General features: G+C 40.8%; 2 protein-coding genes across 2 annotated transcripts; both read left to right on the top strand.

The window, feature by feature from the left end:
* Positions 1-62,133: 62,133 nt before the first annotated feature.
* On the top strand, positions 62,134-98,327 carry th (tyrosine hydroxylase). The gene is made up of 13 exons (XM_061917741.1): positions 62,134-62,307; positions 71,956-72,159; positions 72,233-72,407; positions 76,124-76,212; positions 76,320-76,387; positions 76,457-76,507; positions 82,405-82,550; positions 82,620-82,755; positions 89,374-89,443; positions 91,815-91,871; positions 91,970-92,065; positions 92,133-92,266; positions 96,485-98,327. Exons 1-13 carry the CDS (start codon positions 62,224-62,226, stop codon positions 96,642-96,644), a joined length of 1,470 nt encoding a protein of 489 aa, XP_061773725.1. The 5' UTR covers positions 62,134-62,223; the 3' UTR covers positions 96,645-98,327.
* Positions 98,328-108,614: 10,287 nt separating this feature from the next.
* Positions 108,615-121,822, top strand: igf2b (insulin-like growth factor 2b). The gene is made up of 4 exons (XM_061917740.1): positions 108,615-108,862; positions 109,363-109,513; positions 113,546-113,727; positions 118,608-121,822. The coding sequence occupies exons 1-4, from the start codon at positions 108,797-108,799 to the stop codon at positions 118,848-118,850; spliced, it is 642 nt and encodes a 213-aa protein (XP_061773724.1). The 5' UTR covers positions 108,615-108,796; the 3' UTR covers positions 118,851-121,822.
* Positions 121,823-134,127: the final 12,305 nt, after the last annotated feature.

The raw sequence follows: 134,127 nt of genomic DNA, 5'->3' as shown, positions 1-134,127 counted from the left end.
TTTATTTATTTCATCCATCCATCCACTTTCTACCGCTTATTCCCTTTGGGGTCACGGGGGGCGCTGGTGCCTATCTCAGCTACAATCGGGCGTAATGCGGGGTACACCCACCTCATCGCAGGGCCAACACAGATAGACAAACAACATTCACACTAGGGGCAATTTAGTGTTGCCAATCAACTTATCCCCAGGTGCATGTCTTTTTTTAATTTATATTTTTATATTTTATTCATTTCATTTTATTTTATTTTATATCCCCACCCCCCTTGTTTACCTGTATCTCATCTTTTTTGTAAAGGGCGCCGGAAGTCGGCAGACCCATCAGCGATCCTCTTCTGTCTCCCTGTAATGTTTGTCTGATATTGAATGGGATTGTGCTGAAAATGTAAATTTTCCTTAAGGAATAAATAAAGTTCTATCTATCTATCTATCTATCTATCTATCTATCTATCTATCTATCTATCTATCTATCTATCTATCTATCTATCTATCTATCTGTCTGTCTGTCTGTCTGTCTGTCTGTCTGTCTGTCTGTCTGTCTGTCTGTCTGTCTGTCTGTCTGTCTGTCTGTCTGTCTGTCTGTCTGTCTGTCTGTCTGTCTGTCTGTCTGTCTGTCTGTCCGTCCGTCCGTCCGTCCGTCCGTCCGTCCGTCCGTCCGTCCGTCCGTCCGTCCGTCCGTCCGTCCGTCCGTCCGTCCGTCCGTCCGTCCGTCCGTCCGTCCATCCATCCATCCATCCATCCATCCATCCATCCATCTATCTATCTATCTATCTATCTATCTATATTCCATACAATTGACCACTAAATGGTAGCACCCGAATAAGTTTTTCAACTTGTTTAAGTCGGTGTCCACGTTAATCAATTCATGGTAAAAGATAAATACTATCAGCATATTACAGTCATCCCACAAGTTAATCATCATAGTTTGTAGATTGAATTTTTTACATTATTTACAATCCGGGGGGTGGAATGAGAAGCTTTGGTTGATATCAGTACTTCATTGCATCAACAGAGAAATGGAGATTGAAACAGTGTAGGTCTACAATCAATCATTTAATGAATCAATCAATCAATCAATGTTTATTTATATAGCCCTAATTCACTAGTGCCTCAAAGGGCTGCACAAACCACAACGACATCCTCAGTAGAGCCCACATGAGGGCAAGGAAAACTCACCCCAGTGGGACGTCGGTGACAGTAACAATGATGACCATGAGAAACCTTGGAGGGGACCGAAAGCAACGATGTCTCGAACAAAAAAACAAACTAAAATAAAAATAAAAACAATTACATAAAAACTTGTAATCAATGAAAATAAGTAAAATAAATTGATAAAGGTTAGTACTATACAGTACATGTCAAATTACTTCCAAAACGTATAACCACATCACCAGGGGCGGGCGCCATAAACCACATTAAACCCAGATTCCGATCCAACAAAGGTCTTAACTCATTCTCTTTCTATGCCACATGAAATGAAATGCACTTCCAACAGGTGAAAAAGAAAGTGCAACTCTATCCTCCTTCAAAAGCGCACTAAAAGAACACCTCCAGGCAACTTCAACCCTAAACTAACACCCTCCCTCCTCCACATCCCACCTCACTGGATTGTAAATAATAAAACGTATATACTTGTTCTAATGCTTTCTGAACTCACTATGTTCAATGCTCGCTGTAAATACCCTGCCCCTGGATTTTAAATAATGTAGATAATTCAATGTATATACTCTGATGATTAACTTATGTGATGACTGTATTATGCTGATAGTATATATTTGTAACATGAATTGATTAACGTGGACCCCGACTTAAACAAGTTGAAAAACTTATTCGGGTGTTACCATTTAGTGGTCAATTGTACGAAACATGTACTGTACTGTGTAATGTACTAATAAAAGTTTAAATCAATCAAAATCAATCAATCAATCAATCAATCAAATAGCACACACAGTCCCGTGTGCTTCAGGGACTGTATCCCTTGCAAACTGCATTGATATATAATGTGGGAACAAGAATATTAATAACAAAAGGAAACAAACCTTGTGTGCGAATGAGTGTAAAAATAAAAAAAATGAAAAAAATATAAGAGGAAAAACACAACCCTGGAGAAAAATCTAACTTTAAAGATTTGTGTGCACAAACAACATTTAAAACCTTTAGCATATGAGTATGTGGAATCAAATCATGGAAAGGATAAGTCAAACTATGTAGTAATATGATCAAGTTAACAAAATGGTTCGAAACAACGTGTTTATAAAGTACAAGGAGAAGAATCCTTATTGGAAATGTATGGGGTGACTTGGAGTACGAGCTAAAATGCTTGGACGGAGGAGAGAGGAGTCTTAAACGGGGGCATTGTTGTGTGTGGACACGGACAAGGTTAGGTAAGATTTACCCTGGATAGTGTAAACAGGGGTCTAAGAAACGGTTCAAAATTAAGTGTTTATAAAGTACAAGGAAGAATAATCCTTTTTGGTAAGGAGATATTCTTATTCATCTTGTTATGTGAATCACAACATCTATTTTTTAAAAACATTTGTATTATAACAAAATGTGTTAGTAATTGTTGTAAAATAGAAAAAGGGATAGTTAAAGTCCCAACATTATCAATCAATCAATCAATCAATGTTTACTTATATAGCCCTAAATCACTAGTGTCTCAAAGTGCTGCACAAACCACAACACAAACCACTACGACATCTTCGGAAGGCCCACAAAAGGGCAAGGAAAACTCACACCCAGTGGGACGTCGGTGACAATGATGACTATGAGAACCTTGGAGAGGAGGAAAGCAATGGATGTCGAGCGGGTCTAACATGATACTGTGAAAGTTCAATCCATAATGGATCCACACAGTCGCGAGAGTCCAGTCCAAAGCGGATCCGACACAGCAGCGAGAGTCCCCTTCACAGCGGAGCCAGCAGGAAAACATCCCAAGCGGAGGCGGATCAGCAGCGCAGAGATGTCCCCAGCCGATACACAGGCGAGCAGTACATGGCCACCGGAACGGACCGGACCCCCTCCACAAGGGAGAGTGCGACATAGGAGAAAAAAGAAAAGAAACGGCAGGTGAACTGAATTAGTCACACACACACACTAGGTGTGGTGAAATTATCGTCTGCATTTGACCCATCCCCATGTTCACCTCCTGGGAGGTGAGGGGAGCAGTGAGCAGCAGCGGTTGCCGGGCTCGGGTATCATTTTGGTGATTTAACCCCCAATTCCAACCCTTGATGCAAAGCGCCGAGCAGGGAGGCTATTTTATAGTCTTTGGTATGACTTGGCCGGAGTTTGAACTCACAACCTTCCAGTCTCAGGGCGGACACTCTAACCACAAAGCCACTGAGCTGGATCCAATGAGCTTTGCTCCTTACTACTTTTCGGACTACTTTCAGGTAAGGAGAAAATGAAAATATGTGAAAAATGTGTGAAATATGTGATGTATCATGTTGTGACTGTATGGATGTTTGAAAAAAACTTATACCATAACCATAGTTTATTTGCCGAAAAATGGAAGATAATTGGTTAACAGCCAGTTGCTTGGCCACCTCCGTAGCAGCTCATCTTTCCGGTTGGCCGACTAAGCATCGAAAATAGGAATCGGCATTTAAAAATTTCGACGGTTCCGGAAATATCAGAACGTAAAACCCATTTCCAATCAATGCCTGTTGCCCGATACCCAACCCTAGTTGGAGAGCAGCTCAGGGACAAATTTGATTGACAGAAATGACAACGATCGTCCAAAATGTGCAAGGAAATTAGAGGAATTGGGCAAAGCATGGTGGGACAGGGGTTAGTGCTGGTGCCTCACAAAATGAAGGTCCTGAGTTCTTGGGTACTTTCTGTCTAGAGTTTACATGTGCGTGGGTTCCGTCCACGTACATTGGATTCCTCCCACCTCCAAAGACATGCACCTGGGGATAGGTTGATTGGCAACACTTAATTAGCCCTGTGTGAATGTGAGTATGAATGTTGTTTGTCTATCTGTGTTGGCCCTGCGATGAGGTGGCGACTTGTCCAAGGTGTACCCCGACTTCAGCAAAAAAATGCTGCCGGGATATAGGTTTGAGTCACCCCCCCCCCCCCCCCCCCCCGCAACCCAGAGAGGCACAAGTGGTAGAAAATGGATGGCTTGATGGATAATCAAGGCAAATAAGTGGCAGCAGGAACCATTCAAAGCCGTCAATAACCATTGGAGCAAAATTGAGTCATAATTGTGATTGCCGGGGATTGATCAATAAAGTATTGGTTGTTTTCTTGCAGGATTTATTCTGAATCATTGATCACAAATCTACTTTAATTCATCAGTCTTAGGCAAAGTTACTGCAGTTAAAGTGATACTGTTTGCAGTTGTGCTTACATATGCTCTGCCGGGATTCTGGTTTCCTACCACATCTCTAAAACACAAGGCTCTAAATTTCCAATGGATGTGAATATGAGTGTGAATGCTTGTTTGTCTACAGCAGGGGTCACCAACCTTTTTGAAACCAAGAGCTACTACTTGGGTACTGATTAATGGCAAGGGCTACCAGTTTGATACACACTTAAAGAAATTGCCAGAAATAGCCAATTTGCTCAATTTACCTTTAACTCTATGTTATTAATAATAATTAATGATGTTTATCTTTGTGGAAACACTGATCATCTTAGTGATTTCTCACAATAAATATATATAGAAATAGAAACAGATAAATATCAATATGCAACACTTTATTTTTATATTTTCTCCAAGTCCACATTTTTCAAAGTGAAATTTTTCAAATGATCACTTCTAAAACAGTCTTGTGAAATCACAATATCCCATTTCAACTACCTAGCCACTAACATTTTTTTAACAAATCATGAATTACTTTGCACCATGTTTGTACAAATAATAACTCATGTAAAATACAAAAGTCAACTCTCAAATTTTTAAATAAATCATGTCACACTTTCAACTGGACACCAAATCTGTTATCTGTTTCTTTGTCAGTTAGTGGGAAGCCCGGCATTGGATGCTATTAACTAGTGTGTTGTACTCTGGTGTGTAACTTGACACTGCAACTCTGAGTGAGTCTTGCAGATGTGCGTCAGTGAGGCGTGTTCTGTGTTTGTTCTTGATGAAGTTCATGTCGGAAAAGGCTGATTCACAAAAATAAGTTGAACCAAACAGGCTCGCAACCTTCATAGCTGCTGCACATACACCACTGTACTTTTCTGTGTCAACAGGGCACCAAAAGTTTGGTGCAGCCTGGTGGGCTTTAAATTTTAAATTGTCAGGAAAGAAGAGGAAGGAATTTAAAAGGTAAAAAGGTATATGTGTTTAAAAACCCTAAAATCATTTTTAAGGTTGTATTTTTTCCCTAAAATTGTCTTTCGGAAAGTTATAAGAAGCAAAGTAAAATAATAAATGAATTTATTTAAACAAGTGAAGACCAAGTCTTTAAAATATTTTCTTGGATTTTCAAATTCTATTTGAGTTTTGTCTCTCTTAGAATTAAAATGTCGAGCAAAGCGAGACCAGCTTGCTAGTAAATAAATAAATATTAAAAAATAGAGGCAGGTCACTGGTAAGTGCTGCTAGTTAAGCAATTTTTAGAACAGGCCAGCGGGCTACTCATCTGGTCTTTACAGGCTACCTGGTGTCCGCGGGCACCACGTTGGTGACCTCTGGTCTACAGCGTTGATTTTCAATAATGGTACACGGGCTCCATCTAGTGCAGGGGTAGGGAACCTATGGCTCTAGAGCCAGATGTGGCTCTTTTGATGACAGCATCTGGCTCTTGGATAAATCTGAGCTAACACTGCTTAACACAATAAGTAATGAATAATTCCACTTGTAATCAAAGTGTTAAAAATAAAGTTCAAAATATTAAACATGCTCATGCATTTGAATCCATCCATCCTTTTTCTACCGCACTTGTTCAAGAAATTACATGATTTATTTATTATTGTTTTTTTTAGGACTTGCCCTCCTGGGGTTTCTTCAGACCACCAAGCTCCGACATGAAAGCCTGTTTCAGGGTTACGATATTTTTTTATTTTTCAAAAAGTCTCTCAGTTGCTTTCCAGCAATTGTCTTTTTCTCTTTCATTCTCGCTCGCGCTATGGCTCCAGCTCCAACCCTGTCTCTCCTCCCGGCTGCTGCTTATAACAGAGCGACAGGTGATTAGATAACAAGGCCCAGGTGGGCCATCTACGCACCTGTCGCTGATTTCGAGGCCGGTCCTGGCACACCCGCTTCGCTGCAGGCCCGCAGGCCACGCCCCTCCACAGTTAGCTTCAGAATATCAATGTTATTACAAAGAATACGAGACATATTATATTCTGGTAATGTTGGTCTTACTTAAAAATGCTCGCGTTTAGTTGTGTTCAGTGTTGAAAAAAAAAATGATTTGGCTCTTACGGAAATACATTTTAAAATATTTGGATTCTTGGCTCTCTCAGCCAAAAAGGTTCCCGACCCCTGATCTAGTGGTACGCCAAAGAATCACTTGATTAAAGTACAGTTTTATTTTCCTATATTCAAACAGTGTTGCTGTTCAAACTGTAATGTTACAATGACCCAAAATATTAAACATGTTAAATAAACATCTGCCTTGTTTTTAATGAATATTTGGCCTACTGTGCCAGTGTTGTTTAATATTGGTCATTATGGTGGTGAATGTTTCCAGAGGTGGTAACTTGTAAAAAAGTTTGAGAACCAGTAGTCTACAAAATTTGTGTCCTGCGATTGGCAGGCAAACAGTCCAGAGAATACCTCACCTCTTCCCAAAGTTAGCAGGGATAGGATACTGTTCATCCACAATGCTGATCATTAGGCCGTATGGTTTGATTGAAATTGATTGATTGAAACTTTCATTAGTAGATTGCACAGTACAGTACATATTCCGTATAATTCACCACTAAATGGTAACACCCGAATAAGTTTTGACTTGTTTAAGTCGGGTTTCATGTAAATCAATTCATGGAAGGTTGGACATCATTTAAGTTTATGTGACAGAAATAAGGTTTGAGGTTTGTGTAGCCCTGAGACATTTGTGATTAAGGGCTATATAAGAAAACTTTGATTGATTGATTGATTGATTGATTGATTGATTAAAGCGTCCATAGCTTGGAGTCACTTTCTATCAACAGCCATCATTTTTTATTTTTTCCCTCTTCTGCCGAAATTACATGTCAATTTAACACATCTGCAGGCTTTTCATATATTACTAATATATACTGTGCCTGATTTTACAAGGTTCCATTTACTGTAAACTAAACTAAATCCCTTTTTCAATACGTGGTCAGCTCTTTATAAATGTTCCAATAATCTATGACTATTTTTTTGCATTGGAAATGTGCTCTTTGCAAAAATATAGCATCCAGTAAAAGGCATAAAGGCACTTAAATCAGACCCTCTCTCTGTTTGTTATCAACTGCTACAATGTGCGCACACTTGAGAGGAAGTGACAGTACTGGGGTCCCTCAGGGTATTATTGTGGTCACCAGGCTTTGAGCCTGTCACAGTGTGACATTTACCAGAACGGATCTGTACTCACAGAAGAAATCAAATGTGATTGTGTAGCATTTGGGATGTAGCCAGGGTTCTAGACAAATGTACAGTAGTCGCTAATTTTGGACATCAGGGATGAACGTGGTGGATGGGAAATTGGAAACAGTCTAAATATAGACTGACAAACTACAAAAGTACAAACGTGTACAAACGTATTGTAGTGTGGCAATTTCAGATTGTTTTCCTTTTTTTTTTTTTTACACTTACATGTTGTGAATAATTGTATTCTATCCTTATTTGTTGTGATTTATACTTTCTGAATACATGAATTGATTAGCGTGGACCCCGACTTAAACAAGTTGAAAAACGTATTCGCGTGTTACCATTTAGTGGTCAATTGTACGGAATATGTACTCAACTGTGCAATCTACTAATAAAAGTATCAATCAATCAATCAATCAATCAATCAATCAATCAATCAATCAATGTGATAATGCCTGACTGGTAAAATCACGGCACGATAACTTAGAAATAAAGGCAATTTCAGATTGTTTTCCCTTTTTTTTTTTTTTACACTTACATGTTGTGATTAAATGTATTCTATCCTTATTTGTTGTGATTTATACTTTCTGAATACATGAATTGATTAACGTGGACCCCGACTTAAACAAGTTGAAAAACGTATTCACGTGTTACCATTTAGTGGTCAATTGTACGGAATATGTACTCAACTGTGCAATCTACTAATAAAAGTATCAATCAAACAATCAATCAATCAATGTGATAATGCCTGACTGGTAAAATCACGGCACGATAACTTAGAAATAAAGGCAATTTCAGATTGTTTTCCCTTTTTTTTTTTTTTACACTTACATGTTGTGATTAAATGTATTCTATCCTTATTTGTTGTGATTTATACTTTCTGAATACATGAATTGATTAACGTGGACCCCGACTTAAACAAGTTGAAAAACTTATTCGGGTTTTACCATTTAGTGGTCAATTGTACGGAATATGTACTCAACTGTGCAATCTACTAATAAAAGTATCAATCAATCAATCAATCAATGTGATAATGCCTGACTGGTAAAATCACGGCACGATAACTTAGAAATAAAGGCAATTTCAGATTGTTTTCCCTTTTTTTTTTTTTTACACTTACATGTTGTGATTAATTGTATTCTATCCTTATTTGTTGTGATTTATACTTTCTGAATACATGAATTGATTAACGTGGACCCCGACTTAAACAAGTTGAAAAACTTATTCGGGTGTTACCATTTAGTGGTCAATTGTACGGAATATGTACTCAACTGTGCAATCTACTAATAAAAGTATCAATCAATCAATCAATCAATCAATGTGATAATGCCTGACTGGTAAAATCACGGCACGATAACTTAGAAATAAAGGCGATTTCAGATTGTTTTCCCTTTTTTTTTTTTTACACTTACATGTTGTGATTAATTGTATTCTATCCTTATTTGTTGTGATTTATACTTTCTGAATACATGAATTGATTAACGTGGACCCCGACTTAAACAAGTTGAAAAACTTATTTGGGTGTTACCATTTAGTGGTCAATTGTACGGAATATGTACTCAACTGTGCAATCTACTAATAAAAGTATCAATCCATCACTCAATCAATGTGATAATGTTCATCAGTCAGCTCATTGGCGTTAATTTTCAATCTATCAAGATACAAAAATAATACCAAAATCAAATTACAGGTTACTATTTAAGCAATTTGGTAATTTTTTCCTCGACTGGTGCGCTAACATCATGTGTTTTTTTTTTTTTAACATTCGTACAATCTACAAATATACAAAGAATTGCTATTGCGACATCTAGTGCACACATTTAGAAAAGCTGTTTCTTTCATTAAAAAATGTTGGCGCATTTTTATACTTTGCAATCTCATCTCGCGGGCCGGATAAAACCTGTTCGCTGGCCTGATCTGGCCCCCGGGCCGTACGTTTGACAACCCTGGTTTAGATGCTTTTGTATTTCCAAATGCAGCACATACATATGTGAATAGGTTAGAATAATGGTGTGAGAATGTTTGTTTTATAAGACAAGATGTGATCACAAGTGCATACATTTTGTATGTGATAGCAGACAGACCCTTAAGGCAGGGGTGTCCAAAGTGCAGCCCGGCAACCTCAAACTTGTTTTATATATTGGCTGTCAGCATATATTGTAAAAAAAAATCATTCATTATGAAATTATAATCTTTGGAATCTTTAAGGGGATTGTTTGCAAAAATTCCAAGCGATTCAAAGAAATTGTTACACTGGGAACTTTTTAATTTGCAGCCCTAGAAATTAATTAGTCTGTGAAATGTCGGTCATCTGGACGCTGTGGGTCCTTTCGATAAGTGGTTCTCAACCTTTTTTCAGTGTTGTACCCCCTGTGAACATTTTTTTAAATTCAAGTACCCCCTAATCAGAGCAAAGCATTTTTGTTTGAAAAAAAGAGATAAAGAAGTAAAATACAGCACTATGTCATCAGTTTCTGATTTATTAAATTGTATACAGTGCAAAAATATTGCTCATTTGTAGTGGTCTTTGTTGAACTATTTGGAAAAAAAGATACAAAAATAACTAAAAACTTGTTGAAAAATAAAGAAGTGATTCAATTATAAATACAGATTTCTACACATAGAAGTAATCATCAACTTAAAGTGTTCTCTTTGGGGATTGTAATAGAGATCCATCTAGATTCATGAACATAATTCTAAACAATTTCACAAAAAAATACATCTTTAACATCAATATTTATGGAACATGTCCACAAAAAAATATAGCTGTCAACACTGAATAATGCATTGTTGCATTTCTTTTCACAGTTTATGAACTTACATTCATATTTTGTTGAAGTATTATTCAATGAATATATTTATAAAGGATTTTTGAATTGTTGTTATTTTTTAGAATATTAAAAAAAAATCTCACATACCCCTTCAAGTACCCCCAGGGGTACCCATTTGAGAACCACTGCTTTAAATATCCTCCTTAGAACTGGTTGTTTATTCTTTAAAACATTTTTTAAAGATTTTGTGCTCTGAGCCTAGCGGTCAGCATTTCCACTCAAAGTAAAAGTGCAAGGTGTAATGATCTTGCACAAACACAAGCACCAGGCAAAGAGAAAAAAAATGATGAAGTGTTAGCACTTGTCTTCTTCTGGTGATTGATCACATAGCAAGAGCGTGCAGCATGGCCCACCTCATTCCACTGGGGTATTGGTTTTGTGAATAAAGTGGCCAACCTCCCAGATGGCACGAATCGTGTTATTGATATGGCCGGAGGACAGGGCAGCGTTTACTGGCTGCCCTGCCCCTGCATCCTCTCTTATCCATTAAGCCTCCGTCCTCCAAACGCATGGTTAATGGTCTATTTGTACACCATAATCAGACAGACCCACACTTTCGCACTGACTGTAAAAAGCCATCAAAATAAGACACACAAACAAAGGCACACACTGAAAAACGCCACATTGACACAGCTGCAGTCATTATTCGCAAGAGGAAGTCCAGGGTGGGGGTTTAAATGATGGCAAACGGATATACTACATCTCCTTGCTGCGTCACACAGCCCTACATGCGTAACAAATTCATATTTATTGATGCAACATGTGACAGCCAAAGATAACTGCTCATGCTTTGTGCAATTTAAGTGCAATTTATATTTGTCTGCACCAGTAAGCAATTGTAATCATAACGTCTTTATTTTGCTGTCTGGTGGAGCGTCTGTCATTCGGATTTTATGAATGAACTTTCGAATGACAGAGTTGGCAAAATGTAAGAAACGATCGAGTCTTTCCCTGTAATTTAAAACTGATGCATTTGACAGGAAAACGTAAGTTTATCCCAGTTTTGACAGGTAAGGATTCTCAAAGAAGGACAAACTAACTGATGCATAATTGCTCATACTATCACACCAGATAATAAAAACAAATATTGGGATGCATCATTAAATGGGCTAATGAATCAAATAAGCATTTGTTGACTCGAGTACCCTTGAAGCTTGCTGCTGCTGTTTGCCTCCTGAAACATTTCGGACAATTCTATTCCTCAAATACATGGGGACAGTTTAAGGAATTTTAGTATCAACAAGGTAGGTAGGTAGGTAGGTCTTTATTGTCATTGCAATAAGTACAACGAAACTTTGTTTTCAGTTCAAAATTAGACAAACAAACAGTGTACAGGGTTACAGAACAAGAACGCTGATGGGTCGCCATAAGGCACCCCGTAAAAGATGGGAAAAAGGTAAACGTTGGGGAAGGATGAGTAAAAAAATACAATCCAGACTGGGCTCCTAAGCAAAGCACATATACATATTACAACATACATCTCAAGATATCTAGCAACAGAGGGAAGGTAGTTCAAGGTCATGGTGGTAGGTCGCAGCTCTCAGGCGCTGACCATCCATCCATTCATCACCCCTACGGGATTGCGTCGAGGGCGTTGGATTGGGGGACAGGAGGGTGTATGTGTGGCGTATATTTTTTTTGTGGATGTGTGTGGGTGTATAAGCCCATAGTGTGTCTCTGTTCCGCGGCCTTGATGTATTTGCCGTCGCTAGTCCAAAGTTCACAACGACAGGTGTGTGTCCATGAGAGACAAAAAATGGAGTTTGTTGTGTCTTCCTGCAGTGATCTTCGGGAGAGTCTCAAAGCAAGGGAAAAAATCCAAGTTAAAATGATTTGTATGCGAGTGAAAATAAAATTTGCTTTTCACTCTAAAATTGTCTACGACTGGTCCTCAAAAACTGAAAAGAGTAGACAGTCCGATGTAATCCACAGTTTTTCCCGCATCCTCCAATCATTTGTGGCAGCTTTGGGGTACTTTGAAGACTGCCAGCAACTTCCAATTTGTCGACAAACCAGAGCAACGCTTACTCCAATCTGCAGATGTTCTGTTGTCATAATTCCGAATAGGTGGATATCTTCACGTCCTCGACAGAAAAGGGTCGCCAGGCACGCGGCACTCCTTCTCCTCCCAAGAGTCCGTCGAGTACCCAGCAACAATCGCTTCGTCACGACAGCAGGTTCCCTCAAACCCAAGATCTTGTCAATTTTGTTGAGGCCAGTTAAATAGTTCAAATGTTTAGATTTCGAGAGCAGTGCAAAATGAGGCAACGAGAAAGTTAAGACAAGACAAAACAAAGAAGCAAGCAGGAGAGATAAGGGAGAGGAAAGGGAAGCGTCCACTCTCGGTGAGTGCCAGAGAGAAACACCAACCTTGCTAGCACACTGTTATGGTCTTGTTGGTCTGGACCCCAGGATGCAGAGCAAGGAAAGTGAAGGCTGGTAAAAGCCTTTTTTATTAGGAAAAAACAAGGCAAGGCAAAATAAATCTACTGCAGCATGGACAAATACTCATCAAGGTACAAAGCACGGCCCTGTGATGAGGTGGCGACTTATCCAGGATGTACCCCGCCTTCCGCCCGATTGTAGCTAAGATAGACACCAGCGCCCCCTGCGACCCCTGAAGGGAAAAAGCGGTAGAAAATTGATGAATGGATGGTACAAAGCACATGATCCAGCCCTGGCAAAGAGCAACGGGTGAAACTTAGGTACAGACCAACAATGAATCAAAATGAAAGTATCAATCAATCAATCAATGTTTATTTATATAGCCCCAAATCACAAATGTCTCAAAGGACTGCACAAATCATTACGACTACAACATCCTCGGAAGAACCCACAAAAGGGCAAGGAAAACTCACACCCAGTGGCCAGGGAGAATTCACATCCAGTGGGACGCCAGTGACAATGCTGACTATGAGAAACCTTGGAGAGGACCTCAGATGTGGGCAACCGCCCCCCTCTAGGGGACCGAAAGCAATGGATGTCGAGGGGGTCTAACATGATGCTGCGAAAGTTCAATCCATAGTGGCTCCAACACAGCCGCGAGAGTTCAGTCCAAAGCGGATCCAAGACAGCAGCGAGAGTCCCGTCCACAGGAGACCATCTCAAGCGGAGGCGGATCAGCAGTGTAGAGATGTCCCCAATCGATACAGGCGAGCGGTCCATCCTGGGTCTCGACTCTGGACAGCCAGTACTTCATCCATGGTCATCGGACCGGACCCCCTCCACAAGGGAGGGGGGGACATAGGAGAAAGAAAAGAAGCGGCAGATCAACTGGTCTAAAAAGGAGGTCTATTTAAAGGCTAGAGTATACAGATGAGTTTTAAGGTGAGACTTAAATGCTTCTACTGAGGTAGCATCTCGAACTGTTACCGGGAGGGCATTCCAGAGTACTGGAGCCCGAACGGAAAACGCTCTATAGCCCGCAGACTTTTTTTGGGCTCTAGGAATCACTAATAAGCTGGAGTCTTTTGAACGCAGATTTCTTGCCGGGACATATGGTACAATACAATCGGCAAGAAAAAAGTAGAACCAAAACAGGAGCACCAGGACAGGAAATGATACAGAACACAGGGAAATAGCAAACAAAATCAAAATGGGGGATCATGACACATGCAGTCTATATCACATAAAGACAAACCGTTGCAATTATGTATAAAGAAGTTAGCATAACGATGTCTGCTGAGTGAGACAACTAAGAGTACAATGTTATGTCTAAGAATTTAAAAAACATGCATTTTATTTTTTTACTACTCAACATGAAGGGAGCATTTGCATGAGACGTTTTTTATTTTAAAACAAGTAACAATTGAGGAGAAAATACGAGTTACAGTCAATTGTGATCATTTGCCTTCAGCACCACTTGTTAAAATATCTAGTTGGGTGAATCGTTAACTTAAAGTGAGCCTTGCTCAACTCAATCAATCAATCAATGTTTATTTATATAGGCCCAAATCACAAATGTCTCAAAGGACTGCACAAATCATTACGACTACAACATCCTCGGAAGAACCCACAAAAGGGCAAGGAAAACTCACACCCAGTGGGCAGGGAGAATTCACATCCAGTGGGACGCCAGTGACAATGCTGACTAGGAGAAACCTTGGAGAGGACATCAAATGTGGGCAACCCCCCCCCCCCTCTAGGGGACCGAAAGCAATGGATGTCGGGCGGGTCTAACATGATTCTGTGAAAGTTCAATCCATAGTGGCTCCAACACAGCCGCGAGAGTTCAGTCCAAAGCGGATCCAAGACAGCAGCGACAGTCCCGTCCACAGGAGACCATCTCAAGCGGAAGCGGATCAGCAGTGTAGACATGTCCCCAATTGATACAGGCGAGCGGTCCATCCTGGGTCTCGACTCTGGACAGCCAGTACTTCATCCATGGTCATCGGACCGGACCCCCTCCACAAGGGAGGGGGGGACATAGGAGAAAGAAAAGAAGCGGCAGATCAACTGGTCTAAAAAGGAGGTCTATTTAAAGGCTAGAGTATACAGATGAGTTTTAAGGTGAGACTTAAATGCTTCTACTGAGGTAGCATCTCGAACTGTTACCGGGAGGGCATTCCAGAGTACTGGAGCCCGAACGGAAAACGCTCTATAGCCCGCAGACTTTTTTGGGCTCTATGAATCACTAATAAGCCGCAGTCTTTTGAACGCAGATTTCTTGCCGGGACATATGGTACAATACAATCGGCAAGAAAAAAGTAGAACCAAAACAGGAGCACCAGGACAGGAAATGATACAGAACACAGGGAAATAGCAAACAAAATCAAAATGGGGGATCATGACAAATGCAGTCTATATCACATAAAGACAAACCGTTGCAATTATGTATAAAGAAGTTAGCATAACGATGTCTGCTGAGTGAGACAACTAAGAGTACAATGTTATGTCTAAGAATTTAAAAAACATGCATTTTATTTTTTTACTACTCAACATGAAGGGAGCATTTGCATGAGACGTTTTTTATTTTAAAACAAGTAACAATTGAGGAGAAAATACGAGTTACAGTCAATTGTGATCATTTGCCTTCAGCACCACTTGTTAAAATATCTAGTTGGGTGAATCGTTAACTTAAAGTGGGACTTGCTCAACTGTACTCAGAATGCATACACAATGTGTAGTAAGCTGTAGTACGATTTGCAATTTATTTTGTTGAAGTAATACCTACTGTAGTAGTAACATATGATTACAAAGCCAGAGTCTCAAAATGATTTATGACCTCTAAACCCCGCCCCCCTGGCATCTATGATTTGCTAAGATATGATTTATAGTTCCTATATTTAATTTGACAGGTCTTCGAAAGATGTGTATCTATGTCATCTCTATATGTTTAATATAGTTTGCATCCATACTTTGTGTAAATACCATTAAAGTACAATAGACCCAAGTACTGTTTTAATATTTAACCCAATGTTTTTAATTGACTGTCACTATATTGTAGGAGTTATTTTTGTTATGTTTACATGTTAAATCCACATATTTTTTTCGAAAATATTTAACACAATGTTTTTGATTGCCTGTCACTACATTGTAGTGATAATTGATACTTTTCTTCTTTTTGTAATGTCCACATGTTTAATATACGTATTTTGGATTTAAGTTGCATTATAAGTGTATCTTTTATTGTCATAGTACAACAATACAACACAAATTGGAGGAATAGCTGCAAGTCAACTTTAACTTCTTAATTTTACAATGTTTTGTGTAGTGTGACTTTTTTGGTGCTTTTAGACTACCATCCTCCCCCATGCTTTAATCGTTGCTTTTTCCAGTTTTTTTGTCCATTTGTACACATTGTAAGTTATATAATTGTACTTGTACTTTTAACAGCTGCAAGCCATCGATGTGCATCTGCATACTGTATGTGCATTATGTACTTTGTCATTCATTCATTCATTCATTATTTTCAGTATGCTCATGAATTTAATGTTTTCCTAAAACAACAATATAACAAACTTGATTTTCAAGTATATATACTTGAGCAGTTTAACATGTTTCTTATTTCAGACTGCATGCAGACATATTCTAAATGTTTTACGTTATTATTATTCTTTGGTATGAATGTGCTATATGTCATATACCATGAATTGATTAACGTAGACCCCGACTTAAACAAGTTGAAAAACTTATTTGGGCGTTACCATTTAGTGGTCAATTGTACGGAATATGTACTGTACTGTCCAATCTACTGATAAAAGTTTCAAACATGCCTAAAAGCTGTGTGTTTTTAACATTTCTATATGGAATAAATCAATAATTGTAGGGTAATTGCACACCTGTTCGGGACAGTAAAAGTTCCTCTTTGTACCTATTTTAACTGCTATAAACTATCCACAGTATCTACTTTAAAAGTGTCATCAACAAGGAAATAAGTTACTGTAATGTAAGCTTTTTTGCTTTTAAACATTGTCCTGTTTTTAAACACAACACACATATATTATACCAATGAAAAAATATGTAATATTTTTTCAACACTAGTTTTAACAATACTGCAAATTAGGGCTGCAAATCTTTGGGTGTCCCACGATTCGATTCAATATCGATTCTTGGGGTCACGATTGGATTCAAAATCGATTTTTTTTTTCAATTCAACACGATTCTCGATTCAAAAACGATTTTTTTCCCCGGTTTAAAAGGATTCTCTATTCATTCAATACATAGGATTTCAGCAAGATCAACCAAAGTCTCTTGACATGCAAGCAGAGAAGTACATTTTTCTTAAAAGCTTTTATAATTGTAAAGGACAATGTTAAATCAACTGATTGCAATAATGTAAATTTGTATTAACTATTAAACAACCCAAAAATATGACTTATTTTATCTTTGTGAAAATATTGGACACAGTGTGTTGTCAAGCTTATGAGATGCGATGCAAGTGTAAGCCACTTTGACACTTTAGTTCTTTTTTTTATTTTTATAAATGTCTAATGATAATGTCAGTGAGGGATTTTTAATCACTGCTATGCTGAAATTATAACTAATAATAATACTGTTGTTGATAATACTCATTTTTGTTTCACTACTTTTGGTTTGTTCTGTGTCGTGTTTGTGTCTTGTCTCAATTGCTCTGTTTATTGCAGTTCTGAGTGTTGCTGGGTCAGGTTTGGTTTTGGAATTGGATTGCATTGTTATGGTATTGCTGTGTATTGTTTTGTTAGATTGATTAAAAAAAAAAAAAAAAAAAAAAAAAAATTTAAATGAGAATCGATTCTGTATCGCACAATGTGAGAATCACGATTCAAATTCGAATTGATTTTTTCCCCACACCCGTACTGCAAATATTACATATAACACACATATGATTTATTTCCTAATTACTTTTTTTTGCTACATTATATAGTAAAATAGATGTCATACTATACATATTTGAACAACTTTATGTTATTTGGTGATTTATTGATTTATACAATAAAGATACGTTGGAAACACACATCTCCTAGGCATATTGCATATTCATACCAAATAATAGTAATAAAAAATTTAAATATTTAAAATACTTTTGCATGTGTTACAGATCTCAGAGGCGTGTGAGCTCAGTAGACAAAAGATTGTGTTCATAGTCTAACCCCTGGAAAACACAGGCAATGCTTAAGAAGAGTGAAGACACAAACAATCTTGGAAGCTTCCCAAATTTCCTTTCTTTATTACACATTATATTTCCTATAATCCACAATAACAATATAATTATTATTCTCTAAATTCAATATTACATTCTCAAAACATCTTCTCCATAGCACAATAGCTATTGTAATGGTATATAATTCTGTATATTCACATTTCTATATAGTGTTGTTACAGAAACATCTTGAGTAATGGACTCTTTTACAAATGGGGAGGTATAATTTAGACATGAAATGTCCTTGGGAAGTATACTTGGAGTCAAACAAAATGTATCCACATCACTCAGTTCATTATCTATTTACAAATATCAGAAACAACAATAACATATTTACACAGATAATAATATGACCTTGTGTGAGATAGAGTTGGTATAAAAAAGGGTTAACTTCTCTCAACTGACCCACTGCATAGAAGAGCTAGATGGATGCTAACACACTGTTGTATTAAAGTCCAATGGCCTGGTGGTTAGAGTGTCCGCCCTGAGATTGGTAGGTTGTGAGTTCAAAACCCGGCCGGGTCATACCAAAGACTATAAAAATGGGACCCAATGCCTCCCTGCTTGGCACTCAGCATCAAGGGTTGGAATTGGGGGTTGAATCACCAAAAATTATTCCCGGGCGCGGCACCGCTGCTGCCGACTGCTCCCCTCACCTCCCAAGGGGGGATCAAGGGTGATGGGTCAAATGCAGAGAATAATTTCGCCACACCTAGTGTGTGTGTGACAATCATTGGTACTTTAACTTTAACTTAAAGGCACAAAAACATCAATCTCTGTGGCTGAACCATATTACATTTGAATTGTAGGGTGTTTAATTATCAAACGTTTACATTTGAGATATTTCACAACATTACTAACCTGGAAAACACAGGCAATGTTAAAGAAGATCAAGGTTGTCAGGTTACTTCTAGACCTCCACCCCAGATCACACCTCACTCCTACCCACGTCTCCAAAGTGGGCTGGCTCAGGGTGGAGGACAGAGTAAAACAACTTGCACTGAGCCTAGTCTATAAAATTCGCTACACCTCCCTGATACCGAAGTACATGTCAAACTACTTCCATAACGTAAATCAGTGGTCCCCAACCTTTTTGTAGCTGCTTGAAAAATTTGTCCCACGGACCAAAGGGGTTCATAAAGAAATACAATCATGTGGGCTTACGGATTGTATCCCTGCAGACTGTATTGATCTATATTGATATATAATGTATATCTTGTGTTTTTTATGTTGATTTCATAATTAAAAAACATTTATTTATTAATTTATTTTTTTAATTCTTGTATGGCCCTGTACCAATCGGCCCGGTGGTTGGGGACCACTGATGTACATGACCACCATAACCACAACACCAAGGGTAGCTCCACAAACTATGTTAAACCCAGATTCCGATCTAACAAAGGTCTTAACTCATTCTCCTTTTATGCCACATCAATATGGACTGCAGTCCCAACAGGTGTAAAAGAAAGGGCATCTCTACCCTCCTTCAAAACCGCACTAAGAGAACACCTCCAGGCAACTACAACCCTCTACTAATACCCTCCCCCCTCCACATCCCACCTTCCCTGATTGTAAATAATCAAATGTATATACTTGTTCTAATGCTTTCTGATCTCTGTATGTCCACTACTTGCTGTACATATCCTACGAAGTCCGACCTACACTGTTTCAATGTCCATTTCTCAGATGATGCAATTGTTGATGACTGAAGTGCTGATATCAACCAAACCTAACCCCCCCCCCCTCCATCTTCCACCCTCAAGTTTGTAAATAATGTAAATAATTCAATGTATATACTCTGATGATTGTGTGATGACTGTATTATGCTGATAGTATATATTTGTACCATGAATTGATTTAAGTGGACCCCGACTTAAACAAGTTGAAAAACGTATTCGGGTGTTACCATTTAGTGATCAATTGTTTGGAATATGTACTGTACTGTGCAATCTACTAATAAAAGTTTCAATCAATCAAAAGAGTGAAGACACAAACAATCCTTGAAGCTTCCCAAGTTTCCTCTGAGGGGAGGGGAGGAAATACCCACACCTAAAAAGCAATGTTAATATTTCATCAAAAAAAAGTCTGCGGGCTATAGAGCGTTTTCCGTTCGGGCTCCAGTACTCTGGTTCGAGATGCTACCTCAGTAGAAGCATTTAAGTCTCACCTTAAAACTCATCTGTATACTCTAGCCTTTAAATAGACCTTTTTAGACCAGTTGATCTGCCGCTTCTTTTCTTTCTCCTATGTCCCCCCCTCCCTTGTGGAGGGGGTCCGGTCCGATGAGCAAGGATGAAGTACTGGCTGTCCAGAGTCGAGACCCAGGATGGACCGCTCGTCGGGACCCAGGATGGACCGCTCGCCTGTATCGATTGGGGACATCTCTACGCTGCTGATCCGCCTCCGCTTGAGATGGTCTCCTGTGGACGGGACTCTCGCTGCTGTCTTGGATCCGCTTTGAACTGAACTCTCGCGGCTGTGTTGGAGCCACTATGGATTGAACTTTCACAGTATCATGTTAGACCCGCTCGACATCCATTGCTTTCGGTCCCCTAGAGGGGGGGGTTGCCCACATCTGAGGTCCTCTCCAAGGTTTCTCCTAGTCAGCATTGTCACTGGCGTCCCACTGGATGTGAATTCTCCCTGCCCACTGGGTGTGAGTTTTCCTTGCCCTTTTGTGGGTTCTTCCGAGGATGTTGTAGTCGTAATGATTTGTGCAGTCCTTTGAGACATTTGTGATTTGGGGCTATATAAATAAACATTGATTGATTGATTGATCATTGATATATAAACTATCAGACTGCGTGGTGGGTAGTAGTGGGTTTCAGTAGGCCTTTAAATCCATGCATGGAACAACCACAGGGAAGGAAATCTTTGAGGAGGTTTGCAATTGTGTAACTGTAATAACCCTGCCGTGGGATAAACTTGTGGGATTAACCACTGATGGTGCGCTAGTGATGAGTGGTAAAAAGAATTGACTGGTGGCAAGATTCATGAAAAGATGCAGGAAGTGAGCTGTGCAGGTAATCTATCTGTTTTATCACTCCATCATACATCAAGAGTCACTGTGTGCTAAAGCCCCAAAGACGGAACATGTCATGACCAGACTAACACAAGTTGTTAACTTTATAAGAGCCAAAGGTCTGAATCACCGCCTAGTTGAAGTCTTTTCTGGACGAGTTTGGTTCGGAACAGACAGACGTGCCATATCACGCAGAGGTGAGATGGTTAAACCGCGGAAAAGTACTGAACAGATTTTTCGGGTTGCGTGAAAAAATATGTCAGTTTCTGCAAAGCAAAGGGAAGGACACAGCAAAACTCTGGGAGCAAAAGTTTCTGTGTGAGCTAGCCTTTCTGTGTGACATCTCAAGGCATCTTGATGTCCTGCACCTGCAGCTACAGGGGCTGGGCCGCATCATCACAGATATGTACTCGTCAGTGAGAGCTGTAAAGACTAAACTCCGCCTGTGGGAGAATCAGCTGCTGCAAGGAAACCGTGGCCATTTTCCCTGCTGCCAAACCATAAAAACAGATCTCTACAGCCGTGTGCGCACAGTTTGCTGAAAAACTCAGTGTACTTGGCGCTGAGTTTAGCCAGCGATTTGGCGACTTTGATGGTCAGAAATGTAGATTTGAACTGCTTAGTAATCCCTTCACAATTGATGTGGAAAAAGCACCAACTAACCTCCAAATGGAGCTGATTGTACTCCAGAGTCAAAGTATGATGCTGTTGGCGTCGCACAGTTTCCACAATTCGTCCCTCACACAATGCCTCAGCTGCTCAGTTGCTCTCCATTTCTGGCAGCATTTATCTATGTGAGCAACTTTTCTCCTCAATTGAGATGACGAAAACGTCCCACAGGATACGTCTGACTGATAAACACCTTTGTTCGATAATGATTGTTGCCTCAGCTCAAAGACTGAGCCCCGACATTAATGAACTATCATCCAAGAAAAGATGCCAGGTACCTGGCTTGGGCACATCAGATTAGATGAGCGTGTTGCAAATTGAGCAGTAAAAAGGCCTGAATGGTTGATTTATTCATTATTATTTTATTTTCAAATGTATTAGCCTGTGGAAAAGGTTAGTGTTCATATTTACCTCAGAAGGCTGCAAATAGAGAAAAGAGGCATTCAGTTTTTTATTTGAATTTTATACCATTGATGTTTTTTTCGTTTTGTTTTTTGAAAGTTGATTTTGCACTATTAAGTTATATAAGCGTTGCTTGTTCCATATTCCGTGTTAAAGCAACTCGGTGTAGCAAACTGAGTAATAATTAACATTTTATTCATGCGCATTCTCTTGCTACTTCAAGGCTTTAATGTTTAATTCATTCATTATTGGTATTTTATTATGAAATGTATTATTGGCCTGTGGAAAAAGTTTATTTTGATATTTAACTCAGAAGGCTGCAAATAGAAAAGAGGCATTCCATTTTTGTTAAAATTTTATTTAATATGCCATTGATAATTTTTAATTTTTATTATTATTATTTGAAACTCCATTTTGCATGTCACTATAAAGTTATATAAGCCTTCCATCCATCCATTTCCTACCGCTTATTCCCTTTGGGGTCATGGGGGGCGCTGGTGCCTATCTCAGCTTTAATCGGGGGGAAAGCAGGGTACACCCTGGACAAGTCACCACCTCATCACAGGGCCAACACAAATAGACAGACAACATTCATACCCACATTCACACACTAGGGCCAATTTAGTGTTGCCAATCAACCTATCCCCAGGTGCATGTCTTTGGAAGTGGGAGGAAGGCGGAGTACCCAGAGGGAATCCACGCATTCACGGGGAGAACATGCAAACTCTACACAGAAAGATCCCGAGCCCAAGGATTGAACCCAGGACTACTCAGGACCTTCGTATTGTGAGGCAGACGCACTAACCCCTCTTCCACCATGAAGCCTATATAACCCTTGCTTGTTCAATATTCAATGCAACACTTGTTTGGGTCCCTATTAAAAGGTTAATTTGTTCAACTTTGGCCCACGGCTTTGTTCAGTTTTACATTTTGGCCCACTCTGTATTTGAGTTAGACACCCCTGCTTTAAGCTATGTAGTCCTTTCCATTGGGGGCCAGGAGATTCCTGATGATTTCCCCTTCCAGTAGTGTTCATCTCTTCTGCTTTGGTTCCACTCAACGCTTCTCGATTCCTGTGGAGTGTTAACTGTTACCCCTCCACATGTTTTGTGTGCAATTTAATTCAGTCCTTTTTTATTGCGCTTTTTGTTATTCTAATTAATTTTTGGCTCTGCGTTGGTATCCTACTCTGGCTAAGCCGATTGTGACTTATATACATTTAGCGGTCACACCAATAGGTACATCTACCCACTCCCGGATCAATCCAGAGATTCATAAAACAATCAATCAATCAATCAATGTTTATTTATATAGCCCCAAATCACAAATGTCTCAAAGGACTGCACAAATCAGTACGACTACAACATCCTCGGAAGAACCCACAAAAGGGCAAGGAAAACTCACACCCAGTGGGCAGGGAGAATTCACATCCAGTGGGACGCCAGTGACAATGCTGACTCTGAGAAACCTTGGAGAGGACCTCAGATGTGGGCAACCCCCCCCCCCCCCTCTAGGGGACCGAAAGCAATGGATGTCGAGCGGGTCTAACATGATACTGTGAAAGTTCAATCCATAGTGGCTCCAACACAGCAGCGAGAGTCCCGTCCACAGGAGACCATCTCAAGCGGAGGCGGATCAGCAGCGTAGAGATGTCCCCAACCGATACAGGCGAGCGGTCCATCCTGGGTCCCGACGAGCGGTCCATCCTGGGTTTCGACAGTGACTTTAGCAGCATATATGTCACAGGATGTCGCTTGTTGGTGTTATTGTGTGCATTCTACGATTGGATAAAACTAATACCTCATCATAACTTCTCCTTTGTGTTCTCAAACCAAGTACTGATTTCAGAATACTGCCGTTTTTTTCATTAATGTTGACAAAACTCCATCCATATTCTACCGCTTATTCCCTTTTTTGGGGTCGTGGGGGCGCTGGCGCCTATCTCAGCTACTATCGGCCGGAAGGCGGTGTACACCCTGGACAAGTCGCCACCTCATCGCAGGGCCAACAAATAGACAGACAACATTCACACTCACATTCACACACTAGGGACCATTTAGTGTTGCCAATCATCCTATCCCCAGGTGCATGTTTTTGGAAGTGGGAGGAAGCCGGAGGACAAAACTGTCACTTGTAAAATATCATTGAAACATTAACAGGGAAGATTTTTTTTACAGAGATCAGAGCAGGAGGGAGAGCATGGCACGAGATGGAATAACAGAGAGGAAGGATTTGGGCCGACAGCAGGGACTAGAAATGTCCACATTAGAATGTCCGTCAATCTGTGATGTCACAATATGCCTTTGGCGTTGTTTAATACGAGAATCCAACATTTAATAACATTTAGAATAGAATAGAATAGAATAGACTTTATTGTAATATGCAAAAAAGGGCCATCAGACTGATACATAACACAGGACCCCGAGAACACACTAATGGATTATTTATAAAAACATTTGATTTAAAACTACCAGATCTCATCCAACTCAAGACTGCCCAAATGATTTATAAAGCAAGTAAAGATTTACTTCCAACAGGGTTACAGAGAAGATTTTTACAAAGAGAAGGGAATTATAATTTAAGAGGAGAACTACTTTTTAAGATCCAATATTGTAGAACAACGCAGAAACGAATGAGTATAACAATAGCAGGGGTTAAAATATGGAACTGTTTAAAGGATGAAATAAAACACAGCACCAACATAAAACAGTTTAAAAAGCTTTTTAAATCATTTATCATTAGTAAATATAAGAAAGAAGAGCAAACATTGTTTTAGAAAGACAATAATATATAAATACAATTTATGATTTCATAATTATACATATAGGTTATATTAAAATGTATATATTACCACTTTATATGGAATTTAAATAAATTGTGTATATATATATATATATATATATATATATATATATATATAAGTGTACAAATGTATATGTTTGATTTAAATGTTAAACTGTGTATATGAGACGTGTGCTACATATATGTTGCTTATATATTGTTTAAAAAAAAAAGTAATATAAGTGAAGCATGTTTTGGATTTTATATATTTTGAACCTTGTTCTTGTTGTGATTGGGTAGGTTTATATAAGCGTTGCTTCAACCTACACCCTTTCGGCTCAATCATTGCTCAAATGAGTGTTTTTTTTTTTTCTTTTCTTGTTGTTGTTCTTTGTTTTATGTGAAGATTGCCGAAATAAAATACATTGATATATATTTGCATATAACGAGATTAAGGACTCCAACTCAAGGTGCGGTAGTGGGAACAAATATGGGGTAAAATAAATGACACAAGAGGTAATAAAGGAACAAAAACTAACAATTTAAATAAACAGACTACTATCCAAATAAAATAATAGCAATCTATAGGTCGGATATAACAAAAATCATCAAGGAAACATTTCAAAAACACAGTCCAGTTTAACCCTCACATTGTCCAATCGAGCTGCTACTTTGTAAATACAGTTTGTTAATTATACAATATTAGTCCATTGTTAAAGATACCGGTGTAAATATTCAATGAACCAAAAGCAAACCTGTGTGATATGTATGATTTTATGTTTTGGTTTGACCCAGACGGTTACCAGTTAGGGAACGTGAAGAGTTGTTAAGGTGTAGAGTTAAGCTGCACAGCAGCAAGAGGAGGACATGAGGGTGTATCTGCGACCCCCAGCTGCTTGATCTTTATCACACTCTACTTCAACGCTCCAGGCTGGTGGATGACAGCGGAACATTAGGGAAAGGTAAATCTAATTAAGAGTCTCTCGATCCACAGTGCTTGTGTGTCACCGCTAAAGGGGAGATGGACAATATTACCTTGTCATTGTACTGCTTTGACCCTAGGACTGTGCACACTTACTTTGTGTACAGATATAGGAACACTTTATAACACTGATATGAGCTGAATTGAGTTGTTTGGACAGGCATTAAAGGCCTACTGAAATGAGATTTTCTTATTTAAACGGGGATAGCAGGTCCATTCTGAGTGTCATACTTGATCATTTCGCGATATTGCCATATTTTTGCTGAAAGGATTTGGTAGAGAACATCCACGATAAAGTTTGCAACTTTCGGTGCTAAGAGAAAAGCCCTGCCTCTACCGGAAGTCGCAGACGATGATGTCACCCGTGTGATGGCTCCTCACATATTCACATTGTTTTTAATGGGAGCCTCCAACAAAAAGTGCTATTCGGACGGAGAAAATGACAATTTCCCCATTAATTTGAGCGAGGATGAAAGATTTGTGTTTGAGGATATTGATAGCGACGGACTAGAAAAAAACAAAACAAAAAAAAAAAACGAAATTGCAATGTTTTAAGACACATTTACTAGGTTTATTCTGGGAAATCCCTTATCTTTCTATTGTGTTGCTAGTGCTTTAGTGAGATTAAATAGTACCTGATAGTCGTAGGGGTGTGTCCACGGGTGTGTTGACGCGCAGTGTCTCAGGGGAGTCGACGGCAGCTATGGACGGCACAAGCTCAGTTTTTCTCTGATAAGAACTCACTTTTTAACCACTATTTTCTCACCGAAACCTGCTGGTTGACATTTGGTAGGGATCCATTTTGGCCTGACCATAGGAAAGTTTCACCTCCAGGAATTTTAAACAAGGAATCACCTTGTGATTGTGTGGCTAAAGGCTAAAGCTTCCCAACTCCATCTTTCTACTGTGACTTCTCCAATATTAATTGAACAAATTGCAAAAGATTCAGCAACACAGATCTCCAAAATACTGTGTAATTATGCCGTTAAAGCAGACGACTTTTAGCTGTGTGTGTGTGCAGTGCTCATACTTCCTAAAAACCCGTGACGTCTTGCGTACACGTCATCATTACACGTTTCGAAGAGGAAACTCCCGGCAAATTTTAAATTGTAATTTAGTCAACTAAAAAGGCCGTATTGGCATGTGCTGCAATGTTAATATTTCATCATTGATATACAAAACTATCAGACTGTGTGGTGGGTAGTAGTGGGTTTCTGTAGGCCTTTAAAGACTAGATTATTCCATCGATTGGTTCCTAAGAATTATTTCGAATGGGAGGAATTGTGTTCATGGAGCATTCATATTAATAGAGAGGTTGTTCAGTCATCTACATTTTGGAGCAATGGTGGGGGAATTGATCGCATTAAAAACAGTGTAATCTTAAAACAATCCCAAGTAGTGATTTGAAGAAGCTATTAAAACTTAAAAGACCCATACCGTCCAGGTGGCCGAAATTTCACTACTAATTACTCCTTTTGTTTTTTTTTGCTCCTGAAAATGAATCCCACAGTCATTTTCCGTAATATCAATTAGATTTTGAGTAATCGGTAGATAACTACCATATTTTTCGGACTATAAGTCGCAGTTTTTTTCATAGTTTGGCCGGGGGTGCGACATATACTCCGGAGCGACTTATGTGTGAAATAATAACATTATCGTAAAATATCAAATAATATTATTCATCTCATTCGTGGAAAAAAACGAATTACCATGAATTGATTAACAAGTTGAAAAATTTATTCGGGTGTTACCATTTAGTGGTCAATTGTACGGAATATGTACTGTACTGTGCAATCTACTAATAAAAGTATCAATCAATCAATCAAAACGAAGAAAATGTCAGCAATCGTCACACACACGTTAGCAATCGTCACAAACACGTCAACCAATAACAATTCGGCGGGGGAGAGTCATGGCAGAAGTGCATTGTGGGTCATGGAATACTAACTGCTATATGCTATATGCTACTGCCGTAGCTATTAAAATGGATGATTTCATCGTTGGCGGTAATTTATAAAAACTGAGAAGGGCTGAACAAAAATTCGACCGAAAAGGAAATCATGTACTGCAGATTACACAATATCAAATAATATTATTTATCTCATTCGCGGAAGAGACCAAGAAAATGTCAGCAATCGTCACATACACGTCAACCAATAAGAATTCGCCGGGGGAGGAACATGGCAGAAGTGCATTGTGGGTCATGGAATGCTAACTGCTATATGCTACTGCCGTAGTTATTAAAATGGATAATTTCAACGTTGGCGGTAACTTATATAAACTGAGAAGGGCCGAACTAAAATGGCACCGAAAAGGAAATCATGTACAGCAGATTACAAGCTGGATGTAGTGAAATATGCAGCAGAAAAGGATAAGAGGAAGTGTAGCATACCTTTGGAGTTGGCAGAGTTTTTCAGAAGCGACATCGAGGAAGAAGATTTCATCGGATTTATCGATTGCGAGTGACAGATTGTTTGGTAAACGTATAGCATGTTCTATATGTCATAGTTATTTGAATGACTCTTACCATTATATGTTACGTTAACATACCAGCCAGGTTCTCAGTTCATCATGTATGCGTCATATAACATACATAGCTCGGTTGGTAGAGTGGCCGTGCCAGCAACTTGAGGGTTGCAGGTTCGATTCCCGCTTCCGCCATCCTAGTCACTGCCGTTGGGTCCTTGGGCAAGACACTTTACCCACCTGCTCCCAGTGCCACCCACACTGGTTTAAATGTAACTTAGATATTGGGTTTCACTATGTAAAGCGCTTTGAGTCACTAGAGAAAAGCGCTATATAAATATAATTCACACAATTCACACTTATTCAGCCTGTTGTTCACTATTCTTTATTTATTTTAAATTGCCTTTCAAATGTCTATGCTTGATGTTGGATTTTATCAAATAGATTTCCCCCAAAAATGCGACTTATACTCCAGTGCGTCGTATATGTTCTTTATTATGCATTTTCAGCCGGTGCCATGTATACTCCGGAGCGATTTATAATCCGAAAAATGCGGTAGCTGCACTTGGAATGCCCCCTTTACATTGCTGGCCTCGATATGCCCTCCTCTCTTGGTGTGAGGTCATCTACAGAACTGGAGCCCATTTCCCCAGATAGACTGTGTGTAAAAAAGGAATGTAAAACTATGATTTTAATCAATTCATTGAATGTTGTTGTCGCCCTGGTCCGTGTTTACTCCATCCATCCATTTTCTACCGCTTATTCCCTTTCGGGGTCGCGGGGGGCGCTGGCGCCTATCTCAGCTACAATCGGGCGGAAGGCGGGGTACACCCTGGACAAGTCGCCACCTCATCGCAGGGCCAACACAGATAGACGGACAACATTCACACTCACATTCACACACTAGGGCCCATTTAGTGTTGCCAATCAACCTATCCCCAGGTGCATGTCTTTGGAAGTGGGAGGAAGCCGGAGTACCCGGAGGGAACCCACGCATTCACGGGGAGAACATGCAAACTCCACATAGAAAGATCCCGAGCCTGGATTTGAACCCAGGACTGCAGGACCTTCGTATTGTGAGGCGGACGCACTAACCCCTCTTCCACCGTGAAGCCGGTCCGTGTTTACTTCAAAACTAATATGATTACCATGAGCAAAACTTAAATATAGAATAATTTCCATTCCCGTCCTTCTCTGCTCTTCCGTAGACATCACGTTTTCTTCAGCCTCTTGAAGAAAACGTCAGTAGAAGCAAAATAAAATACCAGCAAATTACCTATTTTTTTCGCTGGGTCTGGACATCTTTCTCAGTTTTTCCGCAGATTCTGATCCAGTCTTTTTCCTCTCAAGGGTGCTCCTGATTTAAGGGATCACATTTGGCTTGAGTCTTTAACATTTGTTCATCCAAACCCCGACCATAACCCTTCTTTTTGGAAGTAAAAGTTATTCGAATGAACGCTACATATTATGCTCCTCTGGCTTGGCTTGTCCCGTTTTTCATGCGTAATTTTGACTGGAAAAGTCCGTACTTTCCTCATATTTCCATTATTTCGAAATGTATGCAACCTGACCTCTTTTTTAGTTGTATTGCTACAATCTGCGACAATGCATCTGGCAGACTTATTTGATATTTCTTTCAAGTGCTACACAAATATAACATGATTGGGGATGAAAATGCTACCAAAACACAAACTACGCAATAAGACATTTCCTGGAGTATTTTGGAGATGACATCAGCAGGCTGATGCAGGCCCACCCACATTTTGGGAACTGAAGTGAGTGGGCGCTTGTTCCAAAATGTGCTGATGTTTGTTAGAAAACAAGTTTAAAATCACTACTATATCTATTTTGGGGTACACACCATCTTTAGGTCCAAAAATATGCAATAAGTACCAATGTTGTCAGTATTAGAGGGCCCCTTTAATATTTGTGTCGGAGAATATTGCTCACCCACACTCTGGCACTAAAACTGAAGCTCAGAACTTTCTGAATGAGAATGTCGATATATTTGTTTGCAATAATTCCTATGGTGCTCATATTGCTTAACACGCCTTCGTAAACCAAAGCTTTTTTTTAAATCTTGGTTATTCGGCTCATTGGCAAATTATTACTTACCAATAGTAAACCAAATACTTGCCTTTTTTTGTTCTAAAGGCCTACTGAAAAGAGATTTTCTTATTTAAACCGGACTAGCAGGTTCATTCTATGTCATACTTGATCATTTCGCAATTTAGCCATATTTTTGCTGAAAGGATTTAGTAGAGAACATCGACGATAAAGTTTGCAACTTTTGGTCGCTAATAAAAAAGCCTTGCCTGTACCAGAAGTAGCAGACGATTTACGCGTGATGTCACGGGTTGTAGGGCTCCTCACATCCTCACATTGTTTATAATAATAGCCTCAAGCAGCAAGAGCTATTCGGACCGAGAAAGCGACGATTTCCTCATTAAATTGAGCAAGGATGAAAGATTTGTGGATAAGGAAAATTAGAGTGAAGCACAAAAAAAAAAAAGCGACGGCTCCGGGCGGCAGCAGTGTGGGCGTTTCAGATGTAATTAGACACATTTACTAGGATAATTCTGGAAGATCCCTTATCTGCTTATTGTTTTAATAGTGTTTTAGTGGGATTGTAAAGTCATACCTCAAAGTCGGATTGGCTGCGGTGAACGCCAGTGTCTTTGATGGAAGCCTTTCAGTAGAAGCATTTAAGTCTCACCTTAAAACTCATCTGTATACTCTAGCCTTTAAATAGACCTCCTTTTTAGACCAGTTGATCTGACGCTTCTTTTCTTTTTTCTCCTATGTCCCCCCCTCCCTTGTGGAGGGGGTCCGGTCCGATGACCATGGATGAAGTACTGGCTGTCCAGAGTCGAGACCCAGGATGGACCGCTCGTCGGGACCCAGGATGGACCGCTCGCCTGTGTATCGGTTGGGGACATCTCTACGCTGCGGATCCGCCTCCGCTTGAGATGGTCTCCTGTGGACGAGACTCTCGCTGCTGTCTTGGATCCGCTTTGAACTGAACTCTCGCGGCTGTGTTGGAGCCACTATGGATTGAACTTTCACAGTATCATGTTAGACCCGCTCGACATCCATTGCTTTCGGTCCCCTAGAGGGGGGGGGGGGTTGCCCACATCTGAGGTCCTCTCCAAGGTTTCTCATAGTCAGCATTGTCACTGGCGTCCCACTGGATGTGAATTCTCCCTGCCCACTGGGTGTGAGTTTTCCTTGCCCTTTTGTGGGTTCTTCCGAGGATGTCGTAGTCGTAAGGATTTGTACAGCCCTTTGAGACATTTGTGATTTGGGGCTGTATAAATAAACATTGATTGATGGAGGAGCCAAGCTCACAGCTGCCTTTTTTGACAGCTGCTGCAGGAGGAGGTCCAGTAATCCACTGATGTCTCCGGTAAGAGACGACTTAATATCACAATTTTCCCATCCAAAAACTTGCTGGTTGACGTAGAGAAACACGTTCGCTTGACCGCCCTTTGTTAAAGCTTCACAACAAACAAAGCCGCTTTCCACCAACAGCATTCTTGTTTATAGTCTCCATTATTAATTGAACAAATTGCAAAAGATTATGCAGCACAGATGTCCAAATTACCGTGTAATTATGCGATGAAAATAGACGACTTTTAGCCGTAAGTGGTGCTGGGCTAATATGTCCCTTCCAACCAATAACGCCACAAGCACGCGTCATCATACGCGTCATCATTCCGCCACGTTTTCAATAAGAAACTCCACGGCAAATTTAAAATTGTAATTTAGTAAACTAAACCGGCCGTATTGGCATGTGTTGCAATGTTAATATTTCATCATTGATATATAAACTATCAGTCTGCGTGGTCGGTAGTAGTGGGTTTCAGTAGGCCTTTAAATCAGCAATTTAAGTGGAATAATTAGGACAATTGTGATCTACAGTCAAAATATATTATCTTTTTAAGTAAAAAACAACAACACACATTTTCTTTAGTTTTTCAGCACTTTTATGGGCTCTTATGAACAACATGGAATATTAATTGAGGTTAATTATATCCTTTTTTAATTTTTCCTTTCATCTATCACAGGGGTAGGGAACCTATGGCTCGCGAGCCAGATGTGGCTCTTTTGATGACTGCATCTGGCTCTCGGATAAATATGAGCTGACATTGCTTATAAAATATTCTGGTGCATTTTTAATCCATCCATCCATTTTTTTGTACCGCACCTGTTCAAGAAGTTGCGTTAATGGTAAGAAGTTACTTATTTATTATTGGTTAGTGTAGGGCTTGCCCTCCTGGGGGTTCTTCTGACCACCAAGCACCGACATGAGAGCCTGTTTCAGGTTTTTTTTTCGATAAGTCTCTTAGTTGCTTTCCAGCAATTGTCTTTTTCTCTTCCGTTCTCGCTCACACTCTGGCTCCAGCCCCAACCCCGTCTCTCCTCCTGGCTGCTGCTTATATAAATGGGTTGTACTTGTATAGCGCTTTTCTACCTTCAAGGTACTCAAAGCGCTTTGACACTACTTCCACATTTACCCATTCACACACACATTCACACACTGATGGAGGGAGCTCCCATGCAAGGCGCCAACCAGCACCCATCAGGTCAATGTTGTGTTCAATGTCAGGACACAACGGACGTGACGAGGTTGGTACTAGGTGGGATTTGAACCAGGGACACTCGGGTTGCGCACGGCCACTCTCCCACTGCGCCACGCCGTCCCATAATAACAGAGCGACAGGCGATTAGATAACAAGGCTCAGGTGGGCCATCTACGCACCTGTCGCTGATTTCGAGGCCAGTCCTGGCAACTCCCTGCTTCGCTGCAGGCCCGCAGGTCACGCCCCCTCCACTGTTAGCTGCAGAATAACAATGTTATGACAAATAATAAGAGACCTATTACACTCTAGAAATGTTGGTCTTACTTAAAAATGCACACGTTTTGTTGTGTTCAATGTTAAAAAAAAACAACTATATGGCTCTTACGGAAATACATTTTAAAATATTTGGATTCTTGGCTCTCTCAGCCAAAAAGGTTCCCGACCCTTGATCTATCAAGAAAATTTTGGCAAAAATCCATTCGTCGTAAGTTGCAAGTAGTTAAGCCCGTTTTGTCTATATGGTTAGGTTTTTATAGGCTCTGTAAATACTGTATATATGCACAACAAATGCTTATGCAAGTAATCCCATACAGCAATACTTTTTTTCTCTGGAGCGCTCACACCCAAACTAAAGGAAAAAAGTGTTATTTCTTTCCAGTGGGCTCTTAGCCCACATGATCACGGAAATATTAATGGAATTACATTCTACAAATGGTCCAATTGAATGTTTGTCACCCTGCTGGGCATATATAACATGGAACATTTGGTAAATATATGTGCACATCAGGACCTCAGCCAGGGTTATCAGATGTGACATTTTGCTGTCTTGTGAAACAAAGCAAGAGCGAGGCACTGCTAATGTTGCCTTAGGCACCTAAAATGTATGACGGGCAGAATCAGCACTTCACTTGTAACCTCAGATCTTTATTTGAGTAAGAAAAAAAAACAGTTTGACATTTTCTCCAGGTTCAAAATTATTTCATGCTTTTTTTGGATGACCTTTGTGGACTGCAAACAATAAGTGAGAGAGCGCAGACTTCCTTAAAGGGGAACATTACCACCAGGCCTATGCAAGCGTCAATATATACCTTGATGTTGCAGAAAAAAGACCATATATTTTTTAACCGATTTCCGAACTCTAAATGGGTGAATTTTGGCGAATTAAACGCCTTTCTGTTTAGCCCTCTTGAAGCCATGACGTCAGTACGTGACGTTGCCTAGGTCATCAAGCCGCCATTTTCATTTTCTCAAACACATTACAAACACCGGGTCTCAGCTCTGTTAGTTTCCAATTTTTCGACTATTTTTTGGAACCTTGGAGACATCATACCTCGTCGGTGTGTTGTCGGAGGGTGTAACAACACTAACAGGGAGGGATTCAAGTTGCACCACTGGCCCGAAGATGCGAAAGTAGCAAGAAATCTGCCGCCAGACCCCACCAAATGTGCCGGAGTGTCTGCACATTTGACCGGCGATGCTAAGACAGACATGGCACAGAGATGTATGATAACCTGCAGATGCATTTGCAACGATGAAGTCAACGAAATCACAAAGGTGAATTTTGTTGATGTTGTTGACTTATGTGCTAATCAGACATATTTGGTCGTGGCGTGACTGCCAGCTAATCGATGCTAACATGCTATTTAGGTTATAGCTGTATGTACATTTGAAACTATATTACGTTTCCTTCCACCCACATTTAATGCGAAAAAACCACTTACCAATCGACGGATTTAAGTTGCTCCAGTGTCACAAGATGCGAAAGTCCTGATCGTTTGGTCCGGACATTTTACCTGCGATGCTAACGCAGCTATTCAGCCATGCTATGGCTATGAATGGCGTCGATAGCTATTCGCTCAATAGCTTCAGTTTCTTCTTCAATGCTTTCATACTCCAACCATCCGTTTCAATACATGCGTAATCTGTTGAATCGCTTAAGCCGCTGAAATCCGAGTCTGAATCTGAGCTAATGTCGTTTTATCTTGCTGTGCTACTCGCCATTGTTTGTTTACATTGGCAGCACTGTATGACGTCACAGGAAAAGGAACAGTGACTTTGAGAGAGCGAAAATAAGGCACTTTAAAGCTTTTTTATGGATATTCCGGGACCGGTAAAATTTTGAAAAAAATAAAATAAAATACAACAAGCCACTGGGAACTGATATTTATTGTTTTTAACCTTTTTGAAAATGTGATAATGTTCCCCTTTAAAGGCTTTTACATTCATCACGTGTAGGAGTGTAACAGTAAGACACGGGTTGGAACTTACTGTACCTCAGTCCAGTTCATTTTCGGCGTAAAAAGGGAACAAAATGCAAAAAAACAAAACCTGCTTAGGTTTTGTGGAAACACTTTTAACAATTTTTTGGGTAACACTTTAGTATGAGGAACATACTCACCATTAATTAGTTGCTTGTTAGTAACATATTGGCTCTTGATTAGTCATTATTAAGTACTTCTTAATGCCTTATTCTACATGGCCTTGTTATACAAAACCCCTAACCCTAGCTCTCTAACCCTAACCAAATAACTCTAAATGAAGTCTTTCCATCCATCCATTTTCTACCGCTTATTCCCTTTCGGGGTCGCGGGGGGCGCTGGCGCCTATCTCAGCTACAATCGGGCGGAAGGCAGCGTACACCCTGGACAAGTCGCCACCTCATCGCAGGGCCAACACAGATACACAGACAACATTCACACTCACATTCACACACTAGGGCCAATTTAGTGTTGCCAATCAACCTATCCCCAGGTGCATGTCTTTGGAGGTGGGAGGAAGCCGGAGTACCCGGAGGGAACCCACGCATTCACGGGGAGAACATGCAAACTCCACACAGAAAGATCCCGAGCCTGGATTTGAACCCGGGACTGCAGGAACTTCGTATTGTGAGGCAGACGCACTAACCCCTCTGCCACCGTGAAGCCCTAAATGAAGTCTTTGTTACTTACAATACGTTCCCCTAGTGTCCAAATAAATGTTAATTAAGTCTTTGTTACTTAGAATATGTTCCCTATACTAAAGTGTTACCATTTATTGATATACTGAACACCACTAGGCAAGACGGTGATGCAGTGGTTAGCATACTTGCCAACCCTCCAGATTTTACCGAGAGACTCCCGAATTCCAGTGCCCCTCCCGAAAATCTCCTGGGGCAACCATTCTCCCGAATTTCTCCCGATTTACACCTGGACAACTATATTGGTTAAAGGCACTGCCTTTAGCGTGTTTTACAACCCAGTCACATAATAAATGTGGGTTTAAAGGGGAACATTATCACCAGACCTATGTAAGCGTCAATGTATACCTTGATGTTGCAGAAAAAAGACCATATATTTTTTAACCGATTTCCGAACTATAAATGGGTGAATTTTGGCAAATTAAACGCCTTTCTGTTTATGCCTCTCTGAGCGACGACGTTAGAACATGACGTCACATCGGTACTCAACGCCATTTTTCCCTACACATCAGACGCATCGAGTCAAATCAGCTCTGTTATTTTCCGTTTTTTCGACTGTTTTCCGATAGCTTGGAGACATCATGCCTCGTCGGTGTGTTGTCGGAGGGTGTAACAACACGATCAGGGACGGATTCAAGTTGATTTACGGAGAATGTGCATCGATTAGCACGGCATGCTAATCGATGCTAACATGCTATTTAGGCTAGCTGTGTGTACATATTGCAGCATTATGCCTCATTTGTAGCTATATTTACATCTAGCCTTTCCCTCCATCCACATTTAATGCCAAACAAACACTTAGCAATCGACGGATTTAAGTTGCTCCAGTGTCAAGAGATGTAAAAGTCCCCCGTTTGGTTTTTACCGGCGATGCTACGACAGAGATGGCTCAGAGATGGCAAAAATGTCTGGATATCCTGCAACACTCAAAGCAGATGCATTTCCAACGATAAAGTCAACAAAATCACAAAGGTGAGTGTTGTTGTTATTATTGACTTATGTGCTAATCAGACATATTTGGTCGCGGCATGACTGCCAGCTAATCAATGCTAACATGCTATTTAGGCTACCTGTATGTACATTTGTAGTTGTATTTGCATCCAGTGTTTCCTTCCACCCACATTTAATGCGAAACAAACACTTACCAATCGACGGATTTAAGTTGATTCAGTGTCAACGCGAAAGTCCTGATCAGTTGGTCTGCACATTTTACTGGCGATGCTAACGCAAAGATGGTCGAATAGCGTCAATAGCTATTCGCTCAATAGCTTCAGTTTCTTCTTCAATTTCATTTTCGCTATCTGGCTCCATACTCCAACCATCCGTGTCAATACATGCGAAATCTGTTGAATCGCTTAAGCCGCTAAAATCCGAGTCTGAATCCGAGCTAATGTCGCTATATCTTGCTGTGCTATTCGCCATTGTTTGTATTGGAATCGCTATGTGACGTCACAGGGAAATGGACAGTGGCTTAAGCAAATTGCAAAAATCAAGCACTTTAAAGCTGTTTTTAGGGATATTCCGGGAAGGGTAAAATTTTGAAAAAAATTTCGAAAAATAAAACAAGCCACTGGGAACTGATTTTTATTGGTTGTAACCCTTCTGAAATTGTGATAATGTTCCCATTTAAAGGCCTACTGAAACCCACTACAACCGACCACGTAGTCTGATAGTTTATGTATCAATGATGAAATCTTAACATTGCAACACATGCGTATACGGCCTTTTTAGTTTACTAAATTGCAATTTTAAATTTCCCGCAAAGTGTCGTGTTGAAAACGTCGCGGTATGATGACGCGTGCGTTTGACGTCACCGGTTGTAGCGGACATCATTTTCCAGCCCGATCCAAGCTATAAGTAGTCTGTTTTAATCGCATAATTACACAGTATTCTGGACATCTGTGTTGCTTAATCTTTTGCAATTTGTTCAATTAATAATGGAGAGGTCAAAGTAGAAATATGGAGGTGGGAAGCTTTTAGCCCTTAGCCACAAAAACACAGCCCGTGTTTCCTTGTTTAAAATTCCCGAAGCTGAAGCTTTACTATGGATCGGAGCGGTCAAGCGAAAATGGATCCCGACCACATGTCAACCGGCAGTTTTTGGTGAGAAAATTGTGGTAATAAGTCGCCTCTTACCGGAGACATCAGCGGCGCTTGCGCCGTCCATGCAGCTGCCATGACTTCCCTCAGACACTCTGGCGTCAACACACCCGTGGCCACACCCCTCCAACTTCAGGTAATATTTAATCTCACTAAAACACTAGCAACACAATAGCAGATAAGGGATTTTCCAGAATTATCCTAGTAAATGTGTCTAAAAAACATCGGAATCACTCTCACTGCCCTCGCCTTTTTTTTTTTTTTAACTTTTTTTCTAGTCCTTCACTATCAATATTCTCATCCACGAATCTTTCATCCTCGCTCAAATTAATGGGGAAATTGTCGTTTCTCAGTCCGAATTGCTCTTACTGCTGGTGGCTCACATTATAAACAATGTTCAGATGTGAGGAGCTGTCACGCCAAATTTCTTCCCCCCTCCAAAAACCTTCCCCCCGGAATATATTTGGCGTGACAGCCCCTTTAATGCCTGAAGGACCCCAATGAGGGCGTGATAATACCAATTTAATGACTCTTAAGGGTTACAGATACAAAATTAGCGAAGCAAAAATAGCTTGAAAGGTTAGCATGCTGAAATGCTAATATTTTTTCCTTACCGTTATTTTTCACCAATGACAATCAGCCAATTGTAATGCTTTTAAAACAGGCAGCTGTTTGGGTTGCTTTAAGCAAGTTATATGACTCTTAAGGGTTACAGCTGCAAAATTAGTGAAACAAAAATATCTTGTAAGGTTAGCATGCTGGAATGCTAATATTTTTTCCTTACCGTTATTTTTCAGCAATGACAATCAGCCAATTACGGACGGCGTGGCGCAGTGGAAGAGTGGCCGTGCGCAACCCGAGCGTCCCTGGTTCAATTCCCACTTAGTACCAACCTCGTCACGTCCGTTGTGTCCTGAGCAAGACACTTCACCCTTGCTCCTGGTGGGTGCTGGTTGGCGCCTTGCGTGGCAGCTCCCTCCATCAGTGTGTGAATGGGTAAATGTGGAAGTAGTGTCAAAGCGCTTTGAGTACCTTGAAGGTAGAAAAGCGCTATACAAGTACAACCCATTTAATTATAATGCTTTTAAAAAAGGCAGCTGTGTGGGCTGCTTTAAGGTCCTTCCACCCTCATTGGGGTTCTTCAGGCATCAGAGGGTCTGTCACCCCAAACGTCTTCCGGGGGGTCAACAGCCATACAGGTGACACTGAGGGTGGCCATACAAACAACTTTAACACTGTTACAAATATGCGCCACACTGTTAACGCACACCAAACAGATTTTAGGAGAACATCCGCAACATATAAACACAACAGAACAAATACCTAGTCCCCCTTGCAGCACTAACTCGTCCGGAACGCTACAATAACTTCTACGGCTTTTGGATCTCAGTGCACAACTGCACACACGACAAGAAGGAGACAAAGCAGAAGAACGAAATAGAGACATGGCGACAACGAGTAATAAGAAGAAATACGCTTGCAAGTTCCAAAATGATTGGAAAAAATATTTTAATTGAATCCAGAACAGCTCGAAGGGGGAGGGGTATGCTGCCTGCACCTCAACCCTGCCCCTCCAAACCCCTGTCCTGGGTTCGTTTTCTTAGCACAGGGTCTTTCTGTGTGGAGTTTGCATGTTCTCCCCTGTAACTGCGTGGGCTCTCCGACAACGCCAAATTGGCTTTAGTGTGTGAATGTGAGTGTGAATGCTTGTTGGTCTGTGTTGGCTCTGCAATGAGGTGGTGACTCGTCGAGCTGAGATAGGCTCAAGCCTCTCGCCACCCGCGACCCCCGACACCAAGAGTGATAAATTGAATGGAGGGATGAACACTGCTTTTGATTAATCCGAAGGGCGGCCTATAATGTAGTTGTAAAGGTAACAACCGCACAACGTAGTACAACCTAATTTAAAGACTTGGTTTCAATTTGTTAAAGGGGAACATTATCACAATTTCAAAAGGGTTAAAACCAATAAAAATCAGTTCCCAGTGGCTTATTTTATTTTTTGAAATTTTTTTCAAAATTTTACCCATCCCGGAATATACCTGAAAAAAGCTTTAAAGTGCCTGACTTTCGCTATCTGTGAAGCCATCGTCCATTTTCCTCTGACGTCATCCAGTGATGCCAACATGGCGGATAGCACAGCAAGATGTAGCAACATTAGCTCGGAATCAGACTCGGATTTCAGCGGCTTAAGCGATTTAACAGATTACGCATGTATTGAAACGGATGGTTGGAGTATGGAGGCAGATAGCGAAAACGAAATTGAAGAAGAAATTGAAGCTATTGAGCGAATAGCTATCGACGCTATTCGGCCATGTTTGCCTTGGCATCGCCGGTAAAATGTGCAGACGAACGACCGGACGTTTCGCATCTTGTGACACTGGATCAACTTAAATCCATCGATTGGTAAGTGTTTGTTTGGCATTAAATGTGGGTGGAGAGAAACGCTGGATGTAGATATAGTTTTAAATGTACATACAGCTAGCCTAAATAGCATGTTAGCATCGATTAGCTGGCAGTCATGCCGCGACCAAATATGTCTGATTAGCACATAAGTCAACAACATTAACAAAACTCCCCTTTGTGATTTAATTGACTTTATCGTTGGAAACGCATCTGCAGGTTATCCATACATCTCTGTGCCATGTCTGTCTTAGCATCGCCGGTCAAATGTGCAGACACTCCGGCACAATCGATGGGGTCTGGCGGCAGATTTCTTTGACTTTATCGTTGGAAATGCATCTGCTTTGAGTGTCGCAGGATATCCACACAATCTTGCCAACTCTGTAGTAGCATAGCTTTCGTCAGTAAAGTGTGCGGAACAAAAGACTGACCATTTCGTCGGCTTTCCCCACACCCTCGTATTTTGAACAAAGTTCGTCCAATTTCTTGCCACTTTCGCATCTTTGGGCCACCGGTGCAACTTGTTAGTGTTGTTACACCCTCCGACAACACACCGAGGAGGCATGATTTCTCCAAGGTTCCAGAAAATAGTCGAAAAAACGGAAAATAACAGAGCTGAGACGCGGTGTTTGTAATGTGTTTGAGAAAATGGCGGCTTTATTACCTAGGTGACGTCACGTTCTGACGTCATCGCTCCGAGAGCGATAAATAGAAAGGCGTTTAATTCGCCAAAATTCACCCAATTAGAGTTCGGAAGTCGGTTAAAAAAATATATGGTCTTTTTTCTGCAACATCAAGGTATAGATTGACGCTTACATAGGTCTGTTGATAATGTTCCCCTTTAATTGACCACATTTTGACTGTCTATTTTTGCGAATGCTTGAATGGCCAAAAGAAAAGTAACGCAGCAGTGCTTTGGCGGACTGTCTGAGGTGTAATAAGTCAAGGCCACAGCTGCAGGTACCAGATGATGGCCGTTCGAACATTCAAGCGCCCACCTCTGTCAAATTACGCATGCAGGAAGAAGCAATGGACGGGCACTCTGTGTGATTAGTATTGTCGCTTGGCAGCTGTATTTTGATATCTGCAAACACAATCTGTCTTTCATTGCTTGTCACAGGTGGCGGAAGACAGTACGTCTAAGAGGGAAAAACACAAGTTTTACTTATGTGAAGATATGAATTTGTTGAACCGTCTATTACAGTCACCAATATAAATCATTCCAAGACAGTAGGGAGGAAATAGCACTTGAATAATTGGTAGGAACGCACGCTATATTTGAATGCTTTTTCCCAGCACATTCAGCACTTTACTGCAAAATAAGGTATTGATTGATTAATAAGGATCATTGATCGGGCTTCACGGTGGCAGAGGGGTTAGTGCATCTGCCTCACAATACGAAGTTCCTGCAGTCGTGGGTTCAAATCCAGGCTCGGGATCTTTCTGTGTGGAGTTTGCATGTTCTCCCCGTGAATGCGTGGCCTCCCTCCGGGTACTCCGGCTTCCTCCCACTTCCAAAGACATGCACCTGGGGATAGGTTGATTGGCAACACTAAATTGGCCCTAGTGTGTGAATGTGAGTGTGAATGTTGTCTGTCTATCTGTGTTGGCCCTGTGATGAGGTGGCGACTTGTCCAGGGTGTACCCCGCCTTCCGCCCGATTGTAGCTGAGATAGGCGCCAGCGCCCCCCGCGACCCCGAAAGGGAATAAGCGGTAGAAAATGGATGGATGGATGGATCGGGATCAATATGGAAGTTAAAGATCCGGCTATTTTATTTATAGGCACTGACCAATGGCCAATTACAAATTAAACACATTTTGCAAGTTGCAGACTAGGAAGAACACTAAATTGAAAGTATAGTAACAACAACACACAGTGAGATAAAAAGTCAGGACAAGGCAAAAACCATAAACCAAAAATCACCATAGATTATTCCTGGGCGCGGCACCGTTGCTGCACACTGCTCCCCTCACTTCCCAGGGGGTGATCAAGGGGATGGGTCAAATGCAGAGAACAAATTTCACCACATCTAGTGTGTGTGTGTGACAATCATTGGTACTTTACTTTTAACTTTAAACACGTAAGTATGTTATGTAAAAAAATAAGGTCTAAGTCTTTTCTTGTGTTAAAGGCCTACTGAAACCCACTACTACCCACCACGCAGTCTGATAGTTTATATATCAATGATGAAATATTAACATTGCAACACATGCCAATACGGCCTTTTAAGTTTACTAAATTTTAACTTTAAATTTCCCGGGAGTTTCGTCTTCGAAACGTCATGTAATGATGACGTGTACGCAAGACGTCACGGGTTTTTAGGAAGTATGAGCGCTGCGCACACACACACAACTAAAAGTTGTCTGCTTTAACGGCATAATTATACAGTGTTTTGGAGATCTGTGTTGCTGAATCTTTTGCAATTTGTTCAATTAATATTGGAGAAGTCACCGCTTTGTCAGGGACAAGCGGTAGAAAATGGATAAATGGACTCTCCTTATCATATAGTTAGCTGTAAACAACATAACAGTAATTTCAAGAAGAAACTTACAATTTCAATACTACCAATGAAAACATGCAAGCACAATTTTAGACTCTAGATCAGGGGTGCCCACACTTTTTCTGCAGGTGAGCTACTTTTCAATTGACCAAGTCGAGGAGATCTACTTCATTTACATTTTTAATTTACCGTATTTCCTTGAATTGCCGCAGGGCATATAGTATGCGCCTGCCTTGAATTACTGCCGGGTCAAACAAGCTTCGCAAAATAATTAGCGCATGCTTAGTATTACCGCCTGGTCAAACTCGTGACGTCATGAGTGACACTTCCCCTGTCATCATTTTTAAAATGGAGGAGGCTGATTTTAATACCAGTAAATTGAAATCGCATAAGGGGAAGAAGATAAAGAGCTATTCAGTAGGATTTAAGGTCCAAGCTTACATCACACTCAAATTTTTACTGCATACCTTTGGTAAGTGCCAGAGTGAGAAGAGGTTTTAAATTAATTAGGGCCCTGGCGGCTATTAAAAAAAAAACGGTATATTTATTTATTTATGAAAGAGACTCTTTTGTTAATAAGACAATGGTGTTTAATGATAATACAAGCATGTTTAACACACATAGATTCCTTTCTTTCATGAAGACAAGAACATAAATTGGTGTATTTGATTCTGATGACTTGCATTGATTGGAATAAGACAGTGGTGCTGATAACGTCCGCATTTTCAAATGGAGGAGAAAAAAAGTACTCCTTTCTGTCCAATACCACATGAAAGTGGTTAGATTTGGCATGTCGTTTGTCCAACTTGCATAAACGTTTTTAAGCACTTTGTTATGAGAGTAGCATATGTGTGTGGCCCTTTAATGTGTTGACAGCAGGTGAGTGACATCAGTGAGTGTGTGGGCGAGCGAGGAGAGGGAGCGGTCGCTGAGGACGGGGGAGAAATACATCGGCGTCGAACTCCGTAGCTTGCTAGCTTGTGCACGCTAGCTTTCTGAGACTCTTATTTTGTTAGCACAGGCAGGATGAAACAGGTCTTTTATGGTGAAGACAGTACGGAGTCTCTAGAAATAAAATGTGTTTCTCTGCGTCCGCCCTGTTAGTGATTTTTTTCTTAATAATGAGTCGCAGCAGCAAGCGTCATCTCACAAGATCCTCGGGTGCCGAGAATGTCAAACAACTGACGAAAGTGAAGTCTTGGTGAAGATTTATGATTGCTCATTTTATGTCTATTTTTTTAATGCCTGGCTTGTGATCGACTGACACACCCTCCTCGATCGTCCAGTAGCTCGCGATCGACGTAATGCCCACCCCTGCTCTGGATTAATATGATGTTTACAGACATGACTTTGAGATAGCTTTTCATCAATATTTGCATTAAAGCATTAATTTGGACAGTCCCAGTAAAATATAAAAGCATGAATTTAACTTACAGAGACGATGGACACATGAAATGTGAAATGCATCACAAGGTGATATGACCTTTTTAAAGGGGAACATTATCACCAGACCTATGTAAGCGTCAATATATACCTTGATGGTGCAGAAAAAAAGACCATGTATTTTTTAACCAATTTCCGAACTCTAAATGGGTGAATTTTGGCGAATTAAACACCTTTCTGTTTATCGCTCTGGAGGCGATGACGTCAGAATATGACGTCGCCGAGGTAATACAGCCGCCATTTTCATTTTCAACACATTGTAAACATTGGGTCTCAGCTCTGTTATTTTCCGTTTTTTCGACTATTTTCTGGAACCTTGGAGACATCATGCCTCGTCTGTGTGTTGTCGGAGGGTGTAACAACACTAACAGGGAGGGATACAAGTTGCACCACTGGCCCGAAGATGCGCAAGTGTCTGCCGCCAGACCCCCATTGAATGTGCCAGAGTGTCTCCACAGTTTACCTGCGATGACAGACATGGCACAGAGATGTATGGATAATCTGCAGATGCATTTGCAACGATGAAGTCAACGAAATCACAAAGGTGAGTTATGTTGATGTTGACTTATGTGCTAATCAGACATATTTGGTCGCGGCGTGACTGCCAGCTAATCGATGCTAACATGCTACGCTAACCGACGCTAACATGCTATTTACCGGCGGTGCTAAAGCAGACATAGCACAGAGATGTATCGAAAACCTGCAGATGCATTTGCAACGATAATGTCACAGAAATCACAAAAGGTGAGTTTTGTTGATGTTGACTGCCAGATAATCGGTGCTAACATGCTATGCTAAACGATGCTAACATGATATTTACCGGCGGTGCTAAAGCAGACATGGCACAGAGATATATGGATAACCTGCAGATGCATTTGCAACTATATTACGTTTCCTTCCACCCACATTTAATGCGAAAAAAACACTTACCAATCGACGGATTTAAGTTGCTCCAGTGTCACAGGATGCGAAAGTCCTGATCGTTTGGTCCGCACATTTTACCGGCGATGCTAACGCAGCTATTCGGCCATGCTATGGCTATGAATAGCGTCAATAGCTATTCACTCAATAGCTTCAGTTTCTTCTTCAATACTTCCATACTCCAACCATCCGTTTCAATACATGCGTAATCTGTTGAATCGCTTAAACCGCTGAAATCCGAGTCTGATTCCAAGCTAATGTCGCTATATCTTGCTGTGCTATTCGCCATTATTTGTTTACATTGGCAGCAATGTATGACGTCACAGGGAAATAGCGAAAATCAAGCACCTTAAAGCTTTTTTTAGGGATATTCGGAGACCGGTAAAATTTTGAAAAAAAATTCAAAAAATACAACAAGCCACTGGGAACTGATTTTTATTGTTTTTAACCCTTTTGAAATTGTGATAATGTTCCCCTTTAAACCGTTTACTCAAAAGGACAATATTTTGTGTTTCTCCTTCTCATCATCAGCATGAGGCATCCCAATGACCTCTGCAAAGGTGACGTTGCTCTGCTCCAAAGAGAAAGAAATGTGGAGGATGATGATTAATAGCCCAGCTGCTCTCGTTAGGTGCAATTAGCCCGTCTGAAGTCCAACAATTACGCCGGCAAAACAAAAGCTGACACTCACTATCCCACAATGCGACCACTGAATCAATGCATAATTGTAATAATTAGCATCCTAGTGTCATTTGCGGGTAGGTCTGAAACTTCCTGGAAAGAAGATAGAATTGGATAAACACAGAGGGATGATCAGCTCTTCAACAGCAACAATTCTGCCAAAAGTTAGTGGCCTACCTGGATGAGCAATTGGAATTACTCTGCCTGGTCATTACTTTGAAAGATGAAGGGATTATTTCAGTAATACATGCTAATTACTGAAAACATTGAATGGCATGCCTTTATCATTTATTTACCCCACATTGTATATCTTCATTAATCTAACTATGCCAGCAATGTATAATGATAGGCAGATCAACTCATTTAATCCAATATAGTAGCCTTGAGCGTGTTCTACTCTAGGTTACAGTACACACTGGTAGCCCAAAGGATCTCTCCAAGGTTCTCATAGTCATCATTGTCACTGGCGTCCCACTGGGTGTGAGTTCTCCTTGCCCACTGGGTGTGAGTTTTCCCTGCCCTTATGTGGGTTCTTCCGAGGATGTCGTAGTCGTAGTGGTTTGTACAGTCCTTTGAGACATTTGTGATTTAGGGCTATATAAATAAACATTGATTGATTGATTGATTGATCCTCCTAGCATCATCATACTTGCCAACTCTCCCGATTTCCCCGGGAGAGTACCAAATTTCAGCGCCCTTCTCGAAAATTTCCCGGGACAACCATTCTCACAAATTTCTCCCGATTTCCACCCGAACAACAATATTGGGGGGCGTGCCTTTAGCGTCCTCTCTCACCTGAAACCTTCACCCTTTAACGTCCGCATGCTGTCCTCAGTCACGTCTGCTTTTCCTCAATAAAAACAGCGTGCCGGCCCAGTCACATAACATCTATGGCTTTTGGAAAACAGTGCACACACAACAACCTTTATGGATTCGATAAGAGATTCGATAAGGAAACAGTTCGATAAGACGATTCGCTAATGGCATCGACATCGATAATTTCTCAAAGGGGAACATTATCACAATTTCAAAAGGGTTAAAACCAATAAAAAGCAGTTCTCAGTGGCTTATTTTATTTGTTGAAGTTTTTAAAAAAATGTTACCCGTCCCGGAATATCCTTAAAAAAAGCTTTAAAGTTCTTGATTTTCGCTCTCTTGAAGCCACTGTTTATTTTCCTAATGTGACGTCATACAGTGCTGCCAATGTAAACAAACAATGGCGAATAGCACAGCTCGGATTCAGACACGGATTTCAGCGGTTTAAGCGATTCAACAGATTACGCATGTATTGAAACAGATGGTTGGAGTATGGAGGCAGGTAGCAAAAATGAAGTTGAAGAAGAAACTGAAGCTATTGAGCTAATAGCTATTGATGCTATTCGGCCATAGCATGGGTGTACCTAATAAAGTGGCCCATAGCATGGCCGAACAGCTGCGTTAGCAGCGCCTGTAAAATGTGCGGACCAAACGATCAAGACTTTCGCATCTTGTGACACTGGAGCAACTTAAATTCGTCGATTGTTAAGTGTTTTTTTTGCATTAAATGTGGGTGGAAGGAAACTTAATATAGTTTCATATGTACATATGGCTAGCCTAAATAGTATGTTAGCATCGATTAGCTGGCAGTCACGCCGCGACCAAATATGTCTGATTAGAGCATAAGTCAACAATATCAACAAAACTCACCTTTGTGATTTCGTTGACTTTGTCGCTGCAGATGCATCTGCAGGTTATCCATACATCTCTCTGCCATGTCTGTCATCGCCGGTAAAATGTGCAGACACTCCGGCACATTCAATAGGGGTCTGGCGACAGACACTTTCGCATCTTCGGGCAAGTGGTGCATCTTGAATCCCTCCCTGTTAGTGTTGTTACACCCTCCGACAACACACCGACGGGGCATGATGTCTCCAAGGTTCCAGAAAATAGTCGAAAAAACGGAGAATAACAGAGCTGAGACCTGGTGTTTGTATGTTTGAATAAATGAAAATGGCGCCTTTCTTACCTAGGCAGCGTCACAAACTGACGTCATTGCTCTGAGAGCCATAAACAGAAAGGCGTTTAATTCGCCAAAATTGTTCCGTTTAGAGTTCGGAAATCGGTTAAAAAAACCATATGGTCTTTTTTCTGCAACATCAAGGTATATATTGACGCTTACATAGGTCTGGTGATGATGTTTCCCTTTAAAGTAATTAAACGCCTTTCTGTTTATGGCTCTCAGAGCAATGACGTCAGTCATTGCTATGAGAACTCCAAAAGGGTGAATTTGGCGATTTAAACGCCTTTCAATTGATAGCCTGTCGGAGCGATGACTTTTCACCCGTGACGTCACAACGTGAAGCGATCCACCATTTTCTCAATCTCATTACACGCACCAAGTCAAATCAGCTCTGTTATTTTCCGTTTTCTCGACTGTTTTCCCGTACCTTGGAGACATCATGCCTCGTCCGTGTGTTGTCGGAGGGTGTAACAACACGATCAGGGACGGATTCAAGTTGCAACAATGGCCAAAAGATGCGAAAGTCCCTCGTTTGTTCCGCACACTTTACCGACGACAGCTATGCTACGACAGAGATGGCAAGAATGTGTGGATATCCTGCGATACTCAAAGCAGATGCACCAAACTTTTAACAGTGTGCATGAATGCACAAAGGTGAGTTTTGTTGATGTTATTGACTTATGTGGAATGTGCTATTTGGTCACGGCATGACTGCAAGCTAATCGATGCTAACATGCTATTTAGGCTAGCTGTATGTACATTTTGCATCATTATGCCTCATTTGTAACTATATTTGAGGTCATTTAGTTTCCATTAAGTCCTTTTAATTCAATTTATATCTCATGACACACTATCTGTATGTAATATGGCTTTTTTGTGTGCGTCTCCAGACAGATTTATTTTTGTATTTTTGCTCTCTCTCTCTCTCTCTCTCTCCCTCACACGCTGCATCCAGCCTTTCCCTCCACCCACATTTAATGCCAAACAAACACATACCAATCCTTGGTTAGAAGGCGATCGCCGAATGCGTCCTCGCTTCCTCCCGTGTCGCTGTCTGTCGTGTCGTTTTCGTCGGTTTCGCTTCTATACGCTTCAAAGCGATATGGCTCAATAGCTTTAAACCTGTTTCACAGAGTAATGCTGCTAGCGGGGTGTATAAAATGGTCGGGAAATGTCATGAATACAAAGGATTCTGGGTATTTGTTGTGTTGCGTTTATGTTGTGTTACTGTGAGGATGTTCTCCCGAAATGTCTGTGTCGTTCTCAATTGGTGTGGCTTCACAGCGTGGTGACAAGCAGACCGTACATGTTGTAGAAGGCGACAAAGCCAATGCCTTCATAGCACGCCCTAACACTTAATTATCTGGGTGACTGCTGGCAGTCATTCAAGAGAATAATAGCGTCTCCTATTGTCTTCTTTGCTTTATGACACGGGTCTTAAATGGCTCTTTGAATGGCAAAGGATACCGATCCCAGAACCATGTATATCAAATATCCGGCAAATAAAACATGGCCACTACATGAAAATACTTCATCACATCCTGGGTAATTCCTTAAAGTTAGAAGTGGGCTCCCATGTCCTGAAACCTCGGATATACATTGTTCTTTCAAAAGTTGTTCAATTTGACAATTACCTGTGTTGTTAGCATTCAGTGCCCAGCGTTATCGTTCCAAATCGCTCACCCCAAAGGCTCACTTATGTCCTGTGGTGCTGATAATGCCAAAGATGAAGTGCATCAACAGAATTAATTTCCACTTAGCATTACCCCGACAGTTGCTGATAGCTGATAGCAGTCTTGTTACCTTTGGTAACGGTAAGTATTGCATCTCGACTTTTGACAGTGCTCATACCAAAGGGTCAACAAATGTGGTGTTTTGTTATTTACCATTTATTTACCATTTTAATTTTCCTGAAGGAACTCTCCTGAAGGAATCAATAAAGTACTATCTATTTACCATTTATTTACCAACACTTGATGAACGTGGACCACGACTTACACAAATCGAGAGACTTATTCGGGTGTTATCATTGAGTGGTCAATTGTACGGAATATTTACTGTACTGTGCGATCAACTAATAACAGTTTCAATCAATCAATTATTGAAGCATGCGTTGAAAACGAAGTGCATCAACACGTTGGTCAACTTCATTGTCGCGATGAAGATACATCAACACCACGATTAGCCACCGTGTTGTTCGCAATGTTCACCTTTAACCTGGACACATAAGGCATCTTAGATCGCCACAATATAATAATAGAAAATAAGTAATGTAATAAATAATGTAAATGTATTTCATAGATGACTAAATTCAACACCTAATTTAGGCCCAAAATATGTATAATATGCTGTAAATATTTTTTTATTAAAGAAAATCGCTCAGCAGACTCCATGATCTGAGATGATCACAGAAAAAATACTTTTAGAGCGATGAGAAGAAGGAGTTTTAGTTTATCTTGATTGTCTTTAAGCCCATACTTGGATTATCTTTCTACTCATTACCAAACAATGCTAAACCTGGAACTGAGTTTTGCTTCATGCTTGATAGTCATGTATTTGATTTGTAACTATATTATCTCATTTAGTGAAGTGAATTATATTTATATAGCGCTTTTCTCTAGTGACTCAAAGCGCTTTACATAGTGAAACCCTCCATCCATCCATCCATTTTCTACCGCTTATTCCCTTTTTTGGGGTCGCGGGGGGCTACAATCGGGCGGAAGGCGGGGTACACCCTGGACAAGTCGCCACCTCATCGCAGGGCCAACACAGATAGACAGACAACATTCACACACACATTCACACACTACAGCCAATTTAGTGTTGCCAATCAACCTATCCCCAGGTGCATGTCTTTGGAAGTGGGAGGAAGCCGGAGTACCCGGAGGGAACCCACGCATTCACGGGGAGAACATGCAAACTCCACACAGAAAGATCCCGAGCCTGGATTTGAACCCAGGACTGCAGGACCTTCGTATTGTGAGGCAGACGCATTAACCCCTCTTCCACCGTGAAGCCATAGTGAAACCCAATATCTAAATTACATTAAAACCAGTGTGTGTGGCACTGGGAGCAGGTGGGTAAAGTGTCTTGCCCAAGGACACAATGGCAGCGACTAGGATGGCAGAAGCGGGAATCGAACCTGCAACCCTCAAGTTGCTGGCACGGCCACTCTACCAACCGAGCTAAACCGCCCCTATTAATGTATACTTTTTTTTTTAATTATAATGTTATTTAGTTACTTACCTTATAATTGTTCTGTGTTTGATTGTTTTTGCATACAACCAATTACACACTCAAAGATACGATAATAATGGATAATTGTGCCTCGCTCTGAATAAATGTCAAGCTGCATGTTGGTTTGTGTATTTTAAATGCCACTTTCAACAAAAGGTCAAGATAATGAATGGTCTTAATTATTTTTTTCCACAAAGGTAAGACATTTTAAAAGAAGCAAAAACTGAGGAAGAAATCTTTAATTGCATGTAATTTAGCATTACAGCTGTCCAAAGCATGACATATAACATGCTGGAGGTGTAAAGACCCGTTTGAACTAATGTCAATAAATTCTCAGATAGGTTTTGGTACATATTCAATCATAACCCTGTGCAGGCATTGACAAATTGTTTTTTGTAAAACTGAAGAAAATGAATACATTCCCATTTTTTACAGTATATTCCATGCTTTAAGATTTAAACAAATAAAGTGTATAAAAAACCACAAAATACAGGGACTTATGTGTTTGGTTGATTATGCCCCTTAGAAATAACTATTATAACGTTAAATCCTTTCAAATGGTGCCACATTTGTAAGGGACATGTATTTCTTAAATAGCAATACCAAACATTATTCATGTCTGCTGTCAGCTCCAGCATCGCAGAAGTTTGCTAAGCACAAAAACTATGACTAAAGTGGAGAACCTTTTTTGTTAATTGTGTTTTAATTTTATTGACTGTTTAGTTAAGAAACACATACATTATGATTTCCGTTATTTATTTTAATACTACATAGTTGTAGCTGGCTGATAGTTTGACTTATTGTCTGAGTGAGGATGTCCAAACAGACGTGTCCAAAGTCGCTCGTAAGCTCACGCCAAAATGCATGAACCTCATGATTTAATGTTTTGGCATTGTTTGACATAATTTTTTTTTTATGTCAGAAAGGATGAAAATCCTCATAAGTCCCTTCTATTATTTTGTCTGAATTTTTTGTTACATTTAGCTCATTCCATGTTGTCCAGCAATGATTGGTTTCCAATAATATTTAGCAATCTCAGGATACAGCAACGTATGTTGTTGAAATGCAGTATGCAGCCTATGAAAGATTTATTTGTCTAGTTTATTAATACTATTTAAACATGTTGTCTTGATGCCTAACACTGCATAAAAGATGCTGTACAACAATCATATGAAATGTTTTAAATACAAGTGGTCATTTGCAATCATACAGTAAATGGAGAATAAGAAAAGAAGATAAATCATAATAATCTTTTATGGTTTAATTTCATACAAGGGTTATCCGATACACCAGTACTAGGGTAGCCAATTTCCTGAAAAAAAATAAGGGACACTGTGGAGAGGCGGAGCCGGCGAACGAGCAGCGGGGCAGGGCACGCTGAAGCCCGGCCCAAGATGGCGGCGAGGAGGCGGAGAATGCGGCCGAGCGGAGAGGCGGGGCGTGCCGGGAGCGACGCCGCAGTCAAGTGCAGGTGTGTGGATCACTCTACGGTACACAATTAACATTTCTCCTCACGCTGTATAAAAGGGGAGAAGGAGGAGAGAACGGGGCAGGAGGAGGAGGAGAGCCTGCAGCAGCGACCAAGGAGCGAAAACAACAAAGAGCAGATGACGACGACGACGGCTGAAAAGCGGACCGTGAGCGAGCAGTGGAGAGGAGGAGCTGAAAAGCAACCCGACCTGAAGACAAAGCTATATTGAAAAATAAAGCGAGTCAAACTTGCTCAAACGTGAATATCCTTCCTTGATGGTCCTGGGAACCCGCACGACAGCAAGCGACTGTCACAGACACCTTCTTAGCAGGGCCAGTGTTCCAAAAAAATGTGCTCTTTCCAAAAACATGCAACTGAAGTGAATTAACTTACTCTTATTATGTTCTACATATGGTGAATGGTTATATTCAACTTGGAGAAGGCGAACCACCAAATGTAATTAAATAGTTGTATTTCAATTTGAGCACAAGATAAAACTCCTAAGTTTGATATTTGCAAATGTATTGGATCACTTCTCCTAAGAAAAGAGTCTTGAATTGGGACTTCGGAATGCAAAAGTGATAACCGTATTCTTGTGTAGAGACTACTTGTCTAGCTCAATGCCAACATTTAGGTTGTAATTTAAAAGCAATGGTTTTCCAGACACTTACACACGGACATATCCTTTTATAGTCAGGATGTGCTCTCCTGACCTAGTACACACACACAGAGACAGGAGGGAGGAATATAAAACTATGAGGAGAGACATACTGTATTTTTTTACTGTCTCCTCCAGGTGCAGCAGCCCTGAATAATGACGCTCGCTTCTAATAAAGTAACTTTTGGTTCAGTAAAATGTCTCCGACGTCTCTTTTGATCCAGCTGCATTGCTGAGTCGACATACTGTCCGGACGAGGATGACAAGACCAGAAAGACACCTCACAACCATCTGTGTAATCTCATAGTTATCAACATTACCAATGAACGGATTTGGATACAGTTTTCAGAAAATGTCTGAAACAGGTCCTGGAACAAGTGCTTTTGTAGTTTTCATTATTATTCATACAGTATATGAGCTTGTCAAAATATTTGCTGCCATTCATTCTGTTATCATTAAGTATGGACCAGTGATTCTCAAAATGTGGTACGGGTGTTAGAGTAATCTTGTATATATTATCGCACAACTTTAGTATGCTTAAAGTCCGTTGCTATAGTTATTAGCTATTGTGCTCAAGTTAGACTTTTGTATCTGTGCAAGGACAAAACTTCTTTTCTGAGGGGTGGCCTCAACCACAGATGTTTTATTTGTTTTAGCCCGCTAATAGCCAAGGACTTCAAGGACCTCAACGAAGATAAGACGACAACAAGCAGACGAATCAGAGACAAGATGAAATCACAAGGTCCCAGCACATTCCTTCACGTATTGTGCGTCCTGGACCTGCTTTGCATGATATATGTGACCACTCTTTTTAGAAGCGGCCTCAGTGATGTTAACCATTGAACTCCTGAATAAAAAGAGGGACGCTGAAGCTGAACCTTGAAGCGTAGGGCGACACTGTGAATAAGTGTGCAGCTCCATGCGTTCTCCTCATGGGCTAAATTGAACTCTGCCTCTGCATGGTTCCTTGCTTCTTGTCTGTTTAATAGATGTCATCAGTGTTTGAACCTGACAACGGGTACCACAACCTTTCTCTTTTGTTTATTTTAACACTTTTTTCCCCTTTCAATGGGACTTGTAATGACCTGTCACGTGAGGTCATATTTTCTGTTTGTGTTCAGTATTCTTCTCCTTAGTTGAGTGTTCTGTTATGTTCTCAATGCTCCACTATTTATACCCGTCTCATCATACAATAAGCGCTAAATGCTACAGTTTATTTCTCTCTTGAAGCAACACTAAGTTCTCCATGCTATGCTATCATTCTTGCCAACCTTGAGCCCTGCGATTTCGGGAGGCGGGGGTGGGGGGTAGGGGGCGTGGTCGGGGGCGTGGTTAAGATGGGAGGAGTATATTTACAGCTGTTGTGTGCGCAGTTGTGCACTGCACATTCTAAAGTAGATGTTATTGTCGCATATGCATGATCGATTGAAACTTTTATTAGTAGATTGCACAGTACAGTACATATTCCGTACAATTGACCACTGAATGTTAACACCGCAATAAGTTTTTCAACTTGTTTAAGTCGGGGTCCACGTTAATCAATTCATGGTACAAATATATACTATCAGCATAATACAGTCATCACACGAGTAAATCATCATAGTATATACATTGAATTATTTACAATCAGGGGAGTGGGATGAGGATCTTTGGTTGATATCAGTACTTCAGTCATCAACAATTGCATCAACAGAGAAATGGACATTGAAACAGTGTAGGTCTTACTTAGTAGGATATGTTCAGTGAGCAGAGAACATAGTGATTTCAGATAGCATTAGAAAAAGTATATACATTAGAAATACATTCGATTATTTACATTAGGTTATTTACAATCCGGGGTGATGGGATGTGAATGTAGGAGGATTAGTAAAGGGTTGAAGTTGCCTGGAGGTGTTGTGGTGCATGTACAGTAGATGGCAGTATTGTCATGTTTAAGAGTGTCACATGCTGTTTACGGCAGACGAACTGCCTTACGGTAGAGTGTTAGACGTAAACGTGACTGCTGTTGTTGTGTGTTGTTATTGCGCTGGGAGGACTTAATGAAACTGCCTAACAATAAACCCACATAAGAAACCAAGAACTCGCCCTCAATCTAACGTCATTGGGCAGACACGCTCTCAGACACGTCACTCAGGTCCTCATAGAGCTGGAGGGGGTGTGGCCTCCAGCTCCACCTGAATTTCGGGAGATTTTCTGGAGAAAATTTGTCCCGGGAGGTTTTCGGAAGAGGCGCTGAATTTCGGAAGTTTCCTGGAAAATCCGGGAGGGTTGGCAAGTATGTATGCTATGCTATGCTTAGTTAGCCTCAAACTCTCGTGAGTTCCGTAAGTTTGTACTTTTTGCCACGTGCTTTGGGGTTAAAACTATTTTTAACTGCAAGCTGCCGTAACAACAGAACAGCATCTTTTCATCTGTGGCTCACTAGTGCCAAAACGATCGAAATGTGTTCCGTAAAAAAATCGTCAGACCGGAAATCTCTAATAACTAAAGTTGCATGGGTGAATTATGTAAACCCACTACACCAGTAGTTTTTAGGGCTTCCATAGCGAGATATAAGTTAGAACTTTATGCTACTTTATATTAGCAGAGGGTGAATGCCCCATAACAAGAAGATAGTGAAAAAGAAAAGGCCCACCACGGAATCGGCATGGACTACAGTGACGGACATGCGCAAATTTTCAGGACTTATGCAGACCTGAAATACACATCAGCGGGTACCAGAAGGTAAGAAAAGTTGGTTTTGCATAATGTCGTGAAAAAACGCCAGATAATATGTCTGCTAATGGGTGCCTTTTTGCGGTCCTTATACACACACCAAGTAATAATAGGTATCTCTGACTACGGTAGCCGTAAAGGGCAGACAATCCATCAGTCAGTGCGGCTTCAAAGTCATACTAGAACATTTTGAGAGATTTTTGAGCGCCATGTGTAATGTTCTTTATTTTTAATGTAAAATGTTAAGTTTTGATGTTGTTTAGTGGCGTCATATTGCAGTCTAGACCTATCGCTTATGTGTGACTGGTCACACTTATCATTACACCATGTACCAAATAAAACTGCTTCGAGGTCGGTAAGCACAACCAGAATTATTCTGTACATTAGGCGCACCGGGATGTAAGGAGCACTGTCGATTTTTGAGAAAATGAAAGGATTATTTGTGCGCCTTATATTCTGAAAAATACGGTGCTTTAGAAATGTTGAAAACATTTGTGAAATTAGTCTCAGCTGAATCTTTGTCTCCTGCAATATGCAAAGCTAAATTGCTCATATTATCTGTTAGTATGGAGAAAAAAACAAGTGGAAAACGCTTGCATACTGTTCTTCATCTTCCAACCTTCATAGTGACTCTGTAGTCCTGAAACAGAGGGCAGAGGAGAGTTGCTGCGTGCCTCAGGCTACAATAGCATCTCCAGCATTTGCAGCCTGTTGGCTCAGGTTAGAGAAGGAACGTGTCACAGTTAGCCACACTTGCCTTCTCTGCAGCCTTGCAAGGTTGCAGCTGGTGACAGCATTTGACCAAAAGGTCCACGGCTAATCCTTTCACCTGTGGGCAACGTACATCACTACACAATCATGTTAAGCGGCTAAACCCACAGCCCTAAGCAATAGACCGCAAATGTACGTGATGTGCCTGTTGCTGAGGTAAGAGACTGCCTTAAACAGGAAAACTACAGTAGCAATGTGCACGTACTGTATGTGCCAGCACCGCATGGAAATCTAATTTTGAAGAGCTGTACAGATTCAATTGACCAGACAAAGTGACTCAATTTTCCACACTTTATGATATATATATTTTTTATATTGTACTATTTACAAATATGCAAATACTTTGATAATTGTGTACAAATGACTGCAGATTATGGTTCAATCAATCTATCAATGTTTACTTATACAGTCCTAAATCACAAGTGTCTCAAAGGGGTGCACAAGCCCCTACAACATCCTAGGTTCAGATCCCACATCAGGGCAAAGAAAAACCCAACCCAATGGGATGACAATGAGAAACCTTGGAGAGGACCTCAGGACCCACCCTACTTAAGCAGGGGTGTCAAACTTGTTTTCATTGAGGGCCACATTGCAGTTATGGTATATATATAAAAATACATATATATATATATATATATATATATATATATATATATATATATATATGTATATATATATACATATATATATGTATATATATATATATATATATATATATACATATATATACATACACCCTGGACAAGTCGCCACCTCATCGGAGGTATATATACATATATATACATATATATATATACATACATATATACATATATATACATATATATATATATACACACACATATATATATATATATGTGTGTGTATATATATATATACATATATATGTATATATATATATATACATATATATATATATATATATATATATATGTATATACATATATATACATAAACCCTGGACAAGTCGCCACCTCATCGCAGGTACATACATATATATATATATACATATATATATATTTATACATACATATATATATATATATATACATATATATATATATATATATATATATATATATATATATATATATATATATATATATACCTGCGATGAGGTGGTGACTTGTCCAGGGTGTACGACGCCTTCCGCCCGATTGTCGCTGAGATAGGCACCAGCGTCCCCCGCGATCCCAAAGGGACTAAGCGGTAGTAAATGGATGGATGGATATCTATACATACATATATAAATATATATATATATATATATTTTTTTTTACATAAGCTGCAAAAAAAAAGAATTACTTTGTACTTTAAAACCTAGCAATTCAGTCCCCACAATTTTACAGTAAAAGCAGTGTTTTTTGTTTTTACAGCATATAAAATGATTGAATACATGGATTGGAATGGAGAAACAATACCACAGTTATAATGGTAAAATTCAAGTAAAAGACAGTTATTATTATTATTATTATTATTTTAACCGTAAAATCTTGTTTTAATGTTTTTTTTGTTTATTTTGTAATGTTTTAGTGTCTTACAGTATATGGGAAAAAAAACAGTACCAAAGTTGATTTTACAGTAAAAAAAACTCAGTCGGCGGAATTGAACCCAAACATCTATTGTCAATCAAATGTATTTATTTATTTGATATTAGAGTCTACAATTTGATTGATAATTTGTTTGGAATTTATAAGTCAAGCAGATATTTAAGTACGGTGTCTATCTTTATTTTAACAAAAAATATATTTGGAATACATGATAAGATAATATTTAGATTTTTATCTTATTAAATTTAAAAAAATATGCAAATTGCATGCAGTACAGGATTTTTAATGTCAAAAGGGAACGAACAAATATATTTAGTAAGCGTCTTTTTAATGCATATTATTTCCAGGCTTTTGCAGGCCACGTAAAATAAGGTCAGCGGGCCAGATTTCTTGAGTTTGACACCTGTGACTTAGGCCCAGTCCGCTACTGTTTTTTAATGATGTCATTATGGTGGTACTTGGAAAGCCAAGTGTTTTTTGAAGTGGTACTTAGAGATAAGTACCAATGATTGTCACATACAAGAGGTGTGACAAAATTATTCTCTGCATTTGACCCATCGCCCCACTGCTACCCTCTGGGAGGTGAGGGGAGCAGTAAGCAGGAGCAGCAGGGGCCGCGCCCAGGAATCATTTTTGGTGATTTAACCCCCAATTCCAACCCTTGATGCTGAGCGCCATGCAGGTAGGTAATCGGTCCCATTTTTATAGTATTTGGTATGACTCGGCCGGGGTTTGAACTCACGACCTACCGATCTCAGGGCAGACACTTTAACCACAAGGTCACTGTAAACCTTTGTGTAATGTTCATTCATATTGTTGTTACTCAGCCAGCATTTGTGGGTCTGATGGACCCGTTGCATTTTGTGGCTTTTAATGCCTCACGATCAAACACTTTTATGTTTAAATACTGAACAGATGTTTACCGTATCCCAATAAACATATAATAAGTATTTTAACACTGTCTGCTCTCATTTTCTCGCACATTTGACCCTCTGATGTTTTGTGTACCTACACTCTGTCCTGCTTTTGTCTCGGCCTGCTGTGTGTGTGTGTGTGTGTGTGTGTGTGTGTGGTACACAGGACATCAATTTCCACACTTCTATTAGCCCCGGGTCCAATGGAGCCGGACATCTTATATGTATAGACATGTGTAAGGGGGGGGATATGGTGTGTGGTCATTAGATAGATAGATAGTACTTTATTGATTCCTTCAGGAGAGTTCTTTCAGGAAAATTAAAAATTAAATATATATTCTGATATATGTTCTTCACAGAACATATTCAAAAGTCAGCGAGTCTCAGTTTAAAAAAATAATTAATTGTATCATTTTTCTCTGCGATGAGGTGGCGACTTGTCCAGGGTTTACCCCGCCTACCGCCCGAATGCAGCTGAGATAGGCTCCAGCACCCCCCACAACCCCGAAGGGAATAAGCGGTAGAAAATGGATGGATGGATCGTATCATTTTTCTTTTAATAAAAAATGAAAATGGGTCCCACAGACGGCAGCACGGTGGACCAGGGGTTAGTGCGTCTGCCTCACAATACGAAGGTCCTGAGTAGTCCTGGGTTCAATCCCAGGCTCGGGATCTTTCTGTGTGGAGTTTGCATGTTCTCCCCGTGACTGCGTGGGTTCCCTCCGGGTACTCCGGCTTCCTCCCACTTCCAAAGACATGCACCTGGGGGATAGGTTGATTGGCAACACTAAATTGGCCCTAGTGTGTGAATGTGAGTGTGAATGTTGTCTGTCTATCTGTGTTGGCCCTGCGATGAGGTGGCGACTTGTCCAGGGTGTACCCCACCTTCCACCTGATTGTAGCTGAGATAGGCACCAGCGCCCCCCGCAAGGGAATAAGCGGTAGGAAATGGATGGATGGATGGGTCCCACAGACCCGAACACCACACTAGGGATTTCTATTTTGTTTAAAGTACCGATGATTGTCACACACACACTAGGCGTGATGAAATTGCATTTGACCCATTGGCATACTTGCCAACCTTGAGACCTCCGAATTCGGGAGATGGGGGGCGGAGGGGTGTGTTTTTTCAGTGGTAGCGGGGGTTTATATTGTAGTTTCCCGGAAGAGTTAGTGCTGCAAGGGGTTCTGGGTATTTCTTCTGTTGTGTTTGTGTTGGGTTACGGTGCAGATGTTCCCCCGAAATGTGTTTGTCATTCTCGTTTGGTGTGGGTTCACAGTGTGGCGCATATTTGTAACAGTGTTAAAGTTGTTTATACGGCCACCCTCAGTGTGACCTGTATGGCTGCATTCACTAGTTTGTGTGTAAAAGCCGCATATATTGTGTTACTGGGCTGGTGACGGATGGTTATAGAGGACGCTAAAGGCAGTGCCTGGCACGCCCCCAATATTGTTGTCCGGGTGGAAATCGGGAGAAATTCGGGAGAATGGTTGCGCTGGGAGATTTTCGAGAGGGGCGCTGAAATTCAGGAGTCTCCCGGGGAAATCGGGAGGGTTGGCAAGTATGCCCATTGGCCTTGATCACCCACTGGGAGGTGAGGGGAGCAGTGAGCAGCAGTGGTGGCCACGCCCGGGAATCATTTTTGGTGATTTAACCCCCAATTCCAACCCTTGATGCTAAGAGAGAACATTTGTAATAGTTTTTTTTGTATTCATCCATCCATCCATCCATCCATCATCTTCCGCTTATCCGAGGTCGGGTCGCGGGGGCAGCAGCCTAAGCAGGGAAACCCAGACTTCCCTCTCCCCAGCCACTTCGTCTAGCTCTTCCCGGGGGATCCCGAGGCGTTCCCAGGCCAGCCGGGAGACATAGTCTTCCCAACGTGTCCTGGGTCTTCCCCGTGGCCTCCTACCGGTTGGACGTGCCCTAAACACCTCCCTAGGGAGGCGTTCGGGTGGCATCCTGACCAGATGCCCGAACCACCTCATCTGGCTCCTCTCGATGTGAAGGAGCAGCGGCTTTACTTTGAGTTCCTCCCAGATGGCAGAGCTTCTCACCCTATCGCTAAGGGAGAGCCCCGCCACCCGGCGGAGGAAACTCATTTCGGCCGCTTGTACCCGTGATCTTATCCTTTCGGTCATGACCCAAAGCTCATGACCATAGGTGAGGATGGGAACGTAGATCGACCGGTAAATTGAGAGCTTTGCCTTCCGGCTCAGCTCCTTCTTTACCACAACGGATCGGTACAACGTCCGCATTACTGAAGACGCCGCACCGATCCGCCTGTCGATCTCACGATCCACTCTTCCCTCACTCGTGAACAAGACTCCTAGGTATTTGAACTCCTCCACTTGGGGCAGGGTCTCCTCCCCAACCCGGAGACGGCATTCCACCCTTTTCCGGGCGAGAACCATGGACTCGGACTTGGAGGTGCTGATTCTCATTCCGGTCGCTTCACACTCGGCTGCGAACCGATCCAGCGAGAGCTGAAGATCCCGGTCAGATGAAGCCATCAGGACCACATCATCTGCAAAAAGCAGAGACCTAATCCTGCGGTTACCAAACCGGAACCCCTCAACGCCTTGACTGCGCCTAGAAATTCTGTCCATAAAAGTTATGAACAAAATCGGTGACAAAGGACAGCCTTGGCGGAGTCCAACCCTCACTTTTTTGTATTCAAAAACACTCAATATACAAAATAAATAGTGGGGAAAAAAATCCATTTGCATTATTAAAAGATAACTGAACGAATTCAGAACACATTTTCTTATGTTTAGTAAAGATGTCAATTTTACATTAAGCTGTTGGTTTGTCACTGGTGATGTGTGTTTATTGATAAGAGAGGAATTAGTGGGTTTGACGTCACAAACGACATACAAAATGAGACTATAAAGAGAGAAGCTCCTGTCCAAAAAAAAAAAAAAAAAAAAAAAAAAGGCTGTGGGAGTCAGACTGCGCGTTTGCACCTCACTCTAGAAGCATCTTGGACCTGGAAGAGGACGCAAAGACGAGACCTGACGCAAAGATGCCACTTTCAAGCAGCTCCACGTCCTCTTCCAAGAGCTTTCGCAGAGCAGCGTCCGAGCTGGAGAGGTCAGACTCCGTCACGGTAGGAAAATAACTATTTATTTGGAGATTAGGAGCAGTATTTGCTCTTAAAATGACGCTGTTTTGTGACCATGACGCACCAGCGCCAGTGCGCACGGACTGCAAACAAAATAGCATTTATTAATCTGCAAATAAGCATGTGCGCCATTAATTGTGTTTGCAATGTTAAAATATATTAAAATTAGGTGTATTTTTTCGCCTTTTTCTCCAACTTTTTGCACACTAAAACAGTTTTTGGGCTATTAATAATTATAGCTGAGAGTAAGTTAATGCAAACTTGAATCTCGTTTAGGTTTAGGTTCGTTATAATTGCGCATTTGGAGACAGAAATTATAAAGGCAGGTGCTCAGCCGGGAAAAAGTGCACCATGCATGATGAAGAAATATTCATAAAATATTTATTATTATAATTAAGTCATATTGCAAGACGATATTTTCAACTTGTATAGTAGTGATGTGCAGTATCACTTTTTTCCCCCCGATCCGATACGGAGTGAAATTCAGGCTGGTAGCGGCAATGCCGATACTCTGCATGTGCAAATAATACAGTATATGTCTGTTAAAATTTAAATTCATTTAAAAATTCATTTCAAATAACAACATATCTGGTTGCACAAAGCAGTGGTTCTCAACCTTTTTTGAGTGATGTTCCCCCTGTGAACATTTTTTTTTAATTCAAGTACCCCCTAATCAGAGGCAAAGCATTTTTGGTTGAAAAAAAGAGCTAGAGAAGTAAAATACAGTAATATGTCATCAGTTTCTGATTTATTAAATTGTATAACAGTGCAAAACATTGCTCATTTGTAGTGGTCTTTCTTGAACTATTTGGAAAAAAGATATGAAAAAGTAAAAACTTGTTGAAAAATAAACAAGTGATTCAATTATAAATAAAGATTTCCAAACATAGAAGTAATCATCAACTTAAAGTGCCCTCTTTGGGGATTGTAATAGAGATCTGGATTCATGAACTTAATTCTAAAAATTTCTTCACCAAAAAAAAAAATCTTTAACATCAATATTTATGGAACATGTCCACAAAAAATCTAGCTGTCAACCCTGAATTTTTTTCACACTTTATGAACTTACATTCATATTTTGTTGAAGTATTATTCGATACATATATTTATAAAGGATTTTTGAATTGTTGCTATTTTTAGAATATTTAAAAAAAAATCTCACGTACCCCTTGGCATACCTTCAAGTACCCCCAGGAGTACGCGTACCCCCATTTGAGAACCACTGGCATAAAGAATAGACGACAGTGTTATTTATTTTAGTTAAAACTCTGAAGTATGTTAAAGGTATATTGGCGTGAATATCAATATAGCCTTTAAAGAACCCCTGCGCAAAGATTCCTAAAAAATGCAGTTTTTGCCCCTTTGAGCTGTGATTTGACCCCCTTAAAATGGTTCAAAGCGCAAGTTAACGCTTTACTATGCAAAGCAAAAGCCATTTATCAACAACATCCAGAAAAGCCGAGCTGTAATTTGACCCCCTTAACATGCTTCAAAACTCACCAAATTTTACACACATCAGGACTGGCAAAAATTGCCATCCAATAAAAAACCAAACCCCAAAAATCAAAACTAGCACCCCATAGGAAAAAACACAGACAAAACTGCTTGTAACGGCTATTAGGAATGTCGTAAAGACATAAAACAAAAACCTCTATGTAGGTCTGACTTAGACCAGGGCTTGGTTTGTGAGGGCAGCAGCCAAAGGCGGACCCGACCAACGCTGCTTGCAGCTTTAATTTGAGTTAAAACTCTGAAGTATGTTAAAGGTATATTGGCGTGAATATCAATACAGCTAATCTAATGCAAAAGAAACAACAAAATACAAAATCATATAAAAGTACACAAGAATGGTGTTTTCACTCCTGAAAAAAAGGAAACAAGTAAAATAATGAAAACATTGAAATAAGTTAAATAATAACAATGACTAGTAGAATAAAATTCAGTTATAAATTTATATTAACGTGAAAATACTGAACATGTAAGAAACTTTCAACAAAAGCATCCAAGATTGACACACCGCCTCTTTCCCAAGTTTAGTTCCTTTTTTTTTATTACACTGTATTCATAAGGATACACACTATCTCAAATAACTGAATTATCAAAAGTATCGATAATGCAGCTTGGATTGAAGCTCCAGCACCCCCTTCGACCCCAAAAGGGACAAGCGGTAGAAAAATGAATGGGTGGATCGATAATTTTATTTGAGTATTGATAATCGGGCACAGATCTGGAATGGGGTATCCATATTTTGCTATCGATCCGCACTTCACTTTTGTTTAGTAACCAATACAAACTCAAATGATGAAAGTGATTTAAAAAAAAAAATAGATGTGTACAGTTGACACTTTTTTTTATTGTTTTCTGACGGAGTTGAAACACGAGCAGCATTGATTGATTGATACTTTTATTAGTAGATTGCACAGTTCAGTACATATTCCATACAAATGACCACTAAATGGTAACACCCGAATAAGTTTTTTCAACTTGTTTAAGTCGGGGTCCACGTTAATCAATTCATGGTAAATTACACAAAAGCATTACACAAATAATATACCTCATCAGACTCTCACAGCACAACTTAAAACCTACCTATTTCTCTAAAATAGGATTTTCAATTAATCTAAATGAGCCAACTTGTCTTGTTCGTAAAACGATAAAACTTGCATTTTTTCGAGGGATTTCACGGCTCTCTATTTTCAATTTTCCAGGGAAATTTAACATACATTGAAAATGTTGACATGTATGCCATGTCCCTTCATTAAATATGATAATAAATATGTGGATAAGGCTTTGACTAGTTTTTTTATTTTGTTAAAAAACGTCAGACAAGTATCCTTTTCATTTGCGCTAAGGTTGTGGTGGATTTTGCACCGAACAACGTCAAGGGAGACAGTAAAAACAAGGTACAACAGTAAAAACGAGGTACAACAGTAAAAACAAGGTACAACAGTAAAAATTAGGTACAACAGTAAAAACGAGGTACAACATCAACAACAAGGTACAACAGTAAAAACGAGGTACAACAGTAAAAAGGAGGTACAGCAGTAAAAACGAGGTACAACATCAACAACAAGGTACAACAGTAAAAACGAGGTACAACAGTAAAAACGAGGTACAACAGTAAAAACGAGGTACAACAGTAAAAACGAGGTACAACAGTAAAAACGAGGTACAACAGTAAAAATTAGGTACAACAGTAAAACAAGGTACAACAGTAAAAACGAGGTACAACAGCAAAAACAAGGTACAGCGGTGAAAACGAGGTACAACAGTAAAAACGAGGTACAACAGTAAAAATGAGGTACAACAGACAAAACAAAGTACAACAATAAAAAGAGGTACAACAGTAAAAACGAGGTCCGACAGTAAAAAGGAGGTACAGCAGTAAAAACGAGGGTACAACAGTAAAAATAAGGTTCAACAGTAAAAACAAGGTAGAACAGTAAAAACGAGGTACAACAGTAAAAACGAGGTACAACAGTAAAAACGACGTACAACAGTAAAAACGAGGTACAACAGAAAAAACGAGGTACAACAGTAAAAACGACGTACAACAGTAAAAACGAGGTACAACATCAACAACAAGGTACAACAGTAAAAACGAGGTACAACAGTAAAAAGGAGGTACAGCAGTAAAAACGAGGGTACAACAGTAAAAATAAGGTTCAACAGTAAAAACAAGGTAGAACAGTAAAAACGAGGTACAACAGTAAAAACGAGGTACAACAGTAAAAACGACGTACAACAGTAAAAACGAGGTACAACAGAAAAAACGAGGTACAACAGTAAAAACGACGTACAACAGTAAAAACGAGGTACAACAGTAAAAACGAGGTACAACAGTAAAAACGAGGTACAACAGTAAAAATTAGGTACAACAGTAAAACAAGGTACAACAGTAAAAACGAGGTACAACAGTAAAAACAAGGTACAGCGGTGAAAACGAGGTACAACAGTAAAAACGAGGTACAACAGTAAAAATGAGGTACAACAGACAAAACAAAGTACAACAATAAAAAGAGGTACAACAGTAAAAACGAGGTCCGACAGTAAAAACGAGGTACAACAATAAAAACGAGGTACAACAGTAAAAACGAGGTACAACAGAAAAACGAGGTACAACAGTAAAAACGAGGTACAACAGTAAAAACGAGGTACAACAGTAAAAACAAGGTACAACGGCAAAAACGAAGTACAACAGTAAAAACAAGGTACAACAGTAAAAACGAGGTACAACGTTAAAAACGAGGTAAAACAGTAAAAACGAGGTACAACAGTAAAAATGAGGTACACAAGTAAAACAAGGTACAACAGTAAAAACGAGGTACAACAGTAAAAACGAGGTACAACAGTAAAAATGAGGTACAACAGTAAAACAAGGTACAACAGTAAAAACGAGGTACAACAGTAAAAACAAGGTACAGCAGTAAAAACGAGGTACAACAGTAAAACAAGGTACAAGAGTAAAAACGAGGTACAACAGTAAAAACGAGGTACAACAGTAAAACTGAGGTACAACAGACAAAACAAAGTACAACAATAAAAATGAGGTACAACAGTAAAAACGAGGTCCGACAGTAAAAACGAGGTACAACAGTAAAAACAAGGTACAACAGTAAAAACGAGGTACAACGGTAAAAATTAGGTACAACAGTAATAAAGAGGTACAACAGTAAAAACAAAGTACAACAGTCAAAATGAGGTACAACAGTAATAACAAGGTACAACGGTAAAAACGAGGTACAACAGTAATAACAAGGTACAACAGTAAAAACAAGGTACAACAGTAAACACGAGGTACAACAGTTCAAACGAGGTACAACAGTAAAAACAAGGTACAACAGTAAAAACGAAGTACAACACTAAAAACAAGGTGCATCAGTAAAAACGAGGTACAACAGTAAAAATGAGGTACAACAGTAAAAACGAGGTACAACAGTAAAAATAAGGTACAACAGTAAAAACGAGATACAACAGTAAAAATGAGGTACAACAGTAAAAACAAGGTACAACGGTAAAAACGAAGTACAACAGTAAAAACAAGGTACAACAGTAAAAACGAGGTACAACGTTAAAAATTAGGTAAAACAGTAAAAACGAGGTACAACAGTAAAAATGAGTTACACAAGTAAAACAAGGTACAACAGTAAAAACGAGGTACAACAGTAAAAACGAGGTACAACAGTAAAAATGAGGTACAACAGTAAAACAAGGTACAACAGTAAAAACGAGGTACAACAGTAAAAACAAGGTACAGCAGTAAAAACGAGGTACAACAGTAAAACAAGGTACAAGAGTAAAAACGAGGTACAACAGTAAAAACGAGGTACAACAGTAAAAATGAGGTACAACAGACAAAACAAAGTACAACAATAAAAATGAGGTACAACAGTAAAAACGAGGTCCGACAGTAAAAACGAGGTACAACAGTAAAAACAAGGTACAACAGTAAAAACGAGGTACAACAGTAAAAATTAGGTACAACAGTAATAACGAGGTACAACAGTAAAAACAAAGTACAACAGTAAAAATGAGGTACAACAGTAATAACAAGGTACAACAGTAAAAACAAGGTACAACAGTAAACACGAGGTACAACAGTAATAACGAGGTACAACAGTAAAAACAAAGTACAACAATAAAAATGAGGTACAACAGTAAAACGAGGTACAACAGTAAAAACAAGGTACAACAGTAAAAACAAGGTAAAACAGTAAAACGAGGTACAATAGTAAAAATGAGGCACAACAGTAAAATAAGGTACAACAGTAAAAACGAGGTACAACAGTAAAAACGAGGTACATAAAATACATACAACATACAAACCATCATAAAGCTAAAAACTAAAAACATTTGTAATATAATAAAAACTAATCACACGTCGCATCCCACTAAAGTGACTACATCGCAGCTAAGCTTGTTTAAGGAGCTCGTTTATAAAACAACAGCTTGAAGCAGAGGCGTCGCCAGACATATTTCACTGGGGCACGTGCCCCACTGTTGATCTGCAGTGCCCCAGTAAAAATTTCACCAATAAAAAAGAAAACGCTTCAGAGTTTTAAGTCTACATAACATAGACAACAGCGCACATACTACTCAGTATGGTAATTGATTGCTACTGTATTCACTCCACAAAACAGTGAGCACATGGCTACTTGATATGGTAATTTATTCACGAGTGGATCGAGACTTTGGTTGAGAGAGAGAGGGGGGGGGGGGGGGGGATTCGAATCACTGCGTGAGGTAGGTAACGTTAGCCAACAACAATTTGTTAATTACAATATTTTGATTTTGATTTGACTCAAACTGTAACTCCTAGATAGATTTAAGAAAGTTATTCACCCGCAGCAGAGAGGAGGCAGCAGGAATGAGAGATGTAAGTGAAGTCCTAGCTAGCTAGGCAACATAATATTCTTAAATTGATGCTAAGTTAGCTAACATTATTCCTTATATCAAGACAAACATATTCATTTGCTGTACGAGCTGTCGGGGGAATTTCCAATGAACATGAAACATCATGTTGGTTATTGTCTGCTGGTTCTGCATCAATGATGACTTGGAGTAAGCAGGTGTGAGTTGAGTGCTTCTCAAATGGTTTATCTTCAGGAAGAAAAACATTTTTCCATATCATCAAGTTGTGAGCCACATTTTTAAATCATTCAAGTTTGTTTCACAGAAAAATAGCACAGTAGACTTGTCTTGTTAATCGGTGTGACTTTGACTAAAATAATCTTGTTTTGTCACCAGAAAAATGGCTACAGCTAAAGCATCTGGTTTTGTTTCCAGAAAAAATAGTAACATTTCTGTATTTGTTTTCAGAAAGATGGCTGAAAATATCGGGTTTTGTTGCCCCATTTAGATTTAAAAATATATATATATTTCCATGTCTGTCCTGAGTCCTCCTTCAACTTGTTAGTCGGTTTGCCTTTTGCTAAAATACTCACTAATAGTCACTGGAAAAATGGCTAAAAATATCTGGTTTTGTTGCCACAATTTGATTTTTTTCTCCCTAAACTTTTTTTTTTTCATGCACACATCTGACTGCGACTCACTGAAAATGACACACAATCCACTTTTATGTCACGACCCAGCAGTTGGGAACCACTGGTCAACTGTATAACAGTTACTGTAATATTCCCATGTCTGTCCAGAGTGATTGACCACTTTGCAAAAATGAAAAGGAGACGTTACAGTTTACTTCTCAGAAAATGATTCCTTGAACAGACACACAACGGTGTTTCATTTATTCTACTACTGTGGCTTTATTGTTTTGTGTATATTTTATAGTTGTGTGTATCTGAAATAGGATTAGCCACATTGCCATAAATGGAAATTAAATAATATAAAAGAACCCAGAGATGTAAGGGTGCTTTATTTTTTGTTTTACTTTTATAGATGTTAAATTTGCAGATGATTACTGCAATAAATATTTCAAAAAGATTAATTGCTCTTCCTTTTTGCTTTTACCAGTAGTAGTTTAGAAGTCTGAAGTAAAAAAGTGCACAAGTAGGTCAAATGCATTAGTTAATTTCAGGTGGTTAATCATAGATCCATACAACATAATCTGATATAATTTCATAGTTTAAAGCACAATTTATGTATTTTTTTATGATAAATAAGTGCTAAAAATGTTTTTGCTTGCGCACTTTGCACGCTCATCATGAATTATTTGTGCCCCAGGTGTGCCCCAGTAAAGTATTAGGTCTAGTGACGACCCTGGCTTGAAGGAACAAAGGATCTTACCTATCGGTTGTTTTTGGCCTTTCTATTACTAGTGGAGTACCTACATCCTGAGGGCAAGAATCTAAACTCTAAGAAGAGAGGGTGCTGAGGGTTGGCCAGAATGGCATTTGCCTTCTGGATGACTCTGACCTGAGGGGTTAGTTCGTCTGCCTCACAATACGAAGGTCCTGAGTACTCTGGGGTTCAATCCCAGGCTCGGGATCTTTCTATGTGAAGTTTGCATGTTCTCCCCGTGAATGCGTGGGTTCCCTCCGGGTACTCCGGCTTCCTACCACCTCCAAAGACATGCACCTGGGGATAGGTTGATTGGCAACACTAAAAATTAGCCCTAGTGTGTGAATGTGAGTGTGAATGTTGTCTGTCTATCTGTGTTGGCGCTGTGACGAGGTAGCGACTTGTCCAGGGTGAACACCGCCTTCCGCCCGGTTGTAGCCGAGATAGGCACCAGCGCCTCCCGCGACCCCAAAGGGAATAAGCGGTAGAAAATGGATGGATGGATGACCTGATAAATCTGGTTCAGGGGTTTAAGGTAGTGCCTATGGTTGGTTGGTTGGTAGGTAGGTAGGTAGGTAGGTAGGTAGGTAAGTAGGTAGGTAGGTAGGTAGGTAGGTAGGTAGGTAGGTAGGTAGGTAGGTAGGTAGGTAGGTAGGTAGGTAGGTAGGTGGGTAGGTAGGTAGGTAGGTAGGTAGGTAGGTAGGTAGGTAGGTAGGTAGGTGGGTAGGTGGGTAGGTAGGTAGGTAGGTAGGTAGGTAGGGAGATAGATAGATAGATAGATAGTACTTTATTGATTCCTTCAGGAGAGTTCCCTCAGGAAAAATCTAAATTCTAGCAGCAGTGTACAGAATTGAGATCGAATTTAAAAAGTAAATAATGTGGGTATAAATGGAAACAAAATATAAAAATATTACAATAGGAAAACAAATGAAAAGCAACAATGAGAATAAAAATGGGACGGCGTGGCACAGTGGGAGAGTGGCCGTGCGCAACCCGAGGGTCCCTGGTTCAATCCCCACCTAGTACGGACCTCGTCACGTCCGTTGTGTCCTGAGCAAGACACTTCACCCTTGCTCCTGGTTAGCGCCTTGCATAGCAGCTCCCTCCATCAGTGTGTGAATGTGTGTGTGAATGGGTGAATGTGGAAATATTGTCAAAGCGCTTAGGGCTCCTTAAAAAGGGGTAGAAAAGCGCTATACAAGTACAACCCATTTATCATATATTTATTTATTTATTTAAATTGAACAAGGGGTGTATAAAATAGTCAGGATGTGTCATGAATACAAAGGATTATGGGTATTTGTTGTTTTGCGTTTATGTTGTGTTACTGTGAGGATGTTCTTAATTGGTGTGGCTTCACAGCGTGGTGCATATTACTAAGAGTGTTAAAATTGTTTATATCACAACCATTAGTGTACTCTGTGTCACCCAGTATGCCTTGCAGTCGTGTGCGTGTCGCCGCGGAAGCCACACACAACATGATGCTGGACTGACAAGCAGATCGTACATGTTGCAGTAGGCGACAAAGCCAATGGCTTCATAGCACGCCCTAATACTTATTATCTGGGTGACTGCCGGCAGTCATTCAAAAGAATACTAGCGTCTCTTATTGTCTTCTTCGCTTTATGACACGGGTCTTAAATGGCACTTTGAATGTCAAAGGATACCAATCACAGAACCATACATATCAAATATTTCCGGATGGTACAACCGCCACCCGCCCGAATCTAATTAAAATCTATTTTTTCGTCATGTCAACCGCCCGACCGGCGGTTTTATCCGCGGACTCCGCGGATGAGACCGCAAACCGCGCATCTCTAGTTCCCCACATGATTGTCTGTTATTTGCTCTGCCGTTTTTTTTCAATGAATAAAATCTAAGGCCTGTTTGAAACAGTCACAACGCTTCCTGGGTAGACGACAAAGCTTGATCGATGACGCACGGAAGGACCGCGAAGCGGCCGCGGCAGCAGCCGAGGCAGCAGAGGCCAGCGAGCAGATTGTATTTGAGGAGGACGGCGGACGAGCCCTTCTCAACCTCTTCTTCACTTTAGCAGGCAACAAGACGCCTGTCCTATCGAGGACTCTTAAAGTTTTTGAGGTACACAGAAACCTCCCGTTACCCCCGTTAATATGTACTTGAAAATGACGTCACTCATTGCTTTCTGTTCCAGACATTCGAAGCAAAGATCCATCACTTGGAGACACGGCCGTGCCGCAAACCCAAAGACAACCTGCACAGCCTGGAGTACTTTGTACGCTGTGAGCTGCACCTTTCAGATGTCAGCACCCTCATCAGCTCCATCAAAAGAAATGCGGAAGATGTCAAGACCACCAAAGAAGTCAAATGTAAAGCTTTTCATTGGTTCTCTTCAACTAAAACCTCATATTGATTGTATAGTCTTATACTAAAACACTTGTGGTGCGTATAGCCTATTTTTGCGAATTAAAACGTGAAAAGTTGCCACTTGTGGCAAGCAGGGTTTTTTTTTGTGGCCCTTAACTTCATGGTTTAGTGCAGAAATGCCCAAAGTGGGGCCCGCAGTCCAAATTTGACCCGTCGTACCATTTTCTTTGGCCCGCCAAAGTGTGGCTACCAAATGAACTCCATATTCGTTCTGACCTGTTTCAAGCTACCCAATGAGTAATGGCATGTACGCAAAGCTATACTGTAAAAAAGTCAGTAGATTTTACAATAAGAATCTGGCAGCTAAGTTGCCAAAATGTACCTTAAAATCATTCCTGGTACCATTTTCAAGTTGCAGTAATGCACTGTAAAAACAAACTGACATAGATTTAAAGGCCTACTGAAATGAGATTTTCATTTTCAAACAGGGATAGCAGGTCCATTCTATGTGTCATACTTGATCATTTCGCGATATTGCCATATTTTTGCTGAAAGGATTTAGTAGAGAACATCGACAATAAAGTTTGCAACTTTTGGTCGCTAATAAAGAAAGCCTTGCCTTTACCGGAAGTAGCAGACGATGTGCGTGTGACGTCACCGGTGTGAGGGCTCCTCACATCCTCACATTGTTTATAATGTGAACCTCCAGCAGCAAGAGCTATTTGGACCGATAAAGCGACAATTTCCCCATTAATTTGAGCGAGGATGAAAGATTCGTGGATGAGGAAAGTTAGTGAGGCACTAAAAAAAAAAAGAAAAGAAAAAGCGACGGCTATGGGCGGCAGCAGTGGTAGCGTTTCAGATGTAATTAGACACATTTACTAGGATAATTCTGGAAAATCCCTTATCTGCTTATTGTGTTAATAGTATTTTAGTGAGATTAGATGAGTAAAGTCATACCTGAAAGTCGGATGGACTGCGGTGAACGCCAGTGTGTCGGAAAAAGCCGATGAGGAGCCACAGCTGCTTTTTGACAGCTACAGGAGAAGGTCCCATAGTCCACCGATGTCTCCGGTAAGAGCGGACAATTTTCCCATCTAAAAACTCATGAATTGACGTAGAGAAACGTGTTCGCTTGACCGCTCTGTGTTAAAGCTTCACAACACACAAAGAAACACTGGCTGTGTCTCGGTGCTAAAGGCAGCTGCTTTGCACCAACAGCATTCTTATTTATAGTCTCCATTATTAATTGAACAAATTGCAAAAGATTCAGCAACACAGATGTCCAAAATACTGTGTAATCATGCGATGAAAAGAGACGACTTTTAGCCGTAAGTGGTGCTGGGCTAATATGTCCCCTCCAACCAATAACGTCACAAACACGCGTCATCATTCCGCTACGTTTTCAACAAGAAACTCCGCGGGAAATTTAAAATTGTAATTTGGTCAACTAAACCGGCCGTATTGGCATGTGTTGCAATGTTAATATTTCATCATTGATATATAAACTATCAGACTGCGTGGTCGGTAGTAGTGGGTTTCAGTAGGCCTTTAATGTGGAAAAAAACTGGCAGTTCAGTCACCAGCGTTTTAACGTAAAAACAACAATGGTGTAATTTCTCAAATCACAGTAATTTGGCATAAAACCCTCTTTAAAATTTCACTGTAAATTTCTGGAGACTGTAGTGCCAGTTTTTTTTTTTTTACAGTAAAATCTATATATACAGTACAGGCCAACATTTTGGACACATCTTCTCATTTCAATGCGTTTTCTTTATTTTCATGACTACTTTACCTTGTAGATTGTCACTGAAGGCATCACAACTATGACACCTGGCAAGTGAAAATCCTTTCACGTGACTACCTCTTGAAGCTCATTGAGAGAATGCCAAGAGTGTGCAAAACAGTATTTCCCGATCAGCCGAACCTTTAGAAAATTTTGCGGCGGAATGATTATAAAAAATGCTTCAACATTCACATTATAACAAAGCAGACACAAAAATGACAGCAGAACAAACACACATTGGGCAACACAAAACTCAACCATCTCCTCGTTTTAATTGACATTTCTTCTTCATTTATGTGTGGAATAAAAATTCTTACAACGTGCGTTTTCTTACGTCTGGAACACCTTTACAGATAGTGCCGGCCTGTCCCAAGGATGCACCTTCAGTGTGCTAAAAAAGTGGGTTCCATAGAACAGTGGTTCTCAAATGGGGGTACACGTTCCCCTGGGGGTACTTGAAGGTATGCCGAGGGGTACGTGAGATTTTTTTAAAATATTCTAAAAATAGCAACAATTCAAAAATCCTTTATAAATATATTTATTGAATAATACTTCAAAAAATATGAATGTAAGTTCATAAACTGTGAAAATAAATGCAACAATGAGATATTCACTGTTGAGAGCTAGTTTTTTTGTGGACATGTTCCATAAATATTGATGTTAAAGATTTCTTTTTTTGTGAAGAAATGTTTAGAATTAAGTTCATGAATCCAGATGGATCTCTATTACAATCCCAAAAGAGGGCACTTTAAGTTGATGATTACTTCTTTGTGTAGAAATCTTTATTTATAATTGAATCACTTGTTTATTTTTCAACAAGTTTTTTAGTTATTTTTATATCTTTTTTCCAAACAGTTCAACAAAGACCACTACAAATGAGCAATATTTTGCACTGTTATACAATTTAATAAATCAGAAACTGATGACATAGTGCTGTATTTTACTTCATTATCTCTTTTTTTCAACCAAAAATGCTTTGCTCTGATTAGGGGGTACTTGAATTAAAGAAATGTTCACTGAAAAAAGGTTGAGAACCACTGCCATAGAATATGCACTTCAGAACTGCTTGTAAAATTCCCAGAAAGAGTGATTCCTTTAACATTTGTCTGCTGCATGTTTCAAACCATTGTGAAAGTGAATGTGCAGTAAATGAGTGTCTCTATGGCGAAAGCCACGTATTACGTGCAAAAACCTCATGTTATAGGCTGTCCACTGCCTTAGTAGATCACACGCAATTCTATAGTTTGCACATGCTGATTGTGCTTGGTATTTTGATCTTAGTAAATCACGCTTGTGGTCCAAATTTAAATGTTTGCATGATGACTAGTTTTTGCACCTGTAATAATGTTATAGGGCTTCACGGTGGAAGAGGGGTTAGTGCGTCTGCCTCACAATACGAAGGTCCTGCAGTCCTGGGTTCAAATCCAGGCTCGGGATCTTTCTGTGTGGAGTTTGCATGTTCTTCCCGTGAATGCGTGGGTTCCCTCCGGGTACTCCGGCTTCCTCCCACTTCCAAAGACATGCACCTGGGGATAGGTTGATTGGTAACACTAAATTGGCCCTAGTGTGTGAATGTGAGTGTGAATGTTGTCCGTCTATCTGTGTTGGCCCTGCAATGAGGTGGCGACTTGTCCAGGGTGTACCCCGCCTTCCGCCCGATTGTAGCTGAGATAGGCGCCAGCGCCCCCCGCCACCCCAAAAGGGAATAAGCGGTAGAAAATGGAAAAAAAAAAAAATGGTATAAATGCAATATGATTTAATACATCATTTTCCCCTTGTGAAAAATCTACTCAACACAAAGGACTATTCCAAAGTGCCAAAATCTTACAAACCTCCTTTTCAACACTTGTTTATATTTTCAATATTTTGTATTGTTTCCACAATGTTTCAATATCTAAGCAGACATTGACCTTTACCCAACCTTTCTTCCAGTTCACTGGTTTCCAAAGAAAATAGCCGACTTGGATAAATGTCACCATCTGGTCAACAAATTTGATCCAGACTTTGATCATGATCATCCTGTAAGTGGAGGTCCTTGCATGATGAACACAGAGCAACATTTGTTTTTAATGTCATGGCAAAAAAAAAAATAAATGAGATCACTGTTTATGATATTTGATTTGAATAGGGTTTCACAGACCCCGTCTACAGACAGAGAAGAAAAATGATTGGAGACATTGCCTTCGGATACAGACAGTAAGAGACATCTGGTTACAGACATAACCCAGAATAAATAATGTTACTATACTGTTTGTTTGTCCACAGAGGGGAGCCAATTCCTAGAGTGGATTATACAGAAGAGGAAATTGGCACATGGTAAGAGGGCTGCTGTGTGTTTTCCATTTTAAATCCCTTAAAATGTCACAACTTATGTACTGGGGTTGGTCTTTTGGGACAGCAGGCTGTGTGGTGTCTTTCAAGGCTCTTTTGCTACATTATTTACAGATGAATAGCACAATCAAAGCAATTGATTCAAGTCATCAGCCTACAATTTCAGCGCATTTCAGACATGGAATTCATTTTCTGTTCACTTCAAGCTCCTTTCATGCAGCTTGTCCTTACAAGAACTCTCCCGTCCAAAGGCAAAACCTAGTAACTCACTTCCCGCTGATTTTGAGAAAAAGGAAAACCAATCTATCTTGATGCTGTCTTACAAAGATCTACAAAGTCATCAAACGTATAGATGTTTTCTTGAGCTTTCATTTTCTTGCCAATTGAGCCATGGATTGAATCTGCTCTCATGAACGTGTGTGCCCTTTCTCCAGATATTTTATCACAATCTCGGGTGGGCCCCATTCTGCGTTTGCACATTGGGCAAGAGCCGTGTACAGCGTCCAGTTTTTATTTTGACCTCCACAGTTATCTGCCCAAAAGAGTATGCAAGGGGAAGAATCAAGAACCATACATTTAATGAAGGTGCTTGCAACGTCCTGGGCCAATCTTCCAAATATTCCCTCGTGCCATAATATCAGATAAACAGGTTGACCGTCGGCCCCCATTCGTGCAAATGTCTCTTTAAAGACAATAAGGCGACTGAAAAAGAAGCTCCGATTGGTCCCTTGAGATTCTAGGTGTTTCTGTTGTATCTACACGGTTATGTGGTAGTTGCTAGGTCCTGCCATGCGCGTAACAGCTTACTTACGGAACAAATTACAATATCGCATACACTAATGTAAAGCATATCACCTAGGAACTCCAAAATTTTTATCAGCTCAGTTTTGACCAAAATTGAGTTACTGGGTTTTGCCTTTGGACGGGAAAACTTAGTAGGGAAGTATACAAAAAGAAAACATATTGCTTGTTTGAACTGGACCGTTTTCAAGCAACAAAATACTCCAAAACAGTGACCAGATTTTAATAAAAATGCTGTGTGTGATTTGGGAGCGTTTAGATTAGGGGTGTCAAACATACGGCCCGTGGGCCGAATCAGGCCCGCAAACAGGTTTTATGCGGGCCATTAAATGAGTTTTCTATGTATAAAATTGAGCTGTCTATTCATTTAAATAAGAATTTCCTAGAAATTTTTAAATTTTGGGAAAAACAAGATTTTTAAAAATATAAGTGCTACAACACCCCCCCCGCCAACCCAAAGGGAATAAGTGGTAGGAAATGGATGGATGGTTGGAAGTACTACAACAATTGTCCGATATGATATGAATGGGTTGTTGTTGGAATTTTTCCAAACAGTTGAAAAATGTTGACGTACTAACAGTTTTAATTTAAATGGGTATTTCGGAATTCCTAGAATTTCGGGGAAAACTCTGAATTTTTACGAAAAGAAAAATGGTAGTTTTATTGTCCCAATTAAGAAGAGTGTTTTGAAGGTGCAATTGTCAAAAACGATTTTTAAATTTGTAGAATGTGAAAAATTCCAGGAGGGAGTGAAAATAGGGCTTTGGGAAAAGGGGAATTCTGGGACTCAATGACCAGATTTAGCTAAACATAGCTGAAATTTGTGAGCTTTTGGATCAGGGGTGTCAAACATACGACCCGTGGGCCGCATCAGGCCCACGAACAGGTTTTACGCGGCCCACGAGATGAGTTTGCTAAGTATAAAATTGAGCTGTCCATTCATTTAAATAAGAACTTCCTCGAAATTTGTGAATTTTGGGAAAAACTGGAATTTTTAAAATATAAGTACTACAACAATTGTCGTAGATGATATGATTGGGTTGGTGCAGGATTTTTTCCAAACAGTTGAACAATTTTGACGTACTGGCAGTTTGAATTAAAATTGCTATTTCGGAATTCCTAGAATTTTGGGAAAAAATTTGAATTTTTACGGAAAGAAAAATAGTAGTTTTACAGTCCCAATTAAGAAGAATGTTTTGAAGGTGCAATTGTCAAGAACGATTGAAAATTGTGGACGGTAAACAATTCCAGAAAGGGGTGAAAATAGGGCTTTGGAAAAGAGTGAATTCTGGGAATTCTGGGAATCAATGACCAGATTTAGCTAAAAATGCTGTAATTTGGGAGCTTTTGGTTTAGGGGTGTCAAACATACGGCCCGTGGGCCGGATCAGGCCCGCGAACAGGTTTTATTCGGCCTACAACTTGAGTTTGCTAAGTATAAAATTGAGCCGTCCATTCATTTAAATAAGAATTTCCTACAAATTTGTGAATTTTGGGAAAAACAGTAATTTTGAAAATATAAGTACTACAACAATTGTCGTAGATGATATGAATGGGTTGGTGTTGGAATTCTTCCAAACAGTTGACAAATGTTGACGTACTAACAGTTTGAATATAAATGGGTATTTCGGAATTCCTAGAATTTCGGGAAAAACTGGGAATTTTTACGAAAAGGAAAATGGTAGTTTCATCGTCCTAATTAAGAAGAATGTTTTGAAGGTGCAATTGTCAAGATTGATTGAAAATTGTGGACTGTGAAGAATTTCCAGGAAGGGGTGAAAATAGGGCTTCGGAAAAGAGTGAATTCTGGGAGTCAATGACCAGTTTTGCTAAAAATGCTGTGATTTTATTTCTATTAACTGGAATCCAGCGTGCTGTGGGGCCCTATTGTAGTGAATCACACCCGAGCCATCAAAAATGCATAAAATATTTAATGGGTATGTGATAGTTAACAAGTTTTTAGCAAACTTTATATACTCTGGACCAAGACGTCGAGTAATCGCTCGACATACATGGCAGACTTGAACTGATACAGTCTGCTTTGCTAGTCGAAATGCATTCGCTATTTTCCGTAGTCTTCCCTCGTCGGCTAGGTAATACAAAGAACACGCTACCTTATTTATCACATCCACGGGAGCCCACATTCTTATTGTCTCTCCTATGACAAATGGACAAAATTTTTCGATAAGTAGACTCACAGCTGACCTTGACATTCGAAAGTTCTCTTACCATTGCTCCGGCACAACACGCTGTTTGACAAACATATGCCAGCAGGCTGCCGTTCTTCCAGGCCTTATCCAAAACTGTTGCTCAGAATTCCTCGCTCAAGAAAAATTTCTTGTTTGTGAACCCGTTCTCAAACAATGGCAATAAAAACTATTCTGATTCTGATTGCCGTCTGAGATGTGTCGTATCCGAAATAGCTACAATCGCGCGTTTCCTTCTATTAAGGTATTCATGTGTGCGTTATAGCTCGGTTGGTAGAGTGGCCGTGCCAGCAACTTGAGGGTTCCAGGCTCAATCCCCGCTTCCACCATCCTAGTCACTGCCGTTGTGTCCTTAGGCAAGACACTTTACCCACCTGCTCCCAGTGCCACCCACATTGGTTTAAATGTAACTTAGATATTGGGTTTCACTATGTAAAAGTGCTTTGAGTCACTAGAGAAAAGCGCTATATAAAAATAATTCACTTCACTTCTCTTTTTTACAAGCGCGAAACAAGAGGAAGGCGAAACACGGGCATGTCTGGGTGACTCGCCTCCATCTTTTCATTGGTTAGCTCCGAGTTACGAAACAGGTTGTTATGAATCTGGCTGGGGCGCCTTCTTTCTGACGTCACTTCCTGTGTGGGCGTGGTCTTTCCGGCGTCACGTCCTCTCCGAACTCAGTTTGTAAACGATCAATGAGTCCATACAACGCTAAGAGCCGAAGATTCAAGCACTTAGCCGTTTAAAAAAATATCCAATATGGGGAACTTTAAACAATGGTTTAGTGTGGCTGACACAGGGCTTAGGCTAAATAATTATTTGTTTAAGGAGTTATTCAGCTTAATGTAGACAGGCAGGGCTGTCCCGCCCTAAACGCAGAACAGGGCTATGCGTAGGGTCCTACCATCCGTGGGGGGGTGATGTAAAATATCAATGAATGAACGACAGGGTGCTTTATATTGAATTTTACAGCAAATACTTAGTTTAGTCTTAATTTGAAGGGACAGTGCACAGAGACATTAAGCTCAAGGACATATATGTTCTACACCAGATTATAGCTAAATAGCTCATTTCCATCTGCAGTCCCTGGCTATACCTAAATTAAAGGGATACAAAAATCATGCAATAAAATTATAACATTAAAATTAATTCAATGACACATAATTATACAATACAACCACACCTAATTTACATCATAACACAGACATGTGTTAATCAATTTACGATAAATTGATTAACGTGGACCCCGACTTAAACAAGTTGAAAAACTTATTCGGGTGTTACCATTTAGTGGTCAATTGTACGGAATATGTACTGAACTGTGCAATCTACTAATAAAAGTAACAATCAATCAAAACATGTAAAGGTACTCGGTTCAATTCTTGGTTAAAGTTATCAAGTTTTCTAAGATTATGATACAATTTTGCACAAAAAATATTATTGAACAATTTATTTTATATATATTAGTGTTAATACAAAACATTCATAAAATTCAATTCAAGTTTCATTATAAAAGTAAAAAAATTGTTTAATACAAAGAGTATGTATGAGTAGTCACTAGAGATGACCGGTTTGCGGTCTCATCCGCGGATAAACCGCGGGTCGGGCGGTTGACATGGAGAAAAAATAGATTTTAATTAGATTCAGGCGGGTGGCGGTTGAACCATCCGGAAATATTTGATATACATGGTTCTGGGATCGGTATCCTTTGCCATTCAAAGAGCCATTTAAGACCCGTGTCATCAAGCGAAGAAGACATCAGGAGACGCTATTATTCTCTTGAATGAATGTCGGCAGTCACCCAGATAATAAGTATTAGGGCGTGCTATGAAGCCATTGACTTTGTCGCCTACTACAACATGTACGATCTACTTGTCAATCCAGCGTCATGTTGTGTGTGGCTTCCGTGGCAACACACACACGACTGCAAGGAATACTGGGTGACACAGAGTACACTAATGGTTGTGATATAAACAATTTTACACTCTTAGTAATATGCGCCACGCTGTGAAGCCAAACCAATTAAGAACGACAAACACATTTCGGGAGAACATCCTCACAGTAACACAACATAAATGCAACACAACAAATACCCAGAATCCTTTGTATTCATGACACTTCCTGACTATTTTATACACCCCGTTAGCAGCAAACCCCCCCCCCCCCCCCCCCCCTGCGTGCGTCGGTAAGGTGGCCGGGGTTGGGGGCGCGGGGGTGTAAAATATATTCTGGAAGTGTCACGGATACAAAGGATTGTGGGCATTTGTTGTGTTGCTTTTATGTTGTGTTACTGTGAGGATGTTTTCCCGAAATGTGTTTGTCAATCTTGTTGGGGGTGGCTTCACAGCGTGGCGCATATTAGTAAATGTTAAAGTTGTTTATATCACAACCATCAGTGTACTCTGTATCACCCAGTATGCCTTTCAATCTTGTACGTGTAATTGCGGAAACTGCACACAACATGTTGCCGGACCAACAATCGGTTCGTACATGTTGTTGAAGGTGTCAAAGGCACTGGCTTCACAGCACGCCCATATTCTTGTCATCAGGGTGAACGCTATTGGATAGTCGCGAGAACGGTAGCGGTTCCAATTGTCATCATTACTCTGTGAAACAGGTTTAAATAGCTCCATGAGTGGTAAAGGCAGCCGACCTCTGATGTATTTCAGCGGGCGGTTGGTGGGCGGGTACGGTCCTGATAAAATGTTGGTTAGGGTGGACGTCGGGTGAATGACGACTTTGGTGACGCGGTTGCAGATGATATACGTGCCTATCCGCGCATCTCTAGTAGTCACCCAAAATACATTAAAAGTTAAAAAACAAGGCAGTCTGTGTTGTCTGAGGAGACGACATAATCCTTTTTATCTGCTATCAGGCGGGAAGTCTTTTCCACCCTGAGGGACCTGTACTCCACCCATGCCTGCAGTGAGTACCTCGAGGCCTTCCGTCTGCTGGAAAGGCATTGTGGGTACAGTCCAAACAACATTCCCCAGCTGGAAGACGTGTCCCGCTTCCTTAAAGGTAGGAGAATGAGATCATGTAAATGCAACACAAAAATGTGATTTTCTCTCCTATCATATTGCCGAATAGAGCGCACTGGCTTTCAGCTGCGTCCAGTAGCGGGTTTGCTCTCGGCCAGAGACTTCCTGGCCAGTTTGGCATTCCGGGTGTTCCAGTGCACCCAGTACATCCGACACGCCTCCTCTCCAATGCATTCCCCAGAGCCGTGAGTACATGACAGCTATTTCTCAAACATGAATTGTCAAAAGGTGGGGTCCCCGCATTAAAAAAAAAATATTGACAATTAGAAAGTGCATGATTGTAGATGACCACTATGGGCCTGATCTACTAAAGATTTCCGTGTATTAAAACACAAACAAACTTGACAGCTAAACAAAGCTGACCCACTAAGCTTGTGTGCAGAGGGCCGTGTCTCCTAATTGAGCAAAACCGAGAGCGAAATTAATTTAGTGTCTGTCTTCGTGCATATGCAAAACATAAGCTAAGTATCAGAATGCCCACAGCACTGGGAGGCATACTTCCCAACCCTCCCGGAATTTCCGGGAGATTCCTGAAATTCAGCGCCTCTCCCGAAAACCTCCCGGAAGAAATTTTCTCCCGGAAATCTCCCGAAATTCACGCCCCCTCCAGCTCCATGAGGACATGAGTGGGGACAGCCTGTTTTCATGTCCGCTTTCCTGTTATATAAACAGCTGGCCTGCCCAATCACGTTACAACATCTACGGATTTTTAATAAAAAACTGCACACACAAGGAGACGATGCAGAAGAACGAGGAAGTTGCAGCCATGGCGACGCTGTCTGTAATAGAGTGATTCTATGTTGTCTGTTGCCATCTCCTGGTGAATGTTGGCTATAGCGTTATGGGGTTTCTTTTTGATTGGCCAACAATTTATGTGGCGTTGCGCACCTAACGGCAAGTGACTCTCGCCAGTATGGCACGCAAATGGCAGAACAAAGGTTACTCAAATAGTGAAAAGTAAGTGTTGTTGTTTTTTTAATAACCAGCAAGCACAGTACAATTAGTAGAACAACTGTGTTTTTATTACTGTGTATTTGATAGGTGCCGTCTGAAATTCAATTACTTCTTTTATTTATATATATAATAAAATAAATATATATATAGCTACAATTCATTGAAAGTCAAGTATTTCATACATATATATATATATATATATGAATTACTTGAGTTGGTGAATTATATTCGTCCCCTCTTAACCACGCCTCCTGCCGAAACCACGCCCCCCCCCGACCATGCAATATGTAATTTCTTGCATCTGTAGCATTCCAGCACATGACGCTCACAGTTATTGCCAGCATCTCCCAAATGGACTAAATGGACTGCCTATAAATTGCCCAGAAAAGTTTCGTATGTCGGCTGCTTGTTTCAAAACATAGCAAAACGCTACAGACAAAAGCATGATAACAATTATGTGCAATAAATGAGTGTTTCCATGGCAAAAGCCGCGTAGTACGCGCTAAAGTGGTGCAATCTGCACCACTTATCAATTGAGCATGATAACATGAATATGCAATACATGAGAGTTTCCATGTTGAAACCCGCATAGTACAACCAAAAAACTCATTTAAAATAGGGCCGTCTGCACCACTTATAAATTGTACACACAGTCTTAGTAGAGCACATCCAGCACGCCCACTAATGGCCTGATTTCCTAAAGGTTTGCAAGAACTAAAGCACGTGCAAACCTGACCGCAAATGCAAAGCTGATCTACTAAACGGATTGTGTCTGTTAAATGAGGCGTGCAATTCATTTCTCTTGTTATGATCCGATGGCTCCTCTCTGAGCTGCTACCTTACCGTGGTAGAGGAGTTTGTGTGTCCCAATGATCCTAGGAGCTATGTTGTCTGGGGGTTTTCATGCCCCCTGGTAGGGTCTCCCAAGACAAACAGGTCCTAGGTGAGTGATCAGACAAAGAGCAGCTCAAAGACTTCAATGGAATTACAACGAAATGAACCCAGATTTCCCTCGCCCGGACGTGGGTCACCGGGGCCCCGCTCTGGAGCCAGGCCCGGAGTTGGGGCACGATGGCGAGCGCCTGGTGGTCGGGCCTGTTCCCATGGGGCCCGGCCGGGCACAGCCCGAAGAGGCAACGTGGGTCATCCCTCCAATGGGCTCACCACTCATAGGAGGGGCCATAGAGGTCGGGTGCATTGTGAGCTGGGCGGCAGCCGAAGGCAGGGCACTTGGCGGTCCGATCCTCGGCTACAGAAGCTAGCTCTTGGGACGTGGAACGTCACCTCACTGGGGGGGAAGGAGCCTGAGCTAGTGCGCGAGGTAGAGAAGTTCCGGCTGGATATAGTCGGACTCACCTCGACGCACAGCAAGGGCTCTGGAACCAGTTCTCTCGAGAGGGACTGGACCCTCTTCCACTCTGGCGTTGCTGGCAGTGAGAGGCGACGGGCTGGGGTGGCAATTCTGGTTGCCCCCCGGCTCAAAGCCTGTACGTTTGAGTTCAACCCAGTGGACGAGAGGGTAGCTTCCCTTCGCCTTCGGGTGGGGGGACGGATCCTGACTGTTGTTTGTGCTTACGCACCAAACAGCAGTTCAGAATACCCACCCTTTTTGGGTACACTCGAGGGAGTACTGGAAAGTGCTCCTCCGGGTGATTCCCTTGTCCTACTGGGAGACTTCAACGCTCATGTTGGCAACGACAGTGAAACCTGGAGAGGCGTGATTGGGAAGAATGGTCGCCCGGATCTAAACCCGAGTGGTGTTTTGTTATTGGACTTTTGTGCTCGTCACAGTTTGTCGATAACAAACACCATGTTCAAACATAAGGGTGTCCATATGTGCACTTGGCACCAGGACACCCTAGGCCGCAGCTCCATGATCGACTTTGTAGTTGTGTCATCGGATTTGCGGCCTTATGTTTTGGACACTCGGGTGAAGAGAGGGGCAGAGCTTTCTACCGATCACCACCTGGTGGTGAGTTGGCTGCGATGGTGGGGGAGGATGCCGGACAGACCTGGCAGGCCCAAGCGCATTGTGAGGGTCTGCTGGGAACGTCTGGCAGAGTCTCCTGTCAGAGAGAGTTTCAATTCACACCTCCGGGAGAACTTTGAACATGTCACGAGGGAGGTGCGGGACATTGAGTCCGAGTGGACCATGTTCCGAACCTCTATTGTCGAGGCGGCTGATTGGAGCTGTGGCCGCAAGGTTGTTGGTGCCTGTCGTGGCGGTAATCCCAGAACCCGTTGGTGGACACCAGCAGTGAGGGATGCCGTCAAGCTGAAGAAGGAGTCCTATCGGGTTCTTTTGGCTCATAGGACTCCGGAGGCAGTGGACGGGTACCGACGGGCCAAGCGGTGTGCAGCTTTAGCGGTCGCGGAGGCAAAAACTCGGACATGGGAAGAGTTCGGGGAAGCCATGGAAAACGACTTCCGGGCGGCTTCGAAGCGATTCTGGACCACCATACGGCGCCCCAGGAAGGGGAAGCAGTGCACTATCAACACCGTGTATGGTGCGGATGGTGTTCTGCTGACTTCGACTGCGGATGTTGTGGATCGGTGGAGGGAATACTTCGAAGACCTCCTCAATCCCACCAACACGTCTTTCTTTGAGGAAGCGGTGCCTGGGGAATCTGTAGTGGACTCTCCTATTTCTGGGGCTGAGGTCGCTGAGGTAGTTAAAAAGCTCCTCGGCGGCAAGGCCCCGGGGGTGGATGAGATCCGCCCGGAGTTCCTTAAGGCTCTGGATGCTGTGGGGCTGTCTTGGTTGACAAGACTCTGCAGCATCGCGTGGACATCGGGGGCGGTACCTCTGGATTGGCAGACCGGGGTGGTGGTCCCTCTCTTTAAGAAGGGGGACCGGAGGGTGTGTTCCAACTATCGTGGGATCACACTCCTCAGCCTTCCCGGTAAGGTTTATTCAGGTGTACTGGAGAGGAGGCTTCGCCGGATAGTCGAACCTCGGATTCAGGAGGAACAGTGTGGTTTTCGTCCTGGTCGTGGAACTGTGGACCAGCTCTATACTCTCGGCAGGGTTCTTGAGGGTGCATGGGAGTTTGCCCAGCCAGTCTACATGTGCTTTGTGGACTTGGAGAAGGCATTCGACCGTGTCCCTCGGGAAGTCCTTTGGGGAGTGCTCAGAGAGTATGGGGTATCGGAATGTCTTATTGTGGCAGTCCGCTCCCTGTATGATCAGTGTCAGAGCTTGGTCCGCATTGCTGGCAGTAAGTCGGACACGTTTCCAGTGAAGGTTGGACTCCGCCAAGGCTGTCCTTTGTCACCGATTCTGTTCATAACTTTTATGGACAGAATTTCTAGGCGCAGTCAAGGCGTTGAGGGGTTCCGGTTTGGTGGCCACGGGATTAGGTCTCTGCTTTTTGCAGATGATGTAGTCCTGATGGCTTCATCTGGCCGGGATCTTCAGCTCTCACTGGATCGGTTCGCAGCCGAGTGTGAAGCGACTGGAATGAGAATCAGCACCTCCAAGTCCGAGTCCATGGTTCTCGCCCGGAAAAGGGTGGAGTGCCATCTCCGGGTTGGGGAGGAGACCCTGCCCCAAGTGGAGGAGTTCAAGTACCTAGGAGTCTTGTTCACGAGTGGGGGAAGAGTGGATCGTGAGATCGACAGGCGGATCGGTGCGGCGTCTTCAGTAATGCGGACGTTGTATCGATCCGTTGTGGTGAAGAAGGAGCTGAGCCGGAAGGCAAAGCTCTCAATTTACCGGTCGATCTACGTTCCCATCCTCACCTATGGTCATGAGCTTTGGGTCATGACCGAAAGGATAAGATCACGGGTACAAGCGGCCGAAATGAGTTTCCTCCGCCGGGTGGCGGGGCTCTCCCTTAGAGAGAGGGTGAGAAGCTCTGCCATCCGGGAGGAGCTCAACGTAAAGCCGCTGCTCCTCCACATCGAGAGGAGCCAGATGAGGTGGTTCGGGCATCTGGTCAGGATGCCACCCGAACGCCTCCCTAGGGATGTGTTTAGGGCACGTCCAGCTGGTAGGAGGCCACGGGGAAGACCCAGGAACCGTTGGAAAGACTATGTCTCCCGGCTGGCCTGGGAACGCCTCGGGATCCCCCGGGAAGAGCTAGACGAAGTGGCTGGAGATAGGGAAGTCTGGGCTTCCCTGCTTAGGCTGCTGCCCCCGCGACCCGACCTCGGATAAGCGGAAGATGATGGATGGATGGATGGATGGATGATCCGATGGTCACTCGTAAATCACAAGACACATAAAAACAAACAACTATTAACAATCACAATCACATCTATTGACACTTTAGAGCAGGGGTCACCAACCTTTTTGGAAACCAAGAGCTACTTCTTGGGTACTGATTAATGCGAAGGGCTACCAGTTTGATACACACTTAAATAAATTGCCAGAAATAGCCAATTTGTTCAATTTACCTTTAACTCCGTTATTATCAATAATTGATGATATTTATCATTGTGGAAACCCTGATCATCTTAATGATTTCTCACAATAAATATACATAGAAACAGATAAATATCCAGGAAAAAAATGGGGTTTTCTGTCTGTCATTCCGTCGTACATTTTTTTTCCTTCTACACAAGGTTTTTTGTAGAGAATAAATGATGAAAAAACACTTAATTGAACGGTTTAAAAAAAGGAGAAAACACGAAAAAAATAAAAATTACATTTTGAAACATAGTTTATCTTCAATTTTGACTCTTTAAAATTCAAAATTCAACTGAAAAAAAGAAGAGAAAAACTAGGTAATTTGAATCTTTTTGAAAAAATAAAAAAAATAATTTATGGAACATCATTAGTAATTTTTCCTGATTAAGAATATTTTTAGAATTTTGATGACATGTTTTAAATAGGTCAAAATCCAATCTGCCCTTTGTTAGAATATATAACAAATTGGACCAAGCTATATGTCTAACAAACACAAATCATTATTTCTTCTAGATTTTCCAGAACAAAAATTTTACAATGAATTCAAAAGACTTTGAAATAAGATTTAAATGTTATTCTACAAATTTTCTAGATTTGCCAGAATATTTTTTTTTAATTTTAATCATAAGTTTGAAGAAATATTTCACAAATTCTGCTTCATCGAAAAAATAGAAGCTAAAATGAAGAATTAAATTAAAATGTATTTATTATTCTTCAGAATAAAAAAAAAAAACTTGAACATTGATTTAAATTGTCAGAAAAGAAGAGGAAGGAATTCAAAAGGTAAAAATGTATATGTGTTTAAAAATCCTAAAATCATTTTTAAGGTTGTATTTTTTTTCTAAAATTGTCTTTCTGAAAGTTATAGGAAGCAAAGTAAAAAAATTAATGAATTTGTTTAAACAAGTGAAGACCAAGTCTTTAAAATATTTTCTTGGAGTTTCAAATTCTATTTGAGTTTTGTCTCTCTTAGAATTAAAAATGTCGAGCAAAGCGAGACCAGCTTGCTAGTACATAAATAAAATTAAAAGAATAGAGGCAGCTCACTGGTAAGTGCTGCTATTTGGGCTATTTTTAGAACAGGCCAGCGGGCGACTCATCTGGTCCTTACGGGCTACCTGGTGCCCACGGTCACCGCGTTGGTGACCCCTGATTTAGAGTTTCCAGTTACCCTCATATGAATGTTTTTGAAATGTGTGTGAAAACCACACCCAGTCCAACAACCAAAGCAAGCATGAGGAGAACATGCAAACGCCACACACAAATACCCGAGCAGATATTAGTAAGGAAAAACAATCATATTGACATGAATTGTTTATATTGGGTATTGTCTCAACCAAACGTAATTTCTAATTTTGTCCAACATGACAGGCACACCCTTACTTATTATCCAACAATGATTTTAAAACGTTTTTTTCCCCACTCTCTCTCCATCCAGCGACTGCGTCCATGAGCTTCTTGGCCATGTGCCTATGTTGGCAGACCGTACATTTGCACAGTTTTCCCAGGTAAGCCTGTGATCAATCCAAATCAAAATTCTTTAAAAACAAAGGTATTACTTAAAGGCCTACTGAAATGAGATTTTCTTATTTAAATGGGGATAGCAGGTCCATTCTATGTGTCATACTTGATCATTTCGCGATATTGCCATATTTTTGCTGAAAGGATTTAGTAGAGAACATCAACAATAAAGTTTGCAACTTTTGGTCGCTAATAAAAAAGCCTTGCCTTTACCAGAAGTACTGTAGCAGACGATGTGCGCGTGACGTCACTGGTTGTAGGTCTCCTCACATCCTCACATTGTTTATAATCATAGGCACCAGCAGCAAGTGCAATTCAGACCGAGAAAGCGACGAGTTCCCCATTTATTTGAGCGAGGATGAAAGATTCGTGGATGAGGAAAGTTAGAGTGAAGCACTAACAAAAAAAAAAGAAAAGAAAAGGCGACGGCTCCAGGCGACAGCAGTATGAGCGACTCAGATGTTATTAGACACATTTACTAAGATAATTCTGTAAAATCCCTTATCTGCTTATTGTGTTAATAGTGTTTTAGTGAGATTATAAAGTCATACCTGAAAGTCGGAGGGCTGCGGTGAACGCCAGTGTCTCTGAGAGAAGCCAAGATCACAGCTGCCTTTTTGACAGCTACAGGAGGAGGTCCCATAATCCACTCAAGTCTGCGGTAAGAGCCGACTTAATATCACAATTTTCCCATCCAAAAACTTGCTGGTTGACGTAGAGAAACATGTTCGCTTGACCGCTCTGTGTTAAAGCTTCACAACAAACAAACACCGGCTGTCTTTCGGCGCTAAAGGCAGCTCCAATCCACCACTTTCCACCAACAGCATTCTTCTTTATAATCTCCATTATTAATTGAACAAATTGCAAAAGATTTAGCAACACAAATGTCCTAATTACTGTGTAATTATGCAATGAAAAGAGACGACTTTTAGCCCTAAGTGGGGCTGGGCTAATATGTCCGCTACAACCTGAGACGTCACAAACACGCGTCATCATTCTGCGACGTTTTCAACAAGAAACTCCGCGGGAAATTTAAAATTGCAATTTAGTAAACTAAACCGGCCGTAATGGCATGTGATGCAATGTTAATATTTCATCATTGATGTATAAACCATCAGACTGCGTGGTCGGTAGTAGTGGGTTTCTGTAGGCCTTTAAGTGATATTTTAATAGTTTATTAATGTGTTTGTCGTTGGCACTGGTAAAGAACTGCACCATACTATGGTACCTAAACTCACAAGTAATTTGAGATACAGACTGTCTCTCAGCTTTTTGATATGCTTTTTAAGTTGCAAGCATACCGTGATTTACAAGCATTTTCATTGAGCAATAAAGAGTTCATATATTGTTATGCGTTGTTGTTCTTGCTTTGTTTAAACAGAAAACAAACACATGTATTGATTATACGGTTGGCATGCGTGTTTGAGTGCCCTTTAGAGATCGACACAATCCTGCCCTCCAACTGTTTTGAACTAATAAAGTTATTGTGGAGGAGAAGAAGCAGAAGACCAACCCCGTGGCATGCAATAACAAACATCCAAACGAACATTTATCCGTAAAAATATTGAGAAGCTGCAGACGCTGCCTTTGGACTGTAGTACTCAATCGACAAACCAGATGGTAGAGAAGATCTTGACAGTCTGATTTTAAAAATACACGTTACATGTTACAATAGTGGGTTTCACGGTGGAAGAGGGGTTAGTGCGTCTGTCTCACAATACGAAGTTCCTGCAGTCCTGGGTTCAAATCCAGGCTCGGGATCTTTCTGTGTGGAGTTTGCATGTTCTCCCCGTGAATGCGTGGGTTCCCTCCGGGTACTCCGGCTTCCTCCCACTTCCAAAGACATGCACCTGGGGATAGGTTGATTGGCAACACTAAATTGGCTGTAGTGTGTGAATGTGAGTGTGAATGTTGTCTGTCTATCTGTGTTGGCCCTGCGATGAGGTGGCGACTTGTCCAGGGTGTACCCTGCCTTCCGCCCGATTGTAGCTGAGATAGGCGCCAGCGCCCCCCCGCAACCCCGAAAGGGAATAAGCGGTAGAAAATGGATGGATGGATGGATGTTACAATAGTGGTGTTTTGGGAGGGCCAAATTAAATTGATTTAAATGAATTTCAATTAATAATTTGAGATAGAAGTACTTTGAGGTACGAGCTTGGTCATGGAACGCAATGTGCTTGTACAAACTGTAAGTTGAGGTACCACTTTGCAAGTGAGAACTCAAACAGATCCTTATTTTCTTTGAGAAGGCAGCCTTTGAATTAAAGTTCTCGTTAGGTTTTTGTTAGTTTACATTTGTGGCCTGTCAGGTTAGGCTTGTCTATCTCAAAAAACAATTAACTTGATTGTTTTGTGCAGAATCTTGGCCTGGCTTCGCTTGGTGCTTCAGACGCCGATATTGAGAAACTATCCACAGTAAGAGCAAGAACGGTCTTGATGATGAATAATGAATTTGGAGTCCACTCTAGTGCACATTTTTTCTCCATGACTGTCGTTTGTGTTTCCTCGAGCAGCTTTATTGGTTCACTGTGGAGTACGGCTTGTGCAAACAAAATGGTGAAGTGAGGGCTTACGGCGCTGGACTACTTTCATCTTATGGAGAGCTTGTGGTATGTGTTTATGTCCGCCGTGTGTATATGAACGTAGCAATTAAACTTACCTAAATTATGTGTGCAGCACTCTCTCTCTGATGAACCGGAGACAAGGGAGTTCCATCCAGAAGCCGCAGCAGTGCAACCCTACCAAGACCAAACCTACCAACCCGTTTACTTTGTTTCAGAGAGTTTTTCTGATGCAAAGGAGAAATTCAGGTGCAGTATTCTTCAGGATTGTCCAAACTTTTCTTACTTCTGATCAACTATGACACTGATATTATAGCCTTGAGTAGTGGCCGATACGATATCAATACGAAGGTTATGTTTAACTTTTGTATTTCAGAGCTCATGACTGTGGTGCGTTCAAGCAACTATGATTAAAGTTCCAAAAAGGGGTATCACTGGTTTTTAAGGACATGGAGAAGCTTAAATCCCAGTAGATGCATTGATAATATTATTATATTAAAGATGATTGTAATTTTGTAGTATTATGATTAGTATTATCCATTAATTAGAATTCTACATAAATCAGCTAATCCCTGTTTTTCATTTGGAAGTATATGAAGTATTGAAAGATATTTATCCATCCATCCATCCATCATCTTCTGCTTATCCGAGGTCGGGTCGCGGGGGCAGCAGCCTAAGCAGGGAAGCCCAGACTTCCCTATCTCCAGCCACTTCGTCTAGCTCTTCCCGGGGGATCCCGAGGCGTTCCCAGGCCAGCCGGGAGACATAGTCTTCCCAACGTGTCCTGGGTCTTCCCCGTGGCCTCCTACCAGCTGGACGTGCCCTAAACACATCCCTAGGGAGGCGTTCGGGTGGCATCCTGACCAGATGCCCGAACCACCTCATCTGGCTCCTCTCGATGTGAAGGAGCAGCGGCTTTACTTTGAGTTCCTCCCGGATGACAGAGCTTCTCACCCTATCTCTAAGGGAGAGCCCCGCCACCCGGCGGAGGAAACTCATTTCGGCCGCTTGTACCCGTGATCTTATCCTTTCGGTCATGACCCAAAGCTCATGACCATAGGTGAGGATGGGAACGTAGATCGACCGGTAAATTGAGAGCTTTGCCTTCCGGCTCAGCTCCTTCTTCACCACAACGGATCGATACAACGTCCGCATTACTAAAGACGCCGCACCGATCCGCCTGTCGATCTCACGATCCACTCTTCCCTCACTCGTGAACAAGACTCCTAGGTACTTGAACTCCTCCACTTGGGGCAGGAAGATATTTAATTGAATAATTATTATAAGTCATCCAATCAATCAGTCAAGATTTAGTGATATTGGACAATAGTCGGGACTTCACGGCGGTAGAGGGGTTAGTGCGTCTGCCTCACAATACGAAGGTCCTGAGTAGTCAGGGTTCAATCCCGGGCTCGGGATCTTTCTGTGTGGAGTTTGCATGTTCTCCCTGTGAATGCGTGGGTTCCCTTCGGGTACTCCGGATTCCTCCCACTTCCAAAAACATGATTGGCAACAACACTAAATTGGCGCTAGTGTGTGAATGTGAGTGTGAATGTTGTCTGTCTATATGTGTTGACCCTGTGATGAGCTGGCGACTTGTCCAGGGTGTACACCGCCTTCCGCCCGATTGTAGCTGAGATAGGCACTAGTGTCACCCGCGACCCCAAAGGGAATAAGCGGTAGTAAATGGATGGATTGATGTCACAAATGCCTCAAAGGGCTTCCACAAACCACAACATCCTTGGATCTGATTGCACATCCAGGCAAAAAAAACAACTAAATCCAATGGGAACAATGAGAAACCTTGGCAGGGACCGCAAATGTGGGGATACCCCTGGCTTTTATAGTCCAGTCCATAGGGAGGTCAGCAGGGGAATCCTCTTGCATGTAGACTAGTTGGAGCACAGAGACGTCACCGACTGATGCATTGAGAAGTGGTCCCCCCTGGTCCCAACTTGGAACAGCTACACCTGCTCCACTGAAACTGATTTGTGGCCATCTGATATCTTCTCCACGCAGGAGAGGGGCGCAAAGCAGAAAAGAGAACCGGCAGATCAACTGGTCTAAGAAAAAAGGGGGGGTCTATTTAAAGGATTGGGTGTATAAATTAGTTTTAAGATGGAACTTAAAGGCTTCTACTGCGGTAGCATCTCTAAGTGTAACCGGTAGGACTTTTTAGGGCTTTTTTTTTTTTAAACTTAATTTTTTTTTTTTTCTAGTCCTTCGCTATCAATATCCTCAGCCACAAATCTTTCATCCTCGCTCAAATTAATGGGGAAATTGTCGTATTCTTGGTCCAAATAGCTCTTTTTGTTGGAGGTTCCCATTATAAACAATATGAGGATGTGAGGAGCCCTCACACTTGTGACGTCATCGTCTGCTACTTCCGGTAAAGGCAAGGCTTTTTTTATTAGCGACCAAAAGTTGCGAAATTTATCGTCGCTGTTCTCTACTAAATCCTTTTAGCAAAAATATGGCAATATTGCGAAATGATCAAGTATGACACATAGAATGGACCTGCTATCCCCGTTTAAATAAGAAAATCTCATTTCAGTAGGCCTTTAATAAATGGGTTGTACTTGTATAGCGCTTTTCTACCTTCAAGGTACTCAAAGCGCTTTGACACTACTTCCACATTTACCCATTCACACACACATTCACACACTGATGGAGGGAGCTGCCATGCAAGGCGCTAACCAGCACCCATCAGGAGCAAGGGTGAAGTGTCTTGCTCAGGACACAGCGGACGTGACGAGGTCGATACTAGGTAGGGATTGAACCAGGGACCCTCTGGTTGCGCACGGCCACTCTACCACTGCGCTACGCCGTGTGCGCACACATTTCCCTCCAATCGGCCCCTGAGCTAAAATGAGTTGGACACCCCTGCAGTAGCCTATAATGTTTATTTTCGTAAACTACTCTACTAAAATACAAAAAAAATAATGAGGACATTTAGATGTAAATTGTCTGTCCATCTTTGCACAAGTCAACGCGCTGCAAGACAGCTTGTATTGGAGCTTATATCAGAGATTTTGGATTCAATTAAGCCAATACCATCCGATACTTGTTTTTTTTTTTGCTAGTATCGGACCGATATCCTACTCAGCGGCATAGTTCAGTGATTCTCAAATGGGGGTATGCGTACCCCTGGGGGTACTTGAAGGTATGCCAAGGGGAACGTGAGATTTTTCAAAAATATTCTAAAAATAGCAACAATTCAAAAATCCTTTATAAATATATTTATTGAATAATACTTCAACAAAATATGAATGTAAGTTCATAAACTGTGAAAAGAAATGCAACAATGCAATATTTAGTGTTGACAGCTAGATTTTTTGTGGACATGTTCCATAAATATTGATGTTAAAGATTTATTTTTTTGTGAAGAAATGTTTAGAATTAAGTTCATGAATCCAGATGGATCTCTATTACAATCCCCAAAGAGGGCACTTTAAGTTGATGATTACTTCTTTGTATAGAAATCTTTATTCATAACTGAATAACTTGTTTATTTTTCAACAAGTTTTTAGTTATTTTCATATATTTTTTTCCAAACAGTCCAATATTTTAGCAATATTTTGCACAGTTATACAATTTAATAAATCAGAAACTGATGACATAGTGCTGTAATTTACTTCTTTATCTATTTTTTTTCAACCAAAAATGCTTTGCTCTGTTTAGGGGATACTTGAGTTAAAAACATGTTCACAGGGGGTACATCACTGAAAGAAGGTTGAGAACCACTGGCATAGTTGGTAGAGTGTCCGCCCCGGGATCGGTAGGTCGTGAGTTCAAATCCCGGCTGAGTCATACCAAAGACCATAAAAATGGGACCCACTACCTCCCTGCTTGGCACTCAGCATTAAGGGTTGGAATTGGGGGTTAAATCAGCAAAAATGATTCCCGGGCGTGGCCCCACTGCTCCCCTCACTTCCCAGGGGGTGATCAAGGGTGATGGGTCAAATGTAGAGAATAATTTTGCCACACCTAGTTAGTGTGTGACAATGATTGGTACTTTAACTTTAACTTTAATATCCGATATCCATATCAATATCGAGACACGCTAGCATTCTTACATAGAGACGCAACAGATGCACTTTTTGAGAAGAAAACAACACAAGACGAGAGGTTACGCAAGAAAATCTAACGCCGCGGGCAACATCCTTTTGTGCCAGAAGACAGCTGTTACCAATGTAGACCCTCTTACCAAAGAAAAACACTGACGTTTTATTTGGCAAAAACATCAGTGCTACCCTGCAAAACAAGTAGCTTTGGTGGGTGTTTTGACAGTATTTAGTCACAGTCCAAATGGAAAGAGCAGCAAGGGAATGTTTATGAAAACAGAGTGTATTTCAAATGTCAATAGGACATTCCATTTTCTGTAGACAGGTGGAAAAGCCAAGTGGGATGTTAATGGTCACATGTGAACTGACCTTCTCGACTCTGTTTATCTTCAACTCTAACCAGGACATACGTTGCTGGTATCCACCGCCCCTTCTCAGTGAAGTTTGATCCATACACCAGCAGCATCGAGGTCCTGGACAACCCCTTGAAAATCCAAGGAGGCCTGGAAGGAGTAAAGGACGAGCTGAAGATGCTCTCGGATGCACTCAGTGTTTTGTCTTGAGAAAGCACCATTTCTCGCTCATACCCGCTATTGTTTGCTTGCTCTCTGCTATGTTCTGCATCGTTGGAGCTAGTATGTGTGAATTATTATCATATATCGAGGACATTGGATGGCCACTGGACTGTTCACGTTTACACCCCATCATCAGTTCATGCTAAAAGACTCAATACCGTAGGACGGTGCGGTATATCTTGTTTATGGTTGGTGAGACATGCCCCAACAAGAGTGGTGTCACTCTTTTCGGATGCAAAACAACAGTCGTTCAGATAAATGGGTGTTAAGACCTCTGCTATGAAAGTCGTTTGGCTGGTATCACCCTCGTTAGTATTCCATTCAGCCAAAAATGCCTGTGCTATGTTTATGTATTAGAGGCTTAATTTACATGGAAGGCCTCCCCCTCTGTTCAGAGATGTTTTGACATAGTTTCCATGCCTTTACTCCAATTTCAAACCACTTGTCTGTCCTATCCAGAATATGTACAAATGGTGTTTTTCTTTAAGGTCCGTATACACCACAGATTTTCAATTCAATTGTTTTGAGGGCCATATTTCCAGAAAGCTGCTGTACCTCTTACACCAGCAGCTAAAACAGGATTCTCTGCAGTAGACATTTGATATTGGTCTTTTCATTTTGCCAAAGTTACAGAAGCGCTTTTCTGTTTTTAAGGACCTTCTACAAAAACATTAGTCCAATATCACCTTTATAACAGTACTCTAGTGTGAATCTGCTGAAAAAAATGAAGTCTCTAACAAGTTCTTTGAACTGCACTCGCAGGCCAAAAGTTGAATATCCCAATTGATGAAAAAAAAAAGGCCCTAAAATAGAACCTTGTGGAACACCACTAGCATAACTACAAAGTTGAACAAATGAGTACTGACTGCATCAAAAGTAAACAAGCTATAGCAACACCTTAGTTACATATATAACAGAAAGAAAAAAAAAACTGCATAAAAGGAGAGGACTTAAAGGGGTGCCTTGAGGGACGCCTCATTTATGTAGATCACATGTTTGGACCCCAGTCTTCTATGTTTGCTAGCAGGGTTCAAATGTCAATGTAAAAATCTTCCTTTATGGAACAGGAATTACTCTAGAGTTTTTAGGAATTTGCACCAAAAATACTTGTTTCCTAAGTTTTGAACTAAACTCCGGGGTCTGTATGGTGTCATTATTGGCCCCACGGGATTGCCAGTTGAATAACACTATCCTGCACCATCCTCTCAGACTAGAGCTGTCCTATCTAGCCGATGAGAATTAACTACTAAGATAAAACAAACGGAACAGTCCAATTGCAATCAATATGATGTCCTTTGTGCTGTATGTTCATCTTTGTTCTGTACCTCCACTAATGAATTATCATCTCCTTGTAACTGGTCAACAAGATGACAACCTGTAAAACCTCAGTGTTGACATTCAAAATGATGTTTCAAAAAATGTTTAGTCAGAGAAAGTGTCATATTACAAGTGAAAAACTAAATCCAATGTACACTTTTTATTTATTTATTTTATAATCAGACTTAAACAAATGTCCAGTCAGAGTAATTGGTATTGTATATACTGAAATCTATTTTAAATGTATCAATGGGGGAAATAAATGCTGTATGTGAATTAAGTGCTTGGGCTTTTACCAGTTAATAATAACCATGTATGTATTTTTTGCCACGTAAATGCTTGATTAAAAATAAATCCTACCATCTGCATCATGAGCTGTTGATTACTTCATTAAAATAGCAAAACAAAAAATATAATTAATGAGCTTTTATTTTTTGCTTAAAACTATTAGAACTATGTCATACATATTGAAATTGGATATATTACATTTGCAAATGGATTATATTGCATGTCACACCCGTAGGCAGCAATAAAATGGCGATCTCGTACAGGGGTTTTGAAAGTGCAGTCCAGAATCCTATTGTAGCCTGGGGTTTGTTTTTAAAGTTAAGCAAACTGCAAAAGTGAATACAATTGGGCAAAACGGCACAATGTAAAGAGAAAAATATGGAATGTTTATGCTAACAACTGAGATGAACACAAAGCTTATTCTTGTTAATCCATGTTCTAGCAAATATACACTTAAAGGGGAACTGCACTTTTTTTTTTACTTTCACAATCATTATAAGAGACAGGATAACACATGTTTTTTTGAGGATTATAAAAATGATTAAAAAAAAAAAAAACGCTTCAATGTTGCGGTCAGCGTTTTTGGCCTTCAAATCCCTCTAAAACAACTTCAAAACCCGTTATCAACGTTTAATATACGCACTGCAATGATATATATAATGTAGTAACAGACACGCTCATAACAATATGTAATATGTTTAATATTTGTCGTATTTTGCTCATTTTAATCAATGCCAGGAGTAATTTTCCCAGCGCATTGATTTCCATTTCCACAGCAGCGCACATCTGACTTTTGGCAAAAAATGTGTGTTCCTACTTCCGGAAACCAACGCAAGTGTGTTCTTATTAAGGCGGAATCAATAACAGACCACGAAGATGACTATTTTTGGACAAATTAGGATTCACAACCTTATGTTTTTGAAGCTGAGAATACTGAGTATGAACTACTGCTTCTAGAAGCGAGCATGAAGAAAGCGTGAGACGTTGGAGCAGACAAAAGCGGACAGGGTAAAGTAAATGTGGAACTTGGAGCCAAGCTATTTTGACATAAATGGAGTGCGTACCTAAATAAACCAAAAAAATAAGTCCTCGGCCAACTGGACCAAATGCACAACTATACATCGAGTAAGTCACTTTGATATTAATCACAATACGTTCAGCACGTCATGCGTTTTATTACAACTACAGTAAATATGCTCCCCGGTTAGCTGGTTACAAACAAAACATGAAATGTGGGCTAACACTTTACAGATACTTTAATATGATTGTTTGTGTTTTTAAGTCAGTACAGATTGGTGTCGTATCACAGTGTTGTGCAATACAAACTCAAACGCGTTTTGTGTTGTCGTGGAAGATAGCTTGTCTCTTTCTGCTGCTAGCTTATACGACTAATACCGAAGAATGCCGATGTGCTACTGCGCTAGAAAAAGAGTTGGTCAGTGTTTGTTCTTACAATAACAATTTTGCTACAACTTAGTTATTATAGAGCAGGCGTCACCAACACGGTGCCCGTGGGCACCAGGTAGCCCGTAAGGACCAGATGAGTAGTCCGCTGGCCTGTTCTAAAAATAGCTCAAATCGCAGCACTTACCAGTGAGCTGCCTCTATTTTTTAATTGTATTTATTTACTAGCAAGCTGGTCTCTCTTTGCTCGACATTTTTGATTCCAAGTGGGAAAAAACTCAAATAGAATTTGAAAATCCAAGAAAAAATTTTAAAGACTTGGTCTTCACTTGTTTAAATAAATTAATTTATTTTTTTACTTTGGTTCATATAACTTTCAGAAAGACAATTTTAGAGAAAAAATACAACCCTAAAAAAGGATTTTCGGATTTTGAAACACATATTCCTTTTTACCTTTTAAATTCCTTCCTCTTCTTTCCTGACAATTTGAATCAATGTTCAAGTAAATACATTTTTTTATTGTAAGGAATGATAAATATATTTTAATTTAATTCTTCATTTTAGCTTCTGTTTCTTCGACAAAGAATATTTATGAAATATTTCTTCAAACTTATTATGATTAAAATAAAAAAAATAAAAAAAATCTGTCAAATGTAGAAAATCTGTAGAATCAAATTTAAATCTTAGTTCAAAGTTTTTTGAATTTATTTTAAAAATGTTGTTCCGGTTAATCTAGAAGAAAATTATGATTTGTTTTTGTTAGAAATATAGCTTGGTTCAGTTTGTTATATATTCTAACAAAGTGCAGATTGGATTTTAACCTATTTAAAACATGTCATAAAAATTCAAAAATTATTCTTAATCAGGAAAAATTACTAATGATGTTTCTTAACTTTTATTTTAATTTTTTTTTAAAAAGATTCGAATTAGCTAGTTTTTCTCTTCTTTTTTTCGGTTGAATTTTCAACTTTAAAGAGTCGAAATTAAAGATAAACTACGTTTCAAAATGTTATCATTTTTTTCGTGTTTTCTCCTCTTTTAAACCGTTTAATTAAGTGTTTTTTTTTTCATCATTTATCCTCTACAAAAAACCTTCCCTAAAAGGAAAAAAAAATGAACAACGGAATGACAGACAGAAATGCCCATTTTTTTTTATATATATAGATTTATTTATTGAAGATAAATTGAGCAAATTGGCTATTTCTGGCAATTTATTTAAGTGTGTATCAAACTGGTAGCCCTCCGCATTAATCAGTACCCAAGAAGTAGTTCTTGGTTTCAAAAAGGTTGGTGACCCCTGTTATAGAGGTTACGGAAGTATTGTTTGGTTTTTGAATGCATTTTTTTGAGCTAGAAATAATTGCTCCCATTGGCTACATTGCTAGCCACCAAGAACGAGCCGATTTTTGTATGTTAGATTGCAAAAAAAATGCTAAAAAATATTTGGTCGTCTCTCATAAGGATTGTGAACGGTAGGCAAAACTCCAAAAAAGTGCAGTCCCCCTTCTGTCTTGAACTATGATCGACTTCAAACTATTTGGTTAGGCCTGCAGGCTGCCTGACTACAAACTATTGTCATTGAGGATGTTGGTTCCAGCTTGTTTGAGTACTTACTGGTACAAGACTGAAAGAATGTTGACTCTAAACGTAACCCCAAGTTCAAGCTGTTCTTCCATAGCTAAAGAAAGTATGGTGCAAAGGTCAAAGTCTTGAAAAAGAGGAAATAGCCTCAGATTCATTTGTATTTGTTCAGATATACGATAGCCACAGATCTTTTTTGACAAGATTTCCCTCGTTAATGAATGGAACAACTCAAGTGTCTTCCTATTCATCACTTTCTTTTTTGGCTGGAACCCTTTTTGACAGGAGGATTCGTTGAGCCATTGGACGTGTGTGCCCTTTTGCTTTTTAAGTGTTTCCCAATTTTTTTTTATGAAACAATTTGTGCTGATTTTTAGTTTTTTTTTAAAGAAAGTCAGTATTAGTGACTAGACAACGTAATTTGGAGGGCACAGCTTTTCCAAGCGGGGACATGTAACCAAATATTAATCAATCAATCAATCAATCAATGTTTACTTATATAGCCCTAAATCACTAGTGTCTCAAAGGGCTGCACAAACCACCACGACATCCTCGGTAGGCCCACATAAGGGCAAGGAAAACTCACACCCAGTGGGACGTCGGTGACAATGATGACTATGAGAACCTTGGAGAGGAGGAAAGCAATGGATGTCGAGCGGGTCTAACATAATACTGTGAAAGTTCAATCCATAATGGATCCAACACAGTCGCGAGAGTCCAGTCCAAAGCGGATCCAACACAGCAGCGAGAGTCCCGTTCACAGCGGAGCCAGCAGGAAACCATCCCAAGCGGAGGCGGATCAGCAGCGCAGAGATGTCCCCAGCCGATACACAGGCAAGCAGTACATGGCCACCGGATCGGACCGGACCCCCTCCACAAGGGAGAGTGGGACATAGGAGAAAAAGAAAAGAAACGGCAGATCAACTGGTCTAAAAAGGGAGTCTATTTAAAGGCTAGAGTATACAAATGAGTTTTAAGGTGAGACTTAAATGCTTCTACTGAGGTGGCATCTCGAACTGTTACCGGGAGGGCATTCCAGAGTACTGGAGCCCGAAATGAAAACGCTCTATAGCCCGCAGACTTTTTTTGGGCTTTGGGAATCACTAATAAGCCGGAGTCCTTTGAACGCAGATTTCTTGCCGGGACATATGGTACAAAACAATCGGCAAGATAGGATGGAGCTAGACCGTGTAGTATTTTATACGTAAGTAGTAAAACCTTAAAGTCACATCTTAAGTGCACAGGAAGCCAGTGCAGGTGAGCCAGTACAGGCGTAATGTGATCAAACTTTCTTGTTCTTGTCAAAAGTCTAGCAGCCGCATTTTGTACCAACTGTAATCTTTTAATGCTAGACATGGGGAGACCCGAAAATAATACGTTACAGTAATCGAGACGAGACGTAACAAACGCATGGATAATGATCTCAGCGTCTTTAGTGGACAGAATGGAGCGAATTTTAGCGATATTACGGCGATGAAAGAAGGCCGTTTTAGTAACGCTTTTAATGTGTGACTCAAAGGAGAGAGTTGGGTCGAAGATAACACCCAGATTCTTTACCGTGTCGCCTTGTTTAATTGTTTGGTTGTCAAATGTTAGAGTTAACATGGCTGTTTGTATACTTTTGACCCAGCAGATTTAGTCACATGTTCAGTAGACCCGTAATGAATTCATAAAAGAACCAAACTTCATGAATGTTCTTTTGTGACCAAGTATGTTTTCCAATCACTCGATCACAAAAAATAAGAGTTGTAGAAATGATTGTAAACTCAAGACAGCCATGACATTATGTTCTTTACAAGTGTATGTAAACTTTTGACCACGACTATATATACACAGTTATAAGTGTGGCCCTACCGTAAAAAAAAATAAAAAAAAATAGTTTGACACCCCTGTAAAATCTGGATTTCTTTGTTTTACTGCAGTGGTTCTCAAATGGGGGTACGCGTACCCCTGGGGGTACTTGAAGGTATGCCAAGAGGTACGTGAGATTTTTTTTTAAATATTCTAAAAATAGCTACAATTCAAAAATCCTTTATAAACATATTTATTGAATAATACTTCAACAAAATATGAATGTAAGTTCATAACCTGTGGAAAAAAAAATACAACAATGCAATATTCAGTGTTGACAACTAGATTTGTTGTGGACATGTTCCATAAATATTGATGTTAAAGATTTCTTTTTTTGGGAAGAAATGTTTAGAATTAAGTTGATGATGTTATGATCCGATGCCCGGATCATTCCATATTCTTGTTTTTGTTCCATTTTGGTATCACACTCTGTTGTTTGACGTCCTTACAGTAGTTCCTGTTTTGTTCTGTCACCATGGTAGCTCTTTAGTTCACCTGCCCCTTGCTTTCTACGCACACCTGTTTCCACTGATTACTGCCTTATTTAAGCCTGCCCCTTTTCGTTCTTCTGGTCGGTTCCTAATTTGCTTTCACGCAACAGATGACAACTTGCTTTCTATGGTTATACTCGCTAGCTCTCGCGCTGCGTTTTTGTTTATTCCTAGCTCTCATGCTAATTGTTTTGTTATCCCTTTCCGTGCCTGTGTGCAAAGTGTTAGTGAAGTGAAGTGAATTATATTTATATAGCGCTTTTCTCTAGTGACTCAAAGCGCTTTACACAGTGAAACCCAATATCTAAGTTACATTTAAACCAGTGTGGGTGGCACTGGGAGCAGGTGGGTAAAGTGTCTTGCCCAAGGACACAACGGCAGTGACTAGGATGGCGGAAGCGGGAATCGAACCTGCAACCCTTTGAGTTGCTGGCACGGCCACTCTACCAACCGAGCTATGCCGCCCCACAAATTAGTGTGCCTGTTTATTTCCCTAGCTCCCATGCTAGCTCCTTTTGTTTGCCTTTTCTGCTTAGCTCCAGTGTTTTGGTTCTAGCCAGGTTTATTAGTTTAATAATTCCTTATTTCTTACCTTACGCTGTGTTCTTGCTCGACACATCCTCTGAAGAACGAATCCGGCATCGCTATGCCACGCAAGTCTTACACATTAATCCAAATGGATCTCTATTACAATCCCCAAAGAGGGCACTTTAAAGGCCTACTGAAACCCACTACTACCGACCAAGCAGTCTGATAGTTTATATATCAATGATGAAATATTAACATTGCAACACATGCCAATACGGCCTTTTTAGTTTACTAAATTACAATTTTAAATTTCTCGCGAGGTATCCTGTTGAAAACGTCGCGGAATGATAACGTGTGCGCGTGACGTCACGGACTGTCAGGAAACAGTAGCTCAGCACCACTTACGGCTAAAAGTCGTCTCTTTCCATCGCATAATTACACAGTAATTTGGACATCTGTGTTGCTAAATCTTTTGCAATTTGTTCAATTAATAATGGAGACTATAAAGAACAACGCTGTTGGTCGAAAGCGGTGTATTGCAGCTTTCTTTAGCACCAAGACACAGCCAGTGTTTCTTTGTTTTTAACACAGAGCGGTCAAGCGAACATGTTTCTCCACGTCAACCAGCATGTTTTTGGATGGGAAAATTGTGATATGTATCTTACCGGAGACATCATTCGAGTATTCGTCCTCCTGCTGTAGCTGTTTAAAAGGCAGCTGTGAGCTTGGCTCCTTGGCTTCTCTCTGAGACACTGCGTGTTCACCGCAGCCATCCGACCTCGTGGTATGTCTTTAGTTAAGTTAGTTGTTAGTTAATTATATTTATATAGCGCTTTTTCTCTAGTGACTCAAAGTGCTTTACATAGTGAAACCCAATATCTATTTTTTTTTTTACCTTTAAACCAGTGTGGGTGGCACTGGGAGCAGGTGGGTAAAGTGCCTTGCCCAAGGACACAATGGCAGTGACTAGGATGGCGGAAGCGGGGATCGAACCTGCAACCCTCAAGTTGCTGGCACAGCCGCTTTACCAACCGAGCTATACCGCCCCTCCTTTACAATCTCACTAAAACACTATTAAAACAATAATCAGATAAAGGATCTACCAGAATTATCCTAGTAAATGTGTTTGAATACATCTGAAACGCTCACACTGCCGCCGCCCGGAGCCGTCGCTTTTTATTTTATTTTTTATTTTTTTATAGTCCGCTATCAATATCATCATCCACAAATCTTTCATTCTCGCTCAAATTAATGGGGAAATTGTTGTTTTCTCGGTCCAAATAGCTCTTGCTGCTGGAGGCTCCCATTAAAAACCATGTGAGGATGTGACGTCATCGTCTGTGACTTCTGGTACAGGCAAAGCTTTTTTATTAGCGACCAAAAGTTGCGAACTTTATCGTCGATGTTCTATACTAAATCCTTTCAGCAAAAATATGGCAATATCGCGAAATGATCAAGTATGACACATAGAATGGACCTGCTATCCCCGTTTGAATAAGAAAATCTCATTTCAGTAGGCCTTTAAGTTGATTACTTGTATGTGTAACTTGAAATCTTTATTTATAATTGAATCACTTGTTTATTTTTCAACAAGTTTTAATTATTTTTATATCTTTCTTTTCCCAAATAGTTAAAAAAAGACCACTACAAATGAGCAATATTTTTGCACTGTTATACAATTCAACAAATCAGAAACTGATGACAGTGCTGCATTTTACTTCTTTATCTCTTTTTTTTCAACCAAAGATGCTTTGCTCTGATTAGGGGGTATTTGAATTAAAAAATATGTTCACAGGGCATACTTGCCAACCCTCCCAGATTTTCCGGGAGACTCCCGAAATTCAGCGCCTTTCCCGAAAACCTCCTGGGACAAACTTTCTCCCGAAAATGTCCCGAAATTCAGCCGGAGCTGGAGGCCACCTGAGTGACGTGTCTGAGAGCGTGTCTGCCCAATGACGTTATAACTGTAGAACGATCGAGGGCGAGTTCTTGGTTTTTTATGTGGGTTTATTGTTAGGCAGTTTCATTAACGTCCTCCCAGCGCAGTGACCACACACAACAACAGCAGTCACGTTTACGTCTAACACTCTACCGTAAGGCAGTTCGTCTGCCGTAAACAGCATGTGACACTCTTAAACAGGAAAATACTGCCATCTACTGTACATGCAGCAGCACAACACCTCCAGGCAACTTCAACCCTTTACTAATCCTCCTACATTCACATCCCATCTCCCCGGATCATAAATAACCTAATGTAAATAATCGAATGTATTTCTAATGTATATACTTGTTCTTATGCTATCTGAACTCACTATGTTCTCTGCTCGCTGTACGTATCCTACTAAGCTCCCTCCATCAGTGTGTGAATGTGTGTGTGAATGGGTAAATGTGGAAGTAGTGTCAAAGCGCTTTGAGTACCTTGAAGGTAGAAAAGCGCTGTACAAGTACAACCCATTTATCATTTATCATTTATATGTTTTTGTTTATTGACCATTCTCTTTCTATGTCACATCAAGTTGTAAAAGTAAGTGCATCTCTATATTTCTTCAAAACCGCTCTAAAAAAACCCATCTACAGGCAACTTCAACCCTTTACTAATACCCTCCTCCAATAATCAAATGTACTTCTAATGTGGTTACTTGCTCTTATGCTATCTGAACTCACTATGTTCTCTGCTGGCTGTACATATCCTACTAAGTAAGACCTACACTGTTTCAATGTCCACATTTCTCTGTTGATGCAATTGTTGATGACTGAAATACTGATATCAACCAAAGCTCCTCATCCCACCCCCCGGATTGTAAATAATGTACATCAGTGGTTCTCAACCTTTTTTCAGTGATGTACCCCCTGTGAACATTTTTTTAATTCAAGTACCCCCTAATCAGAGCAAAGCATTTTTGGTTGAAAAAAAGAGATAAAGAAGTAAAATACAGCACTATGTCATCAGTTTCTGATTTATTAAACTGTATAACAGTGCAAAATATTGCTCATTTATAGTGGTCTTTCTTGAACTATTTGGAAAAAAAAGATATAAAAATAACTAAAAACTTGTTGAAAAATAAACAAGTGATTCAATTATAAATAAAGATTTTTACAACTTAAAGTGCTCTCTTTGGGGATTGTAATAGAGATCCATCTGGATTCATGAACTTAATTGTAAACATTTCCTAACAAAAAAGAAATCTTTAACATCAATATTTATGGAACATGTCCACAAAAAAATCTAGCTGTCAAAACTGAATATTACATTGTTGCATTTCTTTTCACAGTTTATGAACTTGCATTCATATTTTGTTGAAGTGTTATTCGATAAATATATTTATAAAGGACTTTTGAATTGTTTCTATTTTTAGAATATTTAAAAAAAATCTCACGTACCCCTTGGCATACCTTCAAGTACCCCCATTTGAGAACCACTGATGTACATAATTCAATGTACATACTATGATGATTAACTTGTGTGATGACTGTATTATGCTGATAGTATATATTTGTACCATAAATTGATTAACGTGGACCCCGACTTAAACAAGTTGAAAAACTTATTGCGGTGTTACCATTTAGTGGTCAATTGTACGGAAAATGTACTGAACTGTGCAATCTACTAATAAAAGTTTCAATCAATCAATCATGCATATGTGACAATAACATCTACTTTAGAGAGTGCCCCCTTTCCCCCACCTCCCGAAATCGGAGGTCTAAAGGTTGGCAAGTATGTCACTGAAAAAAGGTGGAGAACCCCTGTTTTACTGCATGTACCCCATGCACTAAATATTCTGGCCACAAGAGGGTAGTGTCGAACAGTACTAAGGCGCCTGGCCCTGCAGAACTGTACCAACCTTGCTGCTGGAGCCTACCAGCACTTCACCTCTAGATGTCAGTGTGAGGATGACGGCATCGGAGCCTTGGACGGGATGCACACATCCTCACCTGCTGTACGAGGCACGCTTATATAAGGGGTACAAAGTTTTTTTGGTATTTATTTCCATTTGTTCGCATTTTACGGAGTGACGTCATTTCAGTCCTTTTTAATCTTGGATTTAATTAATTGACTGTCCCTATTATGTCAGTCACACTGGGGTGTTTTTTTTAATTTTTATTTATGTTTGTCTTATCTCTCCTTAGTTGTCCTCCCCGTGGAGAGGAGGCATCCCTCTCCTCCTGCTGGAGGCTGCACATCACCTCCCGGTGACATTCTGATGACGTCACCGCAGCGTTTTTCCACTCTCCAGTGAAATAAAGATGGATTAGTTCGTGCGTTAAATTGGGATGCTTGTTCGAAAATATATTTTTGGAGACTCCTTTGTGCACTTTTGTGTAAGGCATTTTTTTTTTTTTTTTGAACCGTGTGGTTAAAAAGGAGGAGAGGAGGAGCGAGGGGGTGGAGTGTGTGTGTGTGCGTGTGTATGTGTGTGCGTGTGTGTGTGCGTGCGTAAAGTGGGCGTGTTTTGGTATATAATACTTCTCCCTGAGAAGTTTTAGCCTGTCTCCTCGGTCTCTGGGACAGCCTTTCTTTCACACATCACCTAACTAACATACTGGGAAACTAACTCACCTGCAAGCACACCCAAAAGCACCAAGTAAGGCCAGCTTTTTTTTTTTTTTTGTTTTGTTTCGTTTTTTTTTTTTTGTGGTATTTTTTTCCTTCCCATTTTGTGACTATACTGCCCGACTGACATGGACACCCTGCGATCCAACTCACTTTGCCACACCTGCAGGGAAACGCAGACCGCCAGGATGAAGGTAAGAACAAGATGATTTATGCATGTTGAATTTTGCTTTTTTTTTGGGGAAAAAATAAAAAATAAACAAGTATAAAAATGCATGAAAAAGCACGAGTGTAATTTGGATTGAATGGACATTTAATTGCAAATTCTGGTGATGTTTCTTATTATAAGTAGAGGAATTTGGGGTTGTGGAAGGTGCAGGGCTTGCAGCAAACAGCTGGTCTTATTTGCCGGCAGATAGGGGGCGGTAGGCGAGGGTCATTGAGCGCAATAGTGAGCAAGGAGGAGGGGGGGGGGGGTAAGTGCTGAGTCTTGCTTTTTTCTGATATCGAACAGCCTCTCTTGCAAATTCTGGCATGTTGTGCAAGAGGTAAAAAAAAAAAAAAAAAAAAAAGGTCCTGTCTAGACATCAAAAGTTGTGCATTTGTTTCTGAAAAAAATATCCAAATAATAACCCAGATGCACAAAAAAAAATGGAGTGGGCTGTGAGTTTATACAGTATGTGTGTGTTTGCAGGTCAAGAAGATGTCTTCGTCCAGCCGTGCGCTGCTCTTTGCACTGACGCTGAGTCTCTACGTGGTGGAGATGACCTCGGCGGAGACGCTTTGTGGGGGAGAGCTGGTGGACGCGCTGCAGTTCGTCTGCGAAGACAGAGGCTTCTATTTCAGTAAGTTTGGCTGCGCGTAAAAAAAAAGAAAAAAAAAAAAAAAAGCGCTGCGGAATTGTCTTTTTTTTTTTTTTTTTTTTGCATGGGTGATACTACACGCACGCCGCCGAGGAACGATACGGCTGCGTCTCAAGTGTGGTATCGATGCGCGCAGGACCTGGATACCTCTCATTGCATATGAAAGGCCGGGGCCACGCAACACAATAGGCTGCTTGTTTACCAGTAAAGCAATAACACCCATAAGGCGTGCAGTCGCCACATTAATGTTCACTAGCCGTTTTTTTCCCCCTTTCATGGGGGTCGGGAACCTTTTTTTTTTGGTCAAATATTTTAAAATGGATTTCCATGAGAGCCATATAATATTTTGGCAACACTTTAGTATGGGGAACATCCATCCATCCATCCATCCATTTTCTACCGCTTATTCCCTTTCGGGGTCACGGGGGGCGCTGGCGCCTATCTCAGCTACAATCGGGCGGAAGGTGGGGTACACCCTGGACAAGTCGCCACCTCATCGCAGGGCCAACACAAATAGACAGACAACATTCACACTCACATTCACACACTAGGGCCAATTTAGTGTTGCCAATCAACTTATCCCCAGGTGCATGTCTTTGGAAGTGGGAGGAAGCCGGAGTACCCGGAGGGAACATATTCAGCATTAATTAGTTGCTTATTAACATGCAAATTAGTAACATATTGGCTCTTAATTAGTCATTATTTAGTACTTATCCTGCATGACTTGATTAATGTGGACCCCCGACTTAAAAAAGTTGAAAAACTTATTCGGGTGTTACCATTTAGTGGTCATTTGTACGGAATATGTACTGTACTCAGCTACAATCGGGCGGAAGGCAGGGTAGACCCTGGACAAGTCGCCACCTCATCGCAGAGCCAACACAGATAGACAGACAACATTCACACTCACATTCACACACTAGGGCCAATTTAGTGTTGCCAATCAACCTATCCCCAGGTGCATGTCTTTGGAAGTGGGAGGAAGCCGGAGTACCGGGAGGGAACCCACGCATTCACGGGGAGAACATGCAAACTCCACACAGAAAGATCCCGAGCCCGATTGTAGCTGAGATAGGCGCCACAAGGGAATAAGCGGTAGAAAATGGATGGATGGATGGATGTACTGTACTGTGCAATCTACTAATACAAGTATCAATCAATCAATCAAATGGCCTCATTATACAACAACCCTAACCATTTAACTCCAAATTAAGTCTTTTTTACTTACAATGTGTTTCCCTTGTGTCCAAATAACTCTTAATCAAGTCTTTGTTGCTTAGAACAGTGGTTCTTAACCTGGGTTCGATCAAACCCTAGGGGTTCGGTGAGTCGGCCTCGGGGGTTCGGCGGTGGACTAAACAAACCCGTCTCATCGTCTCAATAAAACAGCAGAAGTCACACTGATCTGCAGGTGTGCATTTTGTTGTGAGTTTATGCATTGTGTTGGTTTAGTTCTTTGAACAAGGTGATGGTCATGCACGGTTCATTTTGTGCACCAGTAAAAAAACATGGTAACACTTTAGTATGGGGAACATATTCAGCATTAATTAGTGGCTTATTAACATGCAAATTAGTAACATATTGGCTCTTAATTAGTCATTATTTAGTACTTATCCTGCATGAATTGATTAACATGGACCCCGACTTAAACAAGTTGAAAAACTTATTCGGGTGTTACTATTTAGTGGTCAATTGTACGGAATATGTACTGAACTGTGCAATCTACTAATAAAAGTATCAATCAATCAATCAAATGGCCTCATTATACAACAACCCTAACCAATTAACTCCGAATTAAGTCTTTTTTACTTACAATGTGTTTCCCTAGTGTCCAAATAACTCTTAGTCAAATCTTTGTTGCTTAGAACAGTGGTTCTTAACCTGGGTTCGATCGAACCCTAGGGGTTCGGTGAGTCGGCCTCGGGGGTTCGGCGGTGGTCCAAACAAACCCGACTCATCGTGTCAATAAAACAGCAGAAGTCACTCTGATCTGCAGGTGTGTAATTTGTTGTGAGTTCATGCACTGTGTTGGTTTAGTTCTTTGAACAAGGAGATGGTCATGCACGGTTCATTTTGTGCACCAGTAAAAAAAACATGGTAACACTTTAGTATGGGGGACATATTCAGCATTAATTAGTGGCTCATTAACATGCAAATTAGTAACTTATTGGCCTTTAACCAGTCATCATTAAGTACTTTTTAATGCCTTATTCGACATGGCCTCATTATAACCCTAACCTTCTAGCCCTAACCCAACTAAATAACTCTAAATTAAGTCTTTGTTACTTAGAATATGTTCCTCTAGTGTCCAAAAACCTCTAAATTAAGTCTTTGTTACTTAGAATATGTTCTCCATACTAAAGTGTTACCAAAAATACATAACTTTGTCTTGAATTTGAAAAAAAAACATTTTATTTTTCACTAAGAAGGGTTCTATGAATGCGCATATGAAACTAACGGGGTTCGGTACCTCCAACAAGGTTAAGAACCACTGCCTTAGAATATGCTTCAGTGTTACCAATATATTTTTTAACACTGAATACAATTAAATGAAGTGAATTATATTTATATAGCGCTTTTTTCTAGTGACTCAGAGAAACCCAATATCTAAGTTACATTTAAACCAGTGTGGGTGGCACTGGGAGCAGCTGGGTAAAGTGTCTTGCCCAAGGACACAACGGCAGTGGTTAGGGTGGCGGAGGCGGGGATCGAACCTGGAACCCTCAAGTTGCAGACATGGCCACTCTACCAACCGAGCTAAATACGTGCATTTTTAAGTAAGACCAACATCTTTAGAGTATAGTAAGTCTTATTCTTTGTTTTAAATTTTTATAGTTATTCTGAAGCTAACCAATAATAAACTAAATACTTCTTACCATTAATGCAACTTCTTGAACAGGAGCGGTAGAAAAAAATGGATGGATTCGAATGCATGACAATGTTTTATATTTTGAACGTTTTTTTAAATTATTATTATTAATTACTTATGGTGTTAAGCAATGCTTTGATTGATTGATTGAAACTTGTATTAGTAGATTGCACAGTACAGTACATATTCCGTACAATTGACCACTGAATGGTAACACCCGAATGAGTTTTTCAACTTGTTTAAGTTGGGGTCCACGTAAATCAATTCATGTCAGCTAAGATTTATCTGCGAGCCAGACGCGGTCATCAAACGAGCCACATCTGGCTCCAGAACCATAGGTTCCCTACCCCTGAACTAAGCATTCTGTGGCTTCTTAATCCCCAAGTGGATTAGTTGCTGTGACACACATCCTAAAATATTGGAATAAGAAAAAAAAAATTCACCTTTGACGGACTGACAAGAAATGTCTTTGTACGTGCCTTTTCCCCCCGTTTACACATCGTTATCCAATTTAGATCCTGTCTCCTCTTCTTTCCCTTCCTGCAATCAAACCTAGCCTCGCGTCTCGTGAGATTTCCCCAACATTGTATTGGGCCGCCGGACTTCAAACAAGCCCTTTATTGATGGTGAATGGCGTTCCCTTTGCGGAACATTCAAAACACGCCGCTTCCCCCTCTTTCACCTTATTCTTCCTCTGCGCTTTTCTCTCTCTCTCTCTCTCTCTCTCTCTCTCTCACCCGTCATTACTCTATTCCTCTTTTGATTTGCATTCACCTCCTCTGTTTCAACCCAGCTCACACACTCTTGCGCCTGGTCCCCTGCGGGCTGTTTTCTCTACCTCTCCCTTGCCCCTCCTCGTCCCAGTAATCTCTGCTGACTTGACAAAGGACAAGGTCAGGAGGAATTTCCATTTTATGTATTCGCTCACCTACGGGACTATGGCTGCATAGTGTTTCCATGTGTTAGCCCTCGCCAGATTATCTTATCCAAACAAAAAGATTTGTCGCGGTTGGTCATAGATTTCCTTTTATCCTCTTTGCGCCCGCCTCTGTGATTGTAATCCTGCAAAAACAACCTAGATTCATTTCTGTTGTGTTCTCTGCATCTATAAAACCTCACCATGCCTCTCCTCGAAATCTCCCCAGGTAGGCCCACCAGCCGGGGGAACAACAGGCGCACCCAGAACCGTGGGATAGTGGAGGAGTGTTGTTTCCGTAGCTGTGACCTCAAACTTCTGGAGCAGTACTGCGCCAAACCCGCCAAGTCAGAAAGAGACGTGTCGGCCACATCTCTACAGGTCATTCCGGTGATGCCTCCATTAAAACAGGTACGCCACACCCGCAGCAACACAGCGGCATGGGAACCGGTGAAATCCTAGTCATGGCCCCCATTGACAAAATGTTCATCTTGATAGACAACAAAGTGCTGACCGTCATGGAAATAGTCCAGACACTGTGCTCGAGAAAGGACATACTCACACATTGCTGGTCCGTGACAAAAACAGTGTGTTCCGAGTGTTTTAGGTTATTAGTCATGCTCTCAGAATCTGGCTCGCGTTTAAAAAAAAAAAACACCTGACCGAACTCACTCAAGAGTCAAGAGAGCTGGCTCCGTTCCCAACCCTTTTACAATCCCCTTCATGCTCGTGTGTCAGTGTCAAAGCCTCTCCCCACAAATAGTGTAATATTGCAATTGTAATGGGGGTAGGGGGGGGGGTTACGCCCCCTTAAGGGGAACCTATCATACAAAACTAACTTTTCTTACATTTTGGTACTTGTTTTTGCGTATTTAGGATCTGCATAAGTTCTGAAAATTTGATATTTATAAAACAATCTTGCCATAACAAGCCGATTGGAGTTTACCCCCTTTGTGAAGTTTTTCCCATTGATGATGTTGGCGGTTAGCTGCATATATGGTAAAGTTTTACCCAAAGATTTTTGCGCGAGCCCGCCATTGTAGTCCGACGCTGCTGTCAATAAGATCCTTCTTTTTCTCTAACTTCTTAGTGCGGGACAGACTGGTTCGTGCATGCAGATCCATCCTCCGCTGTCCAATACCAAGTAGTGTAGAGTTCGAACTTGTATCTGTCAGTAGACTTTATATGGAAATGTTAAAAACTACAACGTGAATGGCGTAAATAAGACCACCCAGAAAAAGACGCATACCGAGGAAACAGTTAGAATGTGGCTTGAAGACTGTAATATATAATTCACGCAAAATGTATTTGGTATCTGGATAAGTTCGGAAAATGTCAGAGATATTTACAAAAAATCTTGCCAAAAGTGTCGATTGGAGTTTTCCCCATTGATGATGTTGGTGGATAGCTCCACATATGGTAAAGTTTTACCCGAAGCCCCATTGTAGTCCAACACTGTATTCAATAAGATCCGTCTTTTTCGCTATCTTCTTAGTGCGGGACAGACTGGTTCGTGCATGCAGATCCATCCTCCGCTGTCCAATACCATAGTTCGAACTTGTATCTGTCAGTAGACTTTATATGGAAATGCTAAAAACTACAACGTGAATGGCGTAAATAAGACCACCCACAAAACGACGCATACCGAGGACACAGCTACAAAGTGGCTTAAAGACTGTAATATATAATCCACGCAAAATGTATTTGGTATCTGGATAAGTTCTGAAAATGTCAGAGATATTTACAAAAAACCTTGCCAAACGAGCCGATTTGAGTTTTCCCCATTTGTGAAGTTTTTCCCATTGATGATGCCAGTGGATAGCTCCATACATGGTAAAGTTTCACCCAAAGCGCCATTGTCGTCCAACACCATAGCCAATAAGATCATTCTTTTTCACTACCTTTTTAGTGTGGGGCAGACTGGCTCGTACATGCACATGTATCCTCCACTGTTGCCATTTGTAATACCAAGTAGTGTATAGTTCAAACTTATATCTGTTAGTAAACTCTATATGGAAACGCTAAAAACCGCAACATTAATGACGTAGAGAAGCACTTGAATAAGACCACCCACCAAACAGCGCATTCTAAGGTGATAGTTAGAAAGTGGCGTGAAGACTGGAATATATAATCTATGCAAAATATATTTGGGATCCGGATAAGTTCTGCAAATGTCAGAGATATTTATAAAACAATCTTGCCAAACGAGCTGTTTGGAATTTGTGAAGTTTTTCCCCATTGTTGACGTCAGTGGATAGCTCCATATATGGTAAAGTTTTACCCGAAGCTCTGTAGTCAATAAGATTCTTCTTTTGCGCTACCTTCTTAGTGTGGGGCAGACTGGCTCGTACATGCACATGCATCGTCCGCTGTTGCCATTTCTAATACCAAGTAGTGTATAGTTCAAACTTATTCACTAGACTCTATATGGAAACGCTAAAAACTGCATTATCAATGACAGAAAGACGCACTTAATCAAGACCACCCACAAAACGGAGCATTCTGAGGAGACAGCTAGAAAGTGGCTTGAAGACTAATATATAATATATGTAAAATGTATTTGGGATCTGGATAAGTTCTGAAAATGTCAGAGATATTTATAAAACAGTCTTGCCAAACGAGCCGATTGGAATTTTCCCCATTGGTGAAGTTATTCCCATTGATGATGTCAGCGGTTAGCTCCATATATGGTAAAGTTTTACCCGAAGCGCTGTAGTCAATAAGATCCTTCTTTTGCGCTGCCTTCTTAGTGTGGGGCAGACTGGCTCGTACATGCACATGCATCCTCCGCTGTTGCCATTTCTAATACCAACTAGTGTATAGTTCAAACATACCGTATTTCCTTGAATTGCCGCCGGGATGCTAATAATTTAAAACCTCTCCTCACTCCTGCGCTTACCAAAGGCATGCGGAAAAAGTAAGCATGCGCTAATTATTTTAAAACCTCTTCTCACTCCGGCTCTTACCAAAGGTATGCAGTAAAAATTTGAGTGTGATGTAAGCTTGGACCTTAAATCCTACTGAATAGCTCTTAATCTTCTTCCCTTTATGCGATTTCAAATTACCGGTATTGAAATCAGCCTCTTCCATTTTGAAAATGATGACAGGGGAAGTGTCACTCGTGACGTCACGAGTTTGACCAGGCGGTAATACTAAGCATGCGCTAATTATTTTGGGAAGAGAGTTTGACCCGGCAGTAATTCAAGGCAGGCACAAGGAAATACGGTATATCTGTCAATAGACCAGGGGTCACCAACCTTTTTGAAACCAAGAGCTACTTCTTGGGTACTGATTAATGCGAAGGGCTACCAGTTTGATACACACTTAAATAAATTGCCAGAAATAGCCAATTTGCTCATTTTACCTTTAATAACTAAATCTATATATATAAAAAATGGGTATTTCTGTCTGTCATTCCGTTGTACATTTTTTTTTCATTTTACGGAAGGTTTTTTGTAGAGAATAAATGATGAAAAAAAACACTTAATTGTACGGTTTAAAAGGCGAGAAAACAGGAAAAAAATGAAATTAAATTTTGAAACATAGTTTATCTTCAATTTCGACTCTTTAAAATTCAACCGAAAAAAATGAAGAGAAAAACTAGCTAATTCGAATCTTTTTGAAAATATTAAAAAAAGAATTCATGGAACATCATTAGTAATTTTTCCTGATTAAGATTAATTTTAGAATTTTGATGACATGTTTTAAATAGGTTAAAATCCCATCTGCACTTTGTTAGAATATATAACAAATTGGACCAAACCATTTTTCTAAAAGACAATTCAATATTTGTTCTATATTTTCCAGAACAAAAATTCTAAAAGAAAATCAAAAGATTTTGAAATACGATTCAAATTTGATTCTACAGATTTTGTAGATTTGCCAGAATATTTTTATTTTATTTTAATCATAATAAGTTTGAAGAAATATTTCACAAATATTCTTTGTCGAAAAAACAGAAGCTAAATTGAAGAATTAAATTAAAATGTATTCATTATTCTTTACAATAAAAAAACAAAAAATACTTGAACGTTGATTTAAATTGTCAGGAAAGAAGAGGAAGGAATTGAAAAGGTAAAAAGGTATATATGTTTAAAAATCCTAAAATCATTTTTAAGGTTGTATTTTTTCCTCTAAAATTGTCTTTCTGAAAGTTATAAGAAGCAAAGGAAAAAAATAAATTAATTTATTTAAACAAGTGAAGACCAAGTCTTTAAAATCTTTTCTTGGATTTTGAAATTCTATTTGAGTTTTGTCTCTCTTAGAATTAAAAATGTCAAGCAAAGCGAGACCAGCTTGCTAGTAAATACATAAAATTAAAAAAATAGAGGCAGCTCACTAGTAAGTTTTGCTATTTAAGCCATTTTTAGAACAGGCTAGCGGGCTACTCATCTGGTCCTTACGGGCTACCTGGTGCCCGCGGGCACCGTGTTGGTGACCCCTGCAGCAGACTATATGGAAACGCTAAAAACTACAACCTGAATGACGTAAATAAGACCACCCACAAAACGGCTCATTCTGACGACAGTTAGAAAGTGTCTTGAAGACCGTAAGATATGATCTATGCAAAATCTTGACCGAAGAACTACCACAAAAGTGTTTCAAATGGGGGAAAACAAAACAAAAAAATCATAATATGACCCCTTTAAAGTCTGCGAAAGGAGAAGCCGGTATAGGGAATTAGTTTGGACATGTCCCTGGTGTGTCCAGGCAGGGAGAGTTGATGGGTACAGGCTGCTCTGAGGGGCCAGCTGTTGTTAAGCCATTGAAGTGAATGAAGGGGGATAAACACTCTTCAAGTGGCAGGACCAAAACAAGCCATTCACATGGAAGCACTGGCTACGGGCGCATAAATTCCAATCTCCCCCCCCCCCCCCGCCCTCTTGCTACCGTTCCTACTTTTTCCTCATTCAGTAGTACTCAGCAAAACAGTTTACCATGTTTGTATTGTCATTCAATCTGCCGCCGTTCAGTAGTTTAGCAGGTCGTTGAGTGGGCGCCGGCATGCTGGTCATATGTATACGAGGCCAGCGCCCACCCTTCCTTTTCACAATATGTTAAAGAGGCAGAACTAAGCACTTGTTGACAGCTTCTCTGAATCGAGGAAAGCAAAACAAGAAGCGTTTGGAGGCGAGCCGAGCCTGTTATGACTCTCCGCGCATGACATTAGATTCCCATTTGATTAGCCAGATAATGACTGAACAAAATAAGCATATCACCCCTAATGAACTCCATCTTTCCTTCTTTTCTTTTTTTTTTTTGTTTGTTTTGTTGCCTGCACGCCACAATAGGAAGTCCCCCAGAGGAAGCCGCATGTGCCCGTGAAGTATTCCAAATACGAGCTGTGGCAGAAGAAGGCGGCCCAGCGGCTGCGGAGGGGTGTCCCTGCCATCCTGAGAGCCAAAAAGTTCCGGAGGCAGGCGGAGAAGATGAGAGCCCAGGAGGACACGGCCTTCCACAGGCCCCTGATCAGCCTGCCCAGCAAACTGCCGCCCGTCTCGCTCACCACGAACAACTACGTCAGCCACAAATGAGCCCGCTGCCAGCCCTTTGCACAGAGTTTGGAAGGACACACACACACAAAAAAAAAAAAAAGCCTAGGGGATTATAGCTTTGTCTCTGACGTCATTTCTGTGGCAGTCCTCTTTGACCTCCCCTGCCCTGTCCGAGCCCACCAGCCCCCCCCACCCCCGCCTGATTCTCCTCCACTTTTTTCTTGACCCCTGGCCCCCTTTCTAATACCCCCCCCCCCCCCCCGCCCGCCTCAAACCCCATCACCCTCCTCCGGAACACAAACATGCCTTCACATTCTTCCCGTCTGAACTTTTTTTTTTTTTTTTTTTTTTTTGGCTAGCTCTTTCAGTCACCGACACAAAAGGCACAAACACAAACGTGAACAATTCGGCCGAATTCCATTCAGGTGGACCCGTAAGCAAAAGAGTAAATGGAAGAGAGAAAAAAGGAGATGAAAGAGATGTGTGTGGCGTGCAAGTGTCAAGAGGACACCCAGCGGAATGTTTTTTTTTTTTTTTTTTTTTTTGTCCCTGTGGAAAACAACTCAAAAGTGAAGAAGTTTGCATGACAGAATCCATTCCATGTATTTTTTTTTAGCTTTTTTTTAATTTTTTTTTTTTAGTTTGCACCTCTACCTATAAAGGGACTTCCACACTGTAAGGAATTATTTTGTAAAATTAGATTCCTGTTCCAGCACCTTTTGATCACAAACAAAATGCAGAAAAGAGTCTGCAGAAATTGCACATTGCCACGGATTACGTCAAAGTAAAGAAAAATAAATGGCACTATTTTTTTATGAACAATGAACGTGTAGCTTCAAAAAAAAAAAAAAAAAAAATATGTCATGGTGCTAGCTCCGGGAAAGGACTTCAAGAAGAGATTGAAAAGCACGTTTGTTTGTTTTTTTTTTCTTCCTGTTTTTTATTTCTCTCCTTTGAATGAATTTATTATAACTTTCCGTTTTAAGGAAAGTGAGACTTTTAAAAGAAAAATAAGGGGGGGGGTGGGAAAAAAGGATATGAGGGGGCTCCTGGCAGTGGCAATGTAAGGGGGATGTGTCACTGAGAAACTATGGGGGCTCTGACGGCATCAAGGCTCACAGGAAATGCAAGCGGCTGCTCATCACTGGCTTGTCACACGTGGCAAGGGGGACTCGAGACCCTATCCCTGCCCCTCCCCACCCCCCTGTGTCCCCCCCCCTCCGAGGCAGATGGACACAGGGAACATAAATATGGGACACCGTGGACTGCCCGGATTTGGACAGTACTATTTCCTGTTTACCGTGGCTTTGTGGACTGCTCCGACAGGAAGTAAACCTAGCATGGACAAGTGGGATAATTGATAAGGATTTTGTTTTTGTTTTTGTTCTTTTCATATCAATTTCAATGGAAAAAAAAAAAAAAAAAAAGGAAAACCCCGTCTTTTCTGGTACCATGACATTCCTGTTTTTTCATGTTAGGCATTTTTCATGGTAACGTTCTGATGTGTTACTTTACCGTTTTTTTTAAAGAAAGGCACAGATATTCTGATTCAAAGGGAAAAAAACAGCAATAATGTCAACTAACATTTATTTTTAATGTATATCAGTAGTATTCACATGCTTTTGCCTGAAAACAAATACTTGAATATATCTATCTATATATATATATGAACATAGATATATATGTATATGTATAAATATATATATAGATATATAATTAGTTTCCAGGGATGTTATTTCCTTTAGTCTGAGCTGTATCTTGCGTAATGAGCCGCCAAGCTTTTTTTGTTTGTTTGTTGAAAATACAAATAAGGGCACTGTATAAAGGCATTATTTATTTTGTTATAAAATATATTTGAAAAATTGGTCCAAATAATATGCGCAGCACTGATGCTCAACTGACAGATTTATTTTGTATGATCTCTGTTTTCCAATTGGAGCTGTAAGGCTTGTTTTTGTAGATGCTTTGTACCAAAAAATAATGTCTTTTTTTTCCTTCCCTTGTTCATCTGCCGTAGTTACTTCAAATTAATATTTTAACAGTCTGAATCTTGTGGGCATGTCATGTCACAGAAATAGGTACATACTCGTGACCGATAACGTGAATTACGGGAGTGACACATCCGTTTTAGTCGATCCACTATGTTTTGAAGCCACTTTAGTACTGATGGCGGGGGTAACATGTCCAGTCCTCAATTAAAGTTCATAATTGTGCACGGTGTCCTAAGGGGAGTCTTGTTCATGTGGGTTGTTGGGATCAAACGTCACTACAGGGTCTTAACTAACGTAATTCAGAGGCATAAGTGTTACATCAACGATCACTACTTTCTATCCGTCTTGACTTTGGCCTTGATCATATGAAGCACTATCTTCCAGCCGTCCGACTATTATCATTTTTACGAAGGGCTATTTGGCTGAACCATCTCTAATGCAGTTGTAGGATTCAGGTAAAAATACATACGCGCTCTGCAGGGAGGAGTGTTCCAGTTTTTTTTCTAGGGTTATCCATTACCTTTCCATAATCATGCCAACCACTGACACCTTACCACTTCCTCCTACATCGGGTTATGTATCACCCATAGGAGACCTAATCAATACTAGCCAAACTGAGGTAAAGCCAATATTTATACAGTTTCCTGTCAGAGATCTTCCATATCTCTCTCTGATTATATTCTTCCATTGTGCAAACAGGCAGACAGTGCAATTATTGTTGTTATTATTATTATTATTATTATTATTATTATTATTATTATTATATGCTGGGACTGCATTCATTCACTATTGTAAAGATCAAACAGGCTACTCTAGTGTTGTTGTAAAGGAAAGACAACCACTTCTTTTGGTAAATATGAAGAGATATCCTGCCGAGCAAATTGCGAGGTTTTCTGTGTCAGTAGCTCACTCAGCCTCTGTGTATTTTTATGGATTTAACCTCCGCACGCTAGAACGTCCGAAATGCACAATTCATGTACTTTCATTTGAAATATCAATAAAAACAAACATTTTATCAAACTTCCCGTGTGTAGTATAGTTACTGCTGTGTCCTCTGCCATGTCACCTCCAGTTTTCTTATAGGTAAAAGTGATAGGTTCTGTAAATGATTGTGTCTTGAGGCTTTATCGAGATTTTACACCCGCCCGTCCCCACTTTTCCTCCATATCTGTCCTTCAATGTGTGCACATCGCGGACACGTTTCTGCTCTTTTCCTGCTGCCTGCGAGCTGCTTTCAGATACGACTAAATGTGAGCTGTAGTCACCGCCACAAATGGAGCATGTTTCCCATTCTCTGCCTATGTTTGGGGGGGGGCGACATGTCTCAAATTAGCACATGCATATTTGACCTGTCTTTGTTGACATGCATGCACGTACTCAGCCATAGTTCTTCTGTTACCGGGCAGATTTACTGTTGCCTATCTTCCTGGAATGGAACGGTTTCCGCGGAATGTTCTATCACAGTGCTGCACGGTTTACTTTGGGCTGTCACTGTTGTTTGATTTTACCCTCAAGAGTTATTTCTTTACTGTCGGAAGATGATAAATGTTGCTTATCTTTGTTGTGTGTATGCATATACAGCATGGGCACCGTAAGGGGGTAGAAACGATTCTAGAGGCCCCTGAGAATAGAAGAACATTAGCCAAAGGGGTATTTTCTTCCCAGGACCCCAAATCTCTTACAACACGCCAAATACAGTCTACTTCGGTGCTCCCGTCCAAAGGCAAAACCCAGTAACTCAATTTTGGTCAAAACTGAGCTGATAATAATTTTGGAGTTCCTAGGTGATATGCTTTACATTAGTGTGTGCGATATTGTAAGTAAGCTGTTACGGGCATGGCAGGACCTAGCAACTGCCACATAACCGCGTAGATACAACAGAAAAACCTAGTATCTCAAGGGACCAATCGGAGCTTCTTTGTCCGTCGCCTTATTGTCTTTAATGAGACATTTGCACGAATGGGGGCCGACGGTCAACCTGAATATGTGATATTATGGCACGAGGGGATATTTGGAAGATTGGCCCAGGACGTTGCAAGCACCTTCATTAAATGTATTGTTCTTGATTCTTCCCCTTGCATACTCTTTTGGGCAGATAACTGTGGAGGTCGAAATAAAAACTGGACGCTGTACACGGCTCTTGCCCAATGTGCAAACGCAGAATGGGGCCCACCCGAGATTGTAATAAAATATCCGGAGAAAGGGCACACACGTTCATGAGAGCAGATTCAATCCATGGCTCAATCGGCAAGAAAATGAAAGCTCAAGAAAACATCTATACGTGTGATGACTTTGTAGATCTTTGTAAGACAGCATCAAGATAGATTTGTTTTCCTTTGTTTTCTCAGAATCAGCTAGAAGTGAGTTACTAGGTTTTGCCTTTGGACGGGAGAGTGTGGTTCTAAGATGGGGGTGCGCGTACTCCTGGGGGTATTGGAAGGTATGCCAAGGGGTACGTGAGATTTAAAAAAAAAAAAAAAAGAAAAATCTAAAAATAGCAACAATTCAAAAATCCTTTATAAACATATTTATTGAATAATACGTCAGCAAAATATGAATGTAAGTTCATAAATTGTGAAAAGAAATGCAACAATGTGTTGACAGCTGGATTTTTTGTGGACATGTTCCATAAATACTGATTTTAAAGATTTATTTTATTGTGAAGAAATGTTTAGAATTAAGTTGAGGAATCCAAATGGATCTCTATTACAATCCCCAAAGGGGCACTTTAAGTTGATCATTACTTCTATGTGTAGAAATCTTTATTTATAATTGAATCACTTGTTTATTTTTCAACAAGTTTTTAGTTATTTTTATATCTTTTTTTTTCCAAATAGTTCAAGAAAGACCACTACAAATGAGTAATATTTTGCACTGTTATACAATTTAATGAATCAGAAACTGATGACATAGTGCTGTATTTTACTTCTTTATCTTTTTTTTCCAACCAAAAATGTTTTGCTCTGATTAGGTGGTATACTTGAATTAAAAAAAAGATGTTCACAGGGGGTACATCACTGAAAAAAGGTTGACAACCACTGGTCTACTTAATGTATGTGAAACTGTGTGCCCCTTTTGTAACCCCAACATCCTCCTACACTGAAAAAAGTGACTTTTTGGTGCTGTAAACTCTACTAGAGTAACTGTCATAATTTCCATCCATCCATCCATCATCTTCCGCTTATCCGAGGTCGGGTCGCGGGGGCAGCAGCCTAAGCAGGGAAGCCCAGACTTCCCTCTCTCCAGACACTTCGTCTAGCTCTTCCCGGGGGATCCCGAGGCGTTCCCAGGCCAGCCGGGAGACATAATCTTCCCAACGTGTCCTGGGTCTTCCCCGTGGCCTCCTACCAGCTGGACGTGCCCTAAACACCTCCCTAGGGAGGCGTTCGGGTGGCATCCTGACCAGATGCCTGAACCACCTCATCTGGCTCCTCTCGATGTGGAGGAGCAGCGGCTTTACTTTGAGTTCCTCCCAGATGGCAGAGCTTCTCACCCTATCTCTAAGGGAGAGCCCCGCCACCCGGCGGAGGAAACTCATTTCGGCCGCTTGTACCCGTGATCTTATCCTTTCGGTCATGACCCAAAGCTCATGACCATAGTTGAGGATGGGAACGTAGATCGACCGGTAAATTGAGAGCTTTGCCTTCCGGCTCAGCTCCTTCTTCACCACAACGGATCGATACAACGTCCGCATTACTGAAGACGCCGCTGTCATAATTTATACCTAATATTTTTAACATTCAGTAAGAACTAGAGCAGGGGTGCCCATTACGTGGATCGCGATCGACTGGTCGATCTCGGAGGGTGTGTCAGTCGATCTCAAGCCAGGCATTAAAAAATAGACATAAAAATGAGCAATTATCAATCATACCAAGACTTCACTTTCGTCAGTTGTTTGACATTCTCGGCACCCGAGGATCTTGTGAGATGACGCTGGCTGCTGCGAGCTCATATTTAAGAAAAAAATCACTAACAGGGCGGACGCAGAGAAACACATTTTATTTCTAGAGACTCCGTACCTACTGTCAAAACTCTAAAGACCGACTGCACAGTTCCTGTCTTCACCATAAAAGACCTGTTTCATCCTGCCTGTGCTAACAAAATAAGAGTCTCAGAAAGCTAGCGTGCACAAGCTAGCAAGCTACGGAGTTTGATGCCAATGTATTTCTCCCCGGCCCTCAGCGACCGCTTTCTCACTTGCTTGCCCACCCGCACACTCACTGACGTCACTCACCTGCTGCCAGACATTAAAGGGCCACACACACATATGCTACTCTCATAACAAAGTGTTTAAAAACGAGTATGCAAGTTGGACAAATGAGATGCCAAATCCAACCCCTTTCATGTGGTATTGGACAGAAAGGAGGACTTTTTTTTCCTCCATTTGAAAATGCGGACGTTATCAGCACCACTGTCTAATTCCAATCAATGCAAGTCATCAGAATCAAATACACCAACTTATATTCTTGTCTTCATGAAAGAAAGGAATCTATGTGTGTTAAACATGCTTGTATTATCATTAAACACCATTAACGTGTTAACAAAAATGTCTCTTTCATAAATAAATACATATAAATTATAAATAGGAATGAGGTAGATCTCCTCGACTTGGTCAATTGAAAAGTAGCTCGCTTGCAGAAAAAGTGTGAGCGCCCCTGAACTAGAGTTTCTTAAGTAAAATTAAACATTTTATTAACGTAATACATTAATTATGGGGGAAGAGTAAGTTTTACTTATGTTTCCTCATACCATTTAAATGTTTAATAGTTGTACGTACATAAACCTAAAAATATTACATAAACTTTACTCTGAAAATCTAGTGTTTTGAAACGCATGCACGACGGCGCATGCGCACAGCACAAAAGGCTCAGGCCGAATGGCTCTGCTCCGGCCGTTAAGATCACTTCACAGAGCACTGCAAGGTGGCATTGTGGGTTAATTCTTATCTTGCGTTTATAACGTGTTACAGAGTCGATGTTCTCCAGAAATGTGTTTGGTGTGGGTTCACAGAGTGTGGCGCATATTAGTAAGAATGTTAAAGATGTTTATATCACAACCGTCAGTGTAAAAGGTATGACTGTTGAGCAAGTATGAGAAGCCTCGAAACGCATGCGTCCTTCCGATACGCAGACAGCATGGTGTAAAAGTAGGCGCGATAAAAATGTTGTAGAGCAGTGGTACCCAACCACTGGACTGCGGCCACAGAATAATTATTAAAAATGTTTTACCACACTCAAATTTTTACTGCATGCCATTGATAAGCGGAGGTGTGAGAAGAGGTTTTAAATTAATTAGCGCCCTGGCGGCTATTCAAGGAAATACGGTACATAAAATTTACTAAAAAATTTGAGTAAAATTATGTTCCTGCCGATGAAAAACAAGTAGACTTTACTTAATTTGTTTCAATAAATATAACTTAAAACTTGGACGTAATTAAGTAACTGTTACTTAATATCTTCACAACTCTTATGTTCTATGGTAAGTAGAATTTCCTTGATACTGGCAAGTGAGTGTTACTTGATACTGCAGCATTAAATTTTAATTGCGTGCAAATACAATAATTTTTTCAAGTAAATCTTAGGAGTTATTTTTTTCAGTGTAAGAACCACTGCAGTGGACATTTAAGTTTGTTTTGTAACTCTGACAAAAAAACCAAAACGAGGACATAGACATCATGGTCACCGACGTCCCACTGGGTGTGAGTTTTCCTTGCCCTTATGTGGGCCTACCGAGGATGTCGTGGTGGTTTGTGCAGCCCTTTGAGACACTAGTGATTTAGGGCTACATAAGTAAACATTGATTGATTGATTGATGACATTGGTTCCCAGGAGGTTTAATACGTTTTTGTCACTACTGACTTCTTAATAGTTGGCTTGCAATTGTCAGAGTTTGTTGCAAACTCCATGCAGGTGACAGTGTTCTCTTTCACCTGCTTGGTGATGTACCCTGAAGGTGTTTTTAGAACAGTGCAATAACATCAGGGACTCACCAGTCCCATGAGGTCATCCAGTCACGCTATGCCTGATGGAGCAGCATAGACTCCCACGTGCAATCAACTTGAAGTGTGTCAAATATTCACCGCTGAATTTGATCCAACATTTAGGGCGGATGCGTTTTAGACGTCTTATCCAATCGAGACGGGATGATGGAATTAGTATGTATGATGGCTGACTGTCAAGAGTCAAGAGAAATGCTTAAGAGGCTGTTTCATTCATCTTACTGTAATTATGTAAGTCAGGAGATGAAAAGTTCCAATTCTTTGTGTGAAGATTGCAGGTAATGGACAATTTTTGCTGCGTAAAAAAGAAACATGCATGTCAAAGACGACACGGTAAAGAATCTGGGTGTTATCTTCGACCCAACTCTCTCCTTTGAGGCACACATTAAACGCGTTACTAAAACGGCCTTCTTTCATCTCCGTAATATCGCTAAAATTCGCTCCATTCTGTCCACTAAAGACGCTGAGATCATTATCCATGCGTTTGTTACGTCTCGTCTCGATTATTGTAACGTACTATTTTCGGGTCTCCCCATGTCTAGCATTAAAAGATTACAGTTGGTACAAAATGCGGCTGCTAGACTTTTGACAAGAACAAGAAAGTTTGATCACATTACGCCTGTACTGGCTCACCTGCACTGGCTTCCTGTGCACTTAAGATGTGACTTTAAGGTTTTACTACTTACGTATAAAATACTACACGGTCTAGCTCCAGCCTATCTTGCCGATTGTATTTTTACCATATGTCCCGGCAAGAAATCTGCGTTCAAAAGACTCCGGCTTATTAGTGATTCCTAGAGCCCAAAAAAAGTCTGTGGCCTATAGAGCGTTTTCATTTCGGGCTCCAGTACTCTGGAATGCCCTCCCGGTAAAAGTTCGAGATGCCACCTCAGTAGAAGCATTTAAGTCTCACCTTAAAACTCATTTGTATACTCTAGCCTTTAAATAGACTCCCTTTTTAGACCAGTTGATCTGCCGTTTCTTTTCTTTTTCTCCTATGTCCCACTCTCCCTTGTGGAGGGGGTCCGGTCCGATCCGGTGGCCATGTACTGCTCGCCTGTGTATCGGCTGGGGACATCTCTGCGCTGCTGATCTGCCTCCGCTTGGGATGGTTTCCTGCTGGCTCCGCTGTGAACGGGACTCTCGCTGCTGTGTTGGATCCGCTTTGGACTGGACTCTTGCGACTGTGTTGGATCCATTATGGATTGAACTTTCACAGTATCATGTTAGACCCGCTCGACATCCATTGCTTTCCTCCTCTCCAAGGTTCTCATAGTCATCATTGTCACAGACGTCCCACTGGGTGTGAGTTTTCCTTTTTTTGAGTCTATTAGTCCTGCACTTGGGATGAAGCAGTCGAGCACTGAACAGGCTCCTCTGGCTACTGACAACGGTATGCAGAGGGTGACTGGCATCATCCAGGATGCTCACTAGTTTTCCCACAGTCCTCTTCTCTGCCACCGTCACCAGTGAGTCCAGATTTATTCCGATTGTGGAGCCGGCCCGCCTGATCAGTTTCTCCAGTCTGGAGCTGTCCTTAGATCCAGCACACTACCATGTAGAACAGAACGCTGGCATCCACAAGAGTTTTTTGCAAGTCACCTGAATTGTTTTTCACCTCACAGGAGGGCTTGAAGCTCATCGAGAGAATGCCAAGAGTGTGCAAAGCACTAATCAGAGCAAAGGGTGGCTATTTTGATGAAACTAGAATACAAAACATGTTTTCAGTTGTTTCACCTTTTTTTTTTGTAGAAGTACATAACTGCTCACGTGTTCATTTATAATTTGGATGCCTTCAGTGACAATCTACAATGTACATAGTCATAAAACTAAAGAAAACATATTGAATGAGGAAAAAGTGTCCAAACATTTGGCCAATAATATATCATCTAAATATGTATTTACATTTTTATGAAAACATTTTGGGCAGCATGGTGGTACAGGGGTTAATGCATGCGCCTCACAATACGAAGGTCCTGAGTGTCATGTCTTTGTGATCATGTTTTGTTTAGTTATGTTTCATTACTTCAAGACTCCATTAGTTCCTGTTTTTTCACTCCATTGTTTTGTTTTCATACCAACCCATTAGTTTTCACCTGTCCCCATGTCACAAACCTGATTCACTTGGACTCATGCACCTGTTTCCAATCACCACGTCACTTTTTAAGCCTGTAGTTGCCAGGCAGTCAGCCTAGCGACATCACCCTCTACCACCCTCTATCACCTTCTACAAACCCATGCTGTCCATGCCAATGATCCATGCCCCTTGTCTCGGTCACAGTGAGTGTTTTCGTTTTGGTTGTTCATAGTTCTGCCATTGTGCAAGTTTTAGTTTATGTCCATAGTGTTGCCTTAGTGCAAGTTTTGTTTTCATAAGCAAGCTTTTTTGTTCTCTGCCTTGTGCGCGCCTTTTGTTTGTTCCTTTTAATAGTATAAATAAAACATGTCTTTACCTTCACGCCAGGCTCGCTCCGATCGCTTTGCACCTCGGGAAAACAACCCACACCATAGTCCTAGTCATGACACTGAGTAGTCCTGAGTTCAATCCCTGACTCAGATGAAGTACTGGCTGGCTAGAGTTGGGAAACAGGATGGACCGCTCGTCCTGAGTCAGGACCCAGGATGGACCGCTCGCCTGTGCATCGGTTGGGGATATCTCCGCGCTGCTGAGCCGCCTCCACTTGGGATGGTTTCCTGCTGGCTCCACTATGGACGGGACCCTCGCTACTATATTTGATCAACTTTGGATTGGACTCTCACCGTTATGTTAGATCCACTACGGATTGGACTTTCACAATATCATGTTAGACCCGCTCGACATTTATTGCTTTCGGTCCTCTCCAAGGTTTCTCATAGTCATCATTGTCACTGTCACCGACGTCCCATTGCGTGTGAGTTTTTCCTTGCCCTTATGTGGGCTCTAGAGAGGATCTCGTTGTGGTTTGTGCAGCCTTTTGAGACACTTGTGATTTAGGGCTATATAAATAAAAATTGATTGATTGATTGATGATTGATTGATCTTTCTGTGTGGAGTTTGCATGTTCTCCCTGTAAAATGCGTGGGTTCCCTCCAGGAACTCCAGCTTCCTCCCACCTCCAAAGACATACACCTGGGGATAGGTTGATTGACAACACGAAATTGGCCCTAGTGTGTGAATGTGAGTGTGAATGTTGTTTGTCTATCTGTGATGGCCCTGCGAGGAGGTGGCGACTTGTCCCAGGTGAACCCCGCCTTCCGTCCGAATACAGCAGAGATAGGCTCCAGCACCCCCCCACACCCCCGCCACCCAGAAAGGGACAAGCGGTAGAAAATGAATGGATAGATGGAAACATTTTGTAATACAATATTTAGTAGTAATACAATATTTGTTGCATGATCAGATAATATTAACATTTAACGTTTTTGCAATTTTGTGAATTGCATACATGTTTTCTGCTAAAAAGGCAAGAACAAATATATTTTGTAAGAACGATTAAGTATTTTATTAACACACATTATTTCCAGGCTTTTGCATGTCACACAAAATTACGTGGCAGGCCAGATTATGGATCTCCAAATAGTTTACATCAAAGGCCATATTTGGACAAGCATTTAAGCTGTGTCCGTTTTTTTTTTACCAGAAAACGTGTTGTAGATATCAAAGCTACTGCTGTTTTTGCTTTTATTAGCAGAAGTTTCAATAGTAGGAGTAGCTGCATAGTAGAAAGTGATTTGTAGTGTGATGTTCTCCGGGTCCACGTTGGGCTTCTTTACAACGGCAATATTTTTGCATGAAAGCATATTTCGGTAAGTTCCTTAAACTGATAGAGGGGCGCTCACTGTCAAGTCTGATCATAAAGAGAATGCACAGACGAACTTCATTTCACATTTTTGAGTGTATTGCAATAAATAGATTCTCAAGTTAGCGCGAGCCAGACATATGGGCCGCATATTAGGAATGGCTGCTTAAGATCAGTGTTCCTCAAGCTTTATTGAGTCAAGGCACATATTTTACATTGGAAAAATCACAACACTGAACAAAAATGTAGGAATAACAACAGGTGGATATGCTGTTATTGCAGTTGAACCCTGCAGTTTGTACAATGCTGCTCTTAATTTATGGATTTTTTCCGGTTTCGCAAGCTACACATGAAAACGATAAATTTAGCCTCATCACATCAGACCTGGGGTCGGCAACCCAAAGTATTGAAAGAGCCATATTGGACCAAAAATTCATCAATCTTCTTCCACTTATCCGAGGTCGGGTCGCGGGGGCAGCAGCCTAAGCAGGGAACCCCAGGCTCCCCTCTCCCCAGCCACTTCGTCTAGCTCTTCCCGGGGGATCCCGAGGCGTTCCCAGGCCAGCCGGGAGACATAGTCTTCCCAACGTGTCCTGGGTCTTCCCCGTGGCCTCCTACCGGTTGGACATGCCCTTAACACCTCCCTCGGGAGGCATTCGGGTGGCATCCTGACCAGATGCCCGAACCACCTCATCTGGCTACTCTATGTGGAGGAGCAGTGGATTTACTTTGAGTTCCTCCCGGATGGCAGAGCTTCTCACCCTATCTCCAAGGGAGAGCCCCGCCACACGGCGGAGGAAACTCATTTCGGCCGCTTGTACCCGTGATCTTGTCCTTTCAGTTATGAACCAAAGCTCATGACTGAGGATAGGAACGTAGATCGACCGGTAAATTGAGAGCTTTGCCTTCCGGCTCAGCTCCTTTTTCACCACAACGGATCGATACAACGTCCGCATTACTGAAGACGCCGCACTGATCCGCCTGTTGATCTCACGATCCACTCTTCCCCCACTGGTGAACAAGATTCCTAAGTACTTGAACTCCTCCACTTGGGGACCAAAAATAAGAAATAAAAATATGTCTTGAGCCGCAAAAAATTAAAGGCCTTCTATAAGTGATATAATGAAGTCAACACATGGTATAAGTATCTATATTAGCAATATTAGGCTTATATCAAAATTACTATGTGTCGCAGGCTGACACAAATATTTGTTGACAGAAATGTTGAAACTTAACATTTAATCTCTCTTACAACATCGGAAAACATTAGTAAAACGCAGGGTTCTCAAATGACTGGCTTTTATTGGCCAAAAGGTATAGATGTGTCAGCCCAAGTTAGAGGAAATGGCAAGCTGTCCTCCTTGAATGGATTCATAATATATGCAAGATGGGTTACGTTTGCTGTGGTCTGGAACAAGATGGCACACACACTATCAGAAATGCAGTCAATATTACATACAGATAATATGTCATGAGTAATGCAAATATCAATTAAATACACAGAGGACATAGGAAATTAAATGAGCTCAAATATGCCCAAGTAAGATATAATTATGCAAAACGTGCATTAAGCAAGAAGCTGAGATATGTTCCAGGTCCTCCCGCGAACCTGAACGGGACAAGCGGTAAAAAATGGATGGATGGCATCGATTAGCTTGCAGTCATACACTGACTGAATATGCCTGATTAGCACTCCACACAAGTCAATAACATCAACAAGTGAAGTGAAGTACTGTATATTTATATAGCGCTTTTCTCTAGTGAATCAAAGCGCTTTACATAGTGAACCCCATTATCTAAGTTACATTTAAACCAGTGTGGGTGGCACTGGGAGCATGTAGCTAAAGTGTCTTGCCCAAGGACACAACGGTAGTGAGAAGGATGGCGGAAGAGGGGTTGGGAACCTGGAACTTTCAAGTTGCTGGCCGGCCGCTCTACCAACCGAGCTACTCCGCCAAATTTGACCTTGGTGCATTCACGCACAGCATAAAACGATTGGTGGACGAAATGAGACGAAGGAGGAGTGGTATCATTGAAGAAAGTTATACATGTAAACAAACTACGGTCAGTTCAAAGACCGCCAAAATTAGTAGGACAAAACGGTGCTAATTAGAGAATCATGTTTAATATAAACAGCGGGATTTCTAACAATTAGGTGTTTGTGTCATGTTGTCCTCCAACAGAAACCCTATTTAAAACAAAAATATTATTTTTCCCCGATCTTTTTTTTATTTTCATACATTTTTGAAAAGGCAACGCCTTTGACCAATGAAATAGCTTACATTAAATGTATCATCAAAACAGCCACTTGGCGCGTTATGCACTTACTTTCATGACGGCCAAGACACGTTAGAATGCAGACAACGCAGCGCCAGAACCAAAGAGGATCGACCGGGCCATCTCAAAAGGAAACTGAACGGAAATCCACCTCGAAAGGCCGGACTGCTGGGGACTGAATAAGATGGCCCAAGCTCAGAGGCAAATTTACTAGAAGACGAAAGTAAAAGTGAAAATGAGGCTGAGACAAATCCAGACTAAGCCATTTTGAGTACTTTCAACTTCAGCACCGAAATAAGACAACTTCATTGGTTCCAGTGTTGACGAGGAAGAGGAGGATGAATATGCTGCTCAATGACTTCTGACTGTGAGCCGTGTTACAGGTAAAAGGTAAAGTTAAAGTTCCACTGATTAAAACACACACACTAGGTGTGGTGAAATTACCCTTTACATTTGACCCATCCCCTTGTTCCACCCTCTGGGGGGTGAGGGGAGCAGTGAGCAGCAGCGGTGGCTGCACTCAGGAATAATTTTTTGGTGATTTAACCCCCAATTTCAACCCTTGATGCTGAGTGCCAAGCAGGGAGGAAATGGGTCCCATTTTTAATATTCTTTGGTATGACTCGGCCGGGGTTTGAAGTCACGACCTACCAATCTCAGGACGGACACTCTAACCACAAGTTGATATTCTAATTTCAAGCATGTTTTACTCAATATAGGTCATAAAATCTCAGCAACAACCTGTAATATCTTAATGAGATCGTTTAGGACCAAAACCCTTAAAAGGGGAACATTATCACAATTTCAGAAGGGTTGAAACCAATACAAATCCGTCCCCCAGTGGCTTATTTTTTTTTTCGAAGTTTTTTTCAACATTTTACCTGTCCCGGAATATCCCTAAAAAAATCTTTTAAAAGGGGAACATTATCACCAGACCTATGTAAGCGTCAATATATACCTTGATGGTGCAGAAAAAAGACCATATATTTTTTTAACCGATTTCCGAACTCTAAATGGGTGAATTTTGGCGAAATAAACGCCTTTCTGTTTATCGATCTTTTTGCAATGACGTCAGAATGTGACGTCTCCGAGGCAATACAGCCGGCATTTTCATTTTCAACACATTACCAACACCGGGTCTCAGCTCTGTTATTTTCCGTTTTTTCGACTATTTTTTGGAACCTTGGAGACATCATGCCTCGTCGGTGTGTTGTCGGAGGGTGTAACAACACTAAGAGGGAGGGATTCAAGTTGCACCACTGGCCCGAAGA

This window comes from Nerophis ophidion, linkage group LG12, assembly GCF_033978795.1.
Source record: "Nerophis ophidion isolate RoL-2023_Sa linkage group LG12, RoL_Noph_v1.0, whole genome shotgun sequence".
NCBI classification, from domain to species: domain Eukaryota; kingdom Metazoa; phylum Chordata; class Actinopteri; order Syngnathiformes; family Syngnathidae; genus Nerophis; species Nerophis ophidion.
Note: the sequence above shows the minus strand (reverse complement) of the source record. Positions and strands in the feature narration are given on the sequence as shown.

What these genes read in the sequence shown, in the direction of transcription:
- th (XM_061917741.1), top strand. Translation starts at nt 62,224, where the DNA reads ATGCCACTTTCAAGCAGCTCCACGTCCTCTTCCAAGAGCTTTCGCAGA. An exon ending in GACCACCAAAGAAGTCAAAT is followed by an intron (nt 72,408 to 76,123) that starts GTAAAGCTTTTC and finishes CCTTTCTTCCAG; the next exon opens with TTCACTGGTTTCCAAAGAAA. An exon ending in ATTGCCTTCGGATACAGACA is followed by an intron (nt 76,388 to 76,456) that starts GTAAGAGACATC and finishes GTTTGTCCACAG; the next exon opens with AGGGGAGCCAATTCCTAGAG.
- igf2b (XM_061917740.1), top strand. Translation starts at nt 108,797, where the DNA reads ATGGACACCCTGCGATCCAACTCACTTTGCCACACCTGCAGGGAAACG. An exon ending in AGACAGAGGCTTCTATTTCA is followed by an intron (nt 109,514 to 113,545) that starts GTAAGTTTGGCT and finishes AAATCTCCCCAG; the next exon opens with GTAGGCCCACCAGCCGGGGG. An exon ending in TGATGCCTCCATTAAAACAG is followed by an intron (nt 113,728 to 118,607) that starts GTACGCCACACC and finishes ACGCCACAATAG; the next exon opens with GAAGTCCCCCAGAGGAAGCC.